Here is a 143,667-nt window from a genome sequence, read left to right on the forward strand (position 1 = left end):
CCGTATGCTCACTTCTTACGTGGTGGCCTGTTTGGGTTAAGGTGATTAAAGGTATCCAAGTGATCTGAGACACGTGACCGTGATGCACATCCATGCGAGGAAAGAGTTGCATACGTTTTTCAGTACCGAACGTAAAATGTCCCACACGGCGGTTAGTGCAACAAATTAAAAGATGCCCATTGCAGCATGCAGGGTACGGCGACGCCGATTGAAGAACAGTCGGCCGCCCCATTCAAGTGTAAAATACCAGACAATTCCCAATATATGATTGCAGTCTACTATGAAGAGTAGCCTATCTATCCGTTGAATGTTCAAGTAATAAAGACTTTCACAAGGTTTATAAGAACACCAATGTGAAGAGTGTGTTGAAGTGTTATGACCTGTTTGTCGAGCTCCTCTGAAGAAGTTCTTACATTTCTTATATCGTTGGAAAAAGAACGAAACATGTTGGGTGTTTAGGGCGTTGTATATTGTAACAGCGTGTTCTAATAATTAATAACATTATTATTATATTATTATTAATAATTAATAAAATAATAAATTATTAATTCAATTAAAACCTTGTGGTTGACATCACAAGGATTCGCCCAATAAGCAGAATATAGGCATTAAGAGAGCAACCTGGAATCTTAGGAGTTCTCTATTTAATATCCGATGGAAGTGCTTAACGTTGCATGGGGTCAGACTCTGATTAAGTCAAAAACTGTATGTGTGTATTGTTAACTGTTTTAAATGTATTCTTGCACTTTATGATATAGAAAGAAACAATTTTTTTATGATGGATGAAATTATGTGCTTTGTCTTTTTAAATTGTTTGGAATTTGTTTTAATCTATTGAATTAATAAAATTGTTTAAATATTAAATCCAGTTTGTATGAAGGTACAGTCCTCTATTTGGTAGAGGACTGAGGGATGGTGTTTTTGTCTATCTGTAGGGCTTACAACATGAAGGCAACGAGATTCTTTGGTTTAGAAGCATTTCGCAAGCTGGTATTTGGGGGTGAATCTCGGGCCGGTAAAATTGTCCCCATTGTCTCTCATTTGTATTGTGATTAAAGGCCCATCCACAGACTGTCCAGTAAAGGTTGTATAAAGTATCTACTTAATTATTATCCCAACAGACAATTCGCGCACACTACAAAATACAACCCACCCTGTAAATGATTGCAGAAGACAGACAGTTTAAAAGAAAAAACAGGGAGGCACTCTGCAAACTGACAAGAGGGTAGTCGGTATAGTAATTAATTGCAATAGTTCAAGGATACTTAGTTTCAACACAAATGGAGCTATGGGTCATAAAATGTCACTAGGGGCCTTCACAGAAGGACCAGTGGCACAGAACCACAATGTGCCTTGTGCTGTAGGAGATCTTGGTGCTTGACAGGGTCGAGTCGGTTTCAGGGTGCTTTGCAGCTTCTACAACAGAGTTCAAGACAAAACCAGCTGCGGGTATCAGGCGGCAGGCTGTTAGGCGAGCAAAACTGGACGGACGGCTGCAGGCTGTCCTACACAGCCACTCGGGTCAGGAATCGTTGTTTGGTTAGCAGTTCAGAACCACTGGTTGAGGCATCTCGGATGGCTTTAGCGACTGCAGCGTAACAACAGTCAGCAGTGCAGTCAGTAGCACCTCCAGGGGCTCGACTTGGTCAAAAATGTACTTTAAGGCATGCATCAGTAAATGCTTGTCGAAGCGCTCCTTCTAGATTCTTCACTGGGCTTGTGTCATCCTTTATGGCAGGCTCCCCAGAGCTGAGGAGAGTTCTGCAGGCATCTGCTGTGTCCTTGGTTTGATTCAGAGAATCTCTGGCACTTCCCACCTAGCAAGTTTGCTGCAGAGCCTAGCAGGGCACGCTGTGTGCTGGCTGGGTCTTGAAGCTACTGGAGGATCCTCTGGATTTTGTATCTCCCTCTGTTCCCTGGGAGATGTTATTGGGAGGGATGTTGCTTCCCTCTTGGAGGTCCTGGCTTTCCTTCACTAGCGGAAGATGTAAAGCAGACTGTACCTTCAGCCAGGGTCCAATGATGAGTTCTTTCTGCTTCTGGGGAAGCCTTCAGATGATCTGCCAGAAGAAGGGCTCAGCCCTCTTTTAAAGCCAGATGGACCACTAGGATTGATGTAGGCTAAGCCTACCTTAATGAACCAATCCTGAGTCCCCACCAACAATCTCCTGAATGTGGTAGGTCATAACCAGAGTGCTTTGCAGCAGAAAAGGTAAACAGGTGAAAACATTTATTACTAAGTCCCACCCATCTTCCTGTCATTTGTGGATCAAAGAGTCCTTCTGGATAGTGGAGCTCTCTGTGGTTCCTAATTAAAGCTTCGGGTCTCCCTTGAAGCTGCGGCAAGACCAGACTTTCTGGCTCTGTCAATCTACATACTCGTACCTTCTGAATGGGGTCTCCCTGCGGCGATTACTGCTGCAAATATGCAGTCCCAGACATGACATCTAACTGTCAATCGATACTGAGAGCGGGAGCTGGCATCAGTTTGACACAGTGCATATGAAAGGGTGTTGGGGTTTCCTGTCCCCTTTGTTAGATTCTGCAGCCAGGCTCCATGGCAGCCTATTTGAATTAAACTCTGATTAGGATGAAAATGCTGCCACCACCTGCAGGGCTCAACAAAAGAGCAGGTCAGATACATGGAGCCTTTGTTAGTTAATTAGGCTGCCCATGGCATGTGGAAGGTTTGGCCCTCCCCCTTCTGAGATTACATGTTGTACTCCTGTCTGTCATATCCCAACTAAATATGACAGGGGGGTCTGCGCCTGGAGGCTGGGTCCAACCATAGTACACAGGTCTATGCGTATGCCATGCGGTGAGCATAGGAAAATGTGTGCAGATTAGCCCCATAGATTTTCAGGAGGTTGATCTACCGTCATTCAATTTCATTTTAAATTTTAAAAAAGCCCAGGCGAGCGCCCACACACCATGCAGAAGGTCGTATTCATCACAGGCCAGTGACTGGCTGTCAGGGATTTTCAGGGCTCTTTGGAATTTAACCCGGTGGTTTGTGCCTTGGCCTCCAGCTTACTTAAGGGTTGTTCTCTAGTGGGACCCTTCTCTGCCTGAGGGTTGCCCGCATGGGACCATCGTCTTGTTTTGAAAGCCCTTCAGGCTGTTCCCTTTGAACCTCCGGAGGGGGAACCCCTGAAGATCTTGTCCATTAAACGGCCTTTCTGGTGGCTATCACGTCGTCCGGATGACTGGGGGAAACCTGTGCCTTAAACTGTAGGCCTCCGTATTTGCTTGTTCAGGAGGACGCACTGTTCCTGCAGTGCGAACCTGCCTTCTCCCCTTTCTGTCTAAATTCCATGTGTCACAGGAGGTGGTTCTACCTGCATCCTTCCGAAATCCTATGACCAAGGAGGAGGTGGGCTGGAACCACCTGGATCTCTGCCGGGCGGTCCTGATTTTTTTGGAGCGCTCTGCCTCCTTCCGAACTGCAGATAGTCTTTTCGTCATTTTTGGGGGTGGTAGGCCAGGGTCTAAGGCTTCCGTTCCTGCCATTAGCAGAAGAGTGAGGGATGCTATCTCCTTGGCCTATCCATCCTCTGGGATCCCTTCGCCCCTTGGAGTACAGGGGAGATCCACATGGGTTATGGCCGTCTCCTGGGTGGAGGCACAGGGGGTCTACATTGCTGACATTTGCAGGGCCGCCATGTGGGCTTCCCCTACTAATTTTGTACGGCACTACCACTTGATGCTTAACAGAGCAGGGGCGGCTGCGTTTGGTACTGGGATTCTGGGAGTTGGGACCAGGTGCCTCTCTGGGCCCTGTTTGTATTCCATTTGTTTTTTGTAATAAAGTGGTGCTGGGAGTGTGGAAGCCTTGGGGTCCTGTGTGTTCTCTGCTCCATTCAGCCATAGCTCTCAACTCACCCGCCTTGCACAGGGCTGACTCACCCACCAAGACTTCTGGATGCCCATTCATTCCAATGGGCGTCTCACCCGCCAAAAACAAAATCGGGTGATTTCATCCGCCTTTGCGAGACAAATGGTTGAGAGCTATGATTCAGCGCATCCTTTGGCATACCTCACATGTGCTACTGGGACGAGGGAATGGAACCAAGAGTTAATGTGGGGATTGCTTAATGGTAATCTTCAAAACTCCTAGTCTTACTCTTCCTCGTCCCAGAATTCTTCCTGTCTCTTCCTCCTAACTGGATGAATGTGCTATCCCTTGGTTAATGTAATTGAGGTGAGTCGGGCTTGGGTGGGTCTTCAATCCCCCTCAGTGGGACGAGGCAAATGGGAAAGCAATAGAAAAAGGGTTCCCAGGGAGGTGGGACACCTCACGTGTTGTACAGGGACGAGGAAGAGTAGGACTCGAATTAATGAAGATTACCAGAAAGTAATTCCCGCAATAGCAGTCACTGCAGTTCTTAGAAGGAATACGCTAATTAGCGCTCTAGGGTATTTTTTTTTTCTTCTACGTGCTTTGGTATAAAAAAAATGCTAAAAGCAATAAAAATATGAAGTGCTATACAGAGAAACTGATATGTTTACTGACGCAGTTTTATCTCATTTAAAGGGAGCGTGAGACAGGCAGCATTGTTTCGGAGTTAAGAATGAACTTTGCCTTATGCAATGCGTTATTGGCACGAGTGAGTGACAGGCGGGACAGGGGTATAAGCCGGCTATCTCATGGCACGGATTCCCCTCTGCGCTGTCCTCAGGCCCGGCTTAACTGCTGACAGCTCAGCTTTCCACCCAGCACAGGCTCCTGCAGTGTGAAAGAGCAGGGCTGGGCAGCTCACTGCACATTCTTCGGCTTTCTAGCCGGGAGGGGATGGGGCGGGGGAGACAGCAGAGCGTGGCGCGCCTCTCCTGAACAGCTTAATATGCCTACATCACACACACACACACACATCACAAGATGGACGCTGCCAGGTGACTCATGCTTTTTTCCTTGTGCCAAGAAGAAGATATAACCATGAAGCAGTACCGATAGTGGCCGCTCGGGGGAGCTGTGGCTCCACGTTAGGTGGCCGGAGAGCGCACGCATCGCTTAATAAACCACCAGAGGAAGAAATGTAAAACTAGGTGCAGAGAAAACAGAGCTGGGAAACACGAGAAGGCTGTCCGCGGCTGGACACAGGATAGCATCCCGCGCGCGGCGAGGAGTGAGTCACGGGGGAGGGAGGGGAATAGGGGGAGGGGGGGGAGGGTGGGGTGGTGGGGACGTTATCGGATTCTTACACAAAAACAATAAGGGACCGGCATTATCTGTTTGTTTTATCACTCGTAGCGCTTAGAACGCGTAGATGACACGTTTGGCGCCTTACAAAGATCCTTGACACAACAGAACACAGCAAACCGTAATATTAAGTAACACAATAGAGCACGACGTGACACACTGAACACAATATTACAGTAAACACATGATATTATTAAAAGCCATAACAATACATAGTATGTTATTAAAACGAACCTAACGCAATTTATTTATTTATTTGCTTATACCGCGTCGACAGACCGCAGGCATCAGGGCGACAAAAACACACCAAGACGAACAGGTAGGACGGGACAGTGGACTTAGACTAAGTGAAACCACAATGTGGATTTAGGAGTGGGAGAACCGGGAGGGAGAATTGCCCAAAAAGATGAGTTTTCAGAGTTTTCTTGAAAATCTATAGATTATCCATGGATCGGATACTCACAATTTGTCTCAACACATCATAGCACACTATAGAAAATCTTAACACATTTTGCCACACACTACATAAAACAACATAACAAAAAGTAACGCAATATAACACAACTTGCACGCCACCCTGATGCAGGGGCGGACTGGCCTATAGGGAACTCTGGAGATTTCCCAGCGGGCCTCTGCACCCTGGGCAGGGGCGGACTGGCCTATAGGGAACTCTGGAGATTTCCCAGTGGGCCTCTGCACCCTGTGCCACTTTTGTGTGGTAGTTCCAAATTTTCTCATAGGAAAAGCATTGAATTTGCTGAAAATGTGTCACGTGGGGCCACTTCGAAAATTATTTCCAGGGCCTCTTTTGGTCCCCAGTAATTATTTCCAGGGCCTATTTTAGTTCCCAGTCCACCCCTGCCCTGATGTTTACTTATTTATATACCGAAATTACAGCAGATACGAAATCAGATTTGATGGGAATCAGTGAGTTTCTTACAATGGGGTGAGTTTGAGGGACATTCTAACCGGGTTGTGGAGGAGGGGTAAATGGAACAGTCATCGGGGACAATACATAAGTAGACACAAATAGATTAAGGACAATGAACATTGGACGTTTTTTAATGCAGGTAGGTGGCACGACCAGCTGGGCTCAGGAAGTGCCCATGATGGGTGAAGTGCTAGAATGGCAGCAGAGGAAGTGAGGGACAGAGACGGTTAGAGGCGAGGGAAACATGTTAGCTAGAAGGCAGATGAGAGGTAGGTTAAGAGGATAACTTGGAGGCGAGGAGGTAGGCTTTTAGTTTGGTTTCGAACAAATCCATGTGGACTGTTTCTCGGATGTCTGGGTGAGGAGAATTCCATGCAAATGGTACAAGAAGAGAGAAAGAGTGGAAGCGAGAGGAAGAAGATGGAGGGTGGGGAGCCACAAGGGTAGTCGAGGAGGCAGAGCAGCGATTACGAGAAGGCGTATAGAGTTGGATAGAGGAGGACAGAAATGTTGTGCCTTACCGTGGATAGGTTTGTGAGCGAGGAGAAGACATTTAAATCTGGACCTGTTTTGCATCAACAGCCAAGACATGACATGATAGGTTATTTATAACGTGCTTAATACCCAGAGGTTTCTAAGCGTGGACCCAGGGATTGAACCCATGTTGCTCTGTGCCTTCTCGCTTCTAAGGCGAGCCCGTTGCCACCGAGCTATCTTCCCGAGACAATCCATCCGGGTGATAGTACGAGGATGTAGGAGTGAAGTGAGGGAGTTCAAAGAGAGCCCTGGTGGCAAAGTTCATGATCTTGTCGAGGGGACAGAAAGCATAGTAATGGAACCAAAGAGGATGCTGGCACCTGATACCGGTTTCCACCACCATGCCATTCAGAAAAGAAATCAAGACCCTCCTTTTCAAGGGGTCCCTTTCCACACCACCCTGCCTGTCCGCGTTACACACATATCCCAGCAGCGGATGCATGAGCCCTCTCAGCTATCTTTCCATAGCGTTTAACACTGCATTTGAAAATGTCCTGCTACAATGAATGGTTTCTGTAATGGCACACATGGCATTTGGGATACAGGAAGGTATATTTGGGCATTTTGCTACTTTAGCGAAGTGCATATATTTTGGTAAATTGGAATAGGGTGATATTTGCGCCATTCGTGATCTCAGCACGCAGCCTATCCACACAGACATGCACACCTAGATTTCCAACCAAGAAGCAGGGAAGGAAACATGTATCTGCCACCTGTGACTTTCCAGATGTTTTGGACTACAACTCCCATGATTCCTCACCATTGACTGTGCTGGAAAGGTGTGACTGTGAGGAGCATGCTAATCAAGCACATATGCTTGTGTATGCAAACATACTTTACTGGTATGTATGCCCGTGTATACTTGCACGTGGTTTGTATGCATGTACAATTTATATGTATTTATGTGTGCATCAATCTATATCCGTGGACGGGCACATAGATATTTGTATGATTATACGTAGGCATGCATAAATGCTTATATTGTATTTTATTTTTTATTTTATTGATTCTGTGTTTTGTAATGCAGCGCGTCATGCTCAGATGTATATGCACGTGAGTGTGACTCTTATATACAAGTATGTGCATTTACGGATTTGCTGGTATGAATGTGTGAACATTTTTGTATATGCACATGTGTGGATTGATCTCATTGAACCTGGAAGATATAATGTGCGTGCCCTCAATATAGTATGCTGGTTGCTTTGCATAATAACAAAGTGCATTTTGGGAACATAAGAAGGAGCAACGATTTATTAAAGATGCCTGTGATAGTAATTCAAATGTGCATGTCGTCTGAGAATGCAATGCACACTTGGGGCCCGATTCATGGACTTATGTGCCTGGGGAATAGGGTACTTGCACGCCAAACTGCACACCAATCTGCGTTCATCGATTTGTGGAAACGACTGTGCGGGACTTTCTTGCGACTTGTGTGGGGTTTGCGCAGGCCCGGAATGTCTGTCCGAGCCATCGAGCGTCTTGCGTGAGTGGCCACGAGGAGGGCTGGGAAAGGGGTGGAACAAAGAAAATGAGGTGGAACATGCAAAAAAGGTGGCATTGCAAGGGACGGCCCACAGGCAGTCCCTAACACACCCCACATTTGTGCCAAACAACGCGGATTCACTGAACCACCCACGCAGCCTCTCGGCAAAGAAATGGCCATGCAAATCCCTCGATCACTACGCCACCCGAAGGCAGGCGTAGGTACACCTATGCATAGGATTTGCAGCGCGCAAGTGGGTTTGCATGTCGGATTTAAGGGTGCGTGTACGCAAACCGGGGTTACGATCTAAGCTAAGGGTGTGCATAAGCAGCGTAGCACGGTGCAGGAATGGTTTACGGGGGTTTGCACACACATTTAACGAGTTTAGACCGAGCTACGATTTTTTATATGCATGTTGTCGGGGTGCCAGCAAAAGTTACGGGGGACTGTGTGAACGGTCCCCGAGATACAGGACCCCACACACTCTTTAAAGGGTGCGTGTATTCACGCCCGGGATAGCTCACAAAGGTCGGTTCATGCAAAGGTTGGTGTGTGGGCGTGTCGGGACGTTCTGGGCGCGATTTACAATTATGGTTACTTTGCAAAGAAAATTCCATGGATATGCGTGGCCCGCATTTTTTATTCCGCATGCAGGCTTGCGCAGTGTCCTTCTCAGAGCGCGCCCCTTGCATCATTTCTGCTACACATTTCTATGAACCGGGCCTCGGTATGGGGCTCATTTCCTCTGTCAGAACAGTCACCCTAACAGCATCACACGTGGAAAGCATGAGAGATAAATACAGTTTTGAACAGTTTGCATTTGGGCTGTTCAGCGACGGGTGACTTTCAGAGGCAGTCTGTCTTATCACAGATCAGCTGCACGCATTGAGACGCCTGAATCATGGAATATGTTGCACGGTTCAAAGTGACTTTGCACTGCTGAACAGTGACTTTGCACTGCCGATAGAAATCTTGATTCATGGGAGTGTGCATGGTGTATTTTTGCAGTGCAAAGTCAGTGCAACGTTCATTTTGTACTGCAAAAATGACTGTATAATTCAAAAATACCCTTTGCACAGTTGCATGAAACAGGGTTTGTGTTGGCAGTGCAAAGTCACTTAAGTTTGAACCAGGCAAGTATTCCATGAATCGGGCCCTGTGGTGTTCAGGAGTACTGCGTGGGCAGGGAGCTGTCTCAGTTTGGGAGGGGCCTGGGCCTCGGCTCTACAAGCTATATAGTAACGTTGCCACTGCTGGTGTACTCTGCCACGTCAGTCAGTCGAATTTGTAAGCGATTTCCCCAAAGCGCCTTTGTGATGGCGAGATTATGTAGCGCGGATTAAATCTAATCCGGGCTCCGGGGCTATCAAAGCCCGCCCGAGGCCTAGAAAAACACAGGCAACCCGCCTGCTTTCTCGGGGAGATGTGCCCAGCACTTTAAGGTGTTGCTACGGAGAAGCCACGGCACCCAGCAATTACCCTGGCATCTGCTCCACGCTCTGACAAGACAATGATGCATATCTATGTTTTTACAAGAATGCCTTTTCCACCGTCGTGCTCAGCACCTATTGCCTTAAGGAAACGTAACTTGCACCTGGGACAGAAAGTGCACTTGCAGACCATAAACCTCCGTCTCACTAATTCCACGTTTAAAATATAAACGTGGCAATGTCGTGTTTGTTGTCACTACTCTTTACTGCTGTGAGATGCTCTCTATGACAGGCGAAATGTTAACACACGTTTCATCAACCTAAAATGGTGAAATGCGTAGTCGGGCCTGCTATGTTCAGACCCGCATCTTAGTTTTTCCATTGACGCAAGCGCATTAGCCAAACGTGTAACATGTACATGGTGAGACGGTGCCGAGACGCCTGCTTTGCATGTCAGAGGAACATGTGCTGCGTGTGATTACCGTGCGGCAGTGTGTGTAACGCACACGCACCTTATTTTACTTTTTCACGTAGGGCCCAGTTTAACAGTTTAGCGTTGTCTTTTTCTCGCAAAGTTAAGTATTAACTCTCAGCACTGCTTTCCTTTTTTTGCCCCTCCCTTGCGGCCCCCCTACTCTTCCTCCTCTCCCCAGACGGTGGCATGCACGCGCTATTACAGCGCCCACCGGTGCGTGCAGGCGGCTTTTGTTTCGCCGCGCTGTAATTGAAAAGGCAAGTGTTTGCCCCGCCGCATTCCTGGGGGGCACTTTTGGCGAGCCCTTCATCAAAGGGACACTACTTTGAAGGGGGCATCTAGCAGGCTGGTGTCAATTCGGCTTAATTTCATTTAAATCCTATTTGCCTACAATTGCGACCTCGGATATCGCGCCATTAAAGAGCGATTGCGTTGTACGGCACTGCAGGCCGGTCTCTAATGTGGGACCCCCGCCCCGCGGGGAGGGAGGGCGCCGGGGACTCCCCGGCTCCCAGCTGGGAACCCGATCCGTGTTTGTGGAAGGAAGTGCGACCGGCCCCGGCCTCTGCTGGGGGTTAGGGGGAGAGATAAGCATCGCCGAAGCCCCCTCGGAGGTGTTGCTGCAACACGGCGGGTTTAAGGAGCAAATGAAAGACACGGAGCCCCTGCTGCCCCTCACACGGCTTCCGCCTTCTCCGCCTTTCACTCCCGGCCCAGTAGCCCCCTCCCCTCTCACAAGTAGTCTTCAAGGAGCTGCCTCCTGTTCCCCGAGGCTTGCGATGCACGGATCACGGGCGTTCGTGAAAATCAGTTCCGATAGTGACAGGTTGGAGGGGGCAAAGGGGGCGTGTGGAACAGGAGTGCAGAAGGTTTCATCTGGCCTGATTTACAACGCGTTTTTCAATGGGATTTTGACATGTGCACGAGCAATTTGGGAATCACGCTTCGGTTTCCCAGGATAGTCATCTGAACATACCGATCCGTTTAAAGGGGCTGTGCTTATACATGCATAAGGTTTAAAGGGGCTGTGCTTATACATGCATAAGGTTTAAAGGGGCTGTGCTTATACATGCATAAGGTTTAAAGGGGCTGTGCTTATACATGCATAAGGTTTAAAGGGGCTGTGCTTATACATGCATAAGGTTTAAAGGGGCTGTGCTTATACATGCATAAGGTTTAAAGGGGCATTGCTTATAAATGCATATTGTTTAAAGGGGCGGTGCTTATAAATACATAGGTTTAAAGGGGTTGTGCTTATACATGCATAAGGTTTAAAGGGGCTGTGCTTATACATGCATAAGGTTTAAAGGGGCTGTGCTTATACATGCATAAAGTTTAAAGGGGCTGTGATTATAAATACATAGGTTTAAAGGGGTTGTGCTTATACATGCATAAGGTTTAAAGGGGCTGTGCTTATACATGCATACATTTTAAAGGGGCTGTGATTATAAATGCATACGGTTTAAAGGGGCTGTGGTTATACATGCATATGGTTTAAAGGGGCTGTGCTTATACATGCATACATTTTAAAGGGGCTGTGATTATAAATGCATACGGTTTAAAGGGGCTGTGGTTATACATGCATAACGTTTAAAGGGGCTGTGCTTATACATGCATAAAGTTTAAAGGGGCTGTGATTATAAATGCACAATGTTTAAAGGGGCTGTGGTTATACATGCATAAGGTTTAAAGGGGCTGCGGTTATACATGCATAGGGTTTAAAGGGGCTGTGATTATAAATGCATAGGGCCAAAATCTGCCCTTCGGAAGGAAATGAAAGTTTAAATACTGTCATGTTGGCCACTGCCCACTGTGCCGTGTGAGCATGTGCTCAGTAACGCACGGTGCGTTCCTCCCGCAAAGCCCACACGCGGTGTCGAAGGACGGCATCCTTGAGCTCTGGGGCGCTGGGCAGGTGGGTGATGAAGGGTGTTCGAAGGAAGACTCTGGGGGGAGGGCGTGGTGTGGTAGGCAGGTCTTGTGCCGCTTTTTCAGTTATTTCCAAAACTGACTTGTCACCTTTTAGTCTTGGGGGCAGGGAATTCAGGTCCCCAACAATATTCAAGGATATTTCCCCAACTATCCGCTCCTTATTTTATCATTTATGTTGGTTTGGGTACTTACTGAAGCAACGGTGTGCTGCGATGACTCTCGGTAGGCGCTATGGGCAAACCTCAGACGGTCCTAACAGATGTAGGTCTGCTAAACCATGATTGCAGCCTGTACGTAGTATTATTATTACAGGCCGGGCCTGTACGAAGAATGACATCACCCGTGGCCTATTACAGTTGTGTTGTGACATCACAAGGGCCGCTGCCAGGGCCTGCACTCTGTGTATGTCCTCTCGCAGCGGAATTACTCCTGCCACTAAACACCGAATTAAGGGTATTAGCCTACTTGTTCGAAAGACATTTGACCTTTGTCTTTTGACCGACATTTTTTGATCGTTTTCTTGGGTGAAATTCGGTCAAATTGAATTAACTATATATATGGCGTGGGGTTAGGGAATGGGGGAGAGCCATCTACGGTAGTATATTTATTTAGCGCCCCGCATGGCTTTACCACACACACGCAGCAATCTGTTTGCATGATACTCCCTTATTCTACACCACAAAGCCAGCAGCTAACGTATTACAAACTGAAAGATGCCCGTCCACGGGCCAGCGAAGAGACCTGATGATGGTATCACCATGTCAGAAAGGGTTAAATTCCCCCACGATGTACCTTATAAGGACTCCACAACTCACCCCAGAACTCTGTGACCTTATAAAGGTTCCTCTATATCAGTGATATTCAAACTTCTTCATACCGACCCCCCCATCACCATCCTCCCTTGAGTAAAAATATTGTTTCTGCCCCCCCACCACCTAGGAGTCAGCAGCCTCTATGGGGCCCCAAGGATGTCCAGGGGGGCCGAGGCTCTTTAGAAAATTATTAAGGTGACTGCTTTTGGAAGACATTTTAAGTATTAGAAATTCTGCTTATGTTTCACTTTGAAACAGCCACCATAATCCATTTCTAGAGAGCCATGGCCCTCCTGGATATCCTTAGGGCCCCTAGGGGCCAGCCCCCGGTTTGAAGACCACTGCTCTATATGGTCCCAGTGGTCCCCGGTGACCTGCACAATCCGCATAATGTACTGCAGGGGCTACTTTATCCCATTTAGGGAATAGTTCCAATATTTTCACTTGGCGGTGTTCCTGGGGGAGGGGGTGGGGGTCGGAGGCGGGGGTTTATTTATTCTAAACAGCACATTGTATCTGAGAGTACATTTTGGGAAGTTTATAACTTTTAACAGACATACCTAATTTTCATAATTTTTTTTAAAGGTTTTGTCCCCACGGACAGATAGAAAAGAAAGAGTAATTATTGTGGGATGTTTAGAGGGATCGATTTAAATACATGGATTTACACCATGCCTGAAGAAGAGTGTTGGCAACGGTTAGTTCATTATGGTCACGTTAAACTTCCTATAAAAAAAGTTAATTTTGGGAGGTTTACAATTTTAAAAAATGTTGATGGAACGTACACAAAAAAATTCTGCCCACTCTGAATTGTTTGCTTTTTTGGGAACATTTCCTAAAATGTTCCCCAGGGGCACAAAGTTAGAAAGTTACAAAGCTTTAGAGCGTGATCCCAAAAAAACCATCAAAAAAACAATGTTTTTTTTATTTTATTTTTATTTTATTCGGTTGTACAACCAACTTTTAAGATATCACCTCATAGAACAAATCATTACGATTATGCATTCCACTCCTTAAGGAAAACATCAAGGAGCGCCAAGTTCCGCCATTTTGCACGCCACCTGATATCGCAACATGGCCGACTTACACATGTATTTAATGTATTTATTTATTGTATTTGTTGGTCGTGCCCAGACCCGGAGGTATCGCAGCGCTAATTCCATTTCCCTAAGCTAAAACTTCAAGAATCAAAGCAATTTTCCTCCACAGAAACTTAAGATGGTACAGGTACCCCTCCTGGCCGCCACCCATACACAAGTGGCACAACCCTTCCCCCGTCAGCAGCGCTGCAAACCCACATCTCTGAGTGACACTGCCCTAAGTGGCTGGAGGGACTCACAGGAGGGACTCACACGAGCGACACTGCCTGCAATCGCGTGGTATGTTCACCCAGGCCCCGACTATTGTCTTCGTCTTTGCTGTGCTCAATTTAACTTTCGAATAATTCAACAGCAAAAAGTTTCCAGAGATATACCTCGGCATTTTCTTTCTGGCCATATATACTTACTCCCGGCCGATACAGTACACACACAACTTTCTCTCTCTCTCTCTCTCTCTTTCTGTTCTCTCTCTCACACTCTCTCTGTTCTCTCTCTATCTCTCTCTCTCCCCCTCTCTGCCCTCTCTCACACTCTCTCTGTTCTCTTTCTCTCTGTTCTCTGTCTCTCTCTCTCTCCCCCTCTCTCTGCCCTCTCTCTGTCTCCCACACTCTCTCTGTTCTCTTTCTCTCTGTTCTCTGTCTCTCTCTCTGTTCTCTCTCTCTGTCTCTCCCTCTCTCTGTCCTCTCTCTTTCTCTCACAATCTCTCGGTTTTCTGTCTCTCTGTTCTCTGTCTCTCTCTCTCTCCCCCTCTCTCTGCCCTCTCTCTGTCTCCCACACTCTCTCTGTTCTCTTTCTCTCTGTTCTCTGTCTCTCTGTTCTCTCTCTGTCTCTCCCTCTCTCTGCCCTCTCTCTTTCTCTCACACTCTCTCAGTTTTCTGTCTCTCTGTTCTCTGTCTGTCTCTCTCTCCCCCTCTCTCTGTTCTCTCTCTCTCTCTGTTCTCTCTCTGTCTCTCACACTCTCTCTCTCTTTCTCTGTTCTCTCTCTCACACTCTCTCTGTTCTCTCTCTGTCTCTCTCTCCCCCTCTCTGCCTCTCTGCCCTCTCTCACACTCTCTCTGTTCTCTTTCTCTCTGTTCTCTCTCTCTCTCTCTCTCTCTCCCCCTCTCTCTGTCCTCTCTCTTTCTCTCACACTCTCTCGGTTCTCTGTCTCTCTGTTCTCTCTCTGCCTCTCTCTCTCCCCCTCTCTCTGTCCTCTCTCTGTTCTCTCTCTGTCTCTCACACTCTCTCGGTTTTCTGTCTCTCTGTTCTCTGTCTGTCTCTCTCTCCCCCTCACTCTGTTCTCTCTCTCTCTCTGTTCTCTCTCTGTCTCTCACACACTCTCTCTCTCTCTTTCAGTTTCTCTCTCGTGCAAAGATAAAATGAATCGGGCCACGTTATACGCCACAGAGAAAGAGATTCGCTCTGGAAACACGGTCTCTCTCTTGACTAGGGACTTCAAGGGGGCAGCCATTTATAGTTTTCTCACTCGCTGTCTCATGCCCGTGTGCATGGCACGTGTAAGCCCAAACCTCAGGCGGGGTGACTGCAGGTGCCCTGGCAAGTCGACGCATTTACCAGTTACAAGACCGCGTCCTCGGGCGTGCAGCTTAAGCCCCGAGGGAAGTGATATTTACACTAAATGCCCCTTGGCAGAGCTGGCGTGGCCGCTCGGGAGTGGCAACTCCGCTACTTGGGAAACTGGGCTTTCTTATGGTGCACGAGGTCACAGGGGAGCCTGCTTTCTTGTTATTCTATGTAAAGCGCCATGTCACCGTAACTGACATGGCGATATATATGTATATATGCACAGGCCAGGACGTCACGAGCATTGTTCCCGCGCCATTATCGAGAGGGGAATCGATTTGAGCTGATAGTGTGGCGACCTCCAAGGCAGGCAGGCGGGCCTCGGCCTCCCCCCCCCCTCGCGCTTCCCAGTTGCCCGCGGAGGGGCGAGAAACCGTGCTTATACATGTACGCAGCACCGCCAAAAGCAGAACCAGATGCCACCCAACAGCAGGCACCACACACATGGCTTCACTTGAGCAGATCACACAGCTAGGCAGCTCAAAGCATCGCTCCGAGGGCAGCCCGTGCCTTCGCCCTTCGGGGGAAAAAAAATATTATCCAAGGGCCTAAACCGGGTTCTTTTCGATGCAGGATCCGGCAAGGCATCCCTTCCCCCGAGTTAGAACAGGAAGTGCTGTTGTCTTTTTCCTTTTTTCAGAATTGTGTTGTTTTTCTGAGGCGTTTCCTAAGCGGCGAGGAAAGGGCGTCCCATCTCTGGTTGCAAAACGGTCGGAAAGCTTCTGACACTCGGCCAGGAGCCTCGACTATACTTGGTCTCAACTTGGCCACATGTTTTAATTGCAATCAGCCAAGTGTCCAATCGCAGGGAAGGGCGGGCGGCTTCCCTAGCACCGTGAAGGACTGCTGTGTGATTGTCTTGCACTCTCAGTAAAGCACTCACGGTTGGTGTTTAAGGGGAAGCACTAAGGAAAAATACAGCTACACAGAGAGGTGGACTGGGGACCAACATAATGCTCAAAGTGGCCCCATGTTGCACATTGTGGGCAAGCACAACCTTTGTTTCCTAGGAGAACATATTTAAATTACAAAGGCCTACTGGGAACTCTCCAGAGTTCCCTGTAAGCCAGTCCACCCTTTGAGACAAAGCATGCCAGCCTCGTAGGGCAAACCCACCACAATTATCAGGCCTGCGCCTACTTCAGTATCTGTAGTTCTATGTTTCATTTTGTATAAACAAGCAGATACAAATATGCAACTTCTCTAGGAACTATGAAGACACGTGGCATGGGGAGCAAAATTCAAATGACGTGTTAGAATATTTGCAGGCAGTGCAAGTAGAGGTTTGCAAAGTTTGCAAAAGAAACAAAGTTACACAATGTCCCAAAAAGAAAAAAGTAACATTAAACAAGAAAATCACGTCAGCTTCTAATAAGCAAGAAACAGAAAGGAGATGTTTGACTCAATTCACAGTTGCATCTAAAAACAGGATTCAGAAAAGGCGGCTCAGAAGAAAAAAAATACAAATACAAATGTTAAATGAAAAACAAAAATTGCTTGCTTTGATCTCGTGTGTTGTAGGAGGGCCTGCGCGCACTAGATTTGTGTCACGGCTTGCTTTTCCGCCTTCGAAAACAACCACATCTCTAGACAGAAGGCAGCATATGTTTCTCTTAAGAGGGTCCTGAGTTTGAAAAGTGGTGGAAACGTATCCAGTGTCCATGGGGGTCAATGCCTTCCACAAGGACTGCGCCGGGCACCGCTGGAAGCCTCTTCATCACTGTCAAAATGGCCGCTCCCTAGGCCCAGGAAAAGTGCGCTGAGCGATGCAGAACTCATTGGTGTAGACGTGGTGTTGACCTGTAATATAGTTAGCAATGCGACGATTGTGTTGAGTCCCAAAAATGTCATCGGCGTGGAGGATGTGTTGAGTTCTCATAAAGTTTCTGAGGTGTAGGTGGAGTTGAGTTCCAATGGTGTAAATAGTGTGTAGGCCGTGCTCGGTTACAGTTGGTGCGCGTGCTGCGTGGAGCTATGATGTGGTATTGCTTGTGTAGATTGTGTTGAGTTCTAATGGAGTAGCTGATTTGTGTCCTGTGTTCAGAGCTTATGTAGTAATGGATGGGCAGGTTGTGTTAGGTTTTGATATAGCTGTGTGCGTGTCTGACAGCATGCAGGTTGTGTTGAGCTCTAAAAACCATAATTGGTGTGCATGCTGTGGTGAGTTATTATGCACTAATGGGTTCGTAGATCGTTCAGTTTTAATTTACAAATTGGAAAGTATTTTGTATTTGCATTTATTTCATTTTTATATGGTTTTGTTGAGTTCCCATGTAGTAATGTGTTGATGTTGTGTTAAAAAATGTGCAGTCAGTATAAAGCAATGGCCTACACTGTTTATTGTACGTTAGTTTTCAGGCCCACGCGGACGACCCTCCATGAAAAAAAAGTGAGAATAGTGACAATTAATGGTGCACATAAGAGAATGCTACTAAATGTGTGAATAAGGTGGTGACACCTGTTATTGGCACAATGAATGTACAGGCACGTGATCATTCATTCTGTATAACGCAGGTTGCGACTGTTGATGACTGCCCCAGTGCTGATTGGCCTTCGAGCGCCTGGTGAGGTACTGCATGGCCAGGGCGTGGATGAATGCTTGTGTTGTTGTGTGTGCCCTTCTAGCGCTTATATGACCAATGGAACTCTTAAAAGTGTTTTGCCCCAATATATATATATATATTTAAAAAAATAATGCTTTTAGAAAAGTGTATGGGCTTGATTCACAAAGCGTTTTCCAATGGAATTTTTTCAATTGAAAACCTCCTTTGTGAATCAGGCCCATGTATGTTTTCGAACATACAAGCCATGCTGTGTGTGACCTATTGTGTAGGCGTGGGCAGCGGCCACTTCCCACAAGCGATGGAAGACCTGGGAGTTTTGAAACCCGGCTACGGGTAGAAGAAATATAACCCCTCCCTGTGCCCCCCGCCCCTGACCCCCAGCCTCCCCAATGTCTTCAGCCGAGGACCCAGCAATGTCTTGAGATGTGTTCGGCCCTTTCCGTGGAAGTCATCCCTGGACACTTAAAGTACTGGCGACACCACTAACCAACTCCTCAGTACCTGTGAATGATGAAAGAACTGGGATTAGAACCCGTGCCCTGCAGGCTACACTTATGCAGGCGCTGAACCCCCGGGCCACGTTACTCGCCTACAAGTATATACTCACAACTGAAAAATCGGATTAGAAAAAAGAAACTCTGTTCCAACTGTGCCCGTCTACTTGAAAGGGGGTGTTGGTTTCACGTGTTTTATGATAAGCGTCCAGATATCAGCAGAAGCTTCTAAAGGTCGATCCTTCGGTGCTGTCTTACACCCCGGGCTGCTCACTACACCCCCTAAAGCTGTAATATCTGGCGTGTGTATCGATGTCCCAGACTCTGAGCACAGCGACACCCCCACTGCGCCAGCGCACACAGTCATAAACGCGCAGGCTACAGAAACTGCTCCATTATTTGCAAGAGTTCGGGGAGTGCGTTAATTCCACTGTAAACATGCAATTGCCACATGATATCAAAGAACAGGGTTCCCTCAGTACTCTCCACACGGTGTGAAATGCAAAGGGGGGTGCAGCTCATTGCAGCAAAGGGCCCAGATAGTTTCGGGTTACGTTAGGTGTAATTTTCAGTACTACACCGGTCACCGCGTCCGAGAGTGGGGTACTGTGTCCGTGCAAGGGCTCTCGGAAAAGGAGTGGCCGAGTGGATAGAAGGCGAGGGGGGCAGGAGCGGAGAAGGGGTTATAAGAGGGGCATCTTTCAGACAAACATCAGGTGTGTGTGTGTGTGTAAGGTCCAGAAAGGCAGAAGCGTGATTGTGAAATCTGATGAGGGGGTGAGGGGATCATTTGAAATATAAATTAACTTGTGGACTTCAGGGAGTTCATTGCCCCCCAACCTTAGAGAGATACTCGCGAATTCGAGACCAAAGGAAAGAAATTACCAGGGGGCCTGCTTGCCCTGCTGAAAAACCATAGCCTTTACCTAGTCTCCAACTCTGTATTTCCCTTCAGCTTGACCCACATTATTCAATGTGTGGAATTCTTTTGCCACAGAAAGCCTTTATTGACATATTTTTGTTCACCAAAATCAGCTGATCATTTTTTCAAGCGCATCTTGATTTCCAAGCTCAAACTCTGCAGAGAAAACAAACACTGACAGCGATGAAAAACAGTCTCCCATCTGCAGAGTAAGGAAACTAACAGCGATCAAAAAAGTCCCCCATCTGCAGAGAAAGGAAACTAACAGCGATCAAAAAAGTCCCCCATCTGCAGAGAAAAGAAATTGACAGCGATAAAAAAAAAGTCCCCCGACTCCAGGTGCCACAAAAATGGAAAACACTCGATTTCTTGGCAGATTTACTCAGCTCCCCGTCCTTGCCATGTACTGATCGTTTGTTTACCCATTGGAAAAGCGAAACCATTCATGTAGAATTGCCTCTTATGACAGCCAGCTCTGAGGGGACATGCCACTGGCCCCAGCAGCTCAGTGGGTGAGGAGCATAGTTGTGCTGGAGTGCTGAGGGGCAGGTATGCCATTGTGCACAGATACATTGGTAGTCACTGGTGTGGGGCTGTGGGTGAGGTCTGCAGGGGTTCGGCTGGTGCAGAGAGCCAGGCTTGCCAGGGTGCTCAGATACATTGGCAGAGCACGATGTGGTGCTGTGGGTGAAGTCTGCAAGGGTCCGGCTGGTGCAGAGAGCCAGGCTTGCCAGGGTGCTCAGATACAATGGCAGAGCGCGATGTGGTGCTGTGGGTGAAGTCTGCAAGGGTTCGGCTGGTGTTTAGGACCAGACCAGCCAGGGGGTTTTCAGAAACACTGGTAGTGCCCACCGTGGTGCTGTGGTTGAGGGTGTTGCCTTTCGGAGTGCTGTGAGCGAAGTTTGCACTCGTTGAGGGCTCTGTGGTAGGTCTGGCAGGTCCTGTGGGTGCAGCCTGCCCAGGCTGCTAGAGAAATCTGGTTGATCTTCATGTATGCATTTGCTTCTAATTTGCATTTTGCTGGTGCTAATTTGCAGGCTTTCTACGCCACTCTACATGCCTCTGGCACGTTATTAAAGGCTTAAAATAAAACAAAATATGTCTGGATGCCAACGTGCTATGGGAGAGGCCTGCCTGGGCAGAGCGGGTAAAGGTATGGGATCCACCTGGGTGCCAGGAAGGCCTGTTAGGGTGTGACACCTGCACTGATGTTATGAGTGTGTAGTGTCAGCCAGTGGTTCAAGTATGAGTCCCCGAGGTCTGCCATAGTGCAGTGGGTACCTAGACAGGGTGGCAGGGTGAGTGAGGCCTGCCAGTGCGCAGCGCTTTTGGATGGCCCTAGTGTGGTGCTGTGTTGCCGGGTGCCGTTCGTGGTGCCCTGACACGCCATGCTGTCCGTCGCGGGGCTCCCCGTGTCCCGCAGCTCCCGCTCTGCCCACATGCCATGAGGTCTCTGTGCTCCCAGCTTCCCATGCCACAGCTTTTCCATCAGGGCGCGTCTCCTTTAAGGAGTGGGCGGCGCCAGGCGGCGGTGGGCGTGGCGCGGCCCCGCCGCCGCCGCTGAGTGGCTGGCCGCGGTGGGCGTGGCCCTGGGAGGGCGGTAGTCGGCTCGCGGCGGAGGGCGGCGCGTCAGTCTGAGCTGGGCGCCCGAAAGAAGCGCGTCTCCCGCCGATGAGATCCCGGCGCAGCGGGGAAAGGAGAGCGGAGCGAGCCCGCGTGCACCCGGCGGCCGGCGAGGAGAGCGGGTCCAGGCGGGGGAAGAGGAGCGCGAGCCGGGGAGCAGGAATCCGACGCCCGAGGGCGCCGCGGAGCCCGGGCAGCTGCTGCGCGTGGACCCGGCCGCCAGGGTGCTGCGGGGACGCCCGGACAAGGCGCCACTCCTTCAGAGGGAGACGACTGGGAGTGCTTGGAGCAGGATTGGTCAGCCCGAAAACAACTAATAACATTGGGGTGCCCCCATGGCGCCCTCCTCGCGGAGCCCCCACCCAGCCAGGGGCCACCCCCTGCCGGCGGTGGTGTGAGGATCGGTGCACACCTGGGGCGTAAGGAGTGTTGCCTCCCGAGCTATCGCCTACGCTGGGACCTGTGGAATTCTCCTGCACCTCGGACTTGCACCGTCCCGTATTCACCGTAACCCAGGGCCCCGCACCGTGTGCCTCATGTGGCGCCCAGAAGCCGAGCAACGTGAAGGTGGGCGCTGAGCAATCGTCTCCCGGAGTTTTCGGTTTCCCTTGCACTCCACGCGGAGGATCGCCCAGGCCGCAGGAGCGTTTGGGGGAGTTTATTGATTGGCTTGTGTTTGGTGGCTGTTCGGACCATGTCTGGGATGCGGAGGCCTGGCTCTGTCTGGAAGTATCTCTTTGGGGTGCTGCTGCTGCTCTGCAGGGTGGCATTGCCACTAGCCAAGAACCTGGAGGCGGTGTCCTGGAGCTCCAGAAACCAGAAGTAAGAGCCTCTTCCTCCCCAGGGCGCCCAGATTTCTACACCTTAATCCATGAAAGCCATTCAGTGATGGTGAAACTTAAACACAGTAGTGTGTGTTTGGGGGTCACTGTAGTGCTTCGCTCAAAGTTGAAATACGTTGTAGGTGCTTTTGGGCTCTCGTTGGCATTGTGGTTTTGGAATCTGCCCTTTAACACGTTGATGGATTAATGAAATTGCAGGAGGTGCCCCCAATTTGATGGCTGCCCTCTGCTTTCGAGTAAGTACGGGAACCTCGTGACATTTGCATGTGTAACTGTTCCCATTAAAAAATCCAGGCTTTATAGCTCCTTGAGGGAGATGCGGATGCCTTTTTAGTTGTGCACAAAACAAACTGAATTGCCATGTAAACAGGAGGTGTTATTACAACCTAACAGCACAGCGCTCTGGGTAGATAAGCTGTCGCGCAGCCTAGCGATGGACCGGTGGCCTGCAAGTTCCGCACGAATCCCGACCGCTGGGACATTAACCCGCTGAACTATTTTGAGACCGCCCCCCAGTAGTGTAGTGTAGAACTAGAGATGGGTCGTAGTTTGAATGTCCCATCTCTTTCCTGAGCACTGTTCTACTATTTAGCCCCTACTGGTTTCTGTCTTGACAGAGCGCTTCATCCTGGTCTGTACCCACCCTTTTCATGGGGGGGTTAAGGGGGGGGGGCGGACTAAGAAGGTAGCCACATATTACACATTGTGAGCCAGCCAAGCCCATTTCCCCATAAGAACAGTATTTAAAAATTGAGTCTCCGGTGGGCCGGTCCACCCCCGGCTCGGGTGCTTGGAAAGCCATGAAGGTAGCCTGCCTCCGCACCCCTTTTCTTTTGACATGTTGGGGTCACTGGTCAATGTCCATAAAATCTGGGGTGTGACGTGCTCTCTAAAAAGAAACGCTGTGTGTGTTTTGAGAGCTGGGTCTTTGTTTCTCGGGTCCGCGGATCCCATGTAGGCCGGGAACACCTGGAACGCGGACACTAAAGCGTCCACAATTGTCTCGGGGCCGGGTTGGGGCTAGCTGTGGACCTCGTGGGGGGGGGTGCATTATGTGGCCCCCACGGAATCGCAAGAGGCTCTCCAGAACACACGTTCGGCCTGTACTTCGCGACTTCTCAAAGCGATGCCGTTTCTTTACGCCTTTTAGACCGTACCTATGGGAGGGGGGCGGGGGGGTGATGATTTTAAAAGGCAGAAGCTCGTGGGGAGATGAGTCATTTTGTCAGGCCCAGTCTGACTGCTGGGATAACTTCTCGCGGTATATGTTGACGGCTAAACCTGTCCTGCTGGGAGCCGTCTCAAAAGGCCCCCCGCCTCACGTCACCCCGTTGATGGACTCCTACACAAATGCTCTGGCCTCTGTTGGGTGACCCGGGTTTGCGTCCTTGCTGGCTGCACAAAATGTTCACCTGAGTTTTAATCGGGCGTGTAGTTATCACGCCCTTTACTCTGGATATGCCAGTTGGGTGGTGGGGGGCGTTCAGACCTACTCTGGGATCGGATCATTCGCCATACAACCCCCCCCCATCCCTCAGTAAACACTGGGTTTACCCGGAATTCCTTCAACCTGGACCCAGAGTTTAGTGACCGCCAGAATGTCTTTAGAACGAGTCTCGATTTTCCCCTCGTCTGTCTCCTCCCTGGGTACACGCGGTGTCTAGTTGCTTCCAGAAGCAAGGTCCAGTTTACACAATGGACAAGGAATACTCACCCCCGCCCCCCCGGTTTCTGGGAGATAATAACGTGGCATTGGTTCTTCGGATAGTCGGGTCTGTGCCCGGCCACTATCTGTTCAGGGCTATGCGCGCTCCATATCTTCCTGGTCCTCTCCGTCTCGTGGACCCCGTAGTCTGGTCCTGTGTGACGTCATATGGCAGGCTTTCTTTTTGGGGGTTACAGCGTTCTTTCCCATCCTCTCCTGCATTTTTATGGGGGCCCCTTGAGCCGAGTTGCGCACGGCTCGATGCTTGTTGTGTTGGGTAGAGCGCAGTTTCTTCTCTGCCCAGGGGTTGCCCCGGCACCCCCACGCTTCGGGGTGTCTGGGCCTTTTTCATAGTACAAGGCAGTGTGCAAACCTTCAATTTGCAGGCACTAGTTATCCAGAAGTCACTCGTTTCTCACTCGCCGAGAGTGAAACCTCGCCAGCTAATGGTTAGTGCAACTTTGCACGTTTGCCCCATGTATGGGGGGGCAGAGAAATGGGGTACTGCCCACGGAGTCGGTTTGCCACTGCCCTTTTGACCACAGCGTTCGGCGGCTGGGCGTGGGCACATTATCGAGCATGCCCTATTCCAGGAGATGGCATGTGGCGTCAGGGCTGGACTGGGAACTAAAAGAGGCCCTGGAAATAATTACTGGGGACCAAAAGAGGCCCTGGAAATAAAGTTCAAAGTGGCCCCATATGAGACATTTTCAGCAAGCCCAATGCTTTTCCTATGGGAAAATTTGGAAATACCACAGAAAAGAGGCCCAGGGTGCAGAGGCCCACCGGGAAATCTCCAGAGTTCCCTATAGGCCAGTCCACCCCTGTGTGGCGTTTATGGCTGGGCTAGGCCTGTCCAGGGTGCGCCGGAGGTGCCCACCGGTTGGCAGAGCAAGACGGTTGCAGTAGATTGCCCTAAAATACCGACCCGATTTCAACTCCGTAGCGTGGGTGAAGTAACTGGTGTCAGCCTGGTGGGTAAATGCGCCTGCTACAGGTGTCTAGCAGGGCCTTGTGAGCTGGACAAGGCGCGGGCGCGCCGGGCTGGGTAGTTCGCCCTCAATGGGCAAGCACTCTAGTGCGGGTCTGGGGTCTGAAGGATCGCCATCTTCATTCTGAGCGCCGTCCCGCTAAAAAGGGATAGTGCCGTGTGCATCCGCTTGGAGAAATGCGTGTTATATTGCGCTTAGCACCTACTGTTTCAGTTTCTATGCGCAGTAACTGTTCTTGCCCACTTGCACTACCACACTTGGGCAGAGTCGGCCTGGGCCAGGCTGTCGAACCCGTACTGGGCAGAATAGTCCAAGCCCTGAAGGTAGCTAGGGGGCGACGTTGGCACTACACGACTATACTGTGCGACGGGGGTCGATTCCTCCCGATAAGCGCCTAGAAAGTCGGCATTCAGTGTGCTACAGATGGCCTGTAATTATTCTCAAGTTGACGTTGCGCTTCGGACCTTTGGTGCACGAGTGCCTCTCATCCTGGCGTTTGCTCCCTTCCTCCTCTTGGAGACCTCGACTGGCACTTTGCACAGTTCCATGAATCAGGGTGTTTGTTGGCAATGCAAAGTCACTTTGCACCAGTGAAAAGCCCCTTGGCACAGTACACAAAAATTCCATGAATCGGGCCTGTGTTTTGCATGGCAAAATGTTGCTAGTTTTTTGGGGATCTGATTGCCGCGCCATTTGCCAAGTGCAAGCCTGTGATATGTTGAGAGCTAGTGGCCGCCCACCTAGCGCTTCGGTTTCTTGTTGCCTGTTTCTAAGCGCTACCAACTGTATCTGGTCCGAAGTTGTGAACTCGCTGCTGAAGTACTGCATACAACCTCGAGTTTTGGGGGCCCTGTTTTCGTTGCACCCATTTGGTTGTTTGCGCTGCCGCGTAACTCCAGTTCCGTGCTGGCGAGAACTCCACATTAATAGGATCTAAGACTGTACAAGCCATTTTTCTTTAACCTCTGGGTAAAGCCCCCCCTTGTGGTGGTCAGGAGAATGTCAAGGGGGTGCAAAGCTCTTGAAATGGGTGATTAGTGTTAGAGCTTGGGGGGGGGGGCGCTACTTGTGATCGGAATACCACCACTCGAACCTTGAGTCTCTGGCATGGAGTTGCCACCCCTGTGTGAAATCTGTGACCAGGGCTTCACATCCAGTGTGTAGAGCATGTGCTTGAAAACTCGAATATGGCCTTGGTGCCGTTGGTGCCTGCGGAAATGTGCGGCGTGGCTTGTGTGCTAACGCTTGCCCTGTTTCTTGAATGGCACCCATGCTACTGTCATGTAGTTGCCACTTGACACATGTGTCCTGTCCTTTACAGGTCAGATCTGTGTAATACTCTTTGGGCCCGATTCACAGACGCACAATACCACGGGAAAGGGCAATGTGAGGCAGCCTTTTTTTCCCTCTGGCACAATGGAGCAAAGAGTCTCCTTCAACATTACAAAAATAAATAATGTACACGCGGCCAGTCCAGAGCTGCAATTGGCTCCTTCAATTTGACCTTTATTTAGCATTTGTAAGGCACCACATATAGCAGAATAGTGCCACGCGGCTAAATGGGAAGGGAATGGGGTGGCAAAACTGTAAATGCAGTCCTGGACCTACTAGGCCTCGTCTCGTTCGGGCGTGAGTGCAGTGAGGAAAGTGCAGGAGATGGGAGGGACGGTGCTAAGGGGAGCCTCAGGCTAAGTGCAGGAGAATCCCAAAGGTGGGGGTCCAGAATAGGCAGGGCGGGGGGTGCTGGTATCAACTGGCCTGGAAGAAGTGCCTGGAGTCAGGCCACCAGTGGCAGTGGGTGATTGACAGGGAGGGGGGAAAGAGGTGGAGAACAGCAGATTTTGAGCAGGTTCCGGAACTTAAGGAGGTCCGGCTGAAGTCTGAGCCGGGCCTCAAGTTTCTTGCGCGTGGTCTGGTCTATTCGGAAACGCTCAGGGCAGTTTAGTTTAGTTTCATTATTTGTACCGCGCGCCGAACCCTGGGGTAACCGGGTGCCGGAGACTTAGATGCAGTTACAACATGTCAGGAATATACAATAATACAAGACTGTGAAGTGACTAGTGTTCGTCTAATAAATGGTTTTCTTGTGTCTGTGGATCGCTTTGACACAATACCAGCTTATGTTGAGTGCATTCTGAAAAGTGCATATTAAAAAGTTGTGGCCGTTTGACCCGGCCGGGAGCAACGTGCAGCACTTTTTTCAAGGGTGGCCGCCATGCTGCTGCACTGCCAGTTTAGCCGCAACTGCTGCTATTGAGTGGCAAAGTGGAGAATCACTTCACAACAGTTCTGGAATGGGAAACTCAATTGCAAAATGTAGTGGCACTGTTAATGATAAAAAAAAAATAAAGCGGTGCAACGCCGTTCCCGACTGTTCCCACTCACTTAGAGCACTGTTACAGGCTGGGTGTTGGAGTGGGCAAGCCCCTTGGTGTATGCAACAGGGGGCTGCGGCCCTGAAGTCTGTTTGTCGGCCGCATTAGGGATGATTGCTGCATGGTGATGCTGTGTCTTGTAATGACTGCTGGGGTGTGTGGGTGCCTGTGCTTCAAATGCCCACATGCACCCCCGATTGATAGGTGGGTGTTCAAGCAGTATGCAGAGAGTGGCACCTACCACTAGACCAAGGGTTGGGCGTGTGCACCCATGGGCTTAGTATTCGAGTGTCTGCAAAGGGTGCGTCGCTGCCAGGGCTGTTAGTGGTAGTGTATTCCACGTTGGCAGCTCGTGCACCCGGCGTGGGGCTCTGAAGGGAGACTGGGGATGTGGGATCTGGGGGCGGAGGGGGGGGGCGCCTCTAGGACCAGGGTTGGTCTCCTCTATTTTCTGGCTGGTTACGTCAAAGCTGTAGCAGTCAGCAGGCATGCTGTAGTCCATGAGAAGTAGTTAAGAATACGACGCCAGTCTTGTAACGTGCCTCTCCATTGCATTGGACCGTAAAAGTTTTCCAGTCACGCGAGGAATCGGTGGACTGGCCTGGGTGGACCACAGGGCAACGCTTTCAGGACAGGACTCCTTAAGTCTGCGTAGGCCTGGTTAGCGAACCAATGTGGGTTGAGTTTGAGGACCAAGTACTCCGTGCAGCCGATACTGCTTATGAAAGTGACTGGCTCGCTTTGCTTTCAGATGCGCATTTATCTACAAGTCTGGAGCGCCTGGGGGAGTAGAGGGGAAGGCGTGGGGGTGGCAAGGGGAGTTCTCGTAAAAGTCACAAGTTGCGGCGGAAATCTGCCCTGCTTATTATTTTTACCGTCTCTGGGCCGATCTCTTGGGTCTGACCTACCCAAGCTGTATACTGTTTTTAGGAAACCTCTTGAGAACGTGACCCACACCCCATGGCCACTCCGGGGCCCCGCCTTTGGAGGAAGCGGCCTTCTTGCGATCTCCGGGTTACTTGGGGGAGACGGAAGCCACACTGGTTCGGTTATTCGGGGTTTGGTTGCTCCATCCTTGAGAGAGGGGGGGGGGGTCTTTCAGGAGTTCCTCTATTGTAATCCCCCATATCGGCTGTGGGAGAGTATATTCTGGTGCACGGAGGAAGTCTTAGTTCCTTCTACAGGAAACGAACCCTTGAATCATTGCAATGTTTTTTTGAGTGCTGGTATTGCTTCTTCAAGCAACTAAGCGCTTTACAGGTCAAAGGGGACGGGATGGGGGGGGCAACGACGCGGGGCGTGCAAAGGGAGGAAACTGGAGCGGCAGGGCACCCAGTTTCGGGTTCAGCGGGGAGTGTTGGTGTGCGAACCCACGTGTCAAATTTTGTCAAGAATAGCCCTTCATTTCTGAATAACTTTTTTATTGGACGACCCTCCCCACGTTTCTCACCCTCCCCACGTTTCACAGGCCCTTTCTCCTTATGCGCTCCTTGGGTTCAAGGCCTTGGTGTGTAACAGGAAAGGGCTTCCGGGTCGCCGCGCCTCCGGGCCTGTGTGGATAAGCGGGTGAAGTAGAGGCCTCGTGAGGATAGAAAATGGGGACTGGAAGTACCCAGGGAGTAATCGGGATGCAAGTATTTGTGGGGTGTTTTTATAAATTATAAACTTTTTAATATATCGTTCTAGAATGATCATGTGACCATTGGATTGCGTGTCATGTTTTGTTGCAGTGCTGTTTGCGAACTTTGATGTTGAATATTGTATGCACGTGCATACGGTATACTTAAACCACTATGGCATGATAATGGAGAATTAAATGAGCCCCCGTGTTTCAGTGGAGGGGAGCATAGGCGTTACTAGATGGCCTGTCCCGGAGCCCATATATGGCGACATTATTTGTGGGGATAATATCACCTGATAGCGTTTTATGTGGCGGGTTAGTTTCCACATGAAGTTCGCTGCCGGCCTTTCTATATCCCAGTGCACGTGGCATTTGTATCGTGTATTGTTGCGGCAGAACAGTGTGCAAATGGCCTTTTTAAGACCCGTGGATAGGAAGTTATTTTCTGAAACGCTTCTTTTAATTGCCCAGGTGTCTGCGGGAGTTAGATGGAAATGTGCGTGACTCGTTGCTTCTCCCTGCCCCCCCTTCTGCCTCCCACACGGCCTGCATCCAGTTAGTTGACTTTTTTTCCTAAACTCTAAGCCGTTCCTTTTTAAATGGGAGTGATCCGGCCTGCCCGCAGTAATTCAGTAAGTGGCTTACTTGCTTCAGAGTGAAGATCTTTGCAGGAATTTTCTTTTCAGCAAGGGGGGGGGGGTGGTAGGGGAAGCGGAATGACCATACCAGTGACTAAATTTTGCCTGCTGGGGGAGGCTCTACCTCACAGGTGTGGGGAACCAAGGAGATTTAGGCAGACGTGGACAGGGAACCAGGGAGATTTCATGGGGATGGACGGGTCCGCAGGGAATTAGGGAGATTTCATGGGGATGGACGGGTCCACTGGGGAGATTTCAGCAGGGGTCCACGGGGACCTAGGGAGATTTCAGCAGGGGTGGACAGGGCCACAGGGAACTAGGAAGATTTCAGCAGGGGTGGACAGGGAACCAGGGAGATTTCATGGGGATGGACGGGTCCACTGGGGAGATTTCAGCAGGGGTGGACAGGGAACAAGGGAGATTTCATGGGGGTGGACAGGTCCACAGGGAACTAGGGAGATTTCAGCAGGGGTGGACAGGGAACCAGGGAGATTTCATGGGGGTGGACTGGTCCACAGGGAACCAGGGAGAATTCATGGGGGTGGACGGGTCCACAGGGAACTAAGGAGATTTCATGGGGGTGGACAGGTCCACAGGGAACTAGGGAGATTCAGCGGGGGTGGACAGGGAACCAGGGAGATTTCATGGGGGTGGACTGGTCCACAGGGACCTAGGGAGATTTGAGCAGGGGTGGACAGGGAACTAGGGAGATTTCATCGGGGGTGGACAGGGAACTAGGGAGATTTCATCGGGGGTGGACGGGGAACTAAGGAGATTTCAGCAGGGGTGGACAGGGAACTAAGGAGATTTCAGCAGGGGTGGACCTGTTATGTTAGTTTTTTTTTTTTTTTGTCTGTCTACTTTTTAATCCTCATATGGGTGAAATGTACTGCTTTTTAAAATTCACTGTCCCGTCCCCCCCACCCATACATAATCTTGTGGACGAACCCCACACCTTAATTACCAGGCTTGCTCCCAGAATAAGTGGCCCCTTTCGTTTCCAGGGCCACTTTAGTTCCTATCCCACCCCCGCTCTTGAGAAAAGCGCCACAGTTAAAGTTTATAAGCGGGGTGAACTGGTAACTAAGAGGTTCTGCAAATAATTACTGGGGACCAAAAGAGGCCTTGGAATTAATTTGCGAAGTGGCCCCATATGACGTGTTCAGCAGGCCCAATGCTTTTCCTATGAGAACATGTGGAAATGCCACACGAGGCCCAGGGTGCAAGGCCCACCAGGAAATCTCCATTTCCCGAGAGGCCAGTCCACCCCTGGTTATGAGTTCAAAATAAAACGTGAGAACCTTTGGAAGGAGGGGGTAGTTTACGTTCTTTTCTTCGGTAAATCAACTGTACGAAATAGGTGGTTGTTTGGGGATGAGGGGGTATTCCCCCACCCCCAATCATGTTAAACCATCCATTACTATGGGGCGGGGGGCATGTACTCGCAGTAAATGCGCGAAAAACACGTCGCCATATGACTATCGCATGTGCCAAGCAAAATATTGTGTGACTCGGGTGGGGCGAGTATCCGATCTTGAAATGTTTCAATATTTAATTTGGAACACGTTTCTCTGGTACCGGCCTAGAGAAGTCCAATCGACGTCTAGGCGGGGGTCGCGAGTTTCACCCATTTCCCAGTGGGTGGATCTGACCTGCGCGTGATGCGTAGTTTAAGCGGAACCGACCCGCGTGCGCTTGCGCGCCGTTTATAAACTGCGCGATTTCTACACTGCGGGACCTTGAACGGTAAGCGCAGGCTGTGAGCCGCGCAATGCGCTCTTGGAAAGCGTTGTGCTCTTGGGTTCGAACGGGCCAACGTTCACAGCGTTCGAGAATGGCTCTTCTGCTGGGACTCCAGTTTCGCTGTCTGTCTGTCTGCAAGGCCTGTGCGCTTGCCTTTTGTCATGTGGCAAAGAGAGGGGTTGGGGGGGGGGGCTCTCTCTAGCTGCTTTCCTCCTACTGGCCTATGTAACAAGCCTGCCTGCTCCAAATATAATTTTTAAAAACGCGGAGGCTTTTTAATCTAGTTTTCCTCTCGTTGAAAGATGTGGTGGGTGGGGTGGGTTGATGGGCTTTAAAACGACCCCCCCCTCCCGTTCTAAATCTTCTGGAAATCTCTTCCTCTGTGTTTCTGAACCTCAGTGGGACTTTACTGTTTAAAGGGCAACGACTGATCTTTGAAAAGTCCTTTAAGCGATTGTCGGCCATTAGAATGTCTGCCAGGTTTTGCGCTGTGCAAATGATGTCCAATGGGATGCAGAGTGTGGTTTCGTTTTGTGTTTGCAACGCTGAATACGTCTTTGCAAAGCATGTCTTCGACTTGGCCAATGTCGGGTCTCCACTTAATTTAGACCGGTTTATGGCGAGCGGTTTCAAACGTAGGCCGTCTTTTCCTGTGGCCAACATTTCAGGGGTTTGGGCGTCTAGTGCTTCAAATGGTGCCCGTTGTGTGGCATTGGAGTGACTTGGCATAAGTGCTGGCACTGCCCCTATTATGGCTGCTGTCGATTGGGCCTCTGGCGAGCAAAAGGTTTCAGACCCCTGGCCTATCGAGCAGCGCGGCTCACGAAAAGTCGCTCCTCGTTAAGGTGCGACCCGTGATGGAAACTTACTGGGGGAACACTCTCCAAATACTGGGGGAAATCTTCAATCGTGGGGGGTGGGTGGGAGGACCCGGGGAGGAGGCATCTGTCGAATAATGTGGCTACTATGAGTATAGGGTGCTAAAGTGTCTGTTGGTTGTTAACATAAACTAACTCATTTATCACACGGCTCTGAGGTCTACACAGAACGGCGCCTGTCAAGCCAATAGGAGCCCATCTTCGCCTCTTCTGGCACAATTTCACTGGGCCAGAATTGTCACAATTGCACTAGTTTCAGCTCTGCAGCGGTGCCTGGAAGCCACTCCACCGTGGCTATACTCTTTCATGACCGTATGTGCAATGTTAGTTTGGGGAAGGGGGGATTGCGGGGGGGGGGGGTTACAGTTCAAATGTAACTGTCCACGGAAGGGCCAGTCCCCCCTCTAGTTATGCAGGGCCCAGACCCTGGGAGGAAGAGAAGGGAGCCGCTGATCCGCTAGGAACTCCCCGAATAGTTGGATATTGAGGTGCATTTGGATCGGTAAGAGGGTCGGAGCTGGCATGACTCGGTGTCCCACTAGGCCCGTGCTCACTTTTTAATTATTATTTTTTTTTTTCCTTTTCTGCCCTCCAATTTTGTTTTGTGACTTACGATAGCCTTGACTCCTGGGGGTGCGCCTGACCCCGCTTGGAAAGTGTCGAAGCAGCACTTGTAACTTATTACTTTTGTTTTGTTTGTACACTAGCAGTGTCTTGTGGAAAGTGCCCATGGGGTTAACCCGGCCACAGGGCTGACGTTGTCAGCCAGCCTAGACTTAGCCGAGGGCTGGATGTGTTTAAGGGCGTGGCGGCGCTTAATTAATCTCTTTGGAGCCACATGCCACGAAATTTGAAAGCGGACTTGGCTGGGTGCTTGGGAGCCCTGCGGCGGTGCGTGTTAAAGGTCTTCCAAGATCGTTTTAATCATGGCGGAAAGTGTTTTTATTTATTTATTTTTATTTGTATTTTTTTATTTTTTAGGCTATGTAGTCTTTGGCTCTCTGGGTGTCCCAGACTACAACTCCCATCACACCTAATCAGCATGATAAATGGGGAGAAATTGCAGGCGTCATAGCCCAAAATATGAATGCCCCTGCCTTGGCCCGTTTGGTGAAGCTGCCCCAGCCAGATGCCAGGGCGGTCCCTCGTGTGGCATCCTTCCGTATATGCCCTTATCGTCCCACTGTATTGGCCATCTCTCCCAGAGCGAGTTCCTTGTGCGTGTGGTGTTGCTGGCACAGCCGCCAGATGCCAGAAATGGGCATGACGTTGATGGCTTGGCCTAATTGGAACCGGTGAACAGATCTAAACAAATGTTGGGGCAGACTTAAACTTGAGACCTTTTGAAATGGTTTTTGTTTCTTGCAAACGCACTTGCTAGAACCTGGATGGGCTCGTTTGTCTAAGCAGGCTTTTGCTCAGGGCTCAAGCCGCGGGGGGACGCAGACCCCCCCCCCCCCACTTTATTCACAGGGTGGACTCAGTCCCCCCCAGCTATAATGAGAAACACTGAATGTCCTTGAATTTTTGATTTTAAAGACAGGGATCAAACCACAGTCGTCAGGTTTGTAGGCCGGACACTTCACAACTGCACTATATAACATGATGCAAAATAACAAACAACTAAAGGCGAAATGTTTTATTTTGGTACTGCAAGTCCCAGGGAAAACATTTGTATTGGTTCTTGGAGATTAAAACATGCACAGCAACGTATTCAAAAACACTATTAGAAGAAAATATCCTCTTGGTTTTGTTATGAAAGGAAAAATGCCATTCGTCCTGTGCAATTAGGGTGGTTATGCAAAGCCAATTTAATTAAATGTGCATATTTCACCTTGATAGGCTAATTTCTGATGACGTATTATCCGATTGCGTTTGTTGATGAGTACCCCCACTTTAAATTTTAGGACTTGACCCCCTGCTAATGGTTTACTTATAGTTGCAAATCGCCCACTGTTGTAAACAAATAACTGCCATCAGCCACTTGATTTCATATTATAACTGGTTATTTATAACTGGCTTAATACCCAGAGGTCTCTAAGCGCAGACCGGGGATCGACCTGATGTTGCTCCGTGTTGTCTTGCTTCCAAAATGAGCGCATTGCCTCTGAGCGATCCTCGTGTATGTCCTTGCATCTGTTCTTTGCTTTGGACTCCATTTAAAGGGCATTGGCAAGCCCAACAGTTGTCTTGTGAATATGTATTTGGTATGCCATGCCTCTGCCCCAGGGCCTCGCCATTTTCAAGCTTTGGCCTGGTTGTAGACGGGCAGTACTGTGGTAGTGCTTGGCAAATTCATCTCGCACCTATGGAGAACAATGCTGTTTGCCAATGGTTGGTTTTCATGCCACTGCTACTTGCTCTGTGTTGCTATTACTGCTTCCAATGTTGGCAGGTAAGGGCACTGGCCGCTCACCCGACTTGCCAGGGCTCAAAATGAAGTCTGCGGGAGCTAAAAGCAGCTTGTGGGTTTTATGTGTATACAGCGTTCTGCCAATCTAACTTCCACATAAGGTGGGAGTGTATAATTGTGTCTGTTGTTTATAGCCTATGCTTTTCAATGTTCCCTATTATATAGTTAAATTCACACAGGTGTGTTTGCTTGCCTGACATCAATTGGCCTCAGGAGTCCTACCAGCTCCTGGAGCTGTTGGTTCCACGCTAACTAGGCTTTTCTAGGCTACAAGCAAGAGCTAAATCCCTCCCAGCTCCCCTCAATTTCGATCTCTGCTTGTCAAGGATCACACAGGTTGGTTTATGCCGGGAAACCAGGATTCGTTTGCTCATTCTACGCCACACTTTCGGAGGGCGTGTGTTCTGCAAGATCCAGAACATGTAGTACAGCATGGAGGGGCGAGGGGGGGGGGGCTGAGGAGTGGAAGCATTTCAACACGTGTTGAAACTTTGAAAACATGCCTTTTCCATGGGTAGTACAGCCCGGCGGCAACGCGCTCATCTTGGAAGCAAAATGAGGCAGAGCAACACGGGTTCGAATCCCGGGTCCGCGCGTAGAAACCTCTCCGGTATTAAGCGCGTTATTACAAAATTATAATTCCCAACTGTAAACAGATGTTACTGAAATGAATTGCTTGTGACAATTGCTGCATCATCAATAAGCCTCCGGGTTAGGTGCGCCATATAAGTTTCTACATAAATGAAGAAGCCAAGAGAGCCTTTGGCAGCGTGACTTAAATAAAAGTAGTGGCTCCTTCAAATGAGCCCATGGAGAGCTTTCATTAGCCACAGGTCAGAAAAATGATTTCTGGGGTGTTCTGGGCTGTTTGATCAAAGGCCGCGGCGATGATGGCGTGATGAAAAGCACATGGCGGAAGGGAGGCGTGCGTTTGCCTCCGCTGAACTCCCTGGCTTGTTTAATTTTAATATTGCTCAGCCGTGGGGCTCCCGAATTAATGCTACGGTGTGAAGGGTTCCCACGTGTACAATTTAAAAGCCACTCCTATTCAGTGCAATGCTTTATTTCACTAGTGGCCCGGGTTTCGGTGAAACGCAACGGGCAGACGCCCCGAAGGTGCTTTTTGCTGGGTGCTGGCAGCCGTGGGGTCCCTGCGACCAGCGACGCGATGGAACAGCAAATTGCTACTCTCACTTTTGCTCCGAGGCGCCACGTGTCGGTCGTTGCTCCTTACACACGTTGCACAGCCGACTGTTCGGGGGGTACCTTAAGAATTGTGCTGGAATCCGAAAGATGGCTCGGTGAGTTGAGCTCTTTCTGCCAGGAATGCTGACGCTGCGTGCTCGAAGCCCGGCGGGGCCGTGGCAAGTCGGTTGAACACTTGCATGTCGGGGGATGTTGGACCCTCTCTTAAAAACAAGCCAGTTTATATGTTCTGTCCTAATATCTATTGTGTTCCCCCCACCGCCATGTTGGCACGGAGGTCCCACTCTGCTAGCGGTTGTGGGGGCGGGTGGGGCCAGAGTAAAATCCCAGGTTCCCTGCCTGTATTGCTGAAAGGAGGGCCAATCAGGAGGGCGGTGGAGGCACCTTACTTTAGCGCCTAGAGGCAATTCGCTTTGGTTTGTGCTGTATCTTCTCCATAGGGCCCGTGGGGTGGTGGTGGGGGCAGGGAAGAGGAAGGGTACGCATTTTAGCGTTCTAGGCCTGTCGTTGCACCGCCTCAGTTTAGGGAGCCCTGACGTGCATTATTAGTCCAGTTCAAGCATCAACGCCGTATACCACCGAGGCCTGGCGGAAAAAGATTCCAGGCAGAATTATGAAAGTCAAGATTAATTTCTTAATTACAATATGGAAGTGGCGAAGCAGCCGTTTCAAACGCACAAAGTTCATCCTTTCATGCTTTTGCTTGGGTTTGTTTCCTCAATCGGCAACTTGTTTTGCTTGCGTCCAGATGACTTTCAGTGAAGATGCACGGGCTTCATTTCATTCTTTTATTTTCACAGGCTGGTAAATAATGAAATGGTTTATAGTGACTCTTTCAAATGCCATTTTCTTGACACAATTTTGCCGCAATTTTTTTTCCGGATGTTTATTTTTAAATGGGGGGGGTGGTCCCCCAAACCCCTTTTTTCAAACTTTTTTTTTTTTTTACTCACGAAACCAAAAAAACCCATAAAATTAAAAAATACATTAAAAAAACATTGACAAAATGGTGTTTGGAAAATAAGTTTTTGAAAAAATGACCGGATACCTAATGAAATATATTGTATTTTGAGAATGTTCTATCGGAGGCGTTCATTCTCAGAATTCCAGAATGTGAACCCGTCTCCCACTGTGAGAGCAATACTGAGTTTCGTGTGGTGCACGGGTTTGCAAAGCCAAGTGCATTTACTGGCCCCTTGGGGGAACTATAGGGTTCAAAGTGCGGGGACATCTGGCACGGTGCAGGCACGGGCGTGCCAACCAGGCTACTTGTAGCCTACTGTTGGGCCTGTGGTTTGCATATAGCCCCCTCTGCACCAGGCCCATAAGTCACTGCGCCATCGCTGCCTCCCTGGGGTAAGACAATCTAAACTAACGTGGCACTTTCATATCGGCGCCTAGAGGCCGTTTAGACTGCAAGAAGGCGCACGTCGCTCATCCACACCATGGGCATAGCCCTTAATGGAATAATCTTCTACCGTATTTATAAAAAATACAGCATTCTTGGAGAAAGAAGCGCACCGCCCCACCCTTCCCACCCCGCGCAGAATTAGTCGAAACTATTCAGTAATCCCTCGTGGCATTTTTTAATCAGACTGTTATTTGGCCTCCCTGTTCAGCCTTCCTCCTGCAAAGAAATGGCTAGTGTCCCGCTAAACCCATCTCGTGCCTCCTCCCTACACAGAAGAATTTGGGCGCGTGCTGAAATGCTGGGGAGCATCCAGGATTTGGGGTCTTTGGGCGCTATGAATCTCTGTTGCTAGCATGGCCCCCACCTATCCAGGGGGTATTTATGAGCAACCGTTCTGGTCCTGTCACTTGAGCATTATTTGAGTTGGTTTCCAGCAGTGTGATTTGCTGAAAGACCCTTTGTGCGTGCCCTAGTTGACATTGGTGGCCGTTTTCCCATATGTATTGGGAGGAGTTCCAGATGTCCACGGCTTGACGGAACAGCATTTGTTTTGCTGAACGTTTTTGTGAGGTGTTACGCTTTGATATCCCTCATAGTGGTGCACACTTTACTTGTGGTCTTTTGGGTCATGGAATTTGAGACTGGGTGTGGCCTGAACGCTTAAACTGATTGGCTTTCCAATTGTCTTCTGAAGCCCTGACCCACAGCTTGATACTTTGTGAACACACTTTATGTAATATCGGTCGTATCCTTTGCAATGCCACAAGCCACCTTGGGCACAGACTGTGTCCAATGCCCTTTTCCAGGGCCAGCTGTGTCGTATTCAGGCACATTTTGATCCCTGCTACATTGTGTCTCTTCCGCCCTTTGTTTTGTTTATAATTTCCACTTTCACCATTGGGACTTGTGTACATTTTTACTGATTTGGAGTTTCCGGCGTTGGTGGGCCTTGTTCTTTCATCAGCAATATTTTTGCACGAAAGTTTTTTTTATTTTTTGGTGTATGTATATATATATATATATATATATTTTTAAATTTATTCTTTCTTCTAATGCCCTTCTGTCACCCTGGAGAAATACTCCCAGAACCTTGTATTGATTTAATTACCATATTAATATGCAAGTCTAGGGATTTTGATATCGTGCGAATCCAGCTCTTAAAGTAGGGGGATTGTACTAGATGGTGCGGAGGTATAACGTGCAGAGGGTATTTTGGGTAGGGGGTGCGTGAACACGTGTTGCCTTCCTTTCAGGAGTGTAGGGAGCTTGCTTGATGGGAGTTGCTGGCTGTACCATAGTCTGGGCTACTAGCGGGAGGATGCCGGTTTCCTGTAGTCGTTGCTTCCGCTGGTGTAATGGGTACCCGATACCATGACTGCCCATCCAGGTGGTTTGGGGAAACTATGCAGTGCCCTCACAGGGGACGAATGCTGTTCTGTAGGCAATACATGGTTAATTAGGAGCAAGTGAAGTGGCTTCATGTGGTTGGATTTCTTGAGCCAATGATGAGCCGGGCACAGTATTGTATCCTACAGTATGCCCACTAGGTACCCATCAGGGGGTGTTGGCACAGTCTACGCAGTTGAATATTTTAGGCATAGCAGCATTGCTGTGGTTGTCGGCGGGGTGTAATGGCTTGACTTGTCTACGTTCTCTTTGGAGTGACTCTTGAATGAGCAGTTGCTGTTGTGGGCGATTGGGGGGGGGGGGTTTGGCTTTCTGTGCGATAAAAGCCGGGGCAAATGGTCTCTTAATCCCATCTACCAGCCATGCATGTCAGCTTGAGTAGCAAAGCCTCAACTCCATGTTGGTCTGCCTCAGTTGGAGGAGCGCAAGAGGCATAAAGAGGGAGAGGGGTAGGGGAGATCAGAACACCTTGGTGCAGTTTTCACTTGTCTGCATATTGGTGGATCTTGATGTTGGCTAGGATGGCATTGCACCCACATGCAGAGTGCCATCCCTACACTCTCCTTCCAATTGACCATCTTGCTCCCTCACCCAAGACTTGCAATATTGTGGCTCCTCTTTAGTTCTACTTGGACTTACTCTGTACTCTCAACATTGCTACCCGCACTCGCTACAGCCTGCCCAGATCTCTCCCCCCCCCCCCCCACTTCTACCTTCCGGCAACATGCAGGTTGGCTCTCGGTGCTCAACTGCTCTATTCCTATGTTGTTGCTCCTCCGTACCGGTCCGATTAGATCTGTTTACTCACCATCTCGTTCCATCCTATCCTCCTCTGCACTCTGCTGCCCCATACCAACTTTTCGGCTTTCTTTCCTAATGTATTCCCCCGCCCCACACTACTGGAATCCACTTCGCATTTCCACCAAAGCCATCCAGCCCAACTGTGGATCTCTTCAAAGCTAGGCTTGAAACTTCACGTGCTTGCAAAACTGGAAACTCTCCCAAGCCCCTACCCATTCTCCCTGTCCGGGCCACACCACTCCCTCCAGTGATTCATGTTGTATATTTAAACAGTACTCTTTAGTTTGAATCACTGGCCCCTTAGAGTAGTCTTACATTTGTATGTCACCTGTTCTACACTTGACCCCCTCCCCCCCCCTCCCCTCATTTATTTTGTTCACACTCCTAAACGGGCTCATTGTTTGTTCCCCTCTTCACATTATTGCATGGACACTTCGTGGTAATCCCTCATCTGTTGATGTGTTATACACTGATATCCCTGTTCTTCAAATAAATAGAAATACTGTTATCTATGTGTGCAGTTGCCTGTTAGTAAGTTGCTGAACCATTGTAGTGCTAATTGTCAACAGCCTGTTCATGTAAACGGTCTTCCTGTGAGTATTGGCCCTGTGTCCTCTTCGTACCCCACCCCCCTTCCACCCACTTTACTTTTTGCCATTATTTAATGTTCCTCTTTTCTGGCCCTATTTGTACTTTTTCCCTCTGCTTGCTGCCCGCCTGTGTCTCTATCCGTCTCCTCCTCCAGCCCACCCTGCCTGATTGGTGGCCTCCACCTGGAAGTGGCCCTCTTTACCGGCGGCCCCAGCGCAGCCCTGCCGGGGCAGCTGGCTAAGGGCAAAGGGCAGCTCTTGGTCCCATGGACGACCGTCTGAGCCTCTTAATGCAACACTAGGGTAAGGTGGCGCGGGTGGTGGATACAGCCATAACTCTGAAAAATTAAAACCCTGCCACGCCTTCTATGCCACCATCTTATTAACACTGTGTAGATGACCTGATGAACCCTCTAGATGGGCTGATGGGTCCAATACACAAGTACTACCAGTAAATCTAGCTAGTTCCAGGGTACGAACTGTGATGGACTTAGATGAATTTTGGGGGTAAGAAAGGTACCCCTTTCAGATGGAACTTTGCGGCTTAGGAAATGTTGCACTTGGATGGATTTTGTGGGTAAGAACTGTCACACTTGGCTGGATTTTTGGGGGTGGGAAACGTGTTGCACCTAACCGTACTAGGAAAACTCAAATTCTGCCTACTCGCCCTGAAACTCTAAACCTAACCCTGCCTCTATCGACCGCACCACAAACCTGGAGAAAGAAATGTTGAAGCGCACATCCGCAAGGTCCCCCCTATGGTCTGCATTCTACGCAGCGCGGCTGCTTTAAGCACTTGGCAGCCCGTTCCCTACTGATCCAGGCCTGCAGCCTCGCGGGGCGCGCTTTCTGCACTGCCCTAGATTTCTACATCCACTTGGAATCAGGCTGACATTCTGGCGCTGCAGCAGAAACCGTGAATACATTCCTGGATAAGACTGATGGAGGAAGTCTGTGCTGGGCCCCTTGGCCCCCTGAACGTTTTGCTTCTCCCATAACCTGACTGGGGCTCTGTATCCAGTGTTCCTTTTTCCATGGTTTATTTTTCTAGTTTCGGCCCCGTCTGCACGCGGATCTGGGAATTTGCAAATAGGCTCCACCTATTACCATCAGCAAAGTGTTCTGGAAGGCGGGCACTTTTGGTTTAGGGAAATCTTTGCTCGACGGGGCTGGGTGCCAGGCGCCCATCTCACCTTTCTTGGAATGTTGGGGTGAGTGCAATCTCAAACCTGACTGACTTGCTCAGGGGTTGTGAGTGGAGTGAACTGTTTTGTCACCTGTCGGGGCCGCAAACTGGGTCGGGTGAATGGGGACAGCCACCTGGACCTTGGCCCTGCTCCCTCGTCATTGGGGCCGGGCTGGAATCAGCATGGAGTATATCTCTGCACTTATGAGCGACTCTCCGGAAGAAGTTATTGAGGTTTCTGCCCCGTACTCCTCCCAACTGCCACCCCCCGTCGTGCTCCCTTGCGAGATCTGAATGACACATGGCCTAATAAGATCGTCGTTTTCTCCTCCTTCTGCGCCCCCCCCCCCCCCCTTGTCTTGTCGCGCCTAGAAACACTTGTGTACAGGCGCGTTATAAATATATTTCATTCGCCTTTTTAAAGTGCTCACACAGCTCGTGGGCATCGAGGCGCTGTTACGGGAATTGTATATTTTGTTGTATTTTTATTTATGTTTTAATTTTTTTAGTTGCGGAATTGTTTTAATTATATGATAAGAAAAAAAAGATTTAAAACCAGCAACACCCAGTGTTCCAGATCAAAATGTTTTGGCAATAGTAATCGGCATGCATATTTTATAACTGTCCCATCTATGGCTCGTCAAATGAAAGTCGGGCAATTTATGCATAATATTGTAAGTTAGCCCTGTGATAGGTATTGAAATCTGTGTACATGTTTTTTCTTTTCTTACATATCCGGTGCACCATACATTCTGATAGACTGGTGAACACTTGCCTGCAGGCAGCGAGGGTCCGCGAGACGGCTGTCGGGTGCGAAGGGCGTGAATCGCGGATCACGTGTTCACTGCTGAAGCCTCCGGTCAGAAGATCACACTGGGGTCCGATCTGGCTGGTGAGCGGTGCTGTTCCCACGCTGGCCGCTAGATGGCAGCCGTCGCCATTCTCCGGAAGCTGGAACCACAAGCCTGCATCCAGAAAGCAAGCGTGCATTACTCGGAACTGTGATTTCCTCCCCTCCCCCACCCTGACGTGTTTCCCCGCCGCGACATGTTAAATGCCAGTGTAAACGGGGCCCTCCCGTGCCTTTGTTTGGGGAGCTGCCTGTGCCCGGGGTGCCGGAGCACTGCAGCACGGTGGTGCTGTGCACCGGTTCAATCACTCGAGGAGCCACCGCGCTACAGCCACCTGCGCACAGTGGAAAATAACCGGTCCTCTAGTCTCTCCCACACGCCCTGCCCTGGAGCACTGCACTCGGAAGTGTCTCCTATGCTCGCGAGACTGCAGGGCAACGCTCATGCGTGTGTTCTGTGCGCTTCTCCTTGCCCTCCTGCACCGTCTACTCCATTCAGTGTGAGCTTGGACCCCCGCGCCACCACTGTGTGTTGCCAAATAGTGGATGGTCTGGTGTCGCTTTTTACCCTGGTGAGGTGGTGCGGGCTGTGCGCCCACCCCATTGCGTGCTAATGGTGATTGCGAACAAGCACCGACCAGATGAACTCGCGAATGTGGAAGGCACGATTACTTTACAATTGCAAAGATTGGGGATTACAATATAGCATAACTCTCATCTCACGCGCTTTTGGCGGGTGTCACCCGCCTTGTAAACAGCTGACTCACTGGCAAAGCCTCCTGCACACCCATTCGTTTCAATGGGCTTCTCACCCGCCAAAAAGAAAATCGGGTGTTTTCACCCACCTTTGCAACACAAATGGTTGAGAGCTATGAAATAGTCTACACACAGCAGCATTGGGTCGGAGTCCCCCCCCCCCCCCCCCCTCCCCCCCATGATGGAACTGGATTAAAAGAAAGCTACGCTGAGTCTGTCCACCGCTGCAATGCTAAAAGGATCAGAAGGGTGTTCTAGGGCAGAATTTTGAGGTGCATTGGTGGTGCTGCCTGGAATAGCCTGGATTTGGGAGGGCATGTGTAGGTAGAACAGCCATGGCGGTTTTCTTACTAGATGTTAAATCCTGGGATGTGGGCGGGGGGGTGCAGAATTGAGGTTATTGTACCCATAATGTGCCTGGCGGCCTTGCCCCAGCCCAGGGTTTGACCGAGACATAGAGAGGGTAGGGCCCCCCCGCTGCTGTGTGGGCATCTAAGGCGGGCCCAACTACATTGGCTTCCGGCCCCAATTGTTAAACCACCATCCTGGCTACGTCGCTGGGGGTCTGAGCTCCGTAGGATAGCAGGGATGCTTCGGGCCAAATGGAGTAGCATTGGGACAGTTGCCCGGGGTCTCCGTTGTGAGCAGCGACAGTGCCGTTTCTAGGGGACGAGTGTGGCCACAACTGAGGAGCATTGACCGGGCAGCGAAAGCTTGGCAAAGCTTCATTGTGGCCCACTGCTGCCTTCTCGCGCTGTGGCACAGCAGTTCTCGTGGCACGGGATGTGCACTGGTAACACTGGGGGAGGGGCCTCTCGCAAGCCTTGTAGACAGACATCTGCAGGTGGGCACTATTGGGTGTCCCCAGGGCCTTGGGTAACCCCCAGTCGCGCCTAGTGCAGTCAGTCCTATGCCTCTTGGTGTACTGAGGAAGCGCCTCTTCAGAAGGGTTCCGAGAGTGGCTGAGTGACGGTGTGTTTCCTTGGCTGGGAAACTCACTCGCTTCCTAATAACTCTCACTTGGGCCTGTTCCCAGGCCTGGTAAACTCATTGCCCCCCCCCCAGCACTTGCTAAACTCATTGCCTCCCCTAGCTCTTCAAGGTAGCGTGGCATCCTTTTCCCAAACCCCTGGCTCGGGCAAGGGGTCCGTGCCTGGGGGAGCGGTGGGGGGGGGGGGGGGCATTGTATTATCGGCATAGTTCATACTCGCAACTCCCAATGGGTTACTGTTCATGACTGGGCCCTTGAGGTGTTTTCCAAGAGGCGAGGAGTTCCCCTGTAGGCACAGGGTTGGATAAACTTCCCCCCTTACTGCCCTGCACCCCCAGTACCCTCATTTATATCGTTTTTGTTTTACCCAGTACCACTCTAGTGCGGAATGGATCCACGCTTCTGCAGTGGGCTCCCACCCACTGAGCTATCCTGATTCTGGCCCACGAGGCTCTACTCACGGAGTCTACTGTGCAGGAGTTGTGCAAGCTCACGTGGAGGTCTGCGTTTTGATATTGGCCTGTGCGATGTGCACTGCTCACGCTGTGCAAAGCTACGCACTTGAAGTTGAGAGCTCGTACGTTCTGCGTGGGAGGCCTGGTCCGGGCGTCGCAACGTGTGGGTGCCATTTCCCTTGTGCTGCGATACTCTGCCCACGCGTGCCACAGATGCGCCATTTGCCAAGTCTAGGCCCTTGTGTGTGTTGAGGCCAACGTGCATCGTTACTTCTGAGCTCCTACCGTTGTACCCTTTAGGGCCGAGCATAAGCGGAAACGCCCGTTACTCTTCTGCCTGCACTCGTTCCAGTCGCACAAGCCACGTGCTTGTAAGCGCGACTACTGGGTGCACAGTGGTTGGCCTACTGTTGCATGACCTGTTTGCAAGCTGCACTACCGGGTGCATACAATATGGTGCAAGCGTGTTCTTCAGTGGTTGGCAGACTGTAGTGCACAACATAGTGGTCTGCCTGGTGATGTGTGTGCATCCGGGTACAAGTTGCACGCTACTAGGACGCCCGAGTCCCTCTTCCCCAGTCTCCAATCTGGAAGGGTTTCCGTGCGTGCCCAAAGATTTGAGGTGTGTTTGTGTGCGCGCGCCATTGCCCCCAGGCTGGAGGATTCTGGGCTGAGGCTGCTGTCCAATGCCCATACGCTAGGGGGCACTGCGGCTAGCCCTAGTCTGGAGGCTTACGGCTCCGTTACCACCCTCGGCAGGGTAGTCTGGGTGCTTTCCACGTTCCCATCCACTCCAAACGCGCCCATATTGCGTGCTCCCCAGTGGCTCTGGAGGCCAACCGTGGGAAGGAGGGGCGGCAAGGCTTGCGAAGACTCCCCAATCCCCCCAGAACTGATTGCTCAAATAATTAGTGCCGCCCCGACCTGTCGGCATCATTTTACCAGGTCAGAGCCTGGTGAAACAGCCCCCCTTCCCCAAACATCGCAGCCCCCTCCCCAGCTGTGTATACCAGCGCTGCGGCTTTTAACGATGGCTGTGAAGCCGTCCTTGCATCTCGTGCGCGGGGAGGGGGGGGGTCAACGGGCAGGCCAACATTGCGTCCTTTTTATCTCTATAAATAGGGAGGGCATAAGGCTGGCTTTAGCACAAGTAGTAACATTTTAAGTTGAGTATCGTGTCCAACATCGAGACGGGCTTGCTGTGTGTGCCACGTAAAATGCCCACGTTTCTCTGGTGGCTCTAGGGCGTGTTGGGGGTGGGTTTTTTTGATCTATTGAACGTTCGCTTGGGATTAAAAGAGCATGGTTCCTGTATATAAATAATTGTTTGATTAACGTCTCAATTGGATTTTAGACCCTGGCACCAGCAGCAGTTGCCGCCAGGACCGTGTTGCCTTAACTGGCGGCGCCTCAAGAGCCCTAGGCGCTAGGGTTTGAGTACCAGCCAGGCGACAGCCTCGTTGCTTGACAACTCTCCGTCCCATGACCTATGCCCATGCCAGACGCCGCAGGCCAGGGACCCCCTTGACCTCAGACACCCTGGCAGCTGCAACCTCCTAGGAAAGGGCCGTGTGTAACCGAACCTGGACGGGTTGGCGCGGCGGGGTCCCGCAAACGCGCGCCAACGCCTCGGCACAGGGTGCCCGACCCCTCCACCCCCTGCCAGGGCGTCCAGCCGCCGGCAGCTGGCACAGGTGGGCGCTGCTGAGTGATGGCCTCGGCCACTTCACACCCCAACACCCGCTTTTATGGCGTGGAAACATTCCGCCGGCTTCCAGGCGGGGGTAGCGTTAGCGGAATGCGTTAATGAGCTGCTGGGGGAGTGCATTGCCTTACTCGGCCCCAGCCGGGGGCAAGTGTGGCCAGCGGGTTGCGGGCATCCATCTTCTCTCTTCCTCGGATGTGGCACACCCATAACGGTTTCTGGAAAGTTCTTCGTGGCTTCTCCCCATTGGCGAAGATGGCCCTGGTTGCTTCCGCTCCCCTGTCTAAGATGGCGTCTCTGTACGTGGCCATTGTAGAACTTCCGGTGACGCACACGTTGTGATGGCTTTTCTGTAGAGCGCTCCAGTGCCTTGAACGTTTCGAATGTGATGCCGGGTCGAGGACCTGCTTTCTGCCCCCCCCCTACACTGAAGAAATGTGTGCAAATGCTTATGTGCACCCGCACTATTTCATATAGCGGCGCGCGTAAATGGAGCCCCTGCAGCAGGATTGCCACCCACTGAGGTAGCTTACATCTGCTATTGGAATTCGTGAACATTTAAGCTGTGCTGGGATACAAGAGTTGGCAAAAATAGTGTTACTGGTTATTTGGAGCATGTAAGACGCTGGCAGACTGCAGCAGCACGAAGCTGCTCCGCAAGGCCCTCTGGTATACTACCACCTTGCCACCTCTGCCTGTTACCCAGGCAAGCATGCTGCTCTCCAGTGCTCCACCCGAGGCCAGGCCTCCAGAGCATCCACCCGAGGCCAGGCCTCCAGAGCTGGCGCGGGAGCTGGCCAGGCCTCCAGAGCTGGGGCGGGAGCTCTCCGGTGCTCCACCCGAGGCCAGGCCTCCAGAGCTGGGGCGGGAGCTCTCTGGTGCTCCACCCGAGGCCAGGCCTCCAGAGCTGGGGCGGGAGCTCTCTGGTGCTCCACCCGAGGCCAGGCCTCCAGAGCTGGGGCGGGAGCTCTCCGGTGCTCCACCCGAGGCCAGGCCTCCAGAGCTGGGGCGGGAGCTCTCCGGTGCTCCACCCGAGGCCAGGCCTCCAGAGCTGGGGCGGGAGCTCTCCGGTGCTCCACCCGAGGCCAGGCCTCCAGAGCTGGCGCGGGAGCTCTCCGGTGCTCCACCCGAGGCCTCCAGAGCTGGGCCGGGAGCTCTCCAGTGCTCCACCCGAGGCCAGGCCTCGAGAGCTGGGCCGGGAGCTCTCCAGTGCTCCACCCGAGGCCAGGCCTCGAGAGCTGGGCCGGGAGCTCTCCAGTGCTCCACCCGAGGCCAGGCCTCGAGAGCTGGGCCGGGAGCTCTCCAGTGCTCCACCCGAGGCCTCGAGAGCTGGGCCGGGAGCTCTCCAGTACTCCACCCGAGGCCTCCAGAGCTGGGGCAGGAGCTCTCCAGTACTCCACCCGAGGCCTCCAGAGCTGGGGCAGGAGCTCTCCAGTACTCGACCAGGGCTGGGCAGGAGTCTCAGTACTCGACCTGAGTATGCCTGGGCTGGGCCGGAGCTCTCAGTACTCGACCTGAGTATGCCTGGGCTGGGCCGGAGCTCTCAGTACTCGACCTGAGTATGCCTGGGCTGGGCCGGAGCTCTCAGTACTCGACCGGAGTATGCCTGGGCTGGGCCGGAGCTCTCCAGTACTCTGACCGAGGCATCCAGGGCTGGGCAGGAGTCTCAGTACTCGACCTTGATGCCTCCAAGACAATGGAGGCAAAGAAGCCCTGCGAAGGCCGTCTTGTACAAGCAGCGGACTCTGCAGGACTCCCAGGGAGAGCAGGACGGCCGGTTCCCAGAAGCTGCACCCACCTGCCCCCACCCACCTGCTGGACAGTCTGTCGCCCTGTCCCGCAGATTCTCTGACTTGGGGAGACCAAGATTTTGGATTAGATTTACAATGGCTGCCCTTCGAGCCCCAGTGCCCCCCTCTCCGATGAGCTGGTCACTCTCGTGCCTTGGAAGTACTCGTGCCCTTCTGAAAGAAGACCGCCGCCACAATGGGGGACAGTAATGGGATTGTCCCGCTCTGGTTGCCTCACAATACCAAGTCCCAGTCATGGAAAGCCAGTCTCCCTACCCCAAAGCCTTTTTCATCCATGCAGTCACTCTAACATTTTGCTTAAAACGCGACCGCCAGCTTCTGCAGTGTTGGTCTTTCATGCTTGGCTTGCCCTCATTCAGAACCTTTCACTTTGTTTTTTTTTCTTGTTTGATTTTTTTTTTTTTTTTTAAATTTGGTTTTGTATAGCGCCGAACGGCCTTAGGGCATCGTAGCGCTTGTTACAGAGTGCTTGTTGATTACAGAGAATAGTTACATGGAGGAAATGCAGTTGATCATGGTCTGAGTTAAGCTGAAGTACTTTAGGGTGCGCACAAAGCACGTGCACGCCCGTCTTGCCTGTCTAGGTCGTATGGTCTGTTTGTGTTTTTTTTTTAATTTTATTTTTTTAAATGGTGTATGCAGTTTCCCCAATTAGACACAGATTTCGCTGATGACAAATAAGCATGCAGCACCAATGCAACTCCAGCATCAATGCAGCTGCAGCACCGATGCGATACTGCGAGCAGAGGTTTTTCATAGATTATTGCTTTTGAAGTGTCTTCATTCATGCCATGCAGTGGCCGTCGTGCGGTCTGGAATCTGCTCCTGTCCAGATAACAGGATATCCACACCATGCCAGGATAAGATTGGCATGTCGCCAGGTCAAGTCTCGAGCAGGCATGCTGGGTGCAGTTGCCTGTGAGCAGCACTTGTTTTCAAGCAGCAGAATGCATCCTCGCCAACACGCCACCTACTTCTTAATGCGCGCCAGAGCATGGCACTGAGACATTGCCACCACATCCCCACCTGCAGCCAGGCGCACATCTCCTAGTGGAGAGAGACCGGCCTGGCATCAGAGGGGTATCGTGGAAAGCATATTCAGTTGCAATCCATCCTCTCGCACTTGATTTAAAGAAGGGGACATGTTGCCCACCACAAGACCACTCCACAGCTCTTTCATGTTGGCAGCGTACCCGTGTCCACCTATTGATATATTGAAGGAGAAGACCCTGCACCATCCATCATACTCCCGCCCCCCCCCCCCAGGCGCCTCCTCAGAATTGCCTGCCCCACTAATGGGCCACTTGAACCACATGGGACGACTAACCCTGGCAAGTCGTGTTACCCTTGAACCTTTATTTGGGTACCTCGGCTCTCTTGGGCAAAGGGTGGGCACAGGTAAGTGCCAGCAAGGTGGGTGGCTATGGTACAAGGTTGCTGGGTGGGAGTTGCCTTTGTCAACTGAGGCAGATGACGGGGTGCCCCAATGACGCCCCCATCCACACGAGGCTCTGCCCCACTGGCAGTGGATTGGTTGCCCCATTGACATGCTTGAGGGCACGGAAGGGATGGAGTGAGCAACATATGGCGCTGACCTCATACATATGCCAACCTATAGGGTTGGGGGGGTGGATACAACCAGTAGCTTTCCTGTTGCACTGGCACCCCATGCCTCCTCGCCCTCTGCTGGTTGGGGCTGATGGTACTTGTAGTCTATACCGTCTGGGGAGCCAAAGGTGGCAGAGTATTTCTTGCAAGTCTGGGTGGCGGGGCGGTATGGCACAATATTGCAGCCCCCTCCAGCACAGGAAAACTTGCAGCTGGGTGGTCTGGCCTGGGCAGATGCTGTAAACGACAGACTTTGCAGAGACTTGGCGTGTGCCATGGGACCGCTATATGCGGTTGGGGGTGGGCATGGTCCCACTGGTGGCTGATTGCGACTGCCCACCCACGCCTTTGGGCATTGCAGGCGGAGCTGATGGTGGCAGTGGATCTAATCAAAGATTTGAGTGTAACATCTGCTTGCCACCAAATGTACTCTTCGGGATCCTGCGGGGGTTGGAGGTCAAGGGAAAATGGGGTCTGCTGGTGGTGTAACTCGACCCCCCCCCTCTCCTCCCATACAATAGTGGAGCCATAGGTCATTCACAGAAGGGGGGGGGGGGCGAACCCCTTAATTATCTAAATTCAGAGGGCGTGGGGAGGCCACCTCTCACTCGTGCAAGCATGCCTGCGGTGGGGGCATGTGAGATACTCAGAGTGGCCCTGGGGAGAGCGGAGCTGCTGTATTAATTTGGGGTTTAGCCCCACCATTAGCTGAAAGCTCTCCATAAATATTTATGGAAATAATGGCCCAGCTTCTAAGCTAACACAAATGTGCTCGAGCCATGGTTTGATGTCGTTGCCCCCTCCCCCTCCTGTAAGGAACTTCTCGCGGATGTACTGGACATCAGGAAAGATGAGGGTAATGCCACAACCGAGTTTTCTTAGTAAAACAATGGTCAGAGCAAAGCAAAGGTGATGGCTGAAAGGTTTGGAGTTAACCTCTGGCCTTGCTCTGGGCAACCCTCCAGACCGTCGTTCCTCACCTACCAAGCATTACAGAAGGGGGCAGGGGTGGACTGGCCTAGAGGCAACTCTGGAGATTTCCCGGTGGGCCCCTGCACCCTGGGCCTCTTTTGGGTGGCATTTCCAAATGTTCGCATAGAAAAAGCATTGCGCCTGCTGAAAATGTGTCATATGGGGGCACACATTGAGAAATAATTCCAGGCATCTTTTACTTCCCAGTCTCCCCCTGGAAGGGGGCGAGACCACCTGCAAACCTGGTTGGGTCCCATCCCTTCTGTACACCCGTTTTCGGCCTTCCTGTGCTGGCAGAACCTGACTGATTGGCACATGGCTGAACCCCATTTTGCAATGGCGCAGGGGAGCCAAACAACGGTGCTGTGGAAGGTTGCCTAGTGCCAACCTTCCACCCATCACTACTTTGGTTATAAACATTGGTGAAAGCGGCACAAACGGTCCATTGTCCACCATGTGCCTCAAATAGAAAAAATACTAGTTTACACAAGATTGGGGTGCCACCTTCTCGGGTGCTAGCATATCATCCTTCAGTGTACTCACTTCGCTACATCACCCCTCCCGATGGCTTGATCACCCGCCTTCAGTCCCTGTTCCTCCTTCCCTCAGGCTGAGATCTGGGGCCCCGAAGGGACCCAATACACGCGCCAGGGGCTCGGAGGCCACTACAGGGGTGAATCGTGACCACTCGAAAATCTTCCTAAAATACTTGCTGGTTGGGCCAGCGATGTGGGCATTACCCTATTGGCTTCCAGGCCAGTCCAGACCTGTAGCCGAGAGGCTTTCGGTGGCTTTAGTTCCCCTAGCCCCGTGTCCAGTGTGGGTGAGGGCGGGGGGGGGGGGGCTTCTCTTTTGGTGTTGGCACTCTGCTGCCCGGTGCCCAGTTCTGTGGAGGGCGTGCAGTGGTGTGCCCAGTTCTGGAGGCCGCCTCTCGAGTACAGGCCAGTGGTGGCCCAGAAGCCTTCCTTCCGGTCGGAGGCGTGGAGTGGCTGCAGGACCGCGCTCGGATTCACCGAGCGGGCAGGTGAAAGGCGAGGTCATGGTAGGGCGCCGACACCTGCTACGGACGCTAGAGGTCACTATTTGCCAATGGGGCGCGTGCGTCGCCTAGATACAATTCTCTGCCCCGTCAAGCGCTAGAGGTCTTGCCCCCCGGCTGTGTTGCATTCAAACACTGATGATAAAGAGACTTTATAAATGCCAGTACTCGGCGCTGAGCCTGGCAAGAAGGGCGTCCACCCCCCCCCCCCCCCGCCTCCCTTCTGCTCCAATGGGCCGGGCCTGAGCGGGCGCGAGCCTGTTTGCTCAGCTGCCCTGGAAGAACTGGGTACGGGGCGGGGGGCTGTCAGATTTACGGTGCACCCAGGGGTGGCGAGGGCCTGCAGCCGGCATTGCGCCCCAATCCTTGGAGCCTTCTGTCGGAAGGATGATAGCCCGAGCCTCGGAAAGGCAAACTGTGTCCACGGCTACACAAACACCGCGCCCCCACCCCGCCATTCTCTGGGGGTGATTTAAGGCCTTCATCCGTCAACCGAATGGCTACTAGGCTGGCACATTTAGGCCGCTGGGGGGCGGCGTGAAATCCCTGCGGCGCCACAACTTGACCCATTTCTATTGGGTAGTAATGGTACTGTATGTAAACATGTGAAGTGATTAAGTTTTTAGCAGAGCGTGGTACTTATTGTACCGGCGGGGCTTGCCCTGCGCACCCCACCCCTGCTGGCTTGCACTGCGCCCCACCTACTGTACTGGCTCAGACAGCGAGGGAAGCTTGCGCTGCTGCCACACCTACTGCACTGGCTCAGACAGCGAGGGAAGCTTGCGCTGCTGCCGCACCTACTGTACTGGCTCAGACAGCGAGGGAAGCTTGCCCTTTTCCACTCCTACTGTACTGGCTCAGACAGCGAGGGAAGCTTGCGCTGCTGCCGCACCTACTGTACTGGCTCAGACAGCGAGGGAAGCTTGCCCTTTTCCACTCCTACTGTACTGGCTCAGACAGCGAGGGAAGCTTGCGCTGCTGCCACACCTACTGTACTGGCTCAGACAGCGAGGGAAGCTTGTGCCGCTGCCACACCTGTACGGGCCCAGCCAGCAGGGGAACCTTGCGCTGCTGCCACACCTACTGAACTTCCAGGGGTACGGATTGAGGGGGGGGGGGAGCGTGGGGAGGGGGGTGCAGTGTGTGAACCTTCACCCCGCCAGTGGGGGTTGCTGTTAGTTTAGTTTGTTTATTTATAAGGCGCGGCGCGTCCGAACCCTCAGGTAGCTGGGCGCATAATCATGTGCACAGCAGAGTTGCATATCGTTACACGAACATCATAATACAACAGACAAAGCATACATTAGTCCAGGCTCTGAATGTCTACATACAAGAGTAGAATATACCGAGAAGAGTATTACAGAGAATAGGCACAAAATAGTTGCAGTGGCGAGTGAGGACCAGGTTACAGGTTGGTCCTGAATAGGCTGTAGATAGAGTAAACATTACTGCAGGTAGAGAGCGGCGGCTGGCCGGTCGTGTCGGTGAGAGTCTAGATGTTTAGGCTAATAGCCATGATTTTACCATGGCTCTGAAGGGCTCACTTACACCAGCGCTAAATCTCTCCGCGTTAAACCCGTGCCCGGGTCCAGAAGTTGCCCCTTTTTGTTTTTCGAGCAGTTTGCAGCTTTGTATTGGCTTGTAAAGTCCTGGGGTCGGATGCCTGGCTCCACCCGGGAGATGGCGTGTTTTGGATTGGGTGCATTCTGTGGCACAGGGCCAACTCCTTTGTGCCCCCCTTACCCGGTGATGGGCACGATGCCGCACTTCCGTGAGTAGTCACGAAGCGGTCCGGGGGTAGATGCAACTCACCCGGAACTGTGTTCTAGCTGCACACGTCTCTTGCTCTGGCAAACTTGCCTGAACACCCTCCCTCACGCATCCACATGCCAGCTCCACATGGGTAACCAGCTGGGACTGGCAACCCCTTCCCACCTGGCTAAAATGCACACACGCATTCTAATACTGCCTCTGGCGAGTTTCCCATGCGAGGGCGTTCAACAGTGCTTTGAGGCCATACCAATGGTAAAAGGTGCTATACAAACTACCATTACACTACCTACGTGCAGCAAACGTAGACGCCCTGTATTAGGCTCCATGGCCGCCCCTTTCAAAATGCATGAAGGGAGGAGTGGGAGTGAGGAGGAGACCCTGCGCGTGTGATAGCATCCCCCCACCCCCCCAACTCCCCTGGCGTCTATATCCCATGATAGTCTTGCTTGACAGTTTGGCATCCCAACTAGGGGGGTGGGGGGGGCTGGGGTATGGAGAAAGGGTCCCAGGCAAGCGGGTGTCCTGCCGACCCCGACCACCCCCCCCCCCCACCCCATTCGTAGAGATCCAGTTACAAAAAGTTCTTGGCATGGAGTTGGCATAGTACATGTTATACCCTCCTACAACGTTTAGAGGACATATGGCTATGAGTGAAACACCCCCCTTGCCCCCCCTCTAGAGGGATGTAGTGTCGAGATGTCCCGGTTTTGCCAGGACTGTCCCAGTATTTGGTGCTCTGTCCCCTTTCTCAAGATTATGTTCTCATTGGAAACTGCAGTGGTCCCGGTTTTTTGTAGTAGGTCTTTATATCTGGCAGGCAGGAATACACAATCTCGCAAGAAATGCTGCATTTTACAACTTAAGATGGTGTTAGTTTGTTATGAAATAATTTAAAATGTATTTTTTGAACCGTGATACTTAAACCCCCTCTCTCTTCCAAACTCTACTGAAGTGTAGTGCCCTGAGAGCCACTTTCAAGAGTTAGTCCTACTTTTATGTTAGTTGCCCTGTTCCGGTTTTTGCTTTTAAAATCTGGTCACCCTATCAAGGGTGCATTCGTGTAAGAGGACGTTGGTACTGTGCGCATGCGCCTTGCCTCCCTGCTGCAAGCCACACTCGCACACCTTCACTCAGCAGTGCCCATACACAGACCTCGCCTGCCCCCCTCTTTCCTCCGAGCCAAGAGCTGAAGTGAGTTTAGTAACCCCCCACGCACCCCCTCGTTTCACATCTCCCCATGTCCCTCTGCACTCTGCCTGTTAAGCATTGCCGTCTCTTGCTCACGCCCCCTTTCTTTGGTAGAGCCGGGATGAGACTTGTCGCGGCAGCCACCCCTTCCACACAGCCCCGTTGCTGCCCCCTCCGCACCCCCGGTCGGGCAGGGATGCCTATCCCTGGACCCCCCCCCCCCCCTCTTCCCTCTTCTAGAGGCAGAGACACCAGTATCTTTGGCAATGAATGCAGATTAACCCCGCTTTGTTTCGTTGTTCTCCACTAGGCCTCGTGCATGGATTAGGGGCGAGTTAAGGGGGCGGAGGGTCTCCGCATGGGGGTGTGGGGGTAGAAGCACACTCCTACCATAATGAAACCATCAGGCGCTGTGTGTGCGGAGTGTTTGTGCGTAAATGCGTGGACGCGGGGCCTCGTTACACAGATGTAATCCCGAGTGCGACCTCTGAGATGTAGTTTGTGATCGATTTTGGGGTTTTCAGGTAGATTTCTCCCATGCCTAAACGGACTGGTTCACACGGGTGAGTCCCGTCTCATTCATGGCACAGAACCTGCCCCAGTATCTGCCCAACTGGCCCAGACTGCCATTCATGGCATCGAACCTGCCCATCTCACCCAGATTGAGCTATTGGTGACCCAGAACCTGCCCAAGACTGGTGACCCAGAACTTGCCCATCTCGCCCAGACTGAGCTACTGGTGACCCAGAACTTGCCCATCTCGCCCAGACTGAGCTACTGGTGACCCAGAACTTGCCCATCTCGCCCAGACTGAGCTATTGGTGACCCAGAACCTACCCATCTCACCCAGACGGAGCTACTTGTGACCCAGCACCTGGCCATCTCGCCCAGACGGAGCTATTGGTGGCCCAGCACCTGCCCATCTCGCCCAGACTGAGCCATTGGTGACCCAGAACCTGCCCATCTCGCCCGGACGGAGCTATTGGTGGCCCAGCACCTGCCCATCTCGTCCAGACGGAGCTATTGGTGGGCCAGCACCTGCCCATCTCGCCCAGACTGAGCCATTGGTGACCCAGAACCTGCCCATCTCGCCCGGACGGAGCTATTGGTGGCCCAGCACCTGCCCATCTCGCCCAGACTGAGCCATTGGTGACCCAAAACCTGCCCATCTCGTCCAGACGGAGCTATTGGTGGGCCAGCACCCGCGCATCTCGCCCAGCTAGTCATGGGGCCAGACCTCATCTCCAGGTCGGGAGATGTATGGGACGGCCAGCCTGCATTAGTAAGGCTTGGACTGGCCCAGCGCTACTCTGCCAGGCATTTAATAATGCCATAGAAGAGGTTTGCCCTGTGTTAGGCACGGTGCCTTCGGGCGGTATACAGTTCTTTTGCTGCAGGATTTTTCATTGCCGTTTTTTTATCAAAAAAAAATTTTTTTTGGCGGGGAGGGGGGGTTTAAAAATTAAATATTTGTGGGTAAAAGGGAATAATTTTCAAAAAATTACATAGTTTTTTTCGATTAAAAAACGGCGATGAAGTCCTACAACGAAAAATCCTGCGGCAAAAGAACGTAGAACCCTTTGGGCACACATTCACCTGTTGCATGCACTGTAGGCCAATGGACCTGGCCAACACAGTCTTGCGTTGACTTGCAAGATCTCCTGCGTGGTTTCTTGAGGTCAGACTTGCTCCGTTCATTTGGGCTCTGCCTTCTTTGGAAGGATTGAGTGGTATGTTCAGCGCCTGTGGCCTCTTGGTGGGACTGCGTCCCCCTGATGTAGGCATAGGGGATGGGGCAGAGGTAATAGTCCATGGTCGGATCGCCCTATGTTACTGTCGCTCCCTCTGCTTCTTTCTCGCAGGTGGCACAGTGCAGTGTCAAGCAGATTGGAGCTGCGCCTCCTAGTTCCTTCATTAATCTGAAGGCTGCATGATTCGATCTTGAAACCCTTGCCTGTGAATTTGATGTGGGTTGCCTTCTCCGCCAGCAGCCAGGGAAGAGGGATCCATTAGTAGGGGTACTGGTGTCCTGTATTCCTTGATTGATTGCACAGTTTTGGGCTTTTTGGGGGAGCGAGCGGTTACCTTGGGACTTGCCCGCGTAGATGGAAGGCGTGAGCGCCCTGGCGAGATCTGATACCTTAAACCATAATGCATTGCAGTAATGTTTACATCAATACTTATTCATTTTCTCTTTCCACTTTTTGGTTTGTAGATTATGGAAAGTCTAGTTCGTTTAGTTTTGAGATGTAGGTCTTACTCTGCTCACCAGGGTGGACAAGGGCGGGAATTAGGGCTTGGCGATGTGGATCAAAAATCAGATCTCGATATTTTTGGGCTGAATGGCGATATACCGTGCATAGCTCAATATTGTTTGTAGGTTAAATGCTCAGCTGTAAACTGCCAACTAAATGTGCGATGTCCCAAACCACTTCATTCATAAGAAGATGATGAAAATAAAGTGCAAATACAGGGTTACTCTTGTTTTTGATATTTTCACCTCCAGTTCTGAGCCACAACAGCAAGGCATTGTGGGTATGCAAATTAACTCAAATGAAAACCCTTTTCTCCAGGAAATTGTCTAAGAGGGCATGCTGGAGAAAGTTTGCATGTGAGCTAATTTGCATCCCCACAATGCCTTGCTGTGGTGTCCTAGACCTGGATGTTAACTTCCAGCCATGGCTACTAGGCGGTGTTGTGGAATGTGTGACTTGCCTCAAATGGACTTTCCTACTTTCACACTTAATGGGAGTCTTTTCTTCTTTTTTTTTTCTCTCTATTCCCCAAACATTTTTAAACCCACCATAACTTTCTTGGTGTTATGGAGATATATAATATTAAACTCGCTTTATCGTCTAGCCCTCACAGGAATGATTGCAAATATAGTCAGTGAAGCTCAACTGATGATTGGGGGGAGGGGGGAAATGGCCCTGCCCGAAGCCTCAGATGGGGGGATGGGGGATGGGGTGTGTGTGTGTGTGTGTGTGTGTGTGTGTGTGTGTGTGTGTGTATATATATAGTCCTGCTGTGGACAGACGGTGCCCTTGATTGGAATCGCCTAAAGGCACCTTGGGCATAAAATTCCGGCCTTGCCCAGTAAAGGCGGCGGCCCCTTCAGAGCATTGGGCAGGTGCATTGAGGTGGCAACAGTGTGGGCAAGTCGTTGTCAACCTTCCCCTGTATCTCTTTGCTTGGCACCAATAACCAACCAGCCCTTGGTTTAATGCGGTCTGCCTGATCCTAAATGTGTACCTTTAAAAAATATATATATATATTTTCCACTTTGACTATAACGTCACTGGTACAGTACGGCCCGTCCGTCTTCTTAAACCCTTGATCACAGGTACACTCTCGTAGGTGGTTTATTCTTTCAAAACGGAGTTAATCTTTGGCTGTTGAATGGAATCGTATTGCTTGTATGGGACACGTTTCTATTGAGTTTATTGCAATTCCCCCTTTTTGGAGGAGGCTGGAGCTGGGGTGGGCCATGCAACCCAGGTTTCAGAGGTTCTATGTCCTTTTCCTGTTTTCTGAAGGTCGCATATCAACAAAAAATGTTGGGCAGGGGTTTGTGTTTCGTGCAAGGTGTATTGTCAAAGCACGTGTCGCTTGGCATCTCGCTGTCATATGGATGTTTTTTGTAATATTAGTCCTCCAAAAAAATGCGACCATTTTACAGGATATTGGAATCTTGGCTGTTTTGCTTTATGGGTGGGTCTAGCTTGTTTCTGTGCAGAGCCTGCAGCTGGTAAACTAGCTCAGTCGGCTGAGTGCTTGCTACTGAGATCTGTGAGTGATCAACATGATACCTGTCAAGGCTAACTCAGAGACTCATCCTTTCAAGGGGCAAACTTTAGCTGGTTGGGGGTAATCCTCTAATATGAACATCGCTTTGGTGAATTAGTACGCCCCCCCCCAACCCCCAAACCGCTCCTTGCCCCGTGCTTGTAAGCATGCTTCTCGCGCGAATGCGTTGGGTGCATCTTCGCCCCCATCAAATGCCTGGTCATTTTTATTATGGTGCCCACAACCTGCAGTTGGGTTTTGGGGTGGGTCTAGTTTGCAGCAGATTGCTGGGAGAAATCGCCCCACCCATTGCCCCTGCCCCTTCTGTTGCCCGCATTCACTGGGAAACCATTCATAGCCTTGGCTGTTGTATGCCGCCCTTGCCCGCCCTTGCCCTTTAATTCCTTTGGATTGGTCTCCACTTTTTAATGATCACTTTCCCGGGCATCTATAATTTGCCCTCGCGCTCCCACGGACAGCTTAATCTGCGTCACAATGGCGGGGGCGGTCCGGGCTCAGTTCTTTGGCAGGGGGCACGTTAGCTGGAACCCCTTTCCCTCCTATACAGCATTGTCCAGTGGTCTTCCTAATGTTTAATTATCAAACGACTGTGTCGAGAGCTGGGAACTTTGCACAGCTCTGCCAAGGCAACCAGTGTGGCCTGTGCCCCCACCCCTTCGCCCCCCTCCCAGCCAGGGCACCTGAAACTTTGCGTGTCACTGGTGTGCTGTTTATACCGCTCTTCTAGGACACCTGTGGGCACAGATTCTAGTCCCTTTCACAGGTCGTCCATCCAGTGCTCATCCATGTTGTGTCCCTCCCACATATATTGCCCTTTTAGGATGGGCTGTGACTATCATGGCCCAAGCTAATAGGAGCCCCCACAGGCACGTGCATCAGTCTCTCACTGTGGGGCCTGCAGGCCTGCGCCATGTGACCATGGTCCTGGAGGTCTGTGCTGGTCTGCCCTCACCCCCACCCCCTTAAGACCAGCCCAGGCACCCACCATCCAGGATGCTGCCGGCACCCAAGCAGAGTCCCCACAGGGTCCTGCCCTGTAACGTAACCCAAGTCTGTCTGGCCCTAGCAACCCAACATGGTGCTCTCCTAGTCAGCTCTGCCTATGCACCTTGATCTTGACGCCAGATAAAGCGTCGTTCCAGTGTACTTCCAAGCTGGCCCAAGGCACCATGACCCTCTATCCAGGGTCCCGTCCCTCCCACGGCAAATCCCTTCCAGTGCATGGTTTTCCTGGCTCGTGGAACCTCAAGACCTCGGCCAAGGAGTGACAGACGGCAGGGTGTGCCCGTCTCCTCCTTACCTGAACTTCACAACTTCTGAGCGTGCGCAGGTGTTTCCGGATGTGTGACGCAGAAAGGTGTGGCCTGGGAGACACGTCTTCCTAGTGGCAACACCTGACCAAACCTACCTCCCGATTTGCACAAAGTGCACACCCCTGCCACACCCTCTACTTTTCGAGGAATTCAGTGTGCAGCCAGTTGTCTTGGCCAGTGTTGCTGGAAAAAAATATACTCTAAGGCACAATTGCCTCACGTTTTCCCCCAAACTCCCTCTTGGGTACAACCTTTTTTGACTTTAACAAATGTACGCCCGCGCCCCTCCCCCCACAAATTGGTGCACAAGCTAACTTTAGGCCCCAGTGCCCCCTTCTGTGTACTGACAATCTGACAGCTCTCAAGGCCTGGAGTTGGACAATCCTGGTGTCCCAAGTGGCACGTGATGGGAGCTTGAAGTATTGCATGGCACCAGTCCTTCATGGATTGCCTTGTGGATGTTGGTGGCACTTGAGGGATGGCGCTGCTGTGATACCGCGGGCCCTGTAAGTTATTTAAGCAGAGCGGAACACCCAACGCCCAAATGCATGTGGTGCCACCTGGGGCATAACTGTGCTGTCTGACCCTCTACACCCTAAGCGCCGCACGGGACCAAGAACTGAACCGCTAAGATGTGTGGAAGCTCCCCTTCCTGTACCAGCCAGGCCCTCCCAGAGCCAATTAGTGATGATCGACCCGTATGTTTTGTGCACTTGCTGTCGGGGCTGAGTACCCCCCCCCCCCCCTCTACGCCCTACCACCCCCCCCCCTCGCTTTACAGCCCCATCTCCTCATTAAGGGTTCTGCACAGAAGCCTTCTTTCAGCAGCGGCGCTAGCTTAGCTCGCTCCCAGAGGGCTCCAGGGCAGGCATGATGGTGGGAGGGGAGGAACTAGATGGGGGTGGGGATGCCCCCCTCCACCCCCGAACCATGGAAAAGTGGACTTTCGAATGGGAAGGAGTGTTGCCGGGTCACTGGGACGATGGGTCGGAAGGGGTTGGGGGGGGGGGGGCAACGCGCTAGCCTTGGAAGCAAGAGGACACGGCGCGCCACAGGCTGGATTCCGCGCTTATAAACCTCTGGGTATTAAGTGTGTAGGTGGCAGATGTGCCAACGAGGGTCAGAGAGCCAGACCTGGCAGATGGTGGCTGGGGGGGACAAGATGATGCCCATCAGTGCAGCAGACTTTGGCGGTGCCAAGTCCCTCCACAGTGGGCCACCAGCGACCCTAAGATGCTGGGCTGCAAAAGGTGACCCAGTTCTGCAATTAAAGGTCCAAGCCAGGCCTAGAAGCACCACCGTTGACCCGGAAAGGGTACAACAGGGTGCCTTGTGGATACGTGTCAGCAGACCTAGCCAGAGTAGTTGGCTCGGGCCTCCATTTAGAGTTGCTGGTGGGGTGAGGTGGGTGGGGCACATTAGTTCTCCTTTTGGGGTTCTACCTGGAGTACACCTGGACCTGGCTTGGGGGAGGGGGGTGTAGTCGGGGTTCTGGTGGTGCCTGCCCACCTCTCCTTCTATTTGAAAAGTCCCTTTACTCCCTTTGTATCCCTTAATTCTTAATCCCAGCCCTCCCTCTTCTCCTACACCCTGCATGGACCCAAACCCCTCATGGCTTCTTGCCCCTCCCCGTTTCGTCGTCTTTCGTTCCCAAACCCAGTTATCGAATCTTCTCACGCCGCCATCTTCTCCTGGCCACTGTGAACTCGCCGCCGTCCCCCTGGTTTCCTGGGCCCTGCGGCGCTCTGTGGCCTGCGTCCATTTTGCGGAAGGCCTGTGACTGCACTAGGCCCTGATGCCGCCTGGAGTTCCCTCCCTGGCTCCCAGCCCTTCACTGAAGAGGTGTAAATCCGGTGTGTGGCGTGGGGCGGTGCAGGGGCGCGCCAGGCCCGTGGTTGCCATGGCGACCCCCTCTTCAGCCTGGCTGCCGCATCTTGTAAGTCTATTTAGGCACAGAATGGGCCCTTGTCTCCGGAGGAGGCCTCAATGGGACCGCAATGTGAAAAAATGGGCTTAGAGTGTGTCTGGGGGGCCGGGGAGCGGGCATGGCGGCCGAGGGGGGCTCAATGAGCTCTGGCAGGCCGCACAAAGACCCCGCGAGCAGCCCTCATCTCGTACAGTTTATGAATCGAGGCCTTTAACCTCGCTCAATTCAGGGGTGCTTGTCCCTCCAGCCCAGCCGACTCCTCCCTCATCGTCCGCTTGCCCCCTCCGACCCCCACCAATCTCTAAATGCCCCCTCCCCTAGCACCTGGTGTGATTTTTGCATAATTAATTATTGGAGTGGGGGTGCTCCCAGGTTTTGAGGGAGGGGGGAGGGGGCATTGGAGTGGCCGTTTGATTAGATTACTGCTCAGTGGGACGATCTCATGCTCTTCGAGGAGTTTTGCCCCCTTTTGTCTCTGGTTTTCTCTTTATTCCAGGTTTTTGACAGGGAAGAAAATGCGCCCCCCTCTTCCCCCCCACTCTGCCAACATAGCAGGGAGAGCAGCGTTTTGTTGTTGTTGGGTGGAGTTGAGGGCGGTGTTTGTGAATCATTCTACTAAGTGAAGGGCACAAGTTGGGCACAGATTACCGGTCACACATAGGCGTGTGTGGAACTTGGCAGTGGCAGTTTTCCTGTACATGCCAAAGGATGTTGGGGACTTAAAACCGGCGTTACTGACAGTAGGTGAGACTGTTATTGTCTCTGCTTTGGACAGGCACTGACCTGAAAAGCGGGTTGTGATGGGTCCCCATTGTGATCCTGACTCCTGTCGCTCTGTGCGTTCATCCACCGAGCTGTCCTGCCCTTAAAGGGCTCCCCTCTCCCACAGTGCTGGTCCTAGTAACCAGAGGCCCCATTTCTGGCCTTGTTGATGTCACGTCTGTTGGTTTTCTTTCCGTCTGAGTTCTGGAATGACGTAATTGTGTTGCACAGCAACCTTCTGGATCTCCTGGAGAAGCCCGCTGTGACGTATAGACTTCCATGGCAACAGTGGTCCAGGGATGAATCGGTTTCTAAACCATCAATTTGCACAACACCTCTAATACACCAGCAGGGATCCGAACAGATTGGAAGCACATTATAAACCGCCTAGTCTAAATTTGGTAACGTGGACGGAAGGGCAGGCTTATCTCCTCAAGGTCATGGATCGTTGGTTGCAACACAGCAAAAATACAATTACCCAATGATAACAGGGACTGTCCAGTCAAGGTTGTATACACATATCTACTTTATTCTAATTCAACACACTTCTAGCATACTGCTAAATACACCCCACACTCTAAAGGAATGCAGAGCACAGGCAGTTTTGAGAAGGAAAAAGGAGGCGAGGGGGGGGGGGGGGTTACTCGGTAAAGTAATTGATCACAATAGGTTTCAGCACAAAGGGAGCATTGGGTCGGAGAAGGACCAGCTGCGGGTACCAGGTGGCAGGCAGTTCGGTGAGCGAGGCTGGACGGATGGCTGCAGGATGGCCTACACAGTGGCTCAAGATTGTTGTCGCGGTGCTGGTTGGTGGGTCTGAAGCACTGGTCGAGGCATGTCAGACAGCGTGAGCGGCCGCGGCATGACAAGCCAGCGGTGCAGTCAGTCGCAGCTCGAGGTGCTGGACTGGCTCAATGTCTAAGCCGGACACTGGTCAATGCACTCCTAACTTTTTCACTGGGCTTGTGTCGTCCTTTAAGGTGGACGGCTCAAAGCTGAGGAGTGTGTTGCAGGCAACCGCTTTGTCCTTCATTTGGTTCAGAGACTCTGGCACTTCCCACCTAGCAAATTTGCTGCAGGGAAAACTGTGTGCTGGCTGGGATACCAGTTCTGGAGCTGCTGGAGGTTTTTCTGGATTCAGGATCTCTGTTCCTGGGAGATGTTTAGGGGAGGGATCTTGCTTCCCTCAATGGAAATCCTGGCCTTTCTTCAATCCGGGCAGAAGCTGTAAGGCAGAATGTACCTTCAGCCAGGGACCAATGCAGAGCTCTTCTTTTCACTCCTTGCGATGCCTTCCGATCTGCCCAAAATAGTGGCTCGGGCCTCAAGACAAATGGGTCACAATGATTGGTGTGCTAAGCCTACCCTTAATGAACCAATCCTGGGTCCCCCCACCAACAATTTCCTGTACGCATGAGTGCCTAACCAAGTGCCACCCATTATGTTAAGTGAATTTATATAGTGCACGTTCACCCGAGGGCATCATGGTGCTCTCCAGACAAAAGGAGACAGGCAAGATTTAGAGCCCTGCGGAAAGGAAGATGGTCAGAGGTGGCACACAGGGACAGGGGAGTGAATTCCAGGCCTTGGCTGCTATTGCCGAAAAGGCACGACGGCCCGTGTGTGGATCTAACCTGAGGGATTTCAATCTGGAAGGCTGACTGCAAACAAAGGAATCCATCTTCCTGTTTGTTGTGGATAAAAGGGTCGCTAGTTAATGGTGCACTCTGTGGTTCCTGATTAAAGTAGCAGGTCTCCCTTGAAGCTGCAGAGAGAACAGACTTTCTGTTTCCATCAATCCACACACTCGTACCTTCTGAATGGAGTTCCCCTGCGGGAGTTGCCTACTGTAAACTCATAGTCCCAGACATGAAGGGTCGCTGCTCTTAATACTGAGAGGCTGGACTGGCTTCAAGTAGACACATTTCATATCCTAAGTTGTTGGGATTTCCCTGTCTTTTGTTAAACCTCTGCAGCCAGGCTCCATGTGGGCCTGTTCAAAGTGTACTTTTTTAGTATGTTAATTGCTGCCACCATCTCCAGTGGGTAAACAAAACTGACTGGGCGTTTCCATGAAGTCGATAGTTGATTATGCAGGCCTTGACCCTTCCCACTTATAAGATGCATCATGTCCTCCACCTGTCCAATCTCAACTAAATATGACCGGGAGGACTGCGCCTGTAGGCTGTGTCCACCGAGTACATGGGTCTATGTGTATGTCGTTCGGTGAGTTTGCAGATTAGCCCCACACATTTTCCAGCGGTTGATCTACCATCATTCAATTTCACTTATCATTTCAAAAAAGCCAGCTGAGCGCACACCCGCCGTGCGGATGGTCGAATTCCCCTGCCTCCTGGGGTAGGCATGATAAAGGAGCGGCTACTAATCATGAGCGCTTTGGGCACTTGGCCCTTCATCTGCTCATCTCTCATGCAAATTTGGGGCAGCTTCTGCATGTGTGGATATTGGCTCTTGTAGCCCCTGCAGCCAAATTTCAGAGAGGTAGAACAGGGTGCGGGGGGGGGGGGGTTAACAGACTGGTTGTGGGGTCCAACCATCCACTGTGTTGGTCGCACCAAGGGCATGAAACCATTTCGCAAACTACTTTATGAAACGTGTGGTGCCACCGGATTGCAGCTTCTAGTGGATCCAATGAGGTAACAGCCATGCGTAGCTGTGGCCTTTTTGGGGGCTTATAGATTCCAGTGTCTGAGCCCAAGCTGCTGATGACCTAAAATGCCACCCCCCCTCCCCTAAGAACCTAATGATGTAATCCCGTCCTGCACGCATGGTTGGAGCAGCTGTTGTGATTAATGTTGAAATTGTATGTATTGCATGTCGCAAACTTGTCTGGTTCTAGGCGCTTTAATGATGTGTGGTCTTGTCCTTCTGGTAAACCCATGTCATGTGCCTCAACTTGGTCTCTACAGAGCAACCACTCTAGTGCAGGTTCCTTTCAGCTTTCATCCACATTGGATGACCGTGGTGAGCATGGCTTTCATGCCCTGCCAGGAGGGCGGACATAGCCTTTAGCGGCCCGCCAGCCGCGCTAAGGCCGGCCCAAGAGAAGCTCGGCCTGTGGGCCATGCAAGGACATGAAAGCCATTTGCACCCCTGGGTTCGTCCAGCGTGCGAATGGCTTGCACAGTTTTTCATTGGGAGATTTGCACTGATAGCGCAGCAGAGTTCCTGATTAGAAAAAAAAATGCAGGGGCAGGTCTGTGGCAGTGTCCAGATGGAGGAGCTCTGGTCCTGTGGGTGGAGAGGCAACAGGGAGAGGCTTCCCGGTTGCCTCCCCTCAATGAAAAAGGGAGGAAAAAAGCACAACCCAGGGAAGGGCCTAGGGAGGTGTATTCTCTCCAGCTGTTCCAGCAAACTGATTGGCTGAGCGCACTTCCCCGGGTGTGAATGTTTTTGGATAGTGGTGGACAATTACGGGAAGAGTTTGTGTGCTATTAGCGCGAGTGACATTTTTTCGCTTTGCTTTCCTATCCCCCACTTCATTGCTTTTAACTCTTACCCATCATTGCGCCCGCCCCACCCCTGTGCACCTAAACTTCATCTCCAACCTTTATGTTCACAAGAGCTACTTGTAGTTAATGACCAATAGGCACGAGCTACTGGGTTAGGGATGTCCAGGAGTATGAGATTTTGTACCAGATTTTGGTTTTAGGCACGTTTGTTCTTTAATATAAAAAAAAAAGAACCTATGCACATGTTAACTTCAAACCTCTTTTTATTAGCTTCTGCCTTAAAATGGTCAAGCATGTCCTAATGTAGGAACCCGATCAGGATATTGATGCGAAGGCTGACGCTGCGTGCACTCCACCCGTGCTCAGTAATATGTTGCGCAGCTTGAAACTGCAACAGCCTCTGGTGCAGTCAGACTGGACAGGAACTTTGATTTCAGGAAGTTCCTGTCTGGTAAAAGGCAGATTTGCAGAGAGAGGCAATCTCATTGGCTGATGGTGCAGCTACCCTCTGTGGCCTTGGGTTTGCACCGAAGCTGCACACACCCGACATGGCAGACGCTAGTTCAGGACAGTTTTCAAACTCTGCCGCGGGCGTCACTGCAAGCTTCACAGTTGCGACCTCTAAAGTATCATTGATTTTAATCAAATAATTAGCAATTATGAAGGCTGCATCTGTGACGGCCCTTGCATTGCAACGTGTAGTTACCTACTTTTTAGGCTTGCAGACCGCTTCCTTTGGGAATATTATAATTTTTAAAGCGTGTGCATTATTGCTAAATGCCTCTCGACGTTAGGCTTTTTTCCTCATTGTAGCTTGGGCGCTGTATTATAAAGATGCTCATCTTATGCTGGAACAAATCTGTTTCCCACTGTGGATGGAAATGGTACTTTTAGTTTGGATTTCGACAAGGGTGGTTGTGTTTTATTTATTTTTTTAAAACATTTTGTGCATGAATGTGCAAAGACAATATGGAGAGCATTTCAATCAACGTGTAATAGGGTTTTCAAGCCGCTCGGTGTATGTAGCACGAAATGGGTGCGATCGCTTGGCTGAGGTGCGGAAGGTGTTGCAGGAATTGTCCCGGTTTCAAGGCTGTGAATGGATGGGCCTGTTGTGGAAGAAACCTGCGCATTAAAGTGTGTGTGTTTTCACGCTCGAAGGACTTGAAATGGACAGCGCGTGAGTTGCACTCCTTGGGGTCGTGTAATGTGTTGTATGTAGATTGGGGGTGCGGGTGGGGGCACACGAGCTGTGTCCTGCTCCCCTCTGGACTAGCAACCACGGCCTTCTCTCGTGTAGCCACCGGAGCAGATTGTACTAGCGAGGCGGCCCTACCCGAGATTGACGGTTTAGGGGGTGACTCACAAACTCGAACTTGCAGCAGGCGGAAGTGTTGGCCATGGAAGGTGCCTCGGGTCTCGAGGTCTGTAGTTTATGCCTGGTTTCCAATCCTTGTAAATTAGCCTAAAAGGCAGGTAATCGTCCACTCTGGCACAGGTGATCCACCTCCAGCCATGGCGCCGACTCCGCCTTTCATCCCTCTTGAGGTCGAGCATTCTCCTCTTAACAAGAGTACCATCAGCCAGCGTTTAGCGTACCTCAATGTGCCTGGGTTTGCTGGTGGTACTCTTGTTCAGAAGAGAATTGCCAGGAACGTCGCTGCTGGACTGCCCTTGTGGGTGGGACCAGACTGATCTGCAATGGATATGCCTCCTCTGTGAGGGGTGCAGTGAGCTAAAACGTGGTTGTGAGCCCTCCTGTGTGAAAGAAATTCAGCGTTAAAGTTCCCCCCATTATCAATCTGTCTTTTTGTTTTCTGGCATTGTTGTCCCACACGGAGCACAGGTAAACATTATATTCCAATTCACTTTTTATCGTTAAAAATCAGCAAGAGGTCAAAGTTCAAGGGGAATGATAGGACTTGGTAATATTGAACTTCCTGTCTAGCAGCGAGCACGTGGTACGTTGCGAGAAAGGTGGTCCTTGGCGGGACCCTATAATGACCATCCCTACCCGTCCGTTGGGGGAGATGACGCATTGGGTTCAGAAAGAGGGGTTTAATTTATCTCCCCAGCTTTAGTTCTGCAGCAGGTGCTGTACCCGGAGCGGCCGCTAGATGTCTCTGCTGCACCACTATCCGCAGTCACAGCCACTCCTTCGGGTATTGGGGTGGTGTTAGTTACCCCAGCCCAGCCGGCTCCAGACCCACTCTTATAATGGTACGTATATTTATCAGAGTCAAACGGCAGCCGGCAGGCTCTTGTCTGTAGGTTTGGCTTCCTTGAGTGATGCTTACAGCATCTCTCCAAAAAGCACATGCACCCGCTAGCAGCCTACCCCTACTTGCCTTCTGTAGGGCGCGTGGAAGTCCGCTTTCCAAGGCCGCTTCCCTTGGCCCACATTTTATTTCGCGGGGAAGCTGGCCTGATTCTACAGTATTTTTGTAGGTGCAGTAACGGGGGCACTGCCTTGCTCCACTTGCATCTTTTTATTACGTGCCGTTGTCCACCTAGTCGTGAGGTAGCCTCGGAGGGTCACGTGCCTGCCCCAAAAACCCGTGTGTAACTTCAAGCATCCACGATATTGAACCTTCGCTCGGACATGCGCCCACGGGTTGTGTACGCCTCCGATCCCAAGTAGAAGGCGAAGCCAGGCATGTCATGCATCCCGGCTCCGCCTTTCAACCTGCGAGGTCCGTGAAGTGAGACCCATTGAGTTGGGCGGTAGAGCGGCCGTTTTTGAGGCAGTGGCGTGCTGTTCGTTGTTGTCCTGTCCTCTCCAAATTCCGATCTGGTGTTGCCACTCCTGCGGGGCCTGTTTGGACCCCATCCTTGACCCCCTCCGCCCCCCCCCCCCCCTTGTCCTCCATACATCAAGACGGCTGCCCTTCTCGTTATCTTGCCCATCACAATGCCCCCTAGCCACCCCCTGTGCCACCAGTCGGGGGAACAAAGACTCAGTGAATTATTGACCGTTCTCTGCAAATAGATCATCCTGCGGTTAATGACTAATCGGTTAACCCCGAGTGCGCCGGAGTGGGGCGAGAAAGGAGGGTGGTGGCCGTCGTCTCCATGATTTGGTCATTAATGGCGTATCCAAGATGCACGAGGTCTCGGGCAAGGGTTGGTGTGGGCGCCATGGCACAAGTGAATGGTGCAGGGCAGGCGAGATCAACGAAGGGTATGGGTGAGCCTTTGGGGCACACAGGAACTAGAATTGAACGGGGTGGGGGCCTGGGAGGGAAGAATACCCAATGTCTGTGATGGGGCACAGCTCACATGGAGATACCCACAATCCCCACCCCTCCCCTTTAAGGGTGCTAATGCAATATGGCATTGGTATAGAGCCTTAACTCATTGGTATGGCCTTGTGCTGTTGGTGATGGCCGCAGGAATGGGGGCATTTTAGTCGGTAGGGTGGGTAGGTCCCTGCTGGCGACCCATGGATATGGGGCTTGTGGATGGGTGCTGTGAAGGCTGTCGGGAGAGCATGCCAGTGTCAGACTGATTGTGTGTCTTTGTCGTGGGAATTGGCTGCATTCTAGTGGCAGAGGTGTTGCGCGATGCGCCGCCAACTAACGGATGATTGCAGATCGGTGCAGGGTGGTGGCTGCGCCGTCGGAGGGACGCGGCTATCATCTATTGAGATGGATGGATGGATGGAGTCGAGGCTGAGTCAGTCATTGACGAGTGCAGGTCCTGTCCTGTGGGTCGACGGGAATCTTTTCTGTACGTGCTTGGTACTTCCTTGGAGTGACTCAACGGTGCCCCAGTCTACCTGTCTGGGAGTGAAATTCACATTTCACATGGGGAGGGACTGTTGGTTCGACACTGCATACCACACTGGTGATGGGGCTGACTGGTTCGCCTGCAAAATGTTCCACTGTGATATGACATCGCTACTACACAGCGGGCCATGGCATCCGTGGGCCTCGATGAGGCTTGCACATGCTGGACCATTGGTTTGCCAGGAAGTGGGCATGAGCAGCAGGCATGCTGTCACTTTCACGCTTGGTCTTGCCTCCTGGTGCCCAGAAGGGAACGCTCCCAAGTGCTCATCCTGGCGGGGGTGCCCCCCGCGCTATGAGGTTTGGTGCTACTGACTCACTTCCTGCCCCGAGGCTTCTAATGTTCTAGGCCTCACCCACTGGTGGGGTACTGCCAGCCTCTCTAGTAACGCTTACTTCCTGGCAGCCTCGGGCACCATGGCCGGATGTGCCGTTCACGTGGACACCGTCTGGGGTTGAGATGCTTGAGCTGAGCTGAGCTGTGCTGCTGGGCAGGTTTGAGGTGACTGTGGAGAAACGTGTATATCCTAGTGCGGGGAATGCTGCAAGGCAGAGGTGCGTTGGCGGAGCAGTTCTGTGGTGGCTGGAGTTCTTCAGGAGAGAATTGGGGTGTTGTGGTAGACCTGCTTTCTTGTCCCTGTATGTGTACCTCGTTTGCTTTGCAGGCTGTCGGAGCCGCCGTGCCGCACCACAGATTTACACTCTGGCTTTCCATTGCATTAATATCCGACAAGCCCCTGCGCTTCAAGGGTATGCTTGGCTCATCGCACTGTCCCTTATTTTAGTACTGCCCTGTAAGTACTAAAAACTGCCCATGCTGGTATGAGCATGTGGGCAGGAGAGTTGAGCATTTGCCCTTTTCTGATTGGGGCCATGCACTGACCGTTTGGATGTCGGTGTAGAATGGTCACACTCCACCCCTACCCTCCACTCCCTTTCATGCCGGTACAGATCTTTTGTGTTTTAGCCGTGCTCCCACTTTGTCCTGCCCCCTCAGCTGGCTCATGGGTACCCTGGTGGGGGTCCAACTGCACCAGTACGTGACGCCTCTAAATCATTTGCAAGTAATCCTACGTGTCTAGGTCCATGCCATGGCCATCTGTTGGCCGTGCAGGATAGGATTAAGGTCCCACAAATTCTGACAGCCCAAGCGCTTCGAAGACCATAACGATATCTGGCGCTACACGGATCACGTAACTTACACATGGGCCTGGACCTTCAAAGCCAGAGTCTGTGCTTTGTATTTAATGGTCTGTGTAGAAACTCTACTTCACCAGAAAGGCGACTTGCGGGTGTGCAGAGATGACCTCTAGAAACTTACATTGGAATTGTTGATTTGTAAAGCGCTTCTACACATTGAAGTGCTTCAAGGCAGGAAGCGCACAAGGGAATACAGAGCCATTCTTGGGCCATGATGTAACAAAAAATGACTAGCAACTAGGCCTGATAGCATTTCTACTAGTGCATGACCGGATGAAAGGCGAACTGGGAATGAAGGGGAGAGAACGGAACATGCAAGCCATAAACTACTGTACTAGGCCAGCGACGTTTCAGATAGTGCAAATGCATGACAAAGAGAGGTTGTTTGGGAGGGCGAGAAGAAAATACAGGAACAAACTACCGTACTAGGCCAGGCGAGCCAGGCCTAGTGCATTCTAGGTAATGTAAGTGTGCACGGGAAGTTCAGTGAAGGGGCGGGGGAGTGGAACAAGTATGCACAGTCGAGCAGTGCCCTGGGTTAAGTGCAGAGGTTACCATTCTCGTGGAACGAATTCCAGAAGTGCTGTAGTGGTGAGCAGAGTGCCGAGGCCAGGGGCCAAGTGCAAAGACTGGTACAAGAGCCTGGACCTGTGGTGCTCTGTAGGTGCACCAGGCGACCAGTCAGCAAAGACAGATTGGAGTTGGGAATAGAGAGGAGGTTAGCGAGGGAGAGGAGCGGAAGGTCTTGAGGACTTTCCAGAACTTCAGGAGATCAGACTCAAGAGGGAGTGGGGCCGGGAGGTTGTTCCAGAGGGACCATTTTGATGAGGGCAAAAACTGGAAGTGCTCCTCGTTGTGTTTGCGTTCGGTCACTGACGTGCTTTACAGAGAATACTTACTGGTTTGCTGTGCTGAAACGGCCAGAGTTGTATTTAGAGTGGCTGGCTCTACCAATTGGCACTGGTTGGTGTTTCTCAAGGTTACTCGAGGCACTGCAAGAAAGTGCCTTTTTTCTATAGTAAGGGAGTACTTTAAAGTGAGCCGGGAGACCACACCCCATACTCTTCCGCAGTCATCAGAAATGAGCCATCGTACTCTAGGTTCAAAAAGCTTGTAAAGGTGTGGCTTTTTAATCGATACGAATAATAATTGTATCAAATGTACCTCCTATTGTGTCTTATGTACCAAACGCCGTGAAACCCCAGGGTTTGGGCCTTCCGATAATGTTATGTAAGTAACTAAAACTAAATAATGCAAGGGGGGTGCAGGGATTACAGTCTCGCTGTAGTTCTTGTCTCTCCCTTTTCACCTTCAAGAATGAAAGGTAATTCAAGCCCCCCACACGCCTCAGTTTGATTGAAGCAGAACCGGGCGTGCAGTTCAGCCGGACGTGTGGTCCTAGGCACCGGCTTGTTGTATCCAGTGTCGTGATGGTATGTGGGTACAGTTATGTTGGAGTCTGTTTTTAGTACGTGGTTAGGTGTAGGCTAGTTTAGTGCACTGTCTGGTTGCACTCGGAAGTTCTGTCCGCAGGGTGGTCCGGTGTCTGTGGTGGATATTGAGTGTGAGAGTTGTTAGTTTTGTGTAGTTGGCTAATCCATATCCATGTACTGTGTCTGTGAGTAGTCTTGGAGGAGCAGGAATAGGGGCTTTTGTAAGTATGATTGATTATTCTCGCAAATTCCACCCGTACCCAGTTGCTGCTTAGCGCTACCCTTCACGCGCTCCTCCCACCCCCCATCCCTAAGAGGCGGCGTGTGGGGGGAGGCTGGGCCACTGTTCGCTGCTTTATCATTGTGCTGCAAGTGTTTTGAAAGGGTTGTTTGTAGTGCCGTGGCACGTCATGTTTGCCGGATCATGACAGCGATGCCAATCCATTTGCTTCCATTCGAGGCAAATGTACCTGACATTCGTGTTGGGCAGCCTGGCCTGTTTGCAGCGTCCGTTTTTGCTGCTTTCCTGACTTGATTTCTGGTTTGTGCATGCAGCGTCGGCGTGGCTTTCGTGCTGTTGTGTTTATGGTGCTGTGGGTTCTTCCCTGGACTCTCCTTGAGTTTCTCTGGTTGGAAGTCTTGCTTCGGTGCTGTGTTGGTTCGGTGGTCTGTGCACGTTTGAAGCGGTTGTTTGGGTGTTTGCTCTGGTTGTTTGCACCTTGCATGGTTGGGCTCCGGCCTTGTTCCTCTTGTTTCCTGGCTGGTGCAGTGGTGTAAACTGAACTCATGCTCCACCTAGCTTGGTGTGGTGACAGTACGGTGTGCTTTGCCCCTCACCTTTTGATGTTTGGCGTCAACGTTTGCCTGTTGCTTCTCGAGCCTCGCTTGGTATGATGACTGTAAAGCTTGCCTGTGTGCTCTCTCCTGTTGTGGTTTATAGAGCTTGCCTGAGTGCACTGTTGTAAGACCTGTAGAGTAGGTTTTAATGCACTCTCCCTCGGTGACTGTGTGTGTTGGGTTTGTTCCCCCACCCCCTTTAGATCGCTGACTTTGCCTGGCATTCCTTTTAGTTCCGGGTCGCTAAGCTTCTCTGCTTGACTGGTGGAGGCAGGAACTCTGCTGACACCGCCCGGGGCTCTGCACCGTGAAATGTGTAGCGTCCACAATCCCGGGACTGTTCGTTTTTGGAGTCCATTGTGTCGGGCTGCGGGCTGTCACATTCCATTAGACTGTGTACGCGGCCTAGCAGGGGCGCCCTGCTCCACGAGACAGCCAGCAGCTTGGCACTCCGTTAGACCGCGTGGAAAGCCATGGCCACCGCCTGCTCTCGATTACTGCCATCCAATGTTTGGAGCGAGTACTTGTATCCGGTGCCTGGCCACGGCGGCCAAGGGCCCCATGTCATGTGCGACACCTTGAGCCAGACCTGGTTTTCCCCAGTAAGCCCTGGATACTTTGTTCTTGTGGCTCCCTACACATGTACAGAAGACGGTCTGTCATCTAACACCCATCAGTTTTCTAAAGGGCTCTTTCACTTCTCTGCAGTCCTCAGTTGTTTAATTAAATGTTTATAATGCATTTTTGCCCATCACCTGGATTTGTGGGTTTCTAAAGCCTGGCATGGATTTAGATCTGCTGTAGATCAGGCTGTCAAATGGAGCCCTGCGTGATCTTGGGTTTCGCTCCAACTCCACGTTTCAAAGGGATGTTGTAGGTATCCTGGGGTGTCTCTGGGCCTTCATGGCTCCTAAATGGCTGATTTTGTTTTCTGCGCTTGAGTCGGGACGTCTAGTAGAGCATGGTCCGACTCGCTTACTTGTCGCCCGCCAGCGTGCTGTGTACCGTGCATCCTTGTAGAAGCGCAAAGTGTAGACTTTAGAGCAGTCCTTTGAGCCTATCCCTGTCTTCCTGGATGTTGATCCAGGTAGATCTAGAAGTACATTGGCAGAGCTCGTAGGAATGGGCTGATCTGGGTATACAGGATGTACATTGGCAGAGCTCCACTACAGGATGTACATTGGCAGAGATCCTGCGCTCCGGCTTCGGTTCTGCTCTAGCAGGATTCTAAGGCTCAAAGTGGGGTCCTACTTGATCTTCCCTTGCAGTGCTTCAGCTCGCCCACAGGGGTGCAGTAGCTGGGCTTTAGGTTTTTTCTGTGCGTTTTCAGTCCTGCATGAGTTGTGGTGTTTCCTGGCCTTTGGTTATTTTTCTAACTCTGTTCCCCTCTCTTTCTCTCCACCAGGTTCATCTCAGGCAAAGGGCTGGTCCTCTACCCGGAGATAGGTGACAAGCTGGACATTATCTGCCCAAAGGGGGATGCCTCGCGGCCCTACGAGTACTACAAGCTGTACCTAGTGCGGCGTGAGCAGGCGGACACCTGCAGCACCGTCATGGACCCCAACGTGCTGGTCACCTGCAACCGGCCAGAGCAGGAAATCCGCTTCACCATAAAGTTCCAGGAGTTCAGCCCCAACTACATGGGCCTGGAGTTCAAGCGCTACCAGGATTACTTCATCACGTGTAAGTCGTTACGTGCAGCCCTTATTCTCTAGACCTCTGTGACGCTGGTGAAACTCCTTTTTCACCTGTTCTGTCCACTCCTTGCTTGAATGGTGCCACAGAGCTTGTTGCTGGTTAATGAGCAGAATTGTAATGTATTTCATACCAACGCTAGCCATTTGATAATTTGCTTGGTTGTTGGTAGGGGCAAAGAGTGACGGGAGTGTTCAGCTTCTACACCCAGCCTTACTGGCCCTTTTCAGGTGCAGTACTGTCTGGTATAGTTTATTCCAGAACGTGAGTGTAATAACGCTCTCTTTGTTTATTTTAAAGGCATTAAAAATATATATATACTGTCAGTACGTTGTAGTGTGACTTGGGAGTAGGCGCTGTCACAAATGTATGAAAAAATGAAGTCTTTACAATTAAGCAACCTTTTTGGATGGAAATAGTGTAACTTTCTCTGGCAATTTTGCATCTGGAAGCTGGTCGTGCTGCTCAGTAGTTAATGCTCCTGTTGCAAAACCGTAATCCCATCTCCCAAGCGAAGCAGCTAGAATTCCAGGCTACTCCTTTCATCCTTCTGACCTCGATTAAAGCCTCGTGATTGAGGCCGAACATGCTATTTAAGTTTGTTGCTTCCTTTCCTCGCTTTTTTTAGTATTTGGCCACGAGGAGAGATTTGAGCCTACTTTTTGTTTCTGGGGTAAAATGTTGGGACTAGGTGTAATTCCATTGCATATTGGAAAGACCCATGTATTGTGTGTTTGTTCTGCGCCCTTGTTACTAAACGTTTACAATGGATGAGGGCTGGGCACCGAAGTGTTCATTGACTTTATTTCAAAACAAGTTTTGTCTTCTCGTTTAAGAAGACAAACGTGTTTTTCAGATTCCTCCATTAACAATTCCCCAAATTAATTCCTACAACTTTAAAATGATGTTTAAGAAATGCAACCAAGCCATATACAAAAGCGCTGTCTTCACAGTTCATTGTGTAGCTGATTAAGTGCTAGATCGTGTTTCCTTAAGACCCCGGATCAAGCACCTATTCCCCGGAAGTGGGTCCGTTCTTCCTCGCAACCCGTGTTGCCACTACACCTGCCGTCGCCGGGCTTCCATTTCGTGGCTTTCCTTAACGGTGACTGGTGTGTCCCACCTGAGAGTGGCTACTTGCTCGCCCTGTCGATATTTCGAGTATATTTCCTTTCCCCATTCTCGTGCTTTTCTCTTTATGCCCCCTGCCACCCCCACTCCTTCACAGGGCCCTTTACATACCAGGCTCTACACAAGTCGGTTGCTAAACAATTGGTTACCCACTCACTGTTGCTACACTCACAACCTTTGCCCTTCAATAAGGGGGGGGGGGCGGGGGAGTTATTCCACGGCACACATTTTATCGCTTTCCTGGGGACGAAAGGGGACGTTTGCGCTTCCAGCAAGCAACCTCGTGACCTGCAAATTACGCGTCTGTGCTGCAGGCGCTCCAATCGGTGACCTCTTGGTTGGTGTGGGGGCAACCGTGCCGCGATTAGAGAGGCACGTGGATTCGGCGATAGCGTGGGGGGAGGTTCCGTTCACCCACACCAATCTGGTCGAAGATGCAGGGGAGTGTTTTTTGTGGATAGTTTTAGACGGTGGTGTAAAGTCGTAACGACATGGAATCGTCCCCCTCCACGAATTGACCATCAAACAGAAGTAAAATCAAACGCTGAGCTGGAGAATAAGGGTGCAATGTTGCAGCAGGCTGGGACGAACGAAGTCTGGCAGGACTCATGTTATTTGTATTGTATGTAAACTATAGAGCAAAGACTGAGCTGGAAACTGTGGATGACTTATTTATTTTTTGCATTTTTAAAGCGCTCACACAGCCCGCGGGCATCGAGGCGTTTTAATACCCAGGGGTTTCTAAGCGCGGACTCGGGGATCGAACCTTTGTTGCTTTGTGTCTTCATAATTCCAAGGCGAGCACGTTGCCGCCGAGCTATCCTCCATTTTCATTACCCTTACTTTTCCCTCGGTTTAGTAGTTTTTTTACATGGTGACCGCCACCAGAGGGATCCTTTTGCACCCTGCCGCTCTTGCAGAAATGGCCCCATTACCCAGCGTTCCATCGTCCACTTGATCAGGGGTGGGTGCGTACTGTGACTAGGAAGAGCAGGTCTAAGAGCAATTAAGACCGGGAAGTAATCCAGCCATTAAACTCAATGTCACGTCTCCTCGTGCACTGTGACGAGGAAGAGGGGCTAGTGGCATTCAAGAACCATCTGGAAAGGGACCAGTGTGGGTCCATGTGCAAGGCTGCATACCTCAGATTATGTATTAAATCCAAGGGGTGCAGGTGGCGCATTGAACCCAGACAGAGCTCATTAAACTCTTACTAATTGATTTTTTTCAATTTGCTGGTCAGGTGGCCTTGCCCTGCCCCAAGGTTCAGGGTGAGGGGCGCGGAGATCTAGTGCTGTCATGGGTTGCTGCCTGTAAGTTCACAAACCACTTTTCCCGCCAATGGGTTTCAACCAAGTGTTGCAGTGCTCCCTTTCCCAGCGCCTTGAAACCCTCCTCTTTGAGCCGCCTGTAGGACACAGCCTTCCTCTGTTGGGATAAACTGCTGCACCAAGTACTGTGGCCTAGTGACCTGGATAGCCAGAGAGCTGCACCCTGAGCCGCTTACATGGTGTGTCTCCTGACCTAGGGTCGCATGACACATACGTACCCATAAGACGGGCTATGGAATGTTAAGGTGCGAATTTATACTGGAGATTTGTGGAGACTGAAGAAATCTATATAGCTTGTGCCCACGAGGGGTTTCCTTGGAGACCAGCTCCAATGTTTGCTAATCATGGATCTGATTGCTGAACCTGGTTGCGCGCCAATGTTCTTCATAATCGGATGTCAATCCAAAATTGCCTTGTATGAATAGGAAGTGCCGAAGTTACACTGATATTGGTATTTATTTTTTTGTCAGATTATTTTCTAGAAAAATTGACCCTGAAGTTTGTTCTTGAAACGTGTAACATGACCGCTGATCTACGGTTGAGATTCTCACTTGCATAGATCTTGCCAATGTCGTACTGTGATTTTGTATATTGAACACATTGTTTCAATTGGGTGAAGAACATCGAATGTTTTGCTTTGTTTGTGGCGGCCTATGATCGGGTGCGCGAGTGCCCTTCTTTTTGGAAACTCCTTGATTTCTTGACATTTCACGCCTGTCAGGGCAGCTTTCTCTACCCCACACCTTAAAATTAGGAATTTCAACCTCAAGTTATATCTTCACCTATTTTTCCTAAAGTATGATATATGATAGGTGATCGAACCTGTGTTGCTCCGTGAGCATGTTGCCCCTGAGCTATCCTCCCGAGACTATAGACCTAGTAGGAGTGGATTGTATATATTGTTTGGTACGCCTAGAGTTGTAGGACATGTCTGGAAGGTCTAGTAGGGCATCCTCACCCACCCTCCAGTTCTGACCAATTACGTCGATGTGCCAGGTGCTACCCCTGCCAGCCTTCAGAACAAGCCTCCTGGCGGGGGAGGATGCCCATGATCAGTCTGCCTCAAACTTCCCTAGGAGAAGCTGGGCTTGTGACAGTCGGGCCGTGGGCCTCTGCCCCCCCCCCCACCCCATTTACCCCAGTCTGCCGGTCTGCCCAGGACAGGTCTCCTGAGCTTCTCCCTCCCGTCCCCACCCCACCTTGAGCACTCACTTCGCCTCGCTGGGGCCAGTTACAATAAACTAATGCCACAGCGTGAGGAGAGCAGCCCAGGCAGTCAGCCCAATCCTTCGCTCGCATGGTTGCCTGCGCCCCTTCCCGACACCACCATGTCACCTAGCTTCCCACCTAATCTCGAGTACTCGGTGCTCAGCCCCTTGCCTGTTCACTATCTGTCCCCACTGTGTTAAGGCCCTTAAACCCACCAGTGGAGCTGCTTCCCACCACACACAGCTATGGGCGGGAGTCCTCCGTGAGACGTTGGCTGGCTTCCCCCATCGTAGGCCCACCCTATGAGCACTATTCTGAACCCTGGCAGGATTTTGCCAGCCTTGCCTGTCCTGGGCTGTGCCACAGTTTCCCTTGTGCCCACCAGGCTTGCTGGTGGTTGTAGGCTGTACTCCGATTCATACAGGAGCTGCGAGTGCCCCTTGGTAAAACCACACTGGCTCGTAATGCCCCAGCTGGATGCCAACCTTACTGGGGATTCACGCACCCTGTGGCACGGAGCCAGAGGCGTCCAGGCTCAGTTGCCTGCTCGGTGCCTCCTTGTACACTTATTGTTCTTTGATCTTTTTAACTGAGATGTGAGGCTAAAAAGCTGGCTTTGGCGAACGAGGTCGTTTTTAGTAAGGGGCTGAAGATGTTGAACTGATTTTTAGGGAGAGGGTGGGAGAGGGTGAGTGATAAGGGGGAGGGGAATCATGGTGGAGAATGGAGAAGGAGAGATTTAAGGGAGGTGCGGAATGAGGAAAAGGTAGGAATGGAGCAGATTGAGAGGTAGGGAGTTGCAGTGGAGGGGAGCTAGGAGTTGGAAGGAGCGGGAACGAGAGGAGGCACAAGGTAAAGGAGGAACAGTGAGAGAAGTGACCAGGGAGCGTAGAAAGATAAGAGGGATAAGGGGGAGAGAGATCATGGAGAGATTTGAAGACTAAGCAGAGGAAATTAAATTTAAGTTGGGAGTGAAAGGGAAGCCAGTCAAGGGAGGAAAGTGAAGCAGAGATAGTCTCGAGACAGAGGGTACGGATGGTAGATGGATTTGAGAGGGGCGAGATGTGAAGTGTGTAGACCAAAGAGTAAGGAGGAGCAGTAGAAGAGGCGAGAGAAGATCAGGGAGGAAATTAAAAGTTTGGTTGCATGGAAAGTGAGAAATGTGCAGACCTTGCGAATATTAGAGGTGGAAGCGACAGGATCGAGAGGCGTGTGAGATATGGTGGGAAAAAGTGAGAGGGGAGTCAAAGTGAATGCCTAGGTTACGAGCGTGGGGGGAGAAAGTAAGATTAGGGGGGGAAAAAGAATAAAAAGAAGAGTGGGAGGGGAAGAAAAGTACTTCAGTTTTGTCAGTGTTAAGGGAAAGGAAGTGAGAAGACATCCAGTTTTTGATTTCAGTAACAGGAAGAATTTAAGGTGTGGAGGTCAGGCGAGAAGGGAGAAAAGGAAAGAGTTGCGTGTCATCGGCGTAGAAATGGTGAGAGATGCCAAATGACGAGATAACGGGGGCAAGAAGGGAGGTGTAGAGAGCGAATAGGAAAGGGCCAAGTACCGAGCCTTGGAACTCCATATTCCAGAGGCTGGGAAGGAGAGGAGCGACCTCCCCAGGAAACGGTAAAAGAGCAGGAGGAGAGGTAAGATGATAGCCTGTTGAGTACAGAGGAGTACAGAGCCTTTGAAACCAAAGGGAGAGAGTGTTGAGAAGAAGGGGGTGATCGACAGTGTTGAAGGCAGCAGAGATCCAGAAGAATTAAGACAGAGGATTGCTTAGTGTTGAGCGGTAAAGAGGGAGTTAAGGATGTAAGTGAGGGCTGTTTCAGGAGAGTGTTTGAGAGTGAGAATCAAAGATCGGTCTGGGTGGTCTAGCTACTGGTTACGTTGGGTTTTTAGCGATTTGTGCGGTGTGTAAAAGGGAGAGTTGTATGTCTCGCCCACACGTTCTCCTGTTCTTCCCCCACAGCACAAAGCTTTGGGGGTGGAGAAGCTCCCACGATCTGGCCTTTCATGGTTTGGGACTGTGCCGGAATCTCCTGGCTGAGGTTGTCTGGACTGGATGAAAATCAGAATGAGCCCGATCACCTTGCTCGTGTCCTCCACCCACGGGTGCACTGGAGTGAGATTCCCTGGGGGGGGTGGGCGGGGCGGCAGAGGCGGGTAGTGTTTCCAGGCATTTGAGTGGCCGACCTTGTAGGGCAACCCTGATGGTGAAGCTGAAGTTTCCCATCAGTTCTTGTGCTTTGGGGCTTGTCCCTCGTCCTCCAAGGTACAACTAAAGTAACTAGTTTAGCTCGTCATTGAGTCGTCCGTTTTCATCCTGGGAGTTGGTGGGGTGGGGGGAGGGGTCTAGTTGGGGTGGGAGGGGGGAGTTCTTACTCTTGCCCCTCTCCTCCCCCCGCCCATATTCGTGCCATGTAGAACGTGTTTGAGGACCCACTCACTATTCCCATGGCTAAATGTGTGTTGGGTTTTATATAGTGCAAGCCAAGCAGGGGTGCAACAGGAGGCTACTGTTAATGGGGTACGTTAATGGAATACAATTAGGATGGATCAAATGAATATTGCCCAGTCTAGATCCTGGGGGTGAGGGGGTTTCTATAGCCTTCCCACGGATGCATCCAATGCTTTTCTAAACTGACCAAGTTCTTGGACAGCACATAATTTTAGCCATCCGTCCACTGGCAAAGCGCTACAAAACTCAGCCATCCATCCAATGGCAAAGCGCCACAAAACTACCATCTGCAATTCTGTAGGACTTCTAGGGTGTGAACCTTCACAGGAAAACTGCACCCCTAAAAGCCTCAAGCTGTCCCTCATAACATCTCTGTAGACTAACCTGAGACTGCTGTGCCTAGGGGAATCCCCACTGAGGGTACTCTTGTCTGGGTTTGCTTGTGGTCTCGTGCAGAAGAGATGTGACCAAGTTTGGGCTGGACTGGCCCTTTTGAAGTGTGGTGGGGGTGCAAGACAGTTGGGACAGTTGCATATGGTCTTTGCTGGTCTGTAATGGCTTGGCTAACTGAATAACGATGGTCTGGAGGGTTGCCCACAGCTGTGCCAGTGGTTGATTCTAAACCGTCCAGCCACGACCTTTTTGATTAGATGCATTAATCTGCCGTCTCCAGGGGGAGTGGGTGGGGGGGGGTGGGTGGTGCTGGAGAGGGAAGAGCAAGAGAGATCGATATCCTTCTTGCCAGAGAATCCGGAAGCATGGCTCTGCCTTCACATTCCAGCATTCCCAATGAGGTGGAGTGTCGATGCAACGTTGGCGTGCAACATTATTAAATGTAGTTGGTTATTAATTCCACCAAAGGGTTCAGTGTTGTGTAATTTAAGCCTGTGCAGTTGCAGGGCCAGCTGGAACAAGTTACATGAGCTCGGACCTCGTTACTGAGCAAGAGGACAACACACGTGCAACCCTTGCTCATGTATGCAAACTCCTGTGGTAGGGAGACTTGCATCCGGCGCGGTCTTGGATATTCACTGTGCATGGAAGAGTGGGGTTTCGGCAGTCATGGTCCCCTTTTCTCAGGTGTTGAAGCCACTCCCTTTCACCTTGTTGTCCTGGAGCCACTGTCTGGGCACAGGGAAGGGATGTACTTTGGGTGACGTGAGTCTTTCCTGCTGTGCGAGTTCTTCGCGGTTTCTGAGCTAGTGGTTTGGAGTCCCCAATGCAGCGTGGCGTTGCACTGTCGCCCAGCCATTGACCCTCCCCCACACCCAGAGCCTGTCAGTGCCACTGACCAATCTTAGCCCAGGGAGTGGGCGACTCCGATGCTGTTGCAAGATGAGGGTCCAGTGCATAACGACATGGCCTGTGCCCTTGTCTGGTAGCCCCACGGCTTGGGGTTTTGCCCGCCATGTTTGTACTGATGGCCCTGCCCATTTGAGGCGTCGCACCACAAGGCTTCTGGGAATTGTAAATGTACTCTTGGCGCTTGAAGTTGGAATGTGCCACCGTTTCCGAGAGCGAGGACTGCTATTGGTGGCCTGAAGAGCCCCAACCCTCTAACCAGGTGGCCTTCTCTTCAAGCTTTAACTAGCTGGGAATCTAGTCCGGTCTTAACAGTGCTGACGTGGACCGATGGCGCTGTACATTGACTTTGTTTGGCAATACTTTGGTTATGTGTAACTTGGTAAGGCCACTTGCATCTCAGTAGCTCCTGAACGTTTTCATATTGTTCCACAGTCGTTTGGTAGCGAGGCCGAACAGTCTACAGGCCTGCTTCTGGCTTCGATTTGATTGAAGGTGGCACTGGTTGCAGAGTTCGTGGGAGAGCCGAGTTATGCTGCTGGCTGGCGGTTTCGGGTCGGTACAGACCCGTTCTGGCGTTTGGCTTCTTCTTTTAACATCTAACTGAGGTCGTGACCCCACTCTAGCATTTCACATGGTTCATCCCTGTTTGCGGGGCTAGTTTGTGGGGGCGGTGGGTCTACGTTAGGCGAGCAAGCAGCCATGTAGTGTCGAATGCGGTAGGATAGCTCATTGGGTTAGTGGCTTTGCGCCCTGGTGCATAACCTGCTAAACCCTCCTCGTTTATTTTCCAAATTACTGCTGCATAGTTAGTTTTTTTATATATGTTTACTCAAGTGTTTAAACCCTCTCCTGCCTGTTTTGAACCTTTTCCTTTCCACCACAACCCCCTCCCCTTTTTTCCGTTGCTGAGGTTGTCTCGCTCACCTGACCCCACGTCATCTCGTGCGCATGTGTACGGTCTCAATTTCTCTTAAACGACCACTCTCCTCTTTTTCTGTTCCTTGCCCCCTTTTTTTTTTTTTGGTCCAGCCAGCCTTTTCTCCTTCTCCCTACCTCTCCAAGACTCTCGGTTTTCTTCAAGCTCCCCCTGCTCTTTTTCAGCCCTTTGCCCATCTTGTGTGCCTCTTTCCCCTCAGCTGATGGAGGGGTTCTTATATCGGAGTAAGTTGTGCCCCTCGAGTTATTCTAGCCAGTCCCATGGCTCCAAGTTCAAGGACCCACTCCCCTTTATCCCCCCAACCCCCACATAAAAACGCAATGGAATTCCTTGCCCGTATGCCGGCTGTGGGACGTCCACTGATCTGAGGGCACACCGATGTGACCTTTGGCCCTCGGGTGAGGAGGGCTGCTCTCTTCCCAGTCTCACGTGGAGCCTGACTTTAGGCTCCCACTGCGCCCCAGAAGAGGGGGCCAGCTGACCTTTGTTCTCCGAGTGGGCTGGGCTCGGGTTCTCTGGACAATGGCATTTAGGCATGGAACCCTCAAACCCCTCCCAAACCACGGACCCTCCTGTCGATATATGAAGGGTAAGGAGGGGGTTGAGGTCACAGGCTCGAAACTCGGCACGCCGGACTCCACCTTTTATCCTTTTCGAGGTTGAAAACAATCCGTACCATTATACTTACAAGGCATGTGTCGATGCATTTGCAACGCTATGAAGCAGAATATTTGCTGGAAGTAGGGTAGGAATTGGGCTGGAACGATGAAGCTGAGATCCGGCAAAGCTTGTCTTGCTGGTGCGCCGTTCCGTCCTGAGGCATCTTGCAGGGAAGCTGTCCGTATGGGTATTCGTGGCTTGGGATCTCGCATCTTTTGGGGAAGCTGTCCACATGGGTATTCGTGGCTTGGGGTTTGCATCTTTTGGGGAGGCTGTCCATATGGGTATTCGTGGCTTGGGGTTTGCATCTTTTGGGGAGGCTGTCCATATGGGTATTTGTGGCTTGGGGTTTGCATCTTTTGGGGAGGCTGTCCATATGGGTATTCGTGGCTTGGGGTTTGCATCTTTTGGGGAAGCTGTCCATATGGGTATTCGTGGCTTGGGATCTCGCATCTTTTAGGGACGCTGTCCATATGGGTATTCGTGGCTTGGGGTCTCGCATCTTTTGGGGAAGCTGTCCATATGGGTATTCGTGGCTTGGGGTTTGCATCTTTTGGGGAAGCTGTCCATATGGGTATTCGTGGCTTGGGGTTTGCATCTTTTGGGGAGGCTGTCCATATGGGTATTCGTGGCTTGGGGTTTGCATCTTTTGGGGAGGCTGTCCATATGAGTATTCGTGGCTTGGGGTTTGCATCTTTTGGGGAGGCTGTCCATATGGGTATTCGTGGCTTGGGGTTTGCATCTTTTGGGGGACGCTGTCCATATGGGTATTCGTGGCTTGGGGTCTCGCATCTTTTGGGGAAGCTGTCCACATGGGTATTCGTGGCTTGGGGTTCGCATCTTTTGGGGAAGCTGTCCACATGGGTATTCGTGGCTTGGGATCTCGCATCTTTTGGGGAAGCTGTCCACATGGGTATTCGTGGCTTGGGATCTCGCATCTTTGGGGGGGGAAGCTGTCGTGGGTATTCGTGGCTTGGGATCTCGCATCTTTAGTGAAGCTGTCCACGTGGGTATTCGTGGCTTGGGGTCTCACATCTTTTGGGGAAGCTGTCCACATGGGTATTCGTGGCTTGGGGTTTGCATCTTTTGGGGAAGTTGTCCATATGGGTATTCGTGGCTTGGGGTCTCGCATCTTTAGTCTTTTAGGCTGAGTAGGGACGGAGCCATGTGCGCATTACTTGATCGCAAGGGTTTCCCGCTGATTCACAATCTGGTGCTTTTCAAATGTAAATGATCATTCTTGGGTTGCCAAAATGACTTTTGTTTTTATGCAAATCTCCAGGATTGAAAGGCATGAAGATGGGGGGGGGGGGGGGGGGAGAGCTGGGAGCTGCTCACCTTGGGCTCCACAGTTTAGCCCGCCCCCTTCGCAAAAACTGATGGTGGTGGGGGTTTACTAGAGTACTGCTCCAATTTCCAGCACTGGTTGAAGGCGCTCTGTGTTGCAAGTTGAATTTGCCTTGCAGTCTCCAGCTTGCTTGCTTCCAAGCTCCGACACCTCGCTGCCTTAGTCCTTCTGTCCCTGGTACATACACGTCTTCATTCAAGCCATGGTTTGTCCAGCCCCCACCACAGTGATCAATCCTGGGCAGCCCTCCTTCCCCCCTCCTGTCTACATTATTACTATAGGCCCATCCAGGGAAACCTGTACTGGTGCTTCCACGAACAGCAACTGTATGGGCCCAACTGCTTGGCCATGCCCCTTCTGTACCGGAACACAAGCCACGCCAGACATGTTTCGGCCTTGTTGGGCTTCATCGGGGCTTTGCATCTTTGTTGCCTATGGTGCATTGTTATGCAACTACAATTTTTCATAGCTTATTCTTCATCCCAGTGTCCCTCTTTTTACTTTATTTTCCCCACAAATTGTCTTGTAGCCTTCCATTGGCCACTGCAAGCCTCTCGATCTCAATTTCTGTTGCTAGTTAATGTCCCCCATTTTGTCATGGTACTTTTTTCTTTTTTTCTTCTGTGTAACGGTTCTTTCTAGACTGATCTTTCACGATGCACTTTTTCTTTTGATCCCCTTTTTTGCTAGTCTTTTACCAGGATTCATTCTATCTCCCCACCTCTGTCCTTGTGATTGTGTTTTTTTTTTTTTTTTTTTTTTATTTTTTTTTTTTTTTTTACTTCGTTGCACCAGTACAACCCCACCCTCTGCCCTCCTTCACAAAGCACTTTAGTGGCACTCTGGTTTCTTGGAGTTGGCCTCCATTACAAATTGGTTCTGCGCTCTGGATGGCAGGGCTGAGCGAGATTAGCACTGCTGGGGGGGAGGGGGGATTGCAGGATGGCAGAGGAGTTGGCCAATAGCTTGTTTCATTTGCCAGAAACATCTGTTTTTCCTGCACTGCGCTTTGCCCCCAGTGTTCACTCAGTTTAAAGGATCGTCCCTTTTTACCCAGCGTTGAGTATACGAAGCCAGCTACAAGGATGCTGGCCCCGTTCTGCCAGTGGGCACTTGGGGAGATCTGACCATTTCAGTACCGGGGGAGGGGGTGGTGGTGGTGGTGTGCAAGTTGGGTGCATTGCCCTGCTTTATGCACTAGGCACATGCCTGTTATTACGCATTAATGTGCACCCCACTGCATAGTGTGTTCTATGTTGATGAATTGTGAATTATAATATCAAATTGAGGGAGTAAAAAGTTGATTCTAATGGCTTCTAGGCCATCCGGCATAGCAGGCGATGGGGACCGTAAACCTCATTGAGCACCCTCGCTGTGCTTAAGTCTTTCACTGGGTTTTCAGGGCCACTATCGCCCGATGCGGCCCTTTGTTTGGGTCTATAACCCTTTCAACTCGAGAGGCCTCCAGCATGAAGAAGCCCTGTGCTATTTGCCGCCTGGACCTTTGTGGGACTGCTGTGTGCCCGGCACGTCGCAGTTGAGCAGCAGAACTAATGCGGCCTCAGAGGCCACATGGCGGCCTGTCATGAAGGCTCTTGTGCTGGACAGGCGTGACGGCGGTAAACGTGATTCCGGGTAGTGCTCCACCGTAAAATTCCACTCCGCTGCTGCCTGCGCTTTGCAGGGCCCGACTGTGGGGGCGGGGTGGCATTTACCCCAGCTGATGTGAAAGCCATGATGGATGGATGGAGGGGCCGCTTCCATGCGCCAAAGGCAAGTTGGCAACGCGCTGACAAGTGTGTGACTGAACCTAAATATGGCTTACTTGGCTACTCTGTGTATAGGGCACTCGGTTCCTGAGCCCATGCTCCCTCGGGATCTATACTCTGAGCCCCCCCCCTTCAGAGCGCACAGGTGAGGCACCCAGGTGTATGGCTTTCCCGGGTGGGGCCGAAGGTCGCGGGTTGTGTTCCCGCCCGGCATCTTTGTTGGGCGCAACCGGATCTTCTTGGGAGCCGCAGGAAGCGGGAGCTCTTTTAATTCTGCAAACAAAGCGGGGAGGCTCCTGCAAAAGGCCGGTGTCGTGGGCTCAGTCTGAAATGCCCCTGCACGCCCCCCCCCCCCCCCCCCCACCTGTTCCTGTGTAGGGCCTTGCAGGACCGACATTTCCGAGTCCTGACCCGACAATGCAAGGGGGCAGTTTCAGCCCTGCAGTGTGAGAGTGGAGAGACTGACTGACTCTTGCGGGCTGGGATGCCCCAGCATTCAGGGGACGTGCTTGCGGTGCCATTCCAGGCGTTCCTGGACTGTGGCTGGGGCCCAGTCCCCCATCAGATGGAGCAACACCCCCCGGTTTCCGCAGCCCAGAGTAGCGCGTTGCCAGGTGGAGCCGTAAACACTGGGGTCCGGTCTAGGCACTGCCCAGCTCCCCTGCAGGTGCCAAGACCCGCATGCCCCAGTTTGGAAGTTTTTGGGAGACGCTTTGCAGTCTGTGTGGGGGGCGGGGCGGGCGACGGTGTTGTAATGCAAGCGGCCTGGTCCAAGGCTGTTCTGTAGCTGACCGGGTCTGGAAGGATGGGTGGGGGCTACTGCTCCCCACTCACATTAAATTCTCCGCCGGAAATTTCACCAAACCCATGTGTTTTTCGCTGAATGCCTTGCACCATGTGTGCTGTGCCACTGAGGTGGTGCCAGGGTGGTACCCAGCTGCAGACCAGCTCTTCTATCCGCCCATTTCACCCCCCCACTCCCCTGATTGTTTACTTTACTCTGCAGCGCGGATGGAAAGGTCACAGGGGTTGTGTTGCCACTAGTCCAGAATGGCGCATTTGGGGCCTGTGAACAAGTGTTAATCTGAAATTGGACACAGTTCACCCTCCCAACCCTCCCCCCACTTTTAAGCAGCCGGCCTTAGTGTTCCATTATTCTGTGCCTGCTTTCCCCACCCACCTGTTGCTTTCTTTCAGGTCGCTGGGTATTCAGGCCTGCCTTTGTCACACTGGCAGTCCCCACACCCCTTTCTCTCCCTTCTGCCATACCACCCCACCCCCCTTTTTCCTCACGTCCAACTTGGTCTCTAATTCAATTGGGGTCTGAGAGAACACTGCCTGGTCATTGCACCCCATTACCACCCCCACGCCCCCCCCCACTCTGTTTTTTACCCCATGGATCCATTATATGGCTTTCGTCTGCTTGAGGTCAGAAATCATAAATATTCTAATCATCCCAATTTTTCAGTCTGCTTTCCCCAATGCAGACCAAAGTAAGGGGTGGGGGCTGCCCAGCTACCTCACCCTGTATTTATTTACTGCTAACCTTTTAAGCGTGCCGGAAAGCCGAAATTGTACACTCTTGCAGATGTAAAGTGATGTTATTCAGGGACCAGTGTTGATCATTTTGTTTTAAAATTTGTATAAAGTAAAAATATTGGCATTTGGTTTTTCCAACTAAATGGTGCTATTTATGTAGAGAAGTTTCTTGTGCTGTGCCACGAATAGTGGTCTGACATTTTAGTGCCGTTTTCTATTGATAAATGCAACTAAGTTTCCTATACACTGGCCCGGTACTTGGGGGAGAGATCTACCCCCCCCCCCCCTACTATGCTTGGAAAAGCGCCTGATCTGCAGAGAGTTGGAGCTAGAAGACTGAATTGCTCTAGCAGGGAGGTATTTGGGGAGAGGGAGTTGGATGTATCGGGGTCCCAGGCCCCAGAAAGCTTTGTGGATGATGTAGGGGGTCTTGAATTGCTCCTTGCAGCAACCAGTGGAGAGATTTTAAGACGTGAGAAATGCAGTCCCTGGGCTTGAGGCCCAGGATAAGTCATGCAGTCCTACTCTGGATTAGTTGAAGGGGGCGATGAGAGGAGTTAGCAGATTGAGGAAGTGGCTGTTGCAATAGTTCAGCCTGGTGAGGACCAGAGCTCTGGAGATATGAGTTTCTGGGGAAAAGGTGAGGCTGCCTTTGAGGAGGAGCAGCTGAAAGTGGGCCGCCTTGGCAAGGTCCCTGATGTGAGAAGAGATGTCGAGAGCAAGATGCCACCAATGTTTTTGCCTCTCAAGGTGACCATATAGTGGGGTTGGGGTGGGGGTCCCAATGAAAAGGATCTGGCATTAAGGCAGAGATCGTTGGCAGTGCACCATGCCTTAAAAAGTAGTCGGGGAAAGCGCAAAGAAGATGGCAGTGGAGAGAAGCTTTAAGGAGAGCTGTTGTCTGCATTGCACTGGAAGTGAGGAGAGGAGGCTGAGATCAAATGGGCCAGAGGGGCAAGGTAGATGTTGCAGAGCCATGGCGAGAGGATGGAGCACCCTGAGGGATGCTGCAGGTGGACTGTGATGGACGAGAGGGAAGTACCCAGTTGAACCTGGGATGGTCAGTCAGAGGAAGGCCAACTAGTGCCAGGTCTGTGATCTCAAGGGTATTGCAGAGCCGGTTTATACGGGTGGCATGATTGACTGTATCAAAAGCAGAGGAAAGGTCCAGAAAGATGAGTTGAGAGCAATTCTTCATGGGTGTCAGCAGTGCAGTTTCCATGCACCTGGCTGCTCTGAAGCCAGGCTGGTGGTCCTAGAGACAACCAACAGATTTAGTGTGGTGGATCAGCTGGGAGATGGCCAGCTTTTCCAGGAGTGTGCCCAGGACAGTGTTAATGGAGATAGGACGGTAGTTAGCCGAGCATTTGTTGGTAAAGGAATCGGGAAAATGCTCCTGTGTACTGTTGGTCTATACTTGCATCTACTGGGTTTTTAATGTTACCACACAACTGAGCGGCCCCCACTGCCCCTTTGTTGTGGTTCAGGCTCCATCGCTGCTCCTGCATATTCGGTGCAAACATTAGCTGTGCTGCCATAAACATATTGTCAGGCGCGTTAGGACCAGGATTATGGTGAAAGACACTATAACAAATGACGACATTAACGAGTTGCTAGACACTTCTTGAAGGCCACAATTACTCCAGCTTTCCAACACAGCTACCGACTGTGCAGCACTCGTTGGGAGTCGCTGTTTCCAAATGTATTTTGCGTGGATTGAGAGGCAGAGAGGCTGTCATTGCAGGGCAATCGGCTTGAGGGTATGTGCTAATGGCATACACTGTGTGCTGGATAAATACTTGTTGAAAAAAGAACTGCAAGTGTACTCGAAGCTTTGCTAGCCAGCACCCTCCTAACTGTAGCGCTTCGTTAACTGGCGGAAATGCCAGTTGGCGTTTAAGTTGGTAACCAAGGTTTTGTAGGGGTTGCATACTGGTGATCCGAGGCGCGGAAGCGTGGTTCACTAGTTTGTTTTGGTTCTCTGGCACCATTGGTTACTTTTGGTGCCAGATAACTGTGCTTTCAATTTATTTCCCTATGGCCTTCATGAATGCCATCATTCACTTACCCACCTGCTGCAAGATTTCTCTTGACCCCTACCTCAAAAGTGCCCCATTCAGTGAGACACAGCTGTAAACTAAGCACATTTTTCTTTTAAAATGAAATTTGTGGTTGCGGACTAGAGTGGAGCAAGCGGTGACTGGGCTTCAAGTGGTAAAGTCATGGGTTGCTGCGGTGGAGTATAGGATTTGATATAGCACAGAACTCTAGCCTTAGGAGGCAAAGGGCACCTTACACCCGGGACATATCGAACAAGGAGATGTAAACAACTTATGTGGGGTCTGGTTGAGGCCACATTACAGGTCCAAGATGAGGTAGCTGGTGAGTTGCAAAAAACTATACCTCACAGCCTCGTTTCGTAACTGTTGCAATTACCTGCGCTTTAAATTCGACAGTTTTAAATCTAGATGTATTCATTTATACCAGAGCGGTTTCTAAGTTCGGGATTTGAACCTGTTACATCACGTTGTCTTGCTTCCAAAACAAACTCATTGCCCCGGAGCCATCCGACCTTCTCTACTAAATGAATTTTAAGTATATCCAATTTAGCTGCATTTGTGTTTTGCCACTGTCCAATTTAGCTAAATGTTGAGTTTATCCTCTGTGAAGAACTTTGCTACAAACCAAGAAACGATCCAGGAGAGACGGATAAAGAGATATAATTCGTACTCCATGCTTATGGGAGGTAGCCGGAGGCCGGGCCACCCAGACGCATCTGGTATCGCACAACACCTTTGTCCTAAGAATGCAGCTATCCCCCAGGACAAAATGTGGTCTAGCTGGGCACACACATCTCTTGCACGTTCATACTCTCCGAACGACCCCTTGGAACCCATCCACATGCCAGCTCGACATGGGTAGTTAACAGGGACTTGGCCACGCTTACCTTTGGATTGGCTAAAATGCACACACGCATTCTAAAATCCTCTGAATTTCCCATACCTTGAACTTCGGACCCCAAGGGCGTTCAGCCAAAAGCGCTAGAGGCCATAGCAATGGGGAAAAGGCTCTACACAAATAACAAATTGCATTCCATGTCTCATAAAGATCGCAGAGAGCTAAACTGATTGCCTGGATTCACACCACTGGTTATCTTCGACAGAAGCCGGGAATAGAAACCAGGTATGGAGGTGCCACAATCAAACTCCCTTGATCAAAATGAAAGCCATTGCTTAAGCATTGGTTGAGCAAGCGGTGTTTTCCAAATGTTTTATTTAAGCATTTCCTAAGCCCTACTTAAGCATGTGTAGGTTGTGAAAATTGTCTGAGCTTGGAGGATAATGAACTGACTGCAGTGGAGAACTGCATGACTTATTGCTGAAATGTGCGGGTAGGAAAACCACTGGACCGCAGCGCATCCTTTTATTTTTGTATTCTTATTTTTTTTGTTTTAATTTTTTAGTTTAGGTAGTCTGTTTTTGTTTTCACGTGAACTTCACATGCACTTTTTTTTTCAAAAGGTCATATGGAAAATAAGCAGCGACCCACTGGTTTAAACTTGTGTCTGCCAACACTAGGTGGTTAAGAAAGCGAGAACACTCGCCCCTTTGAGTTTCATTCAGGGTTTAAAATTGAGGGAAGCTATTTAGATCCTACTTGTAGCCTAGAAGAGTCTGGTTAGCTTGACCCCAACAACTAATAGCTACTTTTGGGTCTTCAGGACACCTGATACAGATGTGAATTTAACTCTTTTGGACAATCTACAAATAAAGAGAGGCAAGTCTTGCACATTTTTTTAAAAAAAATCCCACTAGACCTGCAGGGCGAGTTCCTTAGTCTTAAATACTAGACCTAAGAGAAATGCACTTCACCCAAGGTGACTGGTGGCAAAATATTTACCAGTGCTTTTTGTAAAATGGGTCATGTCCCCAATTCATATTTGGTGCAATGCTATCAAGCATGCACAGTGAACTTGTGTATTTGCCATATACTGCAAACTAAGTGTTTGCAGTAAATTTAAAAATATGTTTCTAACATCCTCATACTCACCAGCAAGATGAGAGTATTTTGCAAATGGTACTTGCCCTTCATAAAAACTGCTCGCCATTGCTAGTGGGCTAGTAGAGTTTGCGAGCCCTTGGAGGACACATCTATACAACATTGAAAGTATAAGGGGCGGGGGCTCATACATAATGGGCAAAATGATATCTTCATATCTTATGCAGAAGTTGGCTTCTTCATATCTTATGCAGAAGTTGGCTTTGCGGACCTCCCATGTCCGCTCTCCTCGTTCGCCAGTATTGGCTCCAGTTCCCTGGTTAATGCTAGATATAAAATCTATTCCTAGCTAATCCTAATTCCCATCCTTGTCGTGTTCCAGTTTTTATTGATGTTGAATAGTACGGGCACCCTATAGTCAAGTTGAAAGTGGCCCCCAAATGCCAACCGTAGCAGGCAAAACCATGTGGGGGCAGGGGGCTGTCAAATTAACTGACGGGTCAGCTGGTTCTTTAACTGAAACCCTAGTTTTCAGTTTCACCCTGTTTTGGATTAGCCTGATCAGCCCTGGCAATAATGTCAGGTGTATAGTTTTGGCTATGCACCACCTATAATGATTTAGTATTTGTATAGCGCTACGAACTGTCGGGTATCTGAGCGCTGCTTATTAGCCACAGTGTGTGGTGCCCATTTATCGACCTCAGAAGGATGAAAGGCTGAGTTTGGCCCTGCCGGGATTCAAACCTGCATCAGTAGGCTCGGCACAGATGTCAAAGCGAGCGCTCTACTCGCTGAGCTATTGGACCGGCTAATCCAAAACTATTGGATTTGAGTACAGATGGGGAGAAATGCCATACAGCATGAGGTGTGGTTTTTATTTATTTTTTTCTGCCCACCTTCCTCCCATTGACTGCCCCTGGTCATGCTAATCCCCATGACCATTACCCCCCCCCTACCCCCCAACTTCCTGACCCTCCCAAAACCAATGCTCATGAGATCTTGTTGAGCGCTTTGTTCTAGCCTTTCCATCAAATGTTGCACTCATGCCAGTGATTGTCAAAGCAGTCTTCTGAGACTTGCCAATGCGCTACTGGTGTAATAAAAATATCTTAACTAGGTCTGCCTTCAGCCACTTGATTCATAAGCACAACGCGTGTTATCCACATGCCGAACCGTTGGCGTTACCAATACTTGTTGGCATGATCTTAGAAGCCGGGAAGCATCCACTTGAAGCGCAACTGGGACGAATTCTAAAGGAAGACAAGGCATCAAATCCGAGAAAAAAATGGCGGGCCGCATTCGCAAATCTTTATTAGATTGACTGGTCTGCAAGTGGTGTATGTTTATAGCCAGAACTGCCAGCCGCGTCCTGCACCAAGTCCTCAATAACGGAGCCCACGCTGGCCCCCTGCAGGCGCCTTGGAGCCTAGACCTGTTTAAATGGGCAGCTTTCAAAAAGAATCAATCGCTGATTTCCCCCCCCCCCCCCCCCCTCACCCCCACATTATGCGTGTCTTCCTTTGCCCCGACTCCACTGCACTGTGGCGTGCACGTTGGTGCGTCTGTGAAATCCCGGGCTTGGAGCTTTAGTGTCTTGCATAGGAAGAAATTACCGGAACCGGGTGATTCGGGGTGGGGGAGGGGGCTGTACAGGGACACAAAAGGGAACACATGAAAACCGATTGGAATCCAGCGACACAAGGCGGCAGCGTAGCACGTGTTGGTCTCGCCCCGCCCCCGCCTGCGGCCTAGAAGGTTCGGGAAGAGCAGCAGCGTTCTCCACTTATGCGGAATACCTCGCCACCCCCCCACCCCCTGCTGGGCCGGTCAGCAATGGAAGTCTGTGAACTAACTCAATAAGACTTCCATGGCATGCACGAATATTTATCGCCTTTTTTTGTTGCCGGTCTGGGCCTTGGGCTGTGAGTTAAGGGGGGGGGGGGGGGCTCCCGATGCGCGTGGGTTTTGAGCTGGGGGGTGGTGAGACTTCAGGGCAGAGACACGCCTCCCCCGCCCTTCCCAAACCCCATTTTAAGTTTGTGCTGCGATCGCGCCTGGTTTTCCAATTAGTGGTGTTAAAAGGAATGAGACTGCTGCTTGCACTCTCAGATGCCGTGGGAGAGAGGGGTTTGGGAGGGGCGAAGGGACCTAACTAAGCAGGGGGCCGGGGGAGCGGTATTACGTTTACTGCTGGCATAATTTACTAAACTGATTTCAAGGATGCTGCTGTCCCAGAATGCATTTGCTTAGGTGGCCGTGCACAATGGAAGGCAACTTTAAATGCTCTTATTTTGCAGTAGTTTTTGCTCTTTCTGGAAGATTCGGTGCTTCGGTCGTTTCAAGGGGGTCGCTGTGTGGCAGGTGGAGGGATAGGCACGCATCCTTCACCCATCACTGAGGGCCCAATTATTTGTGTGGCTATTGATGTCAAATTGGAGGGTGTCGATTTATGTTTCAGTGACGCAGTCAGACATAACTAGAGCACCTTAAAGGAAAACCAGCTATTGTGCTAGTAGCAAATAAGTCAATTTTATTTGCATGTAAACGCGGCCCACACGTGTTCCGAGCCGCATTCCTGATCTTAGTCAAGGCGACACCATTACCGAACGTTCCAATGTTTCAAACGTACTCTCCACGGTTCCCCCCTCGCCCCCTTTCCCAACAACTGGTTAAAAAGCAATTGCTTTATGCACCCAGTTTGAAACTTCCCACAGGTTTATTTGCAACTCTGAACTTTAATCAACCGTGGCCTTGAAAGAGCAGGAATGTGAGGTACATTTGCCTTGTTTCCATTTAAAATGGTGAGTTCAGTGACACCTGGGGTCCATCAGTGCATTGTTTATGGAACAGCAAATAAGCTGGTTCTAGAGACTCTGGGGTGGTGAAGGGCAGCCATCGATTGCAAGCGTCCAGCAGAGCGGCAGTGACTGTCAGTGCAACTTCTGTGCACCTCCATCGCCTGCATCTGGGCTCGGAGATTGCTGTCTCTAGGTTTCCTATCTCTCGCCCCCCCCCCCGCAGCCCCCCCCACCCAGCTTCCTTCTGTTCTGAGGTGAGAGTTGTGGCCTTTTGTTGAACGGCCACCCCCCCCCCTCCCCCTCCTCCATTGCCTCCAACTCCCTTGTCTCCCAGGCAAAGCGAGATCTAATTAGCAGCCCAGCAAACGGCTGAAGTCCGCGGATAATGGACTGCGGACTGATGAGTGAATGGCCGGGGAGGGAGGGGGGGGATTAGGGGAGCCCAGGAATTCGCCCACTGTTGCTTTGAATTACCAGTTTTGAAGGGCAAGCCTCTTGTCACTTTAAACCCGTGCCCCGGCGCCATGATCTAAGCGCGCACAAGAGGGGCAGTTGGCCTGTGCCTTCAAACCGCGCTGTCAAGGGCCCCCGGGAGAAGATGGTGGGGGGCGGGGGGGGGACTGGCTGGCTGAAGACCCTCACCGCCCCAGAGACCCTCATGCCTGTTTCTTATTTGGCCCCAAAAGAATTGCGATGAAGACGAAAACGAGGTTTGTAGTTACCAGTGCGCATGCATTGCGGCTAGCAAGTGGCTATGGTCAATTGCAAGGAGTGAAGGCAAGGTAGAGCTTCACGTAGCAGCAGCCCTTTGCATTCTGGGACTTGGTGTCCTTTATTTGTTTCCCCCGGTTTATTGTTTCATGTAGATTGCTTCCCTCCCACTGCACAGGCATGGCTTTACAGAAAAGATGTACATAGGCTTGCAATGGTCCACTGTGGGCCCCCATGAGAAGCAAAGGCATACAACCTGTGCCCCTTGCACAAGTCTCGGCCTTGCAGTTCACCATTTCAATGGGCTTCTCCACACTGGACCCTCCAGCAACAAAAAACTGAATTCTACTGCCCAAATGCGGAGGCCACTAACCAGTTTTTTAATTTCACGCAGGAAATTAAAATCTCTAGCTGGTCCCAGTGTAACATACGCTGTTCTAGCATATCTTGTAGGTCAATATCAGTCGGTAATTTATAGGGTCACTTCTGTCTCCTTTTTAAATATCGAAGTTAGCACTGATTGCTTCCCGGATGGAGGGCGTAGGTCCCTGCGACTTACCAATGGTCATTGAAAAGGCGAAATGTATCGGATGGAATGAGAGGCATGCAATGTTTAAGAACAGTTAAGTTCCATAGATTGATGTGTCTTTGTTCAACCTTGTTGCATTGCGATTGCCTGTGATGGCATAAGATTGCATAGTAGCAGAATTACAACACCTATTCAGTTTTAGCTCGTGAGGAGGCATTCGTCCTACGTTTCGCTCTTTAGAAACAAACATTGAGTCGGTAATTAACTGTTCATTGACACGAACCGCCGTGCCCTGTGTGGAAAGAAGTGACTTCTGAATGTTTGCACTAGTGGAAGGTGAATGTGACCGGAGAACCACACGCCTTGTGTTTTTAAATTGGTAGCTGTTGTTGAAGTGGGTGCACTTTGCCATCTGGACAGCAGCGGGCAACCTAACACTGATAAATTACACCAGCTGAGTACAGAAACCTAAGCATTACGTAACCTCAGTATAGAAATGTAATAGTACCATAAAATAGCAACTTATACCTATTGGAGGAACTCTTGGGGCCTAGTGCCTTATCTTGAGGTACGGGGGAGCCTAGGGGGGTTTATCACTTCACTCTGCCATGATCCACTGTTTTCCTGAATATGAAATGCTTTGTTATACAGTGGTTAGTGTCGAATGTGCACAGTACACCTACCCCCTACACTACCCCCTTTTTCAGTTGTTTCAAGTTAAACTACCCTACTTGAGTTCCCAGTCACTGTGTAGCCGCCCCCCCCCACCCCCTAGCTCTAATTTTTCTTGTAGATCATTTCTGACAAAGTCCTAGATTGCCTCAAATAAAAGTCGATCAAAGCAAAATTGGAACCCACTGCAAGTTTTCTAATTCACGTTTGATCCGGAAACCCATGCTTCAGAATCTGGCTCTAGTAGAAAGCTCTGAACTGGAAGTTTCCTGTGCATATGGAACTTGCTAGATCATGCAGAAGCATGCGAACATGGAAATAAGCAGTCACTTATAATGGCTGCTCGACATCGGTATACCAACAGTTGCTACAGAAAAAAAATGTTTCTTCAAAGAACTCATGTACAGAATGGCCAAATATGGTGCAAAGTAACTGCCCATTGCTGTGCCCTTTGTTTGGGTATGGTGCCCCTTCTTTAAACATGAGAACTATTCTTCAACACTCAATCAGCCCAGTAGGAAATCCCTGGGGGCATTATGTAGGACTGGTCTGCTGTCCAGCGCCTCTAAATGCCATTAATGCCTTCTCTTGAAGTATATTCATGTGCAGGGACTCGCTGTCTCGGGTCACCCAGATTTGTGTACTAGAAATACATGCAGAACCTTCCACCATGGTCACATCCGTCTGCTTGCTCTAAAAACACATTTCCACAAGAGAAACTTGTGCGAGTCCCAGCCAGTTCATTTGTTTTCTGTTCTGTAGATTAACCCGCTTCCTACCTTGAAGCGCTGTAATAATGGCCTTTTTAATGGTTCGCCATGAATCACTCTGCCTTTTCTGGAGTGGGGAGTGAACACTGATTCAACAAGTGTAGCAGCCCCTCTAAGGAGGACGACCCTGGTTCAAATAACCTGTTCTGTGGAATTTCTTCGACTCTTGAGGGTCTACAGCCACGCCTTAGCTCACTGCACCCGCCAGAGATGAGAAACGATTTGCTGATCAGTCTGGTCTCACCCACAAGAGCACTCCAGCAGCAAAAATTCAGGGTACGTCTTCTCTGCATCCGTCAACGCAAAAGTAAAGCTACCAAGCACCCCCCCCCCCCCACCCCGTAACCGCACTAACCTAACGCACTCCCTTCTTTCACACTGCCAGAGCTCCTGGAAGCCTTGCAAATGGCAGCACTGTGGCATAACGCTGGATCACATATTCTGCTAGGAAGGTGCATTGTGGGATTGCATGGATTGTTAACTATGACCGTTTCTGGTTGGGATTTTATTTCTTAGCTGGGCGTGTGACGATGGATGCCCTCTTCGTTTGACTGCTGGAAGTGGGCATCTGTGACTTCGGTGCCCCCAAGGGCCGTCCTTTTCTAGGACTTCCCGATGTCAAAATACTCTTAAAGTCCATCTCACCCGCTGTGCCAAATTGTGTGATCTTGGGCGGATTAGTGTCTCACAGCGCAGGATGCCTTGTCCGCAGGGTAGTCTACCAATGACACTTTAGTTTCTAGATTCCTGAGAAAGGTGCCTGCCCTCACCCACGTTAAGGCTGGGGGGGGGGGGGGGGGGGGAGAGAAGAGTGGTTCTCAGAAATGCATTTGTTTTGTTGGACTATTAGCCCTGGGGTCAAATAACCAGGCAACGAAGCCCCGTCCTTCAATTACCACAGAGACTGTAGGGGAAAAGGGGTGGTCATGCTAGCGCCCCCTACAGAAGGTGTCACGGGTTCGAAGACCAGCTAGGTCTCGCATGCAAAGTAACCGCTTGTACCTGCGGTTGAGGGCGCCCCTGGCCCCTCAGTTCTTCGTGCAGGACCTCTTAACCACTTGTTTTCTTTTCCCACCCTCCTCGGATTTTTCAGCATACACTGGGCACATACATTGCAGGTTTTAACGAGCGCGCAGGTCAAAGGCCAAGAGCCTTCAGCCTCCAGGGCACGCTTTGACCCCCCCCCCTTTCGGCGCATGCCCTGGGAGAAGCGTCGCCTGAAGTGCTGCAAGAAACACGTGCACTTCCGGGAAGGGGGGTGGGTTCACTGTGGCCGGGCACTGCCTTTTGGGCCGCAGTGCATGATGGGAGGCAAGCACAACCGGATGGCTTCTGATCAGCCCCCTCCCCCAGGAGGCGCTTCTGGGGTGCCACAGATGGAAGAGCAGGAGAGAGATAGGGGGGAGAATGGAGAGGGTGTGGGAGAGAGACTGCCTTGAAGGTTTGAGAGTGCAGGAGTAACATTGGGACCCACAGGAAGGGCTGGGGAGCACAATCCCTTCGAGGTCATTAAGGGACACTTGACTTGATACCTCTGCAAGCTTAAAAGAAAATGGAGCTCGACTGGCAAGAGTAAGTTAAAGCTGGAGTCGAAGCAGTGGCGGCTTGCCTTGTGCCTCATACCCCATACGTGGCGCTTCTATTATTTGGAACACTCCAAACGTGACTGGGGTGTGTTCAACCCCACCCCCCCACCCCCCACACTCCCGCGTGGTAAGAGAAAACCACATGTTTGTCTAGGCCTGTTTACAATGTTTTGCTAGTGATGAGTCGAGGACTTTAAAGTGGTTCCCTCGCCCCTCCCAGTCGCCTCCCTGTCTTGTCCGGGCATTTGTTCCCTGGGTGTTTGTGTAATGGCGAATTTGTAACTAGTGGCTCCAGCCTTCTTGCGAGAGATCTCGGGACGCCCCGCTGTTCTTCAGAATAAATCGTTCTCTTTACTCAGTATGTGTTTTGTCTAAAAAAAATAAATGAACAACTCGATGAGTTTGGGGCTGGTTGGAAGCTCCCATGCAATAAGGACTTGTCAACCGCCGCGCCCCCCCCTTCCATGCTTAAAATGGGGTACATGGGATTTGGGCCATGACATGCCTTTTTTTTATACATGTTGCGCAATACTCCAACCAGGAAAGGTCTTTGATGTCCATATTAACTGCTCATATTTTTTTTTCCATGATGGGTGTGTTGTTAAGAGTGTCTAGGATTTAGGACTAGATGGACCCCTAGTAGCGCCCGATCCTACTGGGGTCGCTCTGCAGCTGTCCATGCGTAGTGTGTACTCCAGGCTTAAGTTTAATTGCCTTTTGAACTGCGTGTGTAGGTATATATTTCAGCGAAATGGGCAATGCATTTTGGGTATGCAAATGAGCTCAAAGGTCAATCCTTTGCTGCAGGAAGAAATGTTTAGAAGGTGGTCTTATTTAATAAATGGCCACTTTTTATCCCAAGACAAACCGCACACAAGGATTTAGACAATTGCAGACCTGCTGCACCCTTATTAGGGGTCATCCATGCAATACAGCCCGAAACCTTGTGGGTGTAGCATTGGGACATGGTTATAAAACACCAACGTTATGGTGGGTTTAACGAGTGTCTGTCTCTATCCATCCCAAGCTGGCCTGACAGCCCTTTACCTCGTGGCTTTGAATGGCGCCTCTTCAAAAGCGAGTACTGAGTGGGGTGGTGATCTTAATAAAACCTGCCCAGGTGTGGGTAGCTTATAGGTTACGTGGTGTCCTCTCCCACAGTGCCAGCCTTTGCGCTGACTCCTACTTTAATCCTTCAAGGTCATAAATTGATTTCCCTTAATTGGGGCTTGTTAGTGTGTGATGAATCGACTTCTGGGGCACCAGTGGTCCAAGGATGAATTCAAGTTTCTAAACCATCAATCAGCCCCACACTTCTAGTACACCTGAAGGGATTCAAACAGATTCGAACCGAAAGCAAATTATAAACCTCATTGTCCAATTTTGGTAACGTGGAGGGAACCACAATGTACCTTGTTTGTAGAAGTTGTTTGTGCTCGACAGCATCGTTTCAGGGTACTTTGCAGCTTCTGCGACACAGTTCAAGACGGAAGACTGCTGCGGGTATCGGGCGGCAGGCAGTTCTGCGAGCCAGGCTGGATGGACGGCTGCAGGCTGACCTACTCAGGGTCAGCAATCGTTGATTGTGCTGGTCGGCAGGTCTGAAGCACTGGTCGAGGCATCTCAGGTGGCGTGAGCCACTGCAGCATAACAGTCAGCTGTGCAGTTGGTTGCAGCTCAACGGGCTCAATTGGCTCAAATGTAATGCGTGTGGAAGTGGGAGGCAGGCTAAAATGGGGGATGCAGTTTGGGAGACCCCAGTCAGAGCCACAGTTCTGGAGCAGGGAGCAAACTGACCCGGTGGGAGTGTTGTCTAACAGACGGACTGGGGTCCCCCCACCCATCCCCTCTCTGATAACAGGCAGGTTACTTCGAAAGTGGGAACACAATGAAGGCACCAACATCTTTATAGAAACCAGGAACAGATTTATTACAGGAAGAGGAGTAAACTCATTGACGGCGGGATAACCTAGACCTGCTGGACTAGCTAGGAACACCCACTGGCATGGAACCCGGGGCTTGGGGCGAGTACCCTTGAATGCAAAGGTGGGGGAAGGGACACAAGGGGGGGGGTGGGTTTGGGCTCAGCTGGTAGAGGTGGTGAGTGGGGGAAATGAGTGACCGGTGCATACACGCCCTTCGGGACAGACACCATGGGGAGAGAAGCAGGGAGGTGGAGGGGCAGGCAGAGGCTGGGAGGCAAGGAGAGCGAAGCACGGGAAGAAGAGACAGAGGCCGGAGATCCACTGGTGGAAAAATAGAGCGGAGTTGTGGAGGAAGGGAACCCGAGGAGAAGGCCAGACAGGGGGAATGGTACCTGCCAGAAGGGCTTCTGCAGCCTCTGCCCAAACCCAGCACACCAGCAGCTAAGGAAAAAAGGTAGTCCCCAGTCCTTTATCCAGAGGCTTATATAAGGTTGATGTTCCTGCCCACTGCAGCGCTGGCCTCTCACCCAGGCAAGTGTTTGGGCAATTGTTGCCAGGTTCGTTTCCAGGGCCAGCCCCCTCGCCCAGGAGTCTTGTTTGGCTGCTTCCAGGACATGGCCAACCCTGGAGGCGGTTGGAGTGACACTATTCCCCACCCAGGAGTATTTGTTTGGCTCTTGCTAGGACATGTGATTCCCAGGTCAGGGGAGCCCATAGGTGTGGAAGTTGTCACAGTGAAAGGCAGTTGGTCCCAATGGAGAGGTTACTTGTTGGAATAGGGAATGGAATGGAGGAGGTTACCAGAACAGGAACTAGCTTGGTGACTCAGGATAATTACAGGGTGGGCTTTTCAGAGGGCCCCCACCAACTGTCACTTGGGTCTCAGGAGAGCAGAGTAAAGTTTCAGCCCTAGGTGGCAGAGCACGTTTTTCGACAATGGGAGTTGGCAGGCTTAATGTCCAGTGTGCCAGATTCAAGTATAAAATATAGTGATCAGGCAATGTGGGGACCAAGCACAGTGAATACAGGACAAAATACACACAGGAAACTTGACAGAAATATACAGAAAACAGGGAAGATGGAGCCCTCTTGTAAAGCCAAATGGGCCGCAGTGATTGGTGTAGGCTAAGCTACCTTAATGAACCAATCCTGGTTTCCCACCAACAAGCTCCTGTTTGCAACAGAAAAGAAGGGGGTGAAAACATGTAATACTAAGTCCCACCGATCTTCCTGTCTGTTGTGGATGAAAGGGTTTCTCTGGTTAATTGAGATCTCTGTGGTTCCTGATTTAACGGCACATCTCCCTTGAAGCTGTGGCGTGACCCGACTGTCTGCCTCCATCTCGCATTTTTCTATCGTGTGGATGGTCAAATTCCTCACACAGTGCTAAGAAATGGCAGAATCTGGCAAGGAGCTGTATGAACACACATTATATAGAAGTTGGTGTGTCTACCTGGTAATGAGCCATCGATCTGAGTTGCCCTTGTGCCATCCCAGCATGCACATGATCATATTAGCACTATAACCGAGAAGGTCCTGCCAGTGTCAAGTTTCTCATGCATCAATTCAGCATGTTTGTAATTCTTAACATTAACTAAGGTGCTTAGTTAATGTAAGATTTACATAGATAAAAATAGATTTTTCCATTAATAAACCTGTACTCTGGTTTAGGTGAAGAAATACATCACAAGTTGTGATCCTTACAATTGGCCTTGTTTTTGTTTATTTGCCTTTTTTAGTGTGTATATATAATATAGCATTGTCCCAATTTTGCTTTGCTTGGGGAACTATGCTCTTTGAATGCAAGGATAAACATTAAGTGAACAGACATTAGTGCAAAAAAAACATAGTGTTGTACATGGGTACATTTAGTTGTGTGGAATTGTGGACAATAAAGAATTATTTTTACAGTGAGCATTTTTAAGGCAAAAAAAGCATTCATCAATTTGACGTCACTATTGGTGTTCAACGTGGTTGGATTCCAAGGAGTTTATAGGTCTTCTACCCTCAACGTTTCGGCTAGTGTTGTTGGAGCCTTCATCTGGGCCTTGGATTGGTTGGCTCTTATTGGCCGTCCTGTGCTTGTGACGATGCCAAGTGCAGAGTAAAGGCCTTATCTATAGCGTCTTCAGTCTGCCGGAATTGTGTTTGAGGCTAGTTGAGAGAGCTGGTAGGACAGCACTACTTATTTCATGTGCATTTCTTTTTCCTCTCGTCAAACGGGCCGGGAGAGGCGGGGGGGGGGGATCCTCTCCAGTTGTTGCCCTCCTATTGTGGATGAGCCTAGAGTTCTGTGTCCTTCCGTGTCTCCCCTTCTGGGCGATCAATGGGTGGGTAAAATCAAACCCCCACATGCCGTGTCCCTCCTCGCATCCCAACTCTTTCCTATTCCTCCTTTCCTGTGTCAATATCTTGGCCTTATAGGTAGTGCACCCTGCCACTTAATTGCCAAAACTAAAACTTTTTTTTTTGTGCAAGCCACATTCCACCTCTAGATTATAAATGTGTAATGTATGTTGGGGGAAAAATGGTTTACATACTGTCAAATTGTATTAGTTTGTGGTGTGTTTGAACTCCTCATGTTACTACTAGTTTGTGTTTGTTTAACCTGTTGGCAGGACTGCAATGGACAGCTGGATTCTGTGGCCTGTACTGCGTGGCATCCAGCGCCTCCATTTTACTTCTCATGTCTCACCGTGCCCGTTTGTTTCTCCTTCTACAGCCACATCGAACGGCACCGCTGAAGGCCTGGAGAACCGGGAAGGGGGCGTCTGCCAGTCCCGCTCCATGAAGATCGTCATGAAAGTGGGCCAGGGTGAGTATTACCCCCCCCCCCACGCCCCCTACATCACCACCTCCTTTAATCACACGAGAGTTGGGGGGGGTGTTTGAGTGACTGCACCTATGACAGCACATGCCTGGTTAGAAATGGCACATAAGTAGAGAGTCAAGTCCTTAAAACAGTGGGTGGGATTCTGAATACTTTTCATTCAGGATATGTCCATTTCCGGTTGCACATGTCAATTTCTCTTTCCCATGTGAAGTGCTCAAGGCAAATCGGCTTTTGCCATATTGCCTGTAAAATGGCTGCGAAGGGTTAAGGTCTGCACCTTGTGTACCCCAGAATTTGTAATGGAGGGGGCGGTCAATGATTCTAGCCACAGAAACCAACTTCGGAAGAGGGGAAGCACATTAGTTTCTCTTTTCCATCCTTCAATTTCCAGGGGCTGGACTGTCCACCCAAGCGGTCCCTGGACTTATGTCCTGCACATAAGTACGAAGCGGCCTAAGCTGGCAGCATAATAGTGATGGTTCGAAGTGGGCGTGGCTTGAACTGTGAGTCCCCTCTTCCTCTTTGCGAGTACTCACTCAAGGGTTGTGGGCTGCCATTCTACCGACCCTGATTGTACAGTGGTGTTGCAGTTCGCACCTCTGACCTATAGAGTGCGCTGCTTTCCAACCAAAGAATGCTCTGTGTGTTCTAGCACTTATGCACCTGTGAACTGCAGAATCCACAGTGCATACTGGGAAACTGGAGTGGTCCCAGTTTTAAATGAGACCACCTACTTTTCGTGGCAACCACTTCTGCTCTGCCACCTGGTCCTTTGTCTTGTTTTCTTCAGTCCCGACCTGTGCCCACAGGGACGGCCTCATTCTCTGCCTGCTCTCTTCCTGGCAAGTGGTCTGCTCCTGCCTGCTACAGTCACCTGGTGGTGCCCACAGGGACAGTCTCCTTCTGCATTATCTGCCTGGCAAGTGGTCTGTTCCTGCCTGCTACAGTCACCTGGTGGTGCCCACAGGGACGGCCTCCTTATGCATTCTCTGCCTGCTCTTCCTGGCAAGTGGCCTGCTACAGTCACCTGGCTGTGCCCACAGCGAGGGCCTCATTCTGCTCTTGTTGGCAGTGCCTCCACCTGTACTCGGGGGAGGGGATGCTTTTGGTCGGGCCTCTCACTTCTGGACTCTAGCCTCTCACTTGTGGACTCTATGCTCCCCTGCCTGCTGCTCTCCCGAGGTCCCCGGATCCCTGGTAGGGGTCGTGGCGGGGGTCAGTCAGGCTCTATTTCCCTGTATGTGATTGTTTGTTTTCCCGCGCCTGGAAGTGCCTCCACGTTGTTATCGACCCTGGGATGAGGGCCATTGATTTCCGGTTAACTGCCGTGGTGAGGGGTGTCTGAACCTCGGGCGCTTCTGTGTAGGTCAAGGCCCGGGCTCTGCCCCCTTGGCTCTTGGCGAGGTGGACTGGCTCGGTGTACGGTGCAGAGGGTAGGAGGACCACGCCGCAGTGTCGGATCACGGGCCAGGGACTGCTAGTGACAGCTTTTCACCTAGTCAGACACCGTCCGCTAACCCGGAAACACAGCGGCTCTTTGCTGCCGAGGTCAGCCTGGCAAAGTGGGGCCCACGTGCTTTCTGAAATGGTGCCATCGCCTCCTGGACGCCCAGACATGCAGTAGGGTGCTGAGCCCTCCTCGGCACGAGGCCAACTCTGAGGTAGATCAGCGCTGAGCAGTGTAGCTTCCCAGGGCGCCGCCGTGCTGCCTGCTTCCTAGCCCACTCGCAACGCCACTCCTAAAAAGCCCTCTTTTCACCCCAAGTGGACTGGGTACCCAACGAGGCCCTGCTCGTGTCAAAGTGGCCCCATATTGCGCAACCTCTTTCCAACAGGTAAAGGTGGGAATAAAAGGAGCAACGGCACAAAAGAGCCCCATGGCCCATGGTGCAAAGGCCCACCACTGGGATAAGTCCAGAGTCCGTCCCCCAACCCCCCCCCCCCCCCCCTCTCTTCTGGGCCAGTTCACCCCTGCCCACCACTGGGAAACGTACCCCCCCCTCCCCCGGGCCGGTTCACCCCTGCCCACCACTGGGACACGTCCAGAGTTCCCCTTGCCCATATTCTCCCCCCCCCCCCCCCGGCCGGTTCACTCACCCCTGCCCACCACTGGGACACGTCCAGTGTTCCCCTCGGGCCAGTGGACCACTGCCCACGTCCAGAGTTCCTTCCTGGGCCATTTCACCCCCGCCCACCACCATGACTGCACGCCTTATCCACCCTTTGGTCTCTTATCACACCTTCGTTCCGGTGGGTGGGTGGGGGAGGGGTGGGAAGGGGGGCCGATGGGGTGTACCCTTATCTTGCCACATTCGTCATCCGCTGTTGCTAAGAAACTAGGTTATTTAGCTATTTTTGTTTTCTCCTCCTCAGATCCCAGCACCTACGTCCCCGAACAGACCACGACGCTTCGACCGGTCCGGGAGGTGGACATCCCGGGGAAGATGGCCACGGTGAGCCCCCGGAACCGAGGTCCTGTGGAGGACTCTGGAAAAACAGGTAGGGTTAAGATCCAAGAGTGCATGGCTCTAGGGGTGGTGTTGCTGTGGCTGCACTGGGGCCTGGGGTGCCTTGCTGTGGCTGCATTGGGCGCCAGTGGCATGTTGCTTTGGCTAAAGTGGGGTCCTATAGGGGTTTCATTGCTATGGCTGCAGTGGATCGGGGGGGGGGGGGGATTGCTGTGGCTGCAGTGGGGCCTGTGATGGTTGCATTGCTATGGCTGCAGTGGATTTGGGGAATTTGCTGCAGCTGCAGTGGGGCCTGTGGGGTGCATTGCTGCGGCTGCAGTGGGGCCTATGATGGGTGCATTGCTGTGGATTTGGGGATTTGCTGTGGCTGCAGTGGGGCCTGGGGGTGTTGCTGTGGCTGCAGTGGGGCCTGGGTTTCTGCGGCTGCAGTGGGGCCTGGGGGTTGTGTTTTTAATATATAGAACTTCAGCTGGCAGAGAATCTGGGCAGATCAGCTGTTTGGATATGTGGGTACCAAAGCTGGTACAGATGGTCTGTGGTTACGTGTCACTGACATGACTTTGCAGGTATGTGGCTGCAAGGGTCCTTGGACGAAGGGCTGTGCTGTACTGACAGTATCTCATAACCCGTGTAGAAGGTCCCTAATTGGCTGCACCTCTTCGGTCGCAATGCACGAGCAGAGGTGGAGCTAGGGGGCGCAACACTAGAGGAATTAGTCTTGAGCACGGAGCTGGTGGGATAGCTCAGCGTAGAAGGTTCTCCCTTCAGATGCGTGCGGTCTGCAGACACGCCTTGCGAAAGCCTCCGACATGAAGCACTACTTTAAAGTGGGACTTTGCGTCATGTTGGATTTAGATGGTCTTTCTTTCGCCTAGGAGAGGTGTCTTCTCGTCAATAGTTCATAGATTAACGGGCCGTAGTTGCTCTCTCCCTAGCAGCGTGGGGGGCGGGCGCTGTCACCTATTTTTAGGCTGCAGGTAAATTCTAATTATCCGCTCCGGTTTATAATCCGGGAGCATTACAGAGCAGATCAGGGCCTGGAAAGTTGCATTCTGGGCCCTTGAAAGCCCGTAGAATGTCAGTTTGCAGTTGTGTGTTCTGGGCGGAGACACGAAGGCGGGGGGGGGGGGGGGGGGGGAGCCTTAGGGTCACATGATCTCCATGGACACCAACCTCCTGACCCCCAGCACGCACGCAGGCTTGGCGCCTGCCTCTCAGGCGGGCCATCCTGACTGGGGTGGAGGTCAGACATGGTCTCCTCTGTCTCTTCCCCAAAGGCGCCTTGTTGCAATGCCTACGTGCTTATCTCGGGTCCTACATGGAGGTGGGGTATAACGTGCTGCGCGATGTGGCTCCAGCCACCAGAGGGCGACATTGTTGTGAGTACAAGGGGAAATCGCCAAATTATAGTTCAGTGCAAACAAATGACTGCTTCTGGATTTCATTTTTGGGCAGGTTTTAACCGCTGCCAAATCGGATTTAATCTAAATTGTCAATCGGATAATGCCTAGGAGGTTTTTGTTTTAGTGAAGGCTCAGATTGTGTTTTACCAAATTGACTGCATAAGGTAATCTGTGGGTCTGCATCATTCATGGTTTTACTGTTGTGCTCGTGGTAAAACATGCAGACTTTGCAGTATTACTGCTTGTTACTTTCTGGTACCAGGCAATCCTTCTCGGTGCGTCGCGCTCATTTTTTGTGTGACGTCACCAGCCTCTCTTCCTCTCATCTTCATATTACTTCGGGCACCTCCTCCAAGAGATCAAGAGGATGTCATTGCTGAAGGGTACATCGTATAGTGTTTCTTTTTTAATGGATACCTTGTCTCAGAGGCTCTCCGTGGAATATGCGCCATCACTGGTGTTGCGCATGTCGCAACTTCCGTTCTCCAGCATAAAAGCAAGATGGGGGCGGGACTTCCTGTCGAGGCATTCAGCTGCTCCTCTACAACTCGGTTCAATAAATAGCACATGTGGTGAGCCAGTAAGAGGGTGTGAACAAAGTGCTACATAGAACAGATTAAAAATAAACAACTTAACACAGATAACCTAGTGGGAGGCAGGTGGAGGCTTGCTAAGTGGAGCAAACTATAGTGGAGTACTGTCCACATTTATATCACACAGCACTTGAAGGTGTGCTGAGTATGACCTCAATGCGGCTTTGGGGGCAATGCCCTCAGGGGACCGAAATCCAAGGTACGGAAACCTTGTCAGAAGGATAAGAATGTGTGTGTGCATTTGGGCAAGAGGGTGGGGGGGGGTGTTAGGTGGGCTGGCCAAGTTCAAGTAAGCTACCTATGAAGGTCAAGCATGAGGTGGTCCGGAAAGTGCGCAAGTGCAAGAGACCCGTTCTGTGTGCAGGTAGACCACATTTTTATTGTAGGTTGTTGCTGGATTTTGATGCATGCATGCGGCTAGCTGTGCCTGCAGCAGATGTCAGTGGTGCGTGAATACATACCTTGAGGCTTGGGTGGAGCTTTGTCTTTCTGATACTGTGTAATCAGATTGTCTGTATAATAAACAGGCTACCCTCATAGATCCTGTAAGCGTAGTACACCGGATACCCTAAAATCTTCTAAGTGCAATAGGCAGACTACAATCCTAGATCTTCTAAGTAATAGACAGGCTATCTTATAAATCTTCTAGTGCATTAGGCTATCCTTATAAGTGTAACACATGTCAACCCCCAAAATTCACTAAGTGCAAAGACTGCCTGCCCTTGAAGTTTCTACCCTTGCGAGACACTGGCCATCTCCATGACTCTGAGCATAATACCCTCTCCACTTTCATAGTTGTTGCATCATAGCTAAACCTGACAGTAGTTCGAAGTGCCATACACAGCCTACCCTCAGGATAATTCTGAGTTCAACACTAGCAAGCGTGCACAGTGTAGGTAATCCTAGTAATGAGTGGTGGCAGGGTCTCTCTCTCTCTCTCTCTCTCTTCTCTCTCTCTCTCTCTCTCTTCTCTCTCTTTCTCTCTCTTTCTCTCTCTTTCTCTCTCTTTCTCTCTCTTTCTCTCTCTTTCTCTCTCTTTCTCTCTCTTTCTCTCTCTTTCTCTCTCTTTCTCTCTCTTTCTCTCTCTTTCTCTCTCTTTCTCTCTCTTTCTCTCTCTTTCTCTCTCTTTCTCTCTCTCTCTCTTCCTGCCAGGCATGCGCTAGTGATCAGGGGCACACAGGGAATGGGAGCTGCCCTTTGCTGGCTGCCCTGGGGACTTCTTGAAGTGCAAAGATTCCTGCCACATGGTTTGTGCAGCAGCCAGCCTGCATTGTACAGGGGTTTGCCATGTGTAGGGGTAAAGGTTAATCCACGTATTGGGAGGAGGTGGTGGTAGTGACGAATTGTTGCAGACTCCAGTGGGCCCAATTATGGAAAATGGAGGCGCCGTGAGGAAGTATCCTGCTTCAGAGCAGGGTTGATGTGTTTCTGTAGTATATTGCTGCTGCAGGAGGAGGATGGTCCAGATGCTTTGATGGATTTGTGTCTGAGTGTGCCGGTAGTGCTTGAAAGATACCCCTGTACTTGGCTCTGCCTACATGTACACATACTGTTCTGCCAGGTGTAGAGTGTGATGTATGCTTCTGACCTAAAAATCACAGCGCTAATTACTATTTCACCCTTCCTTCCTCAGAGACCGTTAACCAAGAAGAAAAGGACCCTCCCTCTGCTGGCGACAGCTTCTTCAGCTCCAAGGTGGCAGTGTTTGCGGCCATCGGTGCTGGCTGCATAATATTCATCCTCATCATCATCTTCCTCATAGTCCTCCTGCTCAAGATACGCAAGCGACACCGAAAGCACACGCAGCAGCGGGCAACGGCCCTTTCGCTCAGCACGCTGGCCAGCCCCAAGTGCAGTGGCAACGCCGGCTCGGAGCCTAGCGACATAATCATCCCCTTACGGACTAGTGAGAACAACTACTGCCCACACTACGAGAAAGTGAGCGGGGACTACGGGCACCCCGTCTACATTGTGCAAGAAATGCCACCTCAGAGCCCAGCTAACATCTACTACAAGGTCTGAGGGTACCTACCCCCACCCTTTTGCCCCATTTCTCTGAATGCCGTCTCCTAACGGGGGAGGCAAGTGTCTCGCGTGACATCCAAGTGGCTAGGACATGGTTGGCCTGCCAGAATGGAATCTACTGGCCTCTTCTTAAGCCTCGCTCTGCAGCATGCCCTGCGCAGGAGCAGTGGAACAGGAGACCAGTGAGGATGCAAGAAGGCGAGGGAGAAGCAGGGAGCACACACACTCCAGTTTTCTTTATTCCTTTTATATTTAGGTTTTAGTTTTGGAGTTGTAGCGCCATTAATCCAGCGTGGATAACCTCTCTCGCCATGCATTGTTCCTCCTCCTGCCTTTGACCAACTCTCGCTAGGACTTACATGCTGGTGGACTGCAGCAGGCCCAAGTCGGAGAATTTGGCCGGCACCCAGCCTACAAATGGTCCCAAGACATGCACCACTCTAACCGTGGAGGGAAATGGCCGTAGCCACAGAGCCTGGGCTTCAAGCAAGCGGTAAAGAACTTCTTAGAAGACCAGCTCTTTGCTCCGCCTGCAAGGATATCGCCACCCGCTGGCAGAGCAGCGTAGCGTATGCCTGTATGAACTCCGAGCATAGTCACGTGACTGTGTCCTCATGGCCCCGGGCCATGGAACCAAACAGACGGATCATAGGTTCTGATTTGTTATAATTTCAAATTGTGTTATCGCCATCCCTGTGGGTTAAATTATGTTAGCCGACTGTTTTTCTTTTGAGCCTTGTCATATTCGGATAGGCCAGGTTTTTCACCTTGGTGCCTCAGGTTGATCTGTTGCAGTAGGGTACCACTGGGCAGCCAGTTCAGCTCCCCCTTCCCCCCCCCCCCCCCCCACGTTCAGGACCAGTGAACGTGTGTGCACTCTGTCATCTGTTCCACCACCTAGAGAGAAACTGGAGCAGTGGTGCCTTTTCACCATCCCTTGATGGAGAGAGTCTGGAACTGGTGCTCTGTAGCTTGGGAGGACTGTGGAACTTTGTCTGTGAAGCGCCAAGATGTGAGGATTTTTAGCACTATAGAAGAGGGCTTATCTGGCTGTAAATGGTTTCTAGTCTGGGGCACACCACAGGTTTGGCACATTAATCACTACAACCCCCCCACACCCCTCCTCTCTAGAGGTAGCTTTTTAAATACAGGAACTTTTAGGAGAGCGGCGATTCTCCCACGTTTTTAGAAGCAAGTACAGGCCGATCCCTTGAGGGGAATTATTTTTACACTAATGAGGCTGTGTGCTTTTCTACCTAGGGCAAGTTGCTAAATCTCACTGCCTGACTTCCTTCTCCCCAGGCCCTCACCGAGAGACTGCCTGAAGGGGTACTCGATCCACTCTTGGGTGGATCTCAAGCACTCCCCTTTTTATGCACAGCTGTTTTTCTGTACAGACTAGTTTGCACAATGAACCCCATCTCCCATGCTTCACGCCCAGCACCTCCGTTGCCTGTTGCCACAGCACCCAAAATGCATGTTTCGGCGCCCTGGGATTACATCAAGGCTCTTCTGTGAGGGGCCAAAAGGGCAAAGCTCTGAGCTGTGAAGTGGAAGAAGTGTCCGGCAGGAGTTGGGCTCTGTTGCCCTGTTCTAGAGATGCTGGTTGGTCTCTCCAGCCATCCCCCCCTTTTTACTTCGGTTCTCCCTTCCCAGAAACAAAACCCGATTATGAATCTGCAAAGCACAGCAGGGAACCTGCTGAGCTGGTCAGCTTGGCAGCAATGCACCCTACCACAGATGACCCGTGACCACCCCACCCGCTTTATTGGAAGGGCCCAAACTGACAATCAAAATTAATGAGGTTGCTGCGCTCTGGCCCTAGAGACCTTTGCATCATGACCCCTCCTATGATATTACATGTCACTTAAATCCCAGGCACTTAACCCCTTCAGCCTCCCCAATCCCTCAGCCTCTTGCCACCGCAATTTCACTTCAAGCCACTACAAAGGCGGCTTGTGGGGTGAGGTCTTGGATCATTGTGCGTTTTCACTATTACGCTTTCTAAGAATGATCTTTCATGTTGTACATTTGAACCCCAGTTTTGTGATTAAGGAAGGTTAGACTTTTGTGCCCAGTTTTCCTGGTGGCAGACCGGGCGACTTGGAAGTGGTGCCTCTGTTGCACGACTTTCTATGCGCAACACAACGCTTCCTGGGGATGTAGCAAGATGGCTGCCGCCTTTGCAGCACAACATTTGAGAAAGGGACCCGAGCGAGCTTGCATAGCAGAGACACTTTCGAGTTGATGGTCCCCTTTCTTGTATTTGATCACTCATAGAAACCTCTAAACCGCGTCGGACACTGACCCCATAGGTCAGTGACCTTTGCAAAAATCGATTTGTTTCGAAAAGTATTTACTTTTTATTTCATTTTTTTTTACAGATGGCCCTTCTGGCAAGCCCACTCCCCTTTTTCTTTTATTTCTGGGTGGAGATTAATGGATTCACCTCACGGCCCCTTCACTCACCCCATTTTTCTAAATGTCTCCCTGTGAGAGTCACGCTAGCAAACTAGAAACCTCTGTAAATATAGGCGAGCAGAACTTAATTTAATAAATCCCTTTTTTCTTAATCTTAAATATTGTGGCAAAGGAACCCACGTTGACCACCCACTCGTTTAATTTACATTTGTGTGCTTTGTAAATATGTAGATTTTTTTGTTTAAAGATTGTAAAGCAATTTTGTATGGACAGCACAATTATTTTTGGTGCATTTTTTCTTAGAAAAAAGACTCTAAAAGAGGAAAAAATATGTACATTTCTGAAATTACGTACCGGTCTGTTTACACACCCGCATGAGAACCTCATTACACTTGAGTGATTATTTCCTCCTCCCCTCCCCCACTTTTAATTTTTCCCCCTACCTGTGTTGGGCCCCCGCCCCATCTTTTGATGCTCGTGTAGTCCTGCCCAAGTGCCTTCCGCCCGGTTGCAACCGTGGGGCTCGCTGGTTCCTTAATGGGGAACGATGCATTTCTGTTTGGCACACTGCCTTACTGGCCTCTTCCACCTGCGCTTGCACACCTCTAAAGAAATGCAAATCTAATCATGCATGCTGCTGTCGTGAGACTTAGCAGGACCTTCTTTCTAGCTCTGAATTTTGTAAAATTGCGTAAGGAGTAAGTTGTGCAGGTGACCCATTCTCCTCTGTAAGGGTATTGAGTAAGTGACAGCTACCTCCCCAATTGAACTATCCAGCGGGTAGAGCATAGAAGGGGCTTTTAGGGTTGGCCATTGCTGTAAGCTTGGGCTCAGAGGGCTGTAACCACCTGGAAATGTGTGCTTCCCCTTTAAGGCTTCTGATAGCCTTCATTGTATCATGGGCGCTCTCTCCTCGCCCTGGTCTCCTTGCCCCAATTAATTAACTCCGCCTCAGAGGCTGCACCTGTTGTAGAGGTGGGTGGAGGTTGGACACACAGGTTGACCACTATGCCATTGGTTCCACAGCCATCTATCGATCCCACACTTTACGCCCTCCCTTGCCAACACGTAAGAGAACCACGTTCCTCTGTGAGGAGTTCATGAGATGATGGTTCTTCCCAGCTGCAATTGTCAGTGTTCCTGCCGTCACATAGTTCTGCAAAAAGCTATAGTGGCACAAAGGAAATGCCAGCTTCTGACTATCAAAGTCTACTACTCATGACCGGCCTGTGCCGCCTTGCAAATTCGTCTGTCCCGTAGTGGCGGGCCGCAGCCTCCCGGCTTCATTACACTACATATCACACAGGTCGCCGGGGCTGGACGCTGCAGATTGCGCTGTGAGGAATAACATTGTGCCCTTCAGAACAAAATGGCGTCTCCTATCCCAGTTCTACAGTGCAACTTTTTAACTAGCAATAATCACCAGTCCGGCATGCCTTAATCCATAATTAATGCCTGAGCTGGGTCGTCATTCTACATGTTCTTTTTCCATTGCTATAGACAATAAATTTAACTAAGGTGTTCTAAGTAACAACCACCCCAACCCCCCTCCCCTCCCAACCAAAGAACCCCTAATCCTACAAAATGGCTTGGGGGTGCTGCTTGTTGGTGGGGGGGGAGAACGTGTCCCCTGCCCACATCAGACCCTGTGCACACTATACTCGTGTTGCCGGTATTCATTTTGTTTTTACCTTCGGGGCGGGGGGCGGAATGCCTCCTCTTGACATCTGGCAAATGCCTCCTTTAAAGGTATGTTGGTTTGGCTGAGGGGAGGGGGGCGGCACTAGTCATGACTCCGGTTACAAGGGTGGAGCTATCCAACTTTCCACCACGTTACTTCGTTAAACGAATGAATTGGTAACCTAGTCCAGTTAGCGTGGCCTTGCATATGTCGTGGGACGAAGCTGAATGGAGGGCTTGAGGGTCGCCACTGCTGAGCATGGGGAGTCTGCAGGCCTACACCCACTCCCACCCTCCCCCCCCCCCCCACCTCCACCTCCCTTCTGCACCTGGCAGGTAGGACTGCTTGGCTGCTTCTCGCCCCTCTGCATCACCCACAGTTTGTACGAGTTTCCTCGCGTCCCAACTGCCTTCTCCCCATCCCCTCTGCTTTTCCCCAGTCTGTCCTTGGGCATTTCAGTGTCCGCTTCCTAGTGCACCTTTCAGCTATGCACCCATTGGTCCTGGGCGACCCACGCATACTTGCACAGATTTGCACACGTTACACTGAAACACTCATGCGCACACTGCACTCTTTCTTTTTTTTTTTTAATTTTTTTTGTTGGGGTTCAAGGTCAGGACCGCAGCTGAACTTCTCACCCGCCCCACACCTGGTTATTAGTAATTTGGGTCTGAAAACGCAGTATTTTTTAGCACATATTCACATTTCATAGACGCAGAGGCGACGGTCACGTATGTTTCATTTTGCATTGTATTTCAACGCCCCATGAGTTTTATTTGTACAACGTACCCCCAGCATCTTATCATCAGTACTCGAGTCAGTGGAGTTGGATTGTGATTCCACTGGGCCATGTTGGAAACCTGATATATTGTTAAATAAAGAGTTTTTTCCTATGGAATCTGGGCGCTGTGTTGGTTTTGTTTCCGCACCCCCTACCCCCTCCTTGAAGTTGCCTCGTTGCTGCCATGCCTAACCTTGCAGCACTGATGCATGTTGACATGTTTGTCTATATTTGCTTTTGTCGTTTATCTTTTCAGAGAAGAAGCCAGATGATGGAAAACATCCCTTCGCTAAAAGAAAACTCATGATGTTATGTAGTATGGTTGATGAAAGCACATTGAGGCCATGCAAATGGGGAAGAGCGCTATATTTATAACGTTTCTAAGCGTGCACCGACCCTGTGGTGCTCTGTGTCGTTTTGCTTCCAAGGCGAGTATGTAGCCCCTGAGCTATCCTCCCGAGACTGGCTGCGGCTGCCAGCTCTCTCTGCTATGGGCAATAATGCTCCTTGATGTTGTGTATTGACCCCCCCCCCCCACCCCCCCACCCTTTTGTGTGCAGATTTTGGGGTTGCAGCTCCTTGGCCCACGCTCAAGATAAGGAACACATTGGGCTCAAGCGTGTTAGAGGAAAGTATGTGCTGGTGTTGTCATGGGGCGGCGTTGCCTAGCAACGAGTACTAACAGTAAGGCTGCCGTGATGGGCCCTGCGGTGTAAGGCTTTACAGCGTGTCAACGCACAATTAAGGGACACACTGCATAGTGACAATCCTGATTCCTTTGACATTTCGAATTTCAATTTTGTTTTCACCACATGCAACTGTAATTTTGAAACATGCGTTGTTTGAAAGACAAAAATGGTTGAAGGTGGAAAACGCACAGAGAGGTTCAGCCATCCGCTGCTTTGGAGAGGCAGTCAATAAGTGCAGGACGATAAAGCAAAATACAAAATAAAAAAAAAAGAACAGCGTTCCGCACCTGCTGCTTTATTTGAGATGAAACAAAGAATTACAGTCAAACAAAGGTGGGGAAAGAGGGTGCAAAATACAGTGTTTCTAGATTGTGACTTGGGATCATTCTAGTGCAAACCAGATCCAAAACGTGGCTCCCTCGGCTCGAGTTTCTGCCTAGTCTTAATGAGTATGAGAAGTGTATAGGTTAGTTTGGACAGACATTAAAGCTCAGCATTACGTTAGAACGCTATAAATTTGGGAAAAGGGCACAGAAGGAAGAAGACGGTGGAACCGTTCAGAGCAGGTCTGGTGAGAAGTTATTATTTTGGCCAAAATTTAGTATTTTGCTCCCTGGAGTGTGCCTCTCAGGAGACGGCAAGTCAGTACAACCTGCGTCCAGCACAGCCACTATGCAAACTGAAGTGGCCGTCTGCACGCCACGGCGCTGCTGCCTGCAGTTTTCTTTCTCTGGGTGGCTGCGCGGCCCCGGCTCCTCTTTTGAGCCTGCAGGTTGAGCTGCTGCTGATGTTCCAGTCTTGCTGCTAACGCTCTGACACGTGTCTTCGTTCCAATGCTAAAGCTTTGTTCCTGGGGTCGTTACCATCCCCGCCCAAGGATGAACCATTTGCATTGCAATAAAGCCAGGTGTTAAGAGCCATTAACACATTGTTTAAATTACAAATGGGGCGGGCCAAACGTGAATGATGCTGTGACTTCATCGCTGCCTTGTGGGCAAGTGTCCTGCAAAGGGATCTCAAAAGGTGGGCCACCCTACTTAGGAGTGTAACGCATTGCTAAGGAAGTCGGAACATACGAACAAATGTGTAAAGACATTGGAGAAGAAAGTTCGACAGTGCAAGCAGGTGGAAGGTACTACTGAGACTGTTGGACAGTGCAAGCAGGTGGAAGGTACTACTGAGACTGTTGGACAGTGCAAGCAGGTGGAAGGTGCAACTGAGACTATTGGACAGTGCAAGCAGGTGGAAGGTGCAACTGAGACTGTTGGACAGTGCAAGCAGGTGGAAGGTGCAACTGAGACTGTTTGACAGTGCAAGCAGGTGGGAAGGTACTACTGAGACTGTTTGACAGTGCAAGCAGGTGGGAAGGTACTACTGAGACTGTTGGACAGTGCAAGCAGGTGGAAGGTACTCGACAGTGCAAGCAGGTGCTACTGAGACCGTTGTGGCTGTCTCCAACAGTAGGCATGCAACTAACCCGACAAATGCCTCCAAACTATAGCACAAAAACTGCTATAGGTGTGATGCTGTGGGTGATCTTGTTAACGGCACCTACTGCCCAGCAAGGGTCGTGCACCAGTACCAACTGAAGAGGAAACCTGGCGAATTGCTGTAGGGCCCATGCCTTCAATATGATGCGTGGAGTGAGCATATGGGGGAAAGGACTTTGCTGTTGATGACAACTTGGAAGGGTCTAGAATCTATATGGATGGCAAGTGAATATGGTGATAGGTAATGGGGCAAAATGTACCCTTTTTAAAAAAAAAAAAAAAAAAATCTTTCCTTTAAAATACTTATAGCGCAGTCCTTGGACGTGGGGGCATTAGGGCGCTGACAAACAAAGAGCAAAGGAAAGGGGAAAACTAAGAAAACAGGGTCATAGGTCAAGGCCTAAATGAACAGCCAGGCTTTCAATTTATTTTGAAAGGGAACCAAATTGGGCTTACACCTGAGATCCGAGGGGGGGGGGGGGGGGGGAGGCGGGGAAGGGAGGAGGCGGGGAAGGGGAAGGGGAAGGGAGTCGTTGCAAGCCTTGGGTACTGAAATGCAGAATGCACCTCTTGCTGCCTCACGAGTTCTACATCTGGGAATAGAAAGGAGCTTCTGGTTGCTTGATCTGCGGGATCTACTTTGGGTTTTCTCAACTTGGGAAGTGTTGCAGGTAGCTGGACATTGAGCCCTGGATGCACTTAAGGGTGGTAACTAAAAGATGACAGGGCACCCGGGGCTCCACTGGGAGCAATTGAAGCCCTCTTCTAGCGGTAGACACATGGTGACGACGAGAGAGCTCCATCACAACCCTTGCAGCCCCTTTCTGGATGGCCTGGAGTCTATGTTCCTCTGTTTTGCTAATGCTGGCCAACAGGATGCAGCAAGAATCACTTTTTGCACCAATGATTGCTCTGGCTATAGTCTCGGCACTGGCCTGGCTATTAAAGGGCCTAAGGTGTGGTAAGAGTTTAATATAGTACACGGCTGATGACACAATACTCCCCATGTGGGCCTTCGTGGTGAGTTGCTGGTCAAGAACTACACCCAGTGTTTTTACCTTCTTTAAAGGGCTTATTCTGACGTCACTGAGATGGAAACTCTCATGCAAAGGGCCTGGTTTGGAGCAAATTGACTGGGAGCCCACAATCAGGAGTTCACTCTTGCCCTTATTCAGGGCCAGGTTGTTCTCGACCATCCAATTCTCAATAACCATACTCTGCGCAATTCTTCCTGGTCTCTAGAATGAGAACACACTGAGCGTTGTCTGTGTAATTGGTGAACATGATGCCTTCCTGATCAACGGAGTATAGAAAGGCACCATGAAGATGTAAAGGCAGGGGGAGATAAAAGCCCACTGTGGTATGCAAAATCCACGGCGGCTGGAGATGCCTATAGTTCCCCTTAGAAAACTCTGCTTTGTCTGTTGTTGAGAAAGGAGGCAGTCCAACTTACTGCATCCGGGGTGAAGTTAGCAACCGCCTCCAACCTGGTGACCAGTAAAGAGTGGTCAACCAGGTCGAAGGCAGCTGAAGGATCCAAAAGCATTGGCATGGAGACGAGGCCCTTGTCTATGCATTGAAATGGCCTCAAATTTGAGTTCTAAAAGTGCGGTTTCTATGCCAAAACCAAGTCTAAAGCCGGATTGGCAAAGATTAAGCACCAGAAAGTCTTGCGAATGACGGACAGTGTGACCATACGCGACCCTATCAAGAATCGTCAGCAAACAAGGAGTATTAGTGATCGGTATGTAATTGAGAGGAACCAGGTTTTTTTTAAAGATGGGAGTGACACACGCTTTTTTTAAGGTCTACAGGCACATGACTTTCAGTCCATGAAGCATTGACAAATTTACATATGGCCGTTACCAGATCCGAGGGGCACATTTTAATTATGGTAGCTGAGCCGGGGTCCCTTTTACAGCACATAGTTTTAAGATGATTAAAGACGACAGAGAGCTCCTCCTCTGAAATAGGCAGTAAGTTAAATTGTGGAATGGATGGACTTCGATTAAATGATCCAATATCTTTGTCAAGTCTGATGCCAGTTTCTTGACTATGGTGTCCTGAATACCCTGACACCATGTGACATCCTAGACCGGTTAATTAAAGATAGAGGAAACAGTGACTTCCTGCTTTTTAATTATATTAAAAAGCTCTTTAACCTCGGCATGACCATTTGATATCCTGGAGTTAAAGAAATGTTACCCTGGTCCCAAAGAAGATGTTTGTCTTTCCAAACAGGACATAGGGGAAGTTGACATAAAGCCACTGGCATATGGTGCTGCTAATATCAATGTGTTAGGCTGGTTCAAAGAGAAACCTTCAATTCAAAGGAAGGTCTGCATTGTGCACGGTGTATGTCACTGAGAGAGGAATTGTTCCTTTGCTGAGTTGGTTGCAGCTGAAGAAGCTGGACATCAGATTAAATCCCAATGACAACGAATGTGTATTACTGGAACCATAGGCAGCTTGATGCATCTTGTACAAGGTTCAAAAGCTGTTGCGCATAAGGTTAAGCGTATCCCTATGAGTTTGCGAGATTGGGTCAGAAAGGACCACCTGAAATTGGAGCAGGATGGAATAATCAAGAGAATTCAATCTTCAGAGTGGGTGTAACTGCTAGTTGTGGTTGTGAAGTCAAATGGCAAGCTGAGGCTGTGTTCACCTTCGAGCTCTGAATAGATGTCATATCAGATCGCCATCCTCTTCTAAATATCACAAACACTTTTGACCCTGAGGGAAGTGCGTTTTTTTTCCTCTCTCTACCTCACCTTGGCTTCCCACCAGATACAACTGCCTCACGAGTCCAAACAGTTGACGGCCTTTATTACTCCAGAAGGCTTTTTCCAACTTGTAAGGATGCCTTTTGGTCTAGTGTCTGTGACATCTGTTTTTCAAAGCATAATGCATGAGAAATGCAAGGATGTGCAAGGTGTAATATGTTCCCAGGACCATGTATTGGTGTTTGGGACCTGATCAGCAAACCCACAATCAAAGACTAAAAAAGTGATAGGCATGTTACTCGAAATGGGCCGTGCATCGAGTCGAGACACATGCAAATTCAATCATGGAACAGGGAACAGAGCAAGTTTCCTGAAAGGAGCGAGGTGTGGCAGGAAATGAACCAAGATGGAAGGTGTAAAAATACTCGCACTCAATGTCAGGAGGTTGAATATACAGGTAAAGAGAAAATGGAACATTCCCTCCACAGGGGGCAATGTGATATCCTAATGTTACAGGAGATGCATGTCCGGGCGAAGGATAAAGGGGGGAAAATCCAACTGAGAGGGCACAACCACATTCTCCATCTTAATGCGGAAGAAGAAGGCGCAGGGGTGATCCTGGCATTCCGTAAAAGCCCGAGAATGCATATACATACCACCCACACAGATAAGGCAGGGAGATGCAGACTTGCAAATGTGTCTCTGGTGGAATGGAGTTAGTGTCTCTGGTGGACCACCCACCCAACGAGACTGGCATCAATCTACGCCCCGAACATGGGTCAAGATGGCTTCTTGATGGATACCCTAGATAGGGTGGAAAGATTCACAAGAGGGGAAATCATGTTGGAAGGAGACCTAACCTGGCCTGGCCATCCGAACATGATAGAGGTGGGAACAGAACCTAGGGACAGGGGGCACCATCAAGGAACCTACGCCAAAACATGGAAATGCTGGCACTATGTAACATGGTGAGCGAGAATGGGGCAACAAAATGGGTTCACTCACTTCTCGCACGTCCATCAGACGATGTCCGGAATGGATTACATATGGTTATCCATGGGGTTATGGGGAAAATCAAAGGAATAGAATTGGGCCCCATATTAATATCAGATCACACCCCACTCGGGGTGGAAGTTTCCCTGGCGGCAAAGAGGGTGGGCCTGTGGCAATGGAAACTCCCCAACGATATATTACATGACCCTGTATTGGAGAAATCTATCACAGAGGGAATATTAGAATACTTTATCCACGATGCTACTGAGGAAGTATCGCAGGAAACCATATGGGCAGTGTTTAAGGTGGTTTATGAGGGGACAGCTGATCACCCACAAAGCGACCAGAGAAAACCAGGTTTCAATGGGAAAAGGAGTTAGATGGGGGGAAACCGCAAGACGTGCAGTGTGAAATCATACAGAAACCCACAAATAAGTTGGAAAATGCTCTGAGACATCTACAGGGCCAGTTGGAAACCGTTTGAATGAAACGGGCAGAGAAGAACCTACTATACCTTAAACACTGGTACTAAACAAAAGCAAGACAACTGCGAGCCAAGAAATGCACTTGAACGGTTAAAAAATGTTCAAAATGAACTGGGGATACTACAGACCTGAATGGAAGACATTGGGGAAAATCTTCAAAGAATATTATCGGACACTGTACATCAGACATCCCCTCAGGGCAAGAACAGGAAACCTATCTAAATACCATTACAATCCGGCAAATCTAGGATGGAATCAGAAAGGCAACTAGATGAAGAAATAAAAATAGAGGAGGTTAATGTTAAAGGAAATTTGTACCGTGCACTATCACCACCGGAGTGGTCCCCTAGTGGCTCTGAAAAGGGGAAGGAGGGGAGGTGAGTTAGTGGGAATAAGCTGGAGAAGTGCAAGAGAGCAGTGATGTGCTGTTGGCGGCCTCAGCCCGGTGGGTCCGTTGGCTGGGCTTGGGGTGCTTTCCGTTCGGTAGCCTTCTTTATACTGTTGTGCGAGTCTATATTTGTTTTGTTGTTGCAGTGTAGTGAAGTTTGTGCGGTTTGTTGTGTTATAGAGTTGTGGTTGTTTGTTTAGAGTTTGAGAGGTGTAGGCAGAGAAGTGAAATTGTTGGTGAGTAGGTTATTGATTCATGATTGCACGCTTGGTCGGCGAATCGTATGTCAATCATTGAATCCCTTTACTATCTAGATGCAATGCAGGCTAAACGTAGGAATTCATCTATGTGCGGCACATGCTAACATCTACAATTCTATCTAGATGCTACGCAGGCCAGGTTGAGGATTCTAAGTGTGGCACATGCTAACATTCATAACTCTGTCTTGACGCGACGCAGACTAAGCTTGAGAATTCCATCTAGGTGTGACATATGCTAACAATCACATTTATGTCTAGATGCAACACAGGTTAATCTTCATAGTTCGCTTTGGGTATGGTACTAGTTAACATGGTAATGCAGGCAATATTTGCTGTCCAGCCATGAATCGGTTTAGGCTGGTGGTCACATATCCCTCTATAAATGCATGATGTAAGTCTGTGGCAGTCTAGGTTATGGAAAGGTAAATTAGAGTGGCAGGAGCTTTCTGGAGTAGAGTAATTGCTCTACACCACACTCATGCCAACACTTAGTTTTTCCGTGTCTGGTGACTGCTGGCTTCATTGGCTTCCCCTTCAGACACCCGCAGATATGTCCCGGAGCCACCACTGCAGGAGCCGCCCTCTGCCTTGGGCCCCCAGCCAAGAGGGCTGCCCAGGACAGATCCGAGATGGGGAGGGATGGGCCAATGGAAGCATGGGGGAGGTCGAGGGAGGTGGGACAAAGCGGGGGGGAAGTGGCGGCTGGCACAGGGAGGCCGCCGGGTACATGGTGGGGCTGGGGGGGGTCCCTAAAATGGTGAGAAGAGGTCATGAGCACCCCAGGGGCACACGCTTACCTAAGGCCTGGATGTAAATGGCCCAGGAAGCGTTCAGCAGCGGGCTAGACCCACGCCTGCATCCGAGTGCCATTAGCCAATGGGAGGTCGAGGGAGGTGGGACAAAGCAGGGGGAAGTTGCGGCTGGCGCAGGGAGAAGTGGCGGCTGGCGCAGGGAGGCCGCGGGGGACACGCTTGTGGTGAGGGTCCCTAAAATGGTGAGAAGGGTTCATGAGCACCCCAGAGGCACACACTTACCTGAGGCCTGGATGGAAGATCCAGGTGAAGAAAGCCATTTTAGAACTACCCCTGAATAAAGTTCAGGATACTTTCACTGCGATCTTTTACAGGAAGTATATAGATATACTAACCCAAATTCTAACCAGACTCTACAACTCATTCAAAGTAGCAGGTAATATCACACCGTCAATGAATGAGGCCAAGGTCCTAGTGTTTCATAAGCCATATAAGGATCCATCCCTCCCGGGCTCGTATATCCTGCTAGCGTTAATCAACCTAGATGCTAAACTGTATATGACGGTCCTGGCGAACAGACTAACTCACCTGCTCCCCAAACTAATAAATCACTAACAATCAGGATTTGTCCCCGAAAGGAAGACGCAAGATAATTCTAGGTGGATAATACATCTGATGGAAAAGATGGCGATAACCCAGACCCTGGCCATATTACTTTCATTCGACGCGGAAAAGGTGTTTAACTGGGTAGAGTGGTCGCTACTGTTCTGTATCTTCAGACATATTGGTTTTGGGGAACAGCATATCAAAATGATCCAAGTGAATTAAAATACCCCAGCTATATGAATAGCCATAAATGGAGAGGTCACCGAAAAAGTGAAGGTGATTAGAGGAACTGAACAGGGTTGCCCCCTATCTCCACTTCTTTGCACAGTCTACCTGGAACCCCTTCTAATTGGAATGCGGGACTCTGAGACCGTAAAAGCAATCGAAGTGGCAGACAGGCCCCATAAAGTAATGGCATATGCGGGTGATATGCTATTGGCACTATCAGATCCTGATCGGACGCTCGGCGCAGTAATTGGAAGAGTTTGGAGCAATCTCCAGCTTAAAAATAGACAGAAATTGGAATTTCTAATTATTAGCCGGGGAATGCAAGGTGATGTCAACTTCCTTACAGCTCCAGATAGAGGGATTACGTACTTGGGTATCACTCTTACAGCACAAGTAGAACAGTATATGGGGGAGAACTCCCCCCCCCCCCCCCCCCCCCGCCCCCAACACCACTGTGGAGAATAAAACAGGACTTAGAGAGATGGAACCCCCTGACAATATCTTGGTGGGGTCGGATGACCTCTATAAAGATGAATACCTTTCCCAAACTACTGTCCTACGTTCAGGCCATACCGATCAAAAGCCCCCAGATCTGCACATCTTTGACCAAATTATGGTCCAATGGCATTACATCCCTGAGAGGTTAAAAGGAATGTATCCGCAAACGTCAAGTATGTATGGAGAGGGTGAAAGAGGGTGGGAACCTGAAAACAAATATGGTGGGAATGCCCGGGAATTCCCAGGAATTCAAGGATTCTGGTCCGAGGTGTAAACTCAGATGCAGGCGATGTTTAAAGACGGGTCAGGTGGAAGAAAAAGTATGGCTCTGCGGGATGTAGGATCCCCAATCAAGGGATATGACGAAATCACAAAAATGAAACTCCATGGGCTTACTGATTGCAGTGTGGCTAGCTATGACACAAACATGGAAGCACACGCCCCCACCATCAATCTGACTGGCTCCAGACGGTTTGGTCATATGTTACAATGGAATGGATATACAATTATTTTTTGTGTGGAACTATAGCTGCATTCTAACAGGCTTCTGAGGTGTTCAAGGAAAAATATAGGTGTGTGCGCAGCTAGGCCAAATTGATAAAGGGGTCTCTGGAGGATAGTTCGGGGGCAACATGCTCACCTTTGAAGCAAGATGACGCGGAGCAACACAGGTTCGATCCCCGGGGCCGCGCTTAGAATCCGCTAGGTATTGAGCGCTTTACAAATAACCTATCATATCATACAATACAAGATTCAAGGCATCCAGGGAGACTTCAAGAAAGAATGGGGCACAGTGCTCTCCTTCCTACAGAAGTGACTATATGATACAATGGTGCCCACACAGGATTAGAATTCTGGACATATTTGGTTCCTGAAATGCAAACTTTTACTGAATTGGCAACAACACTCACCTGGCCGGGGAAGGAGGGGAGGTGGATGTTGGGGGTAATGTTCATGGTTTTGATCTTAAAAACCAATAAAAATATGTTAAAAAAATATGCAGACTGAGGTCAACAGTAATAAGAATATTTAGGCACAGAGGACCCCGTCAAATAGACAAGACCCTCAACATGGCATTGTCATGGAGGACACAAGAGAATATTGGAGAGAGGGGAGCAAGCTGAAAGAAAATGGCACACAGCACACTGAGGCAAGGGAAGCCCTTACACGCTTTCAAAGGGCTTAGCACAGACGAGGGACATAATTATCCCACAGATATGGGTGAAGATTAGGACCTAAGGGAATACACTATGGACTGCCGGGTAACCGTCTCCTTTTCCAGATGGAAGATCGCAGAACCTATATACCACTACTGATCCAGGCAGAACCTATATACCACTACTGAGCCAGGCAGAACCTATATACCACTACTGAGCCAGGCAGAAGAACCGGAACAGACTGAATGTATTGAAGAAGCGCCACCTGAGCTGTACCGGCCTTTGGAGAATCCACCAATCAATTCCTGGAATTCAAACTTTTATTTTCACAACAGTAAATAACAATAAAATTAAGCATTAATCAGTGTAACAAGCAATATAGCATAAACTACCATCAAACAACCCGTACTGAAACGAAATATAAGAGGAAGAAATGGAAGCAAGAAAACAGAGAAAAGGAAATAAAAGGGAAAATCATACCTCAAATATAAGAATATCCGAAGAACAATGTATACAACCATGAACAATGACAGATGACAGTAATCTACAGAATCAAGGACACATCAGTCCCAAACAAAAGTTCAAGACTAGCCATAGACATCAAGAAAACTGCTCCAAATGTCCCAGAATTTTCCCATCTCATCCTTGCACTTGAAAATGGCTTTTTCATACATCGAGACAGTTAGAAGCTCCTCCACCCATTCATCAATATTGAAAGAAAGGCTTGACTTCCAGCACCTCAATGTCATTTTTTTTGCAACCATACATGCACGCAGCAACCAATTTTCTTGCCAAAGTCAATATCATCCAGTATAGAAATATCTCCTCGAATGAACAAAGAAGCACTCATGGGGATTGCAAAGTTTAAAACTAGACTCAGCCTCACAAACCTGTTCCCAAAATTGCATTGTTTTAGGACATGACCAAATCAAATGACTGAGGGAGCCTTTAGAGCGGTTACACTTCCAGCAAAATTCAGTGTCCAAAAGTTGTCTCCTGAACAACCTCTCCGGAGTCCAATAGGCCCTAAACAGTAACTTCATTTGGGAAGCTGAGGCCCCAATCCAAACTCAACAGACGAGTGTTTTCACAGCACCTCCAGGTGACATTTTCCCCTAACTCATCAGCCCAAATATTAGGCAGCCGTGGACCCCCTTTTCTAGTAGCCTTTAGGAATCCATACATGGTAGAAGTGGGGTGCGCTGCGCTCAAGCATGTCTCCACTGCTGCCCAGGCGGCACGTCGAACTGTCAATTGTGTCATCTGAACACAAGCTGAAACGATATTCTTCAGCTTCTGAAATTCAGCAACTGAACAGTTCGCCATGTAATTGTACAAGACGAGTGTACGGAATCCAGTTGCCATCTTCAAATAAATCCTTAAAGTATTTTACACCCGCCACAAACCATTCAATCCAAAAGAGGAATTTACCCTGGAACTTCAATGCTGGGTTATTCCAAATGGATGCATCCGGATGTAAATAAGGATCAGTACCCATACGACTCGAAAGCTCGCACCAGCAGTTCTGCAAAAAAGAAGTTAGTGCGCTGGTCATTTTGGACTTACATCTTTTAGAGGACAACAGGGCATTAGGGTCCAGTTGAGACACCGCACCACACTCCCATGATAACGGATCGGACTGTTCATTACTAGAGTCAACAACCTTTCACAAATGGCGAGTGGAGAATGATAGGTGGTTATCCAGGAAGTTAGGTAGGTTCATTCCACCCAACGTCAATGGGAGTTGAAGTTTCCAAATCGCGAGCCTTGGAGGTTTCCCATTCTAAATAAAGTTCTGTAAAAGTCTATCAATCTTCTTGAAGACACTCCTTGGTATCCTAACAGTAAGCATACTCAGTATGTAATTTATCCGAGGTGTCAAATTTATTTTTATACAGTTTATCCTGCCCCAGATTGACAACTTCAAGAGACCCCACCTTTCCAAGTCTGATTTCAGTCTCGGGAAGATCCATGCAAAATATATGCCAGGCAGCTACACTATATCCGCTCCAATCCAGACACCAAGATATTTTATCTTGTCTGCACACCACTTAAATTGAAACTGAGCACAAGTATGCCGCAGGCATAGATTATTGATCGGTAGGATCTCAGATTTGCTTGAGTTAACCTTATAGCCTGACGACACAGAGAAACAGTGAACAGCTTGCATCAGGTGCGAAATACCAAGAGCCGGGTCCTGAAGGGCGAGCAACAAATCATCTGCATACAGCCAAATCAAGTTGTTCCGGCCGTTCCCAATAATGGGCTGAAGACTTGCATCAGCTCTTAAGCATACCACAAGTGGTTCCATAGATAAGATAAACAGGAGAGGTGAGAGTGGGCAGCCCTGTCTTGTACCTCGATGAAGTCTAAAAGCATCAGAAATAAGTCTATTCGTCAACACACTCGCAGAGGGATTGTTATATAATAACTTGACCCATCATTGGAAATCTTGCCCAAAGTTTATTTTCCCAAGGCACGCAAACCGAAAACTCCCACTCCACACGATCAAATGCTTTTTCAGCATCAAGAGCGACCACCGCAGTGGCAACTGCTTGGTTGCGACTCTTCTCAATGGTCAACAGCAGGCGTCTCATATTGTCTGCCACCGCCCTGCCAGAGACAAAACCTACTTGATGTTCATGCACCAGAAGTGAGATAACCTTTTTCAATCGCCCAGCCAGAATTTTAGCCAATATTTTGCAGTCACAGTTTATCAAACTAATCAGGTGGTAATGCTCACACCTGGTAGCAGATCTGTCCTTCTTTTTAAGTACTGTAATCAATGCATGTCTCATTGTGTTTGGTGGAGAACCGGACAAAACATGCAGGGCAGAATCAGGGAGGGCTTTGTAAAATTCATTAGGCAGTCCATCTAAGCCAGACGACTTGTCCACAGTCAGCTTCGAAATTGCATATTTAATATCCTCCACATCCACTCTCCCCTCAAGGGCTGCCGCCTCATCAGATGTCAGGCGAGGGGAAACAACGAGTCAAGGACATTTTCAATGCTAACTCTTTCACAGACTAATTCAGAGTTCAATTCCTGCAATCATGCACAATCCAGCAATGTGCAAAGTTGTAAATCCCAGAACTCAAACGTTATGGCAGTCATCACCATCAAACCCAATGTACATATGGGACAATTCAACCCGAATCGTAACTACAGCAAGGAAAGAAGTGCAGGGCTCTGACTCAGGGCAGACTTTACCCCGGATAAAGTACATGATGGGCAAGAAATTGGCCTCTTCAGCGACCTATGATATTAGCATTGCATGTGTGTTATGTTGTGGTGCGTTTGTATAGCACCTTATATACCATTAGTATGATCTCAAATCGGTGTGTGTTGAACGCCCCTTGGGGACCACAGTCCAGGTCAGTGGTTATAGTAGGGTAGCATATAGTGCTTGGGTGCACTTGGCATGTATGTTGCCATGAGTGGTTTGTGCCAGCTGGCTACATTCTAATGCTGGGTGCTGTGCAGAGGTTGTGGGAGATCATTGCAATGTGTGCAGCAAGGTGAGTGCACTCAAAGTCTGCATTCTAGCTGCTGTGGGGCCTGTGTAAAAAGTTGTGTGCAACTAGGTCGATTTTTATTTGTGGGGGTATAGCTGCTTTCTAACAAGCTGCTGAGGTGTTCAAGGAAACCTATAGGTGTGTGTGCAGCTAGGACGAATTGATCGAGGGATATAGCTGTGTTCTATTGCTTGTTGGTGCAAAGTGGAGAGGGAGCATATTGTTAGGAGTGAGTGTCACGTTTTATGCCCCTGGTCATCGTGGCCCAACCAGCCTTTCGGTTGGGGCCAGGTTCCAAGCTTCCATTGTGGCCTCAGGGGCCACAAAACACCATCAGGGACTCTCTTGGAGCCAGTCCTGGCGCCTTTGACTGTTATGTGAAGGACAACATTTGGATTGGGACTTCAGTTAACATGGAGGCACTCGCATAGATAAGTTCCAAAGAACTGAGCTAGGCAGTCTAGTGTTTTGGGTGTGGCTGGGCCTGGGACTACTTTACCTGGAACTACTTTACTTGGGCTATATAAGCCACACCCAAACAACAGCACATGCTTCGCATTTTTCTGCAGTTAGCACCGTAATGCTCACCGTGTCCAGTTCTGATCTCCAGTGTTTCTTGCATCCTGCCACGTGCTGAATCCTGTATCTGGAAGAAGACCACCATTATTCAGCGCTTACCTGTAAGTAGCAGCTTGGCTTTGGTCTTGCATCTTCAAAACGCTACCAGATGCTCACCTGAATACACGTGATCTGGGGATTCTTCGTCACGACGCCGCATCCATATTCGGAGCGCTGCAGCAACCTGAAAAAGAGAAAAAGAGACATTATTAGTGAGTGCTCGCTCACGGCCACGCAATGACAACAAAACCACTTACCAGGTGTAGTCTCTCCTTGATTTCGGAACATCACAGCGGCCCGGAACATCATAACGACCGGCAAAGGAAGCGGCGCAGGCACAGCTCAGCAAAAAGAAAAGGCAAGAAAGTGCTGCGCATCGCACATTCACTTACCTTGCTGAGATTCTCATCCTATACAGCACGGCAACGCCAAAACTCTCTAACTCATCTGAGGGGAAGAAACTAGAGACATTAATAACAAAAAGGCAAAAGAGGAAAAGGCCAAGATAAAAGACTAAAATAGTAGTACCTACATCATCAAGCAAATCTGAGTCACAGTAGGCCTGGACCCGAACACGGGCAACGCACCAGGTGAAGCAACTAGGTTGCAGAACGCCCACACCTCCAACGCGCCCCTGCACAGAGATGTAGGATGGAGAGCACACCATACCTAATAATATTAAGGCGCTATCCACGACCAACACACTATCAAGCGAGAGGGTTCGAGAGTGCTTATCTTCCAGCCAGGGCTGAGTGGTGTCCCTGTGGATATCAGTTGAGCGTACCAGTGAGTGTCTGTGATTACCTGTATGAGGACCTTGTTCCTGGTTAATTTAGGAGCTCGATGAGCAGGCTGTGTTTGTGCAGGTGGTTTGTTGTAGAGTGTTTCCGAGAGATATACTCTAGTTTGTGCCGAATATTTTAATGAGGCTCTTTTGTGAGTGTAATAGGGCCTGTTTTCCGGGTCTCTGGTCAGAGTTTTTGGCGGGAGGCTGGTTGGTTCCTGACATGTTTGTTATTGCCTGTACTGCTGCTTTGGTGCAGTTTGTAGGAGGGCCCATTTTTCGGGTCTCTGGTCTTGGTTTGGGTGGGTCTTGGCCTGTTGTTGTTTATCGTAGGAATCTCTGCAGAGTCCCGCCAGGCATGGTGGTTGTTCCACCTCTGGTGCGGGTGGTACTTGCCCTTGTCTTTGGAGGTTTAGCCTGTCTCATTTGAAAATTGGTGATCCCCCTTCATGGGTTAGGGAAGAGCCAAGTTTTCAATGCTTTACGGAAGGCTATACAGTCATGGTTGTGTCGAATGTGCGGAGGCAAAGAGTTCCACAGTGTTGCCTCCAGGGTAGAGTAGGCTGACCCTCCAAACCTGGCTGAATTGGAAGCTGAGATTACTAGTGGGAGGGCCGTGCTTGACCTTAGAATGCGTGTTGGATGGTTGGGTCTAGTCTTCACTTGAAGGTATGCCAGGCCGGCCTTGTGTACCTCTTGGTGGGTGATGCATAGGATTTTGAATGTGGACCTTTTTTACAATCGGGAGCCAGTGAAGGGTGCGGAGAGCACGCACAATGTGGTCCCTTTGTCCCAGTGCAAGGAGTCTAGCAGCTGCATTTTGGAATCTTTGGAGTTTGTTGAGTTGGTAGGCTGGTGCACCCAGGTATAAGGAATTTGCATAATCAAATCTGGACATAATGATGGACATAATGTATGCCTGTCTGTTGGGGTAGTTCAGGTAAGGGAAGATGTGTCTCAGCAGCCTGGGTGGTAGTGACAGGATGTAGATGCATTGTTGATCTGGTGGGACAGGGTTAGGCCTCAGTCTAGTGTGCAGCCTAGGTTTTTGACTGTGTTTGAGGCAGAGGGAGGTGTGGCTGGGGGGGTGGGCTAAGGAAATGGTTGCAGGAATAGAGCTATGTTGCCACACACCATGATCTCGGTTTTCCCTGGTTTGAGCAGGAGGTGGGTTCTTGTCATCCACATGTCTATATTTCTCAGGCACGCTGCTAGGTTGGGTTGTGGCTCAGAGCTCGTTTTTGGGGATTCTCAGGATAATCTGGGTGTCATCTGTGTAATTCTAGCAGGTGAGGTTGTGCGAGCCCGATGATCCCTAAGAGTGGGGTCATGTAGAGTTTGAAAATGAGAGGTGAGAGGCAGGTGTCTTGGGGTACTCATGTGTTTACAGGGTGAATAAAGGAGGTGAAAGGGGGTAGGAAAGTGATTTATTTCCTGTTAACGAACGAGGCAATCCAGTTGAATGCTGTGTCCTGGATTGCTAGGGAGTGGAGCTAGTTGAGGAGGATTGAGGGGTGAATGGTGTTGAGCGCTGCTGAGAGGTTGAGGAGAACCAGTGTGGTACATTCTTCAAAATCTGCAGAGACTTTGAGGTCATCGGAGTTCGAGAGCAGTGTGTTTTCAGTTACATGGTACGGTCGGAAATCTGACTGAGTGGGGTCAAGTAGGTTGTTGGGCTGAGAGTAGGCTGCGCTGTCGGTGAGTTTCGCCAGGAATCTGTTGTTGGAGATGGGACTGTAGTTGATTGGCTGGAGGGGGTCGAGAGCTGCTTTTGTCGAAGTGGTTTGATATGCACTACTTTGGTGAGGGAGTCCTTGAGTATGGATCTAGACAGTTCACCTGCACTGGTGGAGGTGAAGATTTCTTTGAGGGGAGTGGCGGGACAAATGTGAGGGGATCCGGAAGGTCTGCTGCTGGACAGTAATTCGAGGAACGCCTCACTCGAGATGGGGTTGAAAGAGTTGAAGGATGGCGCTGCGGGGGCGGGGGAGTGGCAGCCGTGGGGAGGGCCTGTGATTTACATTAATGGCAGCTATCTTGTTCAGTGCTGTATTGACCAAGTGTTGGGAGAGGGAGTTCCAGAGCGTTTGCGTGGTCGGAGCAGTATTGCAGGGGTGGCTTCATGAATTCTGTGGAGCTCTTTGCTACTGCTGCGGCAGGTCAGGATTCTTTTATTGTATTAGGCTTTTTTGTGCTTTCGGATCTAAGATTTGTAGTTATGGTGATGGTGGGTGAACAGGGATTTGCTAAGGGAGGTTTTGGATGTATCCCATTTGCACTTAAGAAAGCGGTTTTGGGTTTTGAACGTCTTCAAGTGGGGGGGTGAACCATTTATGGGTAGGTCCATTGTGCGTCAGATTGGGGTGGGAGGGACTAAAGGGGAGTAGTCAGTCACTAAGCAAAGAGTTGAAGGATTCAATATATGGAGGTCTATCTGAAGACAGGAGTGTGTGTGTGTAGCAGGGCTTCAGCCAGGTTGGGCAACATTTGTTGTTGTGAGGGGAACAAAGTAAGCCTTGGGTGGAGGGGCTGGAGTGCGGACAGAGGAAGGTAAGGTGGAGTGAACTGGCCAGATGAAGGTTTTGTGGCTGGACACCAAAACTAGGTCGGAGGAGCTGAAGATGGCATCTAGGGTGTGGCCTCTGGTGTGGGTGGGAGCTGTGGTGAGCAGAGAGGTTGAGTGCCTCTAGACTGTCATCCAGGGGTTGTCATGGGGTTGCTGGGCACATTAAACCAGATATTAAAGTCCCCCAGTATAGTGAATGCTGGGTGGTTCATCGGAGTGGTAGCTAGTGAGTCACAGAGATTTTCTGGCAACATTTCTGTTATATCCTGGAGGCCTGTAGATGAGAAACTGTGCGAGAGTGAGCAACAGGAAGAGTCTCACCAGAAGGGATTCACAGCTGTGCAAGGCTAGGTTTCGTTGAGTGGGATGGAGATGTGCGGTTTGTGGAGGATGGCTACTCCTCCGCCTCGGGAGGGTCTGTTGTGGGAAGATGAGTGTGTAGTCGGGAGGGAAAGCTTTGTGTGCGACTGGTTTGTAATCGTCTGTGAACCATGTTTCAGTGATGAAGATGAGATGGGGATTGTCCGAGGATAGATCAAAGATGCTGTGTATGTATTTGGCTACAGAGCAGGCATTGAAGGGGAGGCAGGTGACTTGATGGGAGTTGGTGGTTCCCCTGATGCTCGAGGCTGCATAGACTGGGCAGGTCTGAGTGGCTGTTAGTGCCATTAGCCATGGAGAGCAGAGTGACTGAGCCCAGGTGTGGCTGGAACAGGTGTGATGACTGCATCCGACTGAGGGGTGGTGGGTGTTAGCTTCCAGAGTGATGTTTGAGGGGTTGGAAGAGTGAGTGGCTGTGGGCAGGGACTGGAGCGGGAACAGTGAGCGAGCAGTTGCTGTTTGTCTGGTATGGGAGTAGGTGGGTGGTTGGAGTAGGATGAAAGAGGGTCGTAGGGTAGGCAGTAGGTGGTGCTGGACTGGCGTGTGGGTTTCAGCTAGCTTTTGGAAGGGGTGCAAGTCCTGAGGGGGTGCAGGTGTAGAGGTGGTAGGCGAGAGGTCATGCTCAAAGAGGCAAAGTCGCTGAATGGTTGGCGGGGAGGTCCTGACATCTGGGCTGTGTGCAGGAAGGAGAGAAGGCTGGTGTAGGTGAGGTGAGGCAAGAAGAGTTGAGGGGGAGGGACGGTCTTTCATCTTCTGTTCCAGAATTGTATGTTTGGGTACTAGAGGTGTGTGAGAGGGTAGGGTTTTCGAAGGAGAAGGGGAGTAGGTGATAGTTCTGGCGAGAGCAAGGTGTGCTATGCTGAGAGAAGGGAACAGGGTGGTCTGGGGATGGAGGGCGAGGGGGTGCTGAACTGGAGAGAGATAGACATCCAAATACCCAGAGCCAGGATCCCTGGGCAATGTCTGAGGGTGACCTGGTCAGACGTTTGCGTCCTCTTTTTTTCACCAACACCACTGTTGCACAGGGTGATATGCAAGGTGATAGAGGGAAGCATGACCATAATTCTCCTCCACTCACCAAATCGGGAGAGTTCAATCTGGTATCTACATATTCTAAAGCTAGTGGATTAACCTTTCTTCAATTCAACTAATCCCACAGTTGGATTTGGGAACACACCACCAGATCGCCCATCCAAACCCAGAGGCAGTGAACTTGACAGCCTGGCTCCTGAAACCAAAGAGTTGAACATCTAAAGCTACCACAGAGGTACATTGGCATTCCCATAAAGCAAAGGTCTGCAACCTTTAGTTCTGCAAATCCTTGGGACTACAACACCCATCTGTCCTAGCCAGCATTGTCAAAGGTGAGGGACCATGGGAGTCATAGTTCAAAACATTAGGAGAGCCGCAGGTTGAAGACCTCTGTATAGCAGTACACAAACCAAACACTCATGCTCCTTTAATAATGATCTGGAAGCTGGTGGAGGAAATGTAATGTAGACCCATTATACTGCTCAGAGGTCAACTAATGGACACATGTCCAGTCTATAAATCAGTCGAGGTACACCTCACATCATTGCCTATTCAATAACCCAACATATATTCTAATGGTGGGGAATCCTAATAGTTAAGTCCTCCAGGAAGGGCCTCAAACGACTATTCACTGGTGACAAATCTCCCCCAGGGAGGGATCTGCGGTTCTTGGGTTGATGCTACTACCTTCGGAACCAATGCATGAAAGTTCCCTACAACTTCTCACATTTAAGATTGCTTATCTAGTAGCTATCACATCTAATGGAAGGGTTAGTGAATTACATGTGTGATTGGTAGGCAAATCATTACTATACATACGGACAAATTGGTGCTAGGAACACACTCCAAATTGGGGGGGCAGGGATATTTATATATGCATGCATGCTCAGGTGCTGAAGCACTTACTGAACACCTGTGCAGAGCAGAAGACCAGCTGGAACGGAGGTAGGTAGCGGAGGTAGGTAGCCATGTGGAAGGTCAAGCTGTGTGAGGATGAACTCACCCGAAGAGTGCTGTGGCAAGCTGTGAAAAAGATGAGTGATGCCACGAGAGTACACGCTCGGATGAAGGGAGCACCGGGATGTATTGGCGAACATGCTGCATGCGATTGATTGAGCAAAATAGAACAAAGAAAGAAAGCTGTTTTCTGAAAGTGAATGCACACTTGCTAAATAAGGAAACCATTGAAGTTTACCCATATGTACAAAAAGTATATATACGAAACAGTAACACGTTACTATATAATGGACAAAGTGAAACGGCTGATAAGGCTAAGGTGGTGAATTAACAAAAGTGGAAGTGTGAACAAAACATTAACAAGGTAATATACCATGGACAGGTTGAATTCTCCAAAAGGTGAATTGTGAAGAGTGAGAGTGCAGACAAAAGCATATGAATACAAGACGCCATCGTAGGAGAGTATACCAGGCAGTCACAAGTGTGTGTATACAAGAGTTCCTCGCAGGGATGTATACCAGGAAACTACAAGTGTGTGAACATAAGAAGCCCTGGCAGGAAGGTATACCCGGCAAATACAGGTGTGTGCACATAAGAGAACACCTGGTAGGAGACTACACCAGGTAACCTGACAACACAAAAGCTAAAAATATTTGTATTATTTTTGTATTGATCAAGAGGAAAGACCAGAACTGTTGTACATAAAGAAACATGAAGAATGATCCAGGTGGAAGGGAGACACCTTCTGGAGTAAAGCGCAGTATCCTTGAGAGACCTTTTGTTGCAGTTACATATGACTTTGCCCACTTGAACATATCTAAAACACTGGCCAAAGACACTATCCTTTTCAGAGCATGTGGGTCAAAATAGTAATTTGGACACAGGACAGCTTTGTTTTGGACATTCTAACACCAGCAGATCCTTAGTTTTGAGTTTACGTAGGGAAAGACCTCAAGTGAAGGGACAGAGGGGGATTTTTCCTACCCCTTTTATTTTATCAATAAAAGTCTTTAGCCAAAACCATGTATAAGGTGTGTCTGATTTTCATTCCTGACTCCTCGCAGTGGGTACTCGCATCAACTGTGCAAATATATGAACACTGTTTTCACATCTGAGGGCAAAGGGACCTTGAAACTGTTGGTAAACATAAGAGAATGAGAGTGGGTCAGGAACTCTGTCAATGCTCGTTCCTAATTTGCAAGAAACTCACTATACTCAGGACCAACCCATAGATGCAGTCTGTCATAGAATGTGATTTGAAGTCTATAAAAAGCCCCAGAAAGACTGTCATTGAGTCACATTTGATGTATTAATCTAGTGTTCAATCACATATATCAAAACAAAAGAGGTGATTGCTGGAAGGTTTATAATCGATCATAACCTCCGGCATTGCTCTGGGCAACCTTCCAGGCCACCATTCTTCACCTGCCAAGCCATTACAAATGCAAATCAAATCATTGCAAAAGGGGAAAGACCATATGCAAATCAGTCTTGGTCCCACCCCAAAAGGGACAGTTCATCCTGAACTGCTTGGTCACATGTCTTCTGCATAAGACCACCAGCATCCCCAGACATGCTTCGGCCTCATCAGTGAGGAGTAGCTTGGGTCTCTAGGTCCAGCAGGCACGCGACCCATGTCTGACCATACCCGTACCACTCAGGGTGACCAGAGCAAAACAAAAGAGGTGATGGCTGGGAACCAAGCTGCACCTCACTAAGGAGGCCCAACACGGCTGAACATGTCTGGGGTGGCTTGTGCAATGGTGCAGATGGCCTAAAATAAGGTGGTGGTGAAGGTTGCCCAGAGCAGCGCTCGTGGTTCACAGTAATTCAAAACCTTCCATCCATCACTTTTATTTGTTTTCAGTCACATATCGGAAATGTTTTTGAACACACATGTATTTTTCCAACAAACCTACTACCAGTCGCTGCAAGGAGGGGGATGGGCAGCAACACAGAGGACCTGGTCACCCTGTAAGGGCTGAGCTGCTGCTATAGAGTGTACTTGCTGCGCTTCCATGCTACGCCAGTAGTGTGCCATGTAAAGAAAGTTGCTCCTTTTTGGAAGGTGGTCACTGTAGCCTTTAAAGCAGAGGGTTCATGCTATGCCAGCGCATGTTCCCTTATCAGCCATGGGGGGCTATAACCTTGAGGAGAGAGGCGTATGCTTACTCATGATGGATTCCTGCATTTACCTGGTTCCTCATCAAGACTCCAGATTCCTTTTCCGTAATCGCACCATTCACATTGGCCACAAGAATCTGGGAAGACCTAGTAGTGGCCACGCAACGGGTCGCAAAGGCACTGTGAAGGGGGGTGGCACAATTGTGGTGAAAAGGACAACAATGTGCAAGTCGCCTGTGAAGGTGCCCACTACCATGCATGCTGACCAAATCACAACTCTGGGCAGATGGGAAACGGGAGAACCGTTGCCCATCAATGTTTTAGACCTAACCGTGCAAAAAAAAAGTGAAACCGCTATCAAACACAGATTCTAAACCTACATTAGACCCTACAACTCTGATCTCTGGTGACCGACATTAATACATTTTATAATACATTAAAACTGTATTATAGATGCATGTAGATAGAAATGTGAATGTTAGCATGCGCCACACTTAATGAAACTGTGAATGTTAGCATATGCCACACTTGGATGGAATTCTTAACTTAAGCCTGCGTCGCATCTAGATAGGATTATGAATGTTAGCATGCGCCACACTTAAGTGCCACACTTGGATGGAATTCTTAACTTAAGCCTGCGTCGCATCTAGATAGGATTGTGAATGTTAGCATGCGCCACACTTAAGTGCCACACTTGGATGGAATCGTGATCGCTAGCCTGCCTCACATCTAGATATGATATTGAAGATTAGCAAGTGCCACACACAGGTGGAATCATGAATGATAGCGGGCATCACACCTAGATAAGACTGAAAGGACAGCAATGCCAATTTACCCATCCACTAACAATTTCACCCTCTGCATACACCTCTCAAACTCTAACCAAACACAACCACAAGCCTACAACACATCAATTCGCATGAACTTCACTACATTGCAACAACAAAACAAACCACACATAGACTCCCAAAACAGCACACGACGACTACTGACCGTAAGCCTCCTCAAGCCCAGCCAATGGACCCACCGGGCAGAGGCTGCCAACAGCACATCACTGCTCTCTTGCACTTTTCCAGCTTCCTCCCACTAACCTTCCTGCCCTCTTCCCTTTGCCTTTTTTCAGAGCTGCCAGAGTGCCAGGGGAGCACTCCGGTGGTGATAGTGTGCGGTACACATATCCTTTAACATTAACACATTCAAATTTTGATTTTTAAATATCTTTCTTTTTAAAGTGCTGGATGTTAAAAATAAATTTTCACATATCCAAAGTTCTAAAATGTGAGAACATTTGCGTACAACTCAACTTTGCACTAATGACAATTTGTGTACGTTTTTGCCTGCAAACCTCAATTGGAACTAGGAAAAACTATTAGTTTTTCGACAAGTAATCCAGCATTGCTAATTATTCAATTGATGACGCATTTCCAACCCCATAAAAGAGGCCCCAGATCTGTAATCGCCCTCCGCAGCACATACACCTTAAGTGGCCAAGTGGCAACCAATCTTTTTCAAGCAAACCTTTAAGAAGGGTCTTACGTGTTGAACCCTTTGCTGTCCCCACGGGGGAGGAGGTTCTCTCTGCCTTGTTCTAGAAAATCACAAAAGCCCACGTGTATAAGAACCAAATGATTCCAGGCGGCCTCTCCCTTTTTGCCTGGGGTCCTCTGAACCCTTGTGCACCTAACCCGCACCGAGAGTCTTTGCGTGGGTGGGCTGCCCAAAGTGAGCGCGCGCCCACCGGGAAGGTATGAGTGGATTGGAACGCGCATGCTCTGACATGTCCTAATTTGAAGCATTCCTATGCGCCCAGTCGTTTTCTGGCATAAGGGGAATGCCAAGTAGGCCGATGTCTGCTTGCAGCACACTCCAGTGGCCCAGAAACGTGTTTATTTGCACATGGCACTATAGTCCATCTGTCCAACATGACACGTACGTCGCCAAGTCTTGGGTCGACACAAAGCAGGTGGGTCTAGTTCCAGGCCCCCGAGGCCTGCAGTCGGATCAGGTTTTTGAAGAATGTTCCAAATGAATATTCAAGTCTTTTCCTCCTAAGCAATTTGTCCCAATAATGGTAAACTGAGCCTTGGACGGCACCGGATGGAGCACGGTGATTGCTTCCAAACTTAAGGGAGGAGATGTGGGCCAGTGGTTTTGTGGGTATGCAGGAAAGCCGGGAAAAATGAAATCCTAGTCTGGCTTTCCAAATGACCAGTGTTTGTAGCTATACCATCCAGGCCTGTTCTTAGTCATGTGCAGCTAAACAATGAAGTAAAAACCAGGCTCCTTGCAGTGTTAAGCTGTGCAGAGAGATGAGCGGGAAACCCCATCTTAAAAAAGACGAGGTTACTGTCTAAAAAAGGCAAGTCTTTAACCTTGCAGGTGCACTGTATTAAACAGGCGCACTGTATTAAACGAAGGCGAACCTTCACTCCCCATCACAATAACAAGTGGAAAAGTATATCGGCACATGGATATATATATAATTACAATCTACAGCAAAAATGTTCTTCATTTCGTTAGTAGAATGTTTTCAATGTTGTCCCTCTGGTCCCAGTGCACATGACTGACTGAGGACACGTGTGTGTATGTTTGGCCCTGCAGAGGGTTTTTTTCTAGCTTTTTTGCTTGATGTAACTTGCAATTATTTTGCGGCATTACAAATAACATCACTCCATTTGGATTACAATCGAAATTGTATTTTTGACAGACAGATGTTTCATGTGGAAGGCCTGATCCATTTGTCAATTCGGCCAATCCCCCCTCCCCCCCACACACACACACCTTCCCCCCTCCGAGAGGAAAGAGAGCTATTCATTTTATTTGTTTGGGTCAAGAAATATCATAGCTGGTTTCTTGCAAGTAACCCCTGCCGTAGACTACCTGGTTAATCTTCTTAGCACGTGGAAGACACATGGTAACATTGTCTCTTTAACTTATCTTCCGATTAAACTCTCAGAATTTCGCGAGCCAGGTCCTTCCCAATGGTCGAATTCTACCACCCCCCCCTCCCCCCACTAGAAGCTGCACTCGAGTGACCAGCCTATCACCTTGGGAGGCTTGGGGGTAACCTGACCACAGTGCCAGAATAAAGCGAGCAAAGCGACATGGAAGATTAACTCTGTCTGAGTCTAAGGTGTGTAAAAATGCCGCATGTCTGTGGACACCTGCCGCAGGCATGGCCCTCCATCTACACGCTCTAGAATGCAGCTACGTCTATGTCCAATTCAGACTAGCTGAGCTGCTCACATGACCGATCACACTGACACACCCGACGTGCCTCAATGCCTCTGCCATTAGCATACAGCGATAACCTACCACAAATTCGGACTAGCTGCTCACATAAAATAATGCACTGAAACCCCTGACGTGCCTCAATGCCTCTGCCATTAGCATACAGTGATAACCTACCACAAATGCGGACTAGCTGCTCACATAACCTACGCACTGACACCCCCGATGTGCCTCAATGCCTCTGCCATTAGCATACAGCGATAACCTACCACAAATTCGGACTAGCTGCTCACATAAAATAATGCACTGAAACCCCTGACGTGCTGCAACGGCTCTGCCATTAGCATACAGTGACAACCTATGACAATTTTGAACTAGCTGCTCACATAACCTATGCACTGACACCCCCGATGTGCCTCAATGCCTCTGCCATTAGCATACAGCGATAACCTACCACACATTCGACTAGCTGCTCACATAACCTACGCACTGACACCCCCGATATGCCTCAATGCCTCTGCCATTAGCATACATCGATAACCTACCACAAATTCGAACTAGCTGCTCACATAAAATAACGCACTGAAACCCCTGACGTGCCCCAACAGCTCTGCCATTAGCATACAGCGACTACCTGCGACAAATTTGGACTAGCTGCTCACATAACCTAACGCACTGACACCCAACGTGCCTCAACTCCTTTGCCATTAGCATACATTGACAACCTACGACATATCCGGACTAGCTGCTCACATAACTTATCACTCTGAAACCCCTGATGTGTCGCAACAACTCTGCCGTTGGCATACAGCAACAACCTACAGCAAATTTGGTCTCGCTGGCACACATTGAGTCTCCTGCATTAGTGCTCTGTCTTGACCACCGACCGCACCCGCCCACGTACCAGACCTCTTGAGTTGCTTACTGAAGCCGAGCCAGCCCTCCTCAGTCCTAATCCTGGCAGAATGCACACAAGCATCTTAAAGTCTACTCTTAGTATGTTTTCGCATACTTGGACGTTGGTCCTCGTGGGTGTTCCAACCACAAAGCGCATTGAGGCCATACAAATGGGGAAATGGCACCAAATAAATGACAACTAAAATACAATACAATATAGTGCGCACCACGGACCGACTTGCTTCATTTTTGGGCCGCATGTTTGCTCCTCTTTGGCACTCTTTTCATCCTACAGGGCAGGGTATGTTGTCCCGCCAGGATTCAAATTTGTGAAGTGCCGGTTACAAAGCTTTTGTTTTGGGGTTTTGTAAAGCGCGATCGTTCAACTCAAAGGGTATCTCGGCGCTATCGGGAAGGCATAGTATACGACACTCGAGGCAAGTGAGATACAGGTTAGGGACATCATGTGCTTAAGATCTCTTGCTAAAAAAAAGATCTTCAGCTTCTTACGAAATCTTAGCAATGTGGTTTCAATGCACAAAGATTGTGGTGAAAGGTTCAGGATGCAATGTGGTTGTGTGAACTGATACAATGACCACACCACCGCAACTCGTTGCTTTCTGTAGTGAGGGCAACAACAACACGTTAGGCACCTTTTTATTTCATTAATGGAAGGAATTTTGAGCAGTAGACGTAATGGCGTCTATTTAATATTAAGCCAATAGGGCGAGGCTGAACCTGTCTGCACAGCTGGGGCAGAGACCGGCAGCTGCATTTTGAATTCTCTGGAGTCTGGACCTTAGTTAGAGATCCCCGTGGGTCTGCCAACCCTCCGTGCTATGTTATGAGATATGAAGTGCCTGGAAGACTGGGTTACTAGCCTGTGACACACTACACCTAGCGCCAACACCCGCCTCGAGGCACTGTCTGCCCGCTGAATCTCTGCCGCTGAAGTACTGCCCCCTTCCAAGCCTGTCGGGGTCTGGTGGTGACATTTCTCCACTCTTGTGCAGTGCACTTTGCGCCCCAGCAATCGTTCCCGTGATCTGTCCTGCTGGACAGCAGCGGGCGTGCCACCCAATGTCTTTCCTACCTGCATGCACAGGTGCGTGCGAGCTGCAGTAACCGCCTGAGGACACTTCTGACCCTCATAAGTGACCCACAATGGCCACACTGCACACAAGCACTCCGAGCCAGACATGGCAGCATCACTCCGAGTTGGCACACCGTACACGTTGCTCCCTAGAAGCAACTGCTGATGTCCAATACCTGCAGGCCGACTGGCAGCCTGGATGGGCACAGTGGTCCTTACCTGCAGGCTACCTGGCAGCCTGGATGGGCACAGTGGTCCTTACCTGCAGGCTACCTGGCAGCATAGCTGGGTTCAGTGGTCCTTGCCTGCAGGCTACCTGGCAGCCTGGATGGGCACAGTGGTCCTTACCTGCAGGCTACCTGGCAGCCTGGATGGGTTCAGTGGTCCTTGCCTGCAGGCTACCTGGCAGCCTGGATGGGTTCAGTGGTCCTTGCCTGCAGGCTACCTGGCAGCCTGGATGGCCTTGCTGTCCTTACCTGCAGGTTAATTGTCAGGTTGGATTGGCCGGGCTGTCACTTGCAGGCTAATTGGGAGGTTGGATGGGCGCAGTGGTCCTTACCTGCAGGGTACCTGGCAGGCACTAGCTGTCCTTACCTGCAGGGTAACTGGCAGGATGGAAGGCACGAACTGTCCTTAGCTGGAGGGTAACTGGCAGGATGGATAGGCACTAACTGACCTTAGCTGCAGGGTAACTGGCAGTCTGGAAGGCACTAGCTGTCCTTACCTGCAGAGTAACTGGCAGGATGGAAGGCACTAGCTGTCCTTGCCTGCAGGGTAACTGGCAGGATGGAAGGCACTAGCTGTCCTTGCCTGCAGGGTAACTGGCAGGATGGAAGGCACTAGCTGTCTTTACCTGCAGGGTAAGTGGCAGGCTGGAAGGCACTAGCTGTCCTTACCTGCAGGGTAACTGGCAGGCTGGAAGGCACTAGCTGTCTTTACCTGCAGGGTAACTGGCAGGCTGGAAGGCACTAGCTGTCCTTACCTGCAGGGTAACTGGCAGGCTGGAAGGCACTAGCTGTCTTTACCTGCAGGGTAACTGGCAGGCTGGAAGGCACTAGCTGTCCTTACC

At 50.3% G+C, this 143,667-nt stretch overlaps 1 protein-coding gene across 1 annotated transcript; it reads left to right on the forward strand.

Annotated features, from left to right (window-relative positions):
* Positions 1–21,069: 21,069 nt before the first annotated feature.
* On the forward strand, positions 21,070–115,247 carry EFNB1 (ephrin B1). Its single transcript, XM_069612489.1, has 5 exons — positions 21,070–21,888; positions 73,968–74,245; positions 103,648–103,740; positions 106,132–106,257; positions 109,856–115,247. The coding sequence occupies exons 1-5, from the start codon at positions 21,761–21,763 to the stop codon at positions 110,242–110,244; spliced, it is 1,014 nt and encodes a 337-aa protein (XP_069468590.1). The 5' UTR covers positions 21,070–21,760; the 3' UTR covers positions 110,245–115,247.
* Positions 115,248–143,667: the final 28,420 nt, after the last annotated feature.

The sequence above is a fragment of the Ambystoma mexicanum genome, chromosome 5p (assembly GCF_040938575.1).
Source record: "Ambystoma mexicanum isolate Mex_15411 chromosome 5p, UKY_AmexF1_1, whole genome shotgun sequence".
Lineage (NCBI taxonomy): Eukaryota > Metazoa > Chordata > Amphibia > Caudata > Ambystomatidae > Ambystoma > Ambystoma mexicanum.

Coding starts and splice junctions, on each gene's coding strand:
- EFNB1 (XM_069612489.1), top strand. CDS start 21,761: ATGTCTGGGATGCGGAGGCCTGGCTCTGTCTGGAAGTATCTCTTTGGG. Junction 21,889..73,967: donor TGGAGCTCCAGAAACCAGAA/GTAAGAGCCTCT, acceptor TCTCTCCACCAG/GTTCATCTCAGGCAAAGGGC. Junction 106,258..109,855: donor GGAGGACTCTGGAAAAACAG/GTAGGGTTAAGA, acceptor TTCCTTCCTCAG/AGACCGTTAACCAAGAAGAA.